This window comes from Microtus oregoni, unplaced genomic scaffold, assembly GCF_018167655.1.
Source record: "Microtus oregoni isolate MIOR12 unplaced genomic scaffold, Mior012 000006F_ref0000085, whole genome shotgun sequence".
In the NCBI taxonomy this organism is placed as follows: Eukaryota; Metazoa; Chordata; class Mammalia; order Rodentia; family Cricetidae; genus Microtus; species Microtus oregoni.
The window spans coordinates 204,772-348,950 of record NW_024543065.1 but is presented as its reverse complement, the minus strand read 5'-3'; the positions used below and the strand labels follow the sequence as shown (position 1 = coordinate 348,950).

At 39.9% G+C, this 144,179-nt stretch overlaps 1 protein-coding gene across 1 annotated transcript; it reads left to right on the top strand.

Annotated features, from left to right (window-relative positions):
* Positions 1–53,277: 53,277 nt before the first annotated feature.
* Heca (hdc homolog, cell cycle regulator) lies at positions 53,278–99,364 on the top strand. Its single transcript, XM_041653600.1, has 4 exons — positions 53,278–53,839; positions 85,738–86,778; positions 94,358–94,512; positions 97,419–99,364. The coding sequence occupies exons 1-4, from the start codon at positions 53,572–53,574 to the stop codon at positions 97,581–97,583; spliced, it is 1,629 nt and encodes a 542-aa protein (XP_041509534.1). The 5' UTR covers positions 53,278–53,571; the 3' UTR covers positions 97,584–99,364.
* The last annotated feature ends 44,815 nt before the right edge of the window (positions 99,365–144,179 follow it).

Here is a 144,179-nt window from a genome sequence, read left to right as displayed (position 1 = left end):
ATAAAGGTAAAGGTTGAGGGAAAGAAGCTGGATTCTAGAATACATGTTGTGCATTGCTTTGCTGTTGAACTGTTAGGATTATAGTTACCTTACCCAAAATATAGCAAGTCTATTGTTATACTGCCCTAAACAACTCAGTCTTAGTACACTGGACTGGCTAGACTCAGCAGAATCTTCTGGGATACTGTAACCAATATTTACATTTCATGTGTGTGTCTGTATAGCATACACATACAATTATGTGCTACAGTATGATGTCTCTATCAAAAATTGCATGTACAACTGCATATATGTAAGATGTTGCTGTCTAGTAATATCGTAGCTTAGTTTGTATATCTATGATGTTCATGTAATCCTTCTTGCTAAGCAGCATATGACTGCACTTACACACACATACATATACTTGTGCATATTTATGTGTACAATCACAGCATAATACTTGAAGATAATATTTTAGGATGCTTATCATGTTTCTTGACTCAGGTGCTGACTATACAAATGTGCCTGGATTGTAAAATTTTATTGTACTGTACATACATGATAGATGAACTATAAATGTGTTTTTATAAAAAATGATTATGATAGTCCAGCGGTGATGGCACATGCCTTTAATCCCAGCACTCAGGAGGCAGAGGCAGGTGGCTCTCTGTGAGTTCAAAGCCAGCCTGGTCTACAAGAGCTAGTTTCCAGGATAGGCTCCAAAGCTACAGACAAACCCTGTCTTAAAAAACAAAAACAAACAAACAAAAAATGATTATGGTAATAAGCATAATGCCTGCTTCCAAGTTTGTTGCATGAAGTATAGAAAGGGTTACTACTACAAGAATTTTTCTGTGGGGGACATAATGTCTATGCCTCTTTATAAAGTCCCAGTGACAATCTAAATTATGATTCCACCAAAGTTCACCCTGGGGAACTGGTGTGGAAAGGCCTTCTGTATATGTGTTGCTTTTATTGGTTAATAAAAAAGTTGTTTTCGGCCAATGGCTTAACAGAATATAGCCAGGCTGGAAGAAAAATATATAGAGAGAGTAGGCAGAGTCAGCGAGACACCATGTAGTTGCCAGAGGGGAAAGATGCCAGCTGTCAGCTGGAACCTTGTTGGTAGGCCATGAGCCTCATGGTAAAATATAAAATAATGGAAACAGCTTAATTCTAGATGTAAGAGCTAGCTAGCAATACACGTCAGTGATTGGCCAAGCAGTGATTTAATTAATACAGTTTCTGTGTGATTATTTTGGGAGTCTGGGTGGCTGGGAAACCAACAAGCGGGCTCTTACGACAGGGAACCAGTCAGTATTGGGCTTTCTTGTAGGTGAGAGGTTACTGGCAGGAGAGTGGGTGATCCCAAAGCAGCTGTACTGGAAAGTCTTCACCCAGCATGGGTAATGGCTTCCTATAGCTGCACAGATTGAGCCTGTCCCTTAATCTTCCCTAGTCTATGTAAGCTAGCACTTCCAGACACCTCCAGGAAGACACATGCCATTAGGGCACACTTGCATACAAATGGTTGGAAGGGGTGGCTGGAATCCTAAGTGAGGGTCCAGTGACACTCCCCATTCTTATCCACTGAGGGAACATCAACAGTCAACAAGCCTGCTTGGATGGCTTCTTGGAGGGGAGGCACAGCTATTCTGATGAAGATGGTGTCTAATTTGCCCAGTGGAGTCTGGTCTATAGCAGATGTCAAATGCTACTTCCCTAAGATACAACCCATGGCAGACTTAGAGCCAGTCATATGAAATTAGCTACTTATGAAGTATTAGCTTATTTATATTCACATTTTATCAGGGGAGCCTTACAATAAACAAGCAACACTTCAGAGCAGAAGTAATAAGTAGGTGGAAAGACTGCAGACTGGAAGACTTTCCAGACTTGTGTGTATCCCATTCGTGTTTGTGTTGTAGGTGTATATTGTTTGCACACTGTATACACTGTTGTTGTAATAGGAGCGGAGGGGCTGCGTCCCCAGCACCCCAGCCGCCCGCACGGTTAGCTTTACCCGAAATAACAACACACAAACTGTATTCATTTAAACACTGCTTGGCCCTTTAGCTCTAGCCCTTACTGGCTAATTCTGATATCCCGATCAACCCATCTCTAATAATCTGTGAGAACCGGTCTTACAGGGAAGATTCTAGCCTACGTCCATCCTGGGTCGGAGCTTCATCGCGTGTGTCTGCCCAGGAGCGGGGCATGGCGTCTCTCTCAGGCGTCTGCTCCCGAAAGGAGAGCTGTCGAGTCTCTGAGCTCACGTCCTCTTCCTCCCAGCATTCTGTTCTGTTTACTCCTCCCACCTATGTTTTATGCTATGAGGGCAAGCAGTTTCTTTTTATTGTTTAACCAATAAAATCAACAGATTGATATATGACACTCCCACATCACGCTGTACCCGAGACCTGAGGACATCGGTATCCTGCTCTGTCATGCTCTCTATCTTGGTCCTTAGAACCCAGCTCCTCCACCAAAGTCAGGCAGAATTCTGACAGTCCCGAGGCAGAATTCTTTCCTTATTCCTCCCTCTTAAGACCTTCAATGGCTGGATGAGCCCCAAACACAATATGAAAAGTACTCTTCTTAAAGCGAATGAGTGTGTTAGTCACATCAAAACACCTTCATAGCTGCCTCGAGACTAATATTTGATGCTATAGCCTAATCAAGTTTATGCACAAATTAGACACCATCATGTTTAAAGCTAGATTTATGCTTAGCTGAAAATAGCCCTGATTACATATTCAACTAGAACCTATTAATCTTTGAAAGGTATTTTTATTGTGTTTCGTGATGTATGATCTCAGTGGTTAGTGTCACATGGGCCACAATGTGATGTTACTAATCTTGTCTGAAGAATTTTAGTTATAAAGGAGAGTAGATATTGATGTTTTATCAGGAGAGTCAGCTTGCTAAGTCTTTGGGAAGCCTCCAAATCTCATTAAATCATATCTCAAAGAGAAGTCTCTTATCAAAACAGCAGATAAGGCAGTGCGCTTCAATTGATGAGGGGTTGAATATCGTTATAGAAGCTTGTAATGTGTTTTCTTCAAATAATGTCATAAATGGCTGGTACCCAGACACCATAATATCATCTGTATTTGTACTTCTTCTTATCCTCCTGGCTTTAGGGTTGTCTTACCAGCAAGGCAGAGAGAGCTGGCCTTCTATGCCACCCACTCCTTGAAGAGGCTGATGCTGAAGGGAGCTGGGTCAGGCCAGTGTTGTCATGCCTGAAAGATGGGGCAGAAGGAGGGGAACAGAAACCACTCTCCCTCCCTTCCTAGCACCCCCCTTCTAGAGTCCCTCTATTCACAGAGAAGGTGGACAAGAAAAAACATTGGCATGAGGGCGATCTCTCTTTTCTCCTTCTTGCTCCTTTCAGCTTCCTAGAGCATCTCACTCTACTTCTTCTTGCCCGTTGGTCCCCTGTTTTCCGGTAATCTTGTGGTTCTTGTTCCCAGGCAGGAGCTTGCAGGGATTGAAAGCATGGGCTGTGCTGAGTGTGGGAGGGGGAGTGTGCTGCAGGTGACTCTAGAAGGCAGGAGACTAAGACAGTCCCACCAGGCATGGGAAGAGAAAGTCCTTTCTGAGCATCCCAGCCAGGCGCAGGTTAGTACTATGTGTGCCGAGAGTGTGAAGGCAAATGCTTTCAGTTTCTTCATGCATTTTCTGCCACATTCCTGGCACAGTGCGCGTTTTGGCAGGCACATCCTAATTAGGTAACTTATAGACTAGTTAAAAACCCAGTGCTCAACCAAGTTAAGGAAGGAGGCTGTCAAGATCAGTCTCCGACAAATGAGTACACCATAACATGTACATATGCTTTTTAGATATTAAAGGACCTTAAAATAGATACCAGGGTTGGCAAGATGGCTCAGCAAGTAAAGATACTTGCTCCTAACCCAGACAACCTGAATTAGATCCAAGGACCCACATGGTAGAAGGAGAGAACCAATGTCTGAAAGCTGTCATCTGACCTTCATGTGTGTGCAGCAGGATGTGTACATATGCATACACACACAGGCACACACACACACACACACACACACACACACACACATAGAAGTAAAAATTTAAATAGTATCAACCATTGGATATGATAGAGTAGAAAAGACTGAACGGATGTTTCAGTGTTACTATCAAGCCCAACAAAAATCTGGGCATCATCATCTCTCCTTAATGACAAGTGCATAATCAACACATAAAGCCAGAGTGTCGGTATCATGATGGCTCAATGTTTATTAAATGCTGACATATTGAAGTAACTGTGATTTGCCACCACATAGCGCAAACTACCCAGAGTGCCATCCAGGCAACAGTCGCTCTATAAAGTCAGCAGCCATGCTTAAGACATACAACAGAATGACACTGATATTGTTCTAAGGTATCCATCAGAGAAGAGCACTTGAACGTAGGTTCAAGCCAATAGAAAGTCTTTATTAGTGGCGACTACACTGGGACCCAAATGCAGTCCTGAACCTTTCTCAGGGTTAACTTTTAAGCACAAGAAGCACATCCAGGGTTGCCACACTTCAGTTAGCAAGATTCGCCAGAAGCAGAACTACAGAAGTCATAAATAAAAAAAGGTGAGTATATCCAGGGACCCTCCCGGAGCTAAGCACTTCAGGGACTAGGTCTTTGTTCTCGTTTAGGCAGGTATTGCAGTCTACATAGTATGTTCTTAGGCCAGGATGGTGCCTCAGAGTCTCTACTGGGGCTTCACTAAGATCTGGGGCCCCGTCACAATAGAAGAGGCATGTTTTAGAAATTACTGCTTTCTACCACTAGTTTCTCTGAAGACGTTCATTTCAGTTGTTAAGAAAGAGAAGAAGTCTGGACCCAGTGGCACAGGCCTGAAATCCCAGGAACGTGGACGGATAAGACAGAAGGACTTCATACCGAAGACTTGCCTGGGCTACAGAGTGAGTTCAAGACCAGCCTGAGTAACTTTGTGAGCTCCTATATCAAAACAGAAAGTGAAAAAGAGGGCTGTCAACATAGCTCTGAGGGGGACACTAATCTAGCAAGAACAAGACATTCAGTTCAAACTTCTAGTCCTGAATAAAAAAGGAAAAAAGAAAAAGAAAAAAAACTCAGGAGAGGATACAACTCTATGGCAGAGCACCTATCTAATATACTTAAGACATTGGCTTCCTCTAGCATGGAGGAGAGGGAGGGGCTCAATAGAAAGAAAGACAAAAGAAAGCCATAGTTGGGATATATGCCAAGGCCATCACCCACACCTCATATAGCCTTGTATCCCAAACCGAAGTCATCCTGCTTCTCTAGACTACACTCAGACATGGGGCTCTGGCAGGCCTTGTCCTTCTCCCCCATTCCCTCTGCCTCACCAGGAATTACTAGATTATATTCTTAAAGGTAGCCACAAGGTCTATTCCCTTATTTGACTAGTTCCTCTCCCTGAGGCTGCTAACCAAATCCAGCAATCAAAAGCCCCCTTTGGCTCACCTAATTAACATGCCCAGGTAAAATTGCAAACCTCATCCTAACACGGGGTTCCCCCCTTTACCTTTATGCTTATATGCCATGTCTGTCTACCCTCTATCCATAGGCTGTCCTTTTTCCCTTCAGGAAAATACCACTTCCCCTCTTTTCTCCCTAGTCCTATCTCCTTTACCACAGCATCCTAGCTCATTCTAACACAAACCTCCCTTTTTCCTCCTCTTAAAAATCACCGTCTGCAAGGTCATTTGCTGCTGTTTTCTGCCCGAGTCAGAAAGCAGCTGCTTTAGCTTTTCTTCCGTGCTTACTAAAGGATCTCTGTGTGAAAACAGGTGTTTGAGTGTGGTTTGTGCCTAATCCGGCGTCCGGGAGGGAGCCCACACTATTTGGGGTTCCTTCGCTACCCATCAGTAAAATACAAAAGGCACATTCTGTGTTGTTGTCAGAATGGTTTCATGAAATTAACCCAAAAGGTCCTTAGCTGGAAGGTGGTGGTGCACACCTTTAATCCCAGCATTTAGGAGGCGGAGGCAGGCAGATCTCTGTGAGTTCGAGGCCAGCCTGGTGTACAGAGTGAGTTCTAGGACAGTCAGGGCTATACAAAGAAACCCTGACTCTAAAAACCAATAAAATAAAGTAAACTAAGGGGCGGGGGAGGTTTTAGACAAACCAGCTTCAGTAAATCAGCTGGCCTTGAAGAGTTTTAATGGGCAAGAGCCAATCATGAGAAAGGTCAAACTGCTTCCTTGATTTATCATAATGTGCTAAGGTGAGTCAGATTCTTACTGGTTTCTGTTTGAGGTCTCTGGTTTTGCAGGCAATCTTTGTGTGTGTGTGTGTGTGTGTGTGTGTGTGTGTGTGTGTGTGTGTATGTGTGTGCAGATTAAACTTTTACAATTTTAAATTATGATGTGGTTTTATTTTGGGGTTAACAAAGCTACAGAATCCACTCATAATTATATCAACTATGAAATTAAGGTTTGGGTTATAATTAATATATATGATGTGATATAAATTGATACAATTAATTCATAAAGTTCATGTGTTTCATGACTTATATCAAGACTAAGATGTGATGGGAAATTTGGCTAGGTAGAGGTTTGCCTTCTACTATAAGGTGAGAGATTGGCTTTCAGAAAGTGGGTATCTATCAGATGCTAATGTTCTGCGTATATGCTGGCTACCTGATAGGTAGACCGCAGAAAGTGGGTATCTATCAGATGCGGATGCTCTGTGTCTATGCTGGCTGCCTGACAGGTGGACCGATGCATATGGGGTTTGAGAACTGAGAAACCAATTCTCTTAAAACTGTACTCACATGATCCTTGGAATGTTTCAGGAACCCCAGAGCACACAAGTCTGAAGTTCACTGCTATGAGGAACCAGTTGACCTGCTCACTTCATGGAATAAGAAAAAGGAGTAGTAACAGCTAAGATCAGGAGCCTCTTATATTAATGTGTATGTACATATCCATATAAAATGATCTTTCTATATCCAGGTAGATGCTACCATTTTAAATTCTATTTCTTGAAAATAAAAATGTTTAAGTCATTCTTCTAATCCATGGATTGCCTTTCCTATGTGTCTGGTCAAAGGAGGAGAAGCAGAAGAGTCTGCAAGAATAAGACAACTTGAAACCAGGTATGAAGGCTGCATAACAAAACCTGTATCCACAGAACAAAACAAGCAAACTATAAAAACAAGCTAGGCTCCGTGGTACAAACTGTAACCCCAGTAACCTGGAAGACTTAAGTCTTCATGTTTTATTATATTTTTAAAAATTCAATATGCTTGTATTGTATGGGAGTTTTACTTCCTACTTTCAAAACTGACCATAGATTTTTTCCATGTCATTATGATCATGTTTTCTCCTTCCCTAACTCCCAGCTCCTCTCCACCCATTTAAATTCATACCCTTTCTTCCTTCCTCTAATTAAAAAGCATACAGACAACAACAGAAAAAAAAAACAATAGGACAAAACAAACAAACAAATAAACAGAAAAAAGTGTCAAAGAAAAAGCACCTACGCAAGCATGCATGCACACATGCATGCTCGTGCACAGACACAGAGTCAGGTGTAGTGAGACATACATGTAAACCCCTGCACTGCAGAGTCTGAGGCAGAAAAGCTGTTCAGACTTTGAGGCCAGCCTTCACTACACAGAGAATTCCAGGACAGCCATGACTTTTTCATGAGATCTTACCGCCCCCAACAGTACCATTTAAGAAGTAGTCAATTGATAAGTCTTACATAGAGTCTTGGAAAAAGTCATACTAGTTTGATAAGAAAATTCACTAGTCAGGTCGTTTCCAATTCGTTTCTCCCAACAAAACTGAAGACAAGTCCATAAAATCATTTGATATAATATGAAAATAATGTCATAACAAACCCTTAGTGATTTGTTGTTGAAGACTGTGCCATGTTGGTCTGCCATATGTTGAGGACCAGCCTCGATAAAAATACATCTTTCTAGAGTAGGGGCATGGGAATTTTAAAAATATAAATAAAGAATATGAAGACCCACAGGTCAGGGAACCCTGATTGCTCTTCGAGCAGATGAGGGAGGGGGACTGGATCGGGGGAGGGGGAGGGAAATGGGAAGCGGTTGCGGGGAGGAGGCAGAAATCCTTAATAAATAAATAAAAAAATAATAATAAGATAGAAAACACAGAAAGTATCGGGAGGGCATTCCAGTGGCTGAAATCCTGAAAATCCGCCCGTGTTTATTTTTCCACAGCTTTTATAGCCAATGTAAACGGGAGAGAAGGAAACAAAAGACTTTATTAACACGATACAAAGGATAACCCACACAGTCAATTGTTTTATCACTCTGAGACATCAAATCAGTAGTATTCTGTTGTCCAGGTAGCAGAGGCACACTAGATCGTGTATCCTGAAGACTGCTCCTCCCCAGGTGACCTCATAGTTACAAAAGAAGAAGTATATTAGCATAGCCTGACTGCCTCAAGATGGCATGGTCTTATCTTAATTTCAAAAGAACCAAGCAATCACATCCTGAGTGGAACTATGCTTGTCAATCTCTAAACTCTCTGACCGTCAGACAAGGTGGAAATGGGCCTGCATTTTTCGGCCTCCGCAATTTATGATACAAAATTTAGAAGGGGCAGAAGGAATTGTGTGAATTTGTTTTAGCAAAACATTTTCTATGCCCTCATACCTATTACATTAACCTGATTTCTTAGTCTGTAAATTATAAAAATAAAAATTGGGGGACATGAAGCCAACCCTTTCTCCTATTAGTGATAAGTAGTATTCATGGACTTATGATTGAACTAATTTTGAGAATGAAGTGTTATTCCTCTTACTAATAACTGTACGTCCAAAGAAAATTTTCTTGTATTTAATAATGTTCAAAAGTAGTGGAAATGGATAATTGAAAAGAATGAGGATGAATATACCATAACACCTTGTAAATATGTATGAAACTGTATAAAATTTTAAAAGTGTTAGTAATACTGATGTTTAGACCAACAGTGTACTTGTGATGGTAGAAAATAGTAACAATTAGGGAATAAAAAATTATTAGAAATGCATAATTTTGTCATATACATTTAAAGGACCATTCAGATATTATATTTATCAACCATTCGAACATAGAATGTTAAATTTGAACATACTTATATGGAGGCTTTCAAGTTGAAATAGCAAAGGAGAAAGTAAAATTTCTGACTGCTAAAAATAATTTCTGGTAAGATCTTTAAAAAACAGACAGTTATCAAACTGTTAAGACATTTGGATACCACAAGTTAGTTAAAAAACAGCATAAGCCTTAATGGATGCATCAGCATTTAGCGAATACTGGAAATTATAAGTATTTAAACTTACAATAAGTATAGTCTTATGGAGTCTTATAAAGTTGTGGAGCAGAATGTAGTCTGAATATTGCTACCATGGAAGCTGCCTCTTTCAATTATTCTGGGCACCGGGCCCAGAGTCAGTTGGGCACAGTCCACACACATGGTGCTTCTGTGCCCAGCTCCTGCAGAGCTGGGGTCAGTGCCAGGCTCCCCACTTTCCCTAGGAGGGGAGTGGAGGTGTTAATATGGTTTTTGGAGTATGTGAATATTTATGTGGCCTGGTTCAGAGGCTCCCCACAGAACACAAACAGGAAACTCACTTTTCTGTCCAGCTCTCCTGAGATTAGTTAGACTAGTGGGCATGCATGGTTGTATAGCTCTAAGACTGAATTCAGAGGGACCGACTGTCAGCTAGATGCCACCAGATATTAGACAAGTGACTTAAAGGAAGTTAATAGATGCATCTAGACAGAACATCTCTCAGAAGAAAATGATAAGGCTAGTCAGACCTCACACCGTAGAACTGAAAATCTTAGGTAGGAAGAAAGGGTTAACCACAATCCAACTCTCCATTTATCCAGGTGGCTTCAGAGATGGGAACAATGGAAAGATCACGAGGATCTAAAAACAGAGAGGAAACAGATGCAAGTAAAGAGACCTTAGAAATACAAGCTCCGGGCTAGGGAAGATGGCTCGGTTGGTACAGTGTTTGCCTCACAAGCTTGATGGCCTGAGTTTGAACCCACATAAAAATGCCAGGTGTCGTGGCCCATGTGGAACTCCAGCACTAGAGAGGTGGAGACAAGAGACCCTTGGGGCCAACTATCCAGCCAGTCCAGCTAGTTGCTGAGCTCCAGGTCAACGAACGATCCTGTCTCAAAGGAATGGATGTTTTGATCCTACTGCACGTACTGGCTTTGTGGGAGCCTAGGAAGTTGGGATGCTCACCTTCCTAGACCTGGATGGAGGTGGGGGTTCCTTGGACTTCCCACAGGGCAGGGAACCCTGATTGCTCTTCGGGCTGATGAGGGAGGGGGACTTGATTGGGGGAGGGGGAGGGAAATGGGAGGCGGTGGCAGGGAGGAGGCAGAAATCTTTAATAAATAAATAAATTAAAAAACAAAAACAAAAACACAACAACAATAAAAGAAATTATTTGATATGACCCCAAAGGAAAAAAAAAAGGAATGGATGGCTCCCCTGAGGATGACACCCAAGGTCACCCTCTGGCCTCCACATGCACACACATGCATTCCCCACATAAAAACACGTGTTAGAACAAAAAAGAAATACAAGGTTCCAGGGGCTTAAAGGGTTACAACTGGGCATTATACGTATACTTTTTTGGTAGCTGATTTTGTCTTTGGTTTAGCTGGTCATGAATTTTTCATTTGTTTATGTATTTTCATAGTAAAATACAGATATTAGAGTTGGAAGGAATCTTGTGACAAAGCTGCCTGAGGTATGCAATAACTCGGGTAAGACAGGAATCAGTTAGAGAAAGGATGAAGCCCTGTTATCCTCAGGAACTGCCATTTCTTTCCCAAAGCTCCTATATCACACACAGCATATATGCCTTCACTGTGGGGGCTACCACTCTGGAGGGACAGAATCACAGCTAGTCACACGTATCCCGTGGGCTAGAAGTTAGTAACACAGCATTAATTGCAAGGGTGTTAAGAGATACATCTGATATTTTGGCAGCCATATGTTCCCCCACAGTGTGGGAGTTCTAATTCTGTCATTAACGAGAATAATGGATTTTAGTGGACTAAAGTTAGCCTGTTACAATCCTCCCCTCTGGGGTTCTGAATAGAGGCACTTTCTTCCTACAAGCCCATCCCATTCACTTCTTCCCTAAAGGAGGCAGTTCAAGCACGTTACTTGTTCCTTTGGCTAGTTCAAAGCCCAAGATCTTTGTCTGATGTGCAATGGCCCTTATCGGCAGGACTGTCAATCATTTCCCTTGCTGGACCATGAATAAAAAGTATTCTGGCCTGCACCTCATGCTCAAAATAAGATCAGTAAAAATAGGGTCACCTCAGTACCCTGATCTGCCACAGAGAGGACTGAAATATGTGGCAGTCATGAGCTAATGGGAATGAATTCCTTCCAGAGAGAGTAATGGCAACCTAGGTTCTGATGATGAAGGCCGCAGTTAGGCCTGGATCTGCTCTCTGGAAGGAGCCTTGCTGTCCATTACTCTAAGACTCCCGCCTTTGCTTTAGTGGTCTTTTAGCTTCTTTGAACCCTATGTGGGTTCAAACTCAGATCCTCAAGCTTTTGCGGCAAGCGCAGAAGAGGGAACAGAACAGCAAGAACAGAGAGCTGTGGCTAAATTCTAACTTGTGTCATTTCTCTACAACTTTTGGCATCTGAGGCGGGTGCTGGAGATGGTCCTGCCTGGTGGTGTGGGTTTAAAGGTTTGGTTCCTGCAGGAGTCTAAGAACAATAGGGGTCTCAGACTCTGACCAGTGTCTCCCTGTGATGCTGTTACAGCTTCACCTGCACAGATGTGTTCTAGTTGTCGAGAAGGCGGACTCACGCATGATGCTTGCTCTTCCAATTGCCCTCAACATCTAGGAAGCTCCAAACAAACTGGGACATTGCTGCAGGAAAAAACAATCACCAAAATATCTGGAGAAGCATAGCTTCTCTCTTTCATTTCTGCTTTCTTCTTGCAAAATGGCATGGCATGGCAGATGAATTCATAGAGAGGATCCCAGCTATAAATGAGTCTTTGAAAGGTCATTGTTAGAGTCCCTGTCCTTTCAAGCAGGAGGAGGATAAGTTGTGTGTTGACTGTGCCAATCAAGAATACCCATCATAAGGTATATAGCAGTATATCACTTTGATTAAAAGTTCACTGTCTTGGGGGCTGCAGAGATGACTCCACCCATAACATCTCTGCATCAAAAGCACAAGAACTTGAGTTCAATACTCAGAACCCACAATCAAACAAAATCACAAAATTGGAGTTGATGGTACTTGTCACTCCAGCAGAAGGCAGGCAGAGATAGGTAGATCCCTGCAGCTTGTGAGCCAACCAGTCTAACATATTTGTCAATGGTGCGGGAGAATGGTCTGTATTCTGTCAATCATGTTTTGAATAAATGCTGATTGGCCTTTAGCCAGGCAGGATGTATAGGTGGGACAACCAGACAGGAAGTAGAGGTGAGGCAATGAGAACAGGAGTATTCTGGGAAGAAGAAAGCTCTTTCCTCAGTCCTGCCCAGATCACTGAAGAAGCAGAATGTGATCTGCCCCGCTGAAAAAGGTACAGAGCCATGTGGCTAACATAGATAAGAATAATGGGTTAATATAAGTTACAAGAGCTAATAAGCAGCCTGAGATAATGGGCCAATCAGTTTTATTATTAATGTAGACTCTCTGTGTAATTTTCTTTGAGACATAATGACTGTGGGAACCGGGCAGGACAGAAACCCCAACAAGCAGCCCCTCATACTACATGTCAATCCCCAGGCCAGTGAGACACCCTGTTTCAAGAATCAAAGTGCGGACTATGGCTATAGCTCAGTAGTAGACCTCTTGCTGGCATATGTGAAGCCCTAGGTTCAATTCCCAACACTGTAAAAACAAACCAAAGTGAAAACCAGTAACAAAAGCCACAAGGTTGTTGTCTCCTGAGGAATGACATAATGTTGTCTTCTGACCTCCACACTCATGCATACACGTGTATACATGTACATACATGCATGCACACACACATGCATGTACATACATACATCAGCACATATAAATGAAAGTTTGCTAGCTCAGTGATACTAATTTAGTAGATGTTGAGGTATAGTAAGGTCTTAAAAGTCCTATATAGCTCTGTGTGTGTGTGTGTGTATTCCAGATTCCCTTTGCAATTTCAAAGGAAACTTTTGTGAACGTTACTATATAGTAGTTGATGTCTTTAGGACCTCTAGCAAAGAGGTGGATGCAATCCTAACAGGTCAGTATGGACCAAAGCCAGATAATGGGAAAGGGATTCAAGAGACCCTATCACCTTACCATTAGGTTTAAGGAAAATTATAGCCTCCTAAATCTTCCTGTTTGGGCTGAGCAGGATAGGCAGCAAAACTGCAAGAGGAGTGTGCTATGATCTGCTTTTGTCACCGTTACACCCTATCTACATCCTAACCATCACTGCCATGGCTCCTGCTTCTGCAGGAGTGACTCACTACTCAGCCTATCATTAACACCCCACTCCAGGTTATAATGAAATCCGCGCAAAGTGGTGCCTATTTGCTGCTCTGGAGTTGCAATACACTAAATAGCAACTTTGGAAGATGGAAAACTTTAATTTCACTTCCTGGATGCCCTACCGTTAACCCATGATTTAGACAAGGATCTGGCTCATTTGTTCTTGGTTTCTCACAAGTCATATTTAAAGAGTCAAAACCTATCTGATGGTCAGTATTGTGCTTGAGGCCTTCTCTTGTAACCATGGAAAACTATACAAATGATGGTTATGTGTAACAAAAGTACCAGCATACAAGGTTACTGTATGTGTTTTGAACCTAGACCATACGTTTCTTTTCCACAAACTACTCTGGTGAAATTTTGCAATTTGTTATTATGTATGTCTGATCTGCAACCCCCCCCCCCTGCACACACATACACACATTTTCATCCTTTTCTAGTTTTAAGAAGCAATATGATTTCACAACTAAAGTTTGAATCAAACACCACCGTGACCTAGCTCTGGGACTCTAAAGCTTCTCTGAGTTTCAGCTGGCAATCACTGTTGTATATTAGCCTCTCAGGGTCATTAAGGGTCGAAGTGAGAGATAATGTCCATAACATGCTTAGCATAGATCACGGCACATAGTAACTGTTCATTAAATGTAAACTGTTCCTTTTATTCTTAGCCACATCCTGCATTTTTAATGACCTGAACTTTGGTTTAAATTTTTAAAGACTTTATTTTGGGGAAAATGATATTCACATAGGTGCATGACAATATATTATCAGATCACTTATAAATATCTTATGATGACATAATGAGAAAATAGCGTTTACTATTAGTTCCAAAGTTCAAGTCTACACTTTATAATGTACTTAGATGCTTCAGGGGCAGAATGAGCTCTTTTGCTACACTGCAAGTGTGCTAATCTATTAAAAGCTACAGGATATAGTCGATGGCACAATGGAGATAGAAATACATAACCCATATGCAAGGGAGCAAAACATGGCAAAGTCAAAGAGCTGTTAGGTGTGGGAAGGGTTTTCTGTAGGAAAAGTAGCTAGAGACCTGGCTGAAGGCATGGATCTTTTTGTCTCTTTTCCAGAAGCAACGTAACAAGGAAGACCTTTTCAAAGGGGACCTAGGGAACAACTATAGAGAGGGAAATATTCATTCCCAAGGGGATTGATGTTCCTCACCAAAAACCACAGGGATGACATAGAAGGTTCTTTCCAGGGTAGAGTAAGAAGAAATTCATGGTTGAGGAAGATGGTGGAACCCTGAGAGCTGAAATGCATAGTGACCACAGATTTGCAGCCAGCTATCAGATAGCCAGCAAAGGAGGATGAAGAGGGACTGAAAGAGATTACTGATTTTTGGCCCTGGAGCCAAGGCATATGTCCATGGGAGATTGCTTCAGGTCCTTGTACGCAGAGAGAAATCATAGCTTTGAGATGAGCAAAGATCTCGGGTCAAACCAGGAGTCCTGCTTTTAGAGCCCAACAGAGAAGGGTCCTGTTCACAGCGAGGAGTTTGATGTGTGGACGAGCACAAACGGCAGCTGTGGTGAGCCACAAAGTAACAGTGCCGTAATTACTGTGATCAGCAGAGGAAAGGCTGAGTCCAAGGAAACCCACTGGGAACCTAGTACAGTGCCGGCTACTTTAAAAGAATAATCTGGCGAGGCCAATCCTAGAGCTGGTGGGAGAGGAAGGTTGGTGGTGTGACCAAAATGGGAGTCTGCGCTCACCTGCCTGTGGCTGGAGCCATATGCCGAGAATGAGAAACCCTGTTGTGCCTGTGTGGAAGGCATCCTAAGTGTTATTCCTTATGGATAGAAGGAAACAAATGTTTGCCCAAGTTAAAAGCTTGGTAAGACCATTGACTGGATTCTTCCCAGTCGATCTCTTTAAACTCTCAGTTTCTAAGATGAAGAATTCTATCTGAATGCTACTAAAGAGGAAATTGATTGAAAATAACCAACTGATACCCAATGATCCAGAAAACCATTTGCTTGGAGAAATAATATATTTAATTGTAATTTTAAGAAAAGACATGCTTTGGAGTCAGGCAGAAGCCAATCTCACTCATCTCTAGCCCTAGTCAGAGGACAGCGGCTCATTTTAAAATATATACTTGCATGAATTACTAATGGGCAGGAAAGCAACAATGACATACAAAATGTTGGCATTTATAAATATGTCCTTATCTATTAAAGTATTTAGTAGTCTGAGTTATGTGTCTAGTACATGCTAGGCCTTTTTCTCCTGAATTTGGCATTGTCAGAAGCACAGACAGATATTAGTCTGCTAGGCATGACCCAGGGTCAAGTATTGCTAGGCTATTCAGGCTACCAAAGAGAGAGCTAAGGCCTCATGCCAGGCTGCCAAGTCTCAGAACTGTTCAGTTTATGACCTTGGAGGAGTTATTACTCTTCTCTGTGACTTAGCTCTCTTACACATCAGGGGAGAGGGCGATCCCCACTTCACAGAGTGAAATGAGAGCTAATATCCACAAAGACACTCGGGATGATATAGAAACAGTGGGACTGAGATGGAGCCCAGGAGACAACATTCCAGGGACGGGAGCTGCTGCAGTTTAGGAATTTTTCTTAGCTGGTCTTGGTTAAAGGTTATACTGAAAGGCACATATTAACTGCAAGACCTCTCCTTGCCCTTAATGTAAAAACTGTTTTTGAGACAAGATCTTGTTATGTAATTCAGGTTAGGTACCCTTGGTTGAATGCATAATCCTTTCCCTTTGGGCACCCAAGAGTATTGGTTTGTGTTGCCATGTCTGGCTCCTGTGGATGATTTTAAATGCTAGGTGCATTAGTAAAGAACCTGGGAATGGCGTCTTCTGCTCCAGTATAATGCCATTTGATCTGCTAGTTTCAGTGGTATTCCAGCACCAAAGTCTGAGTTTGGATGAGTAATTTTTACTTAAAACAGTTTGAATTCTTCCTTGATCATTTTCTACTTTCTCCACTAACATGAAATTATCTGAGAACATAGGCTTTGAATTTTCTAATTTTTTTTTATTCCTTGACCGTCTCAGACATGTGTATAATGACTTTAGTCATTTTCATACCCATTCTGCTTTCTCCCGCTCAAACCTCTTTCTTCCCTACAAGTGCCCCTTCTACTCTCTTGTCTTTATTTTTTTCCTATGTGGCCCACTGGTTTTATTTGGGGTTTCCTGCATGAGTATGGGTGAGAGGTTATCTACTTGGTATGGATAACTCATCAGTGGTCACATCATGAAAGAAAGAAATCCCTTGCTTTAGATACCATTAACCATTAGCCTTCAAGTGAAGGGCAATGCCTCCCGAGACCTTCCTTGTTCTACAATTAATGTTGATAGGAAGGACTGTGAATGTTGCACTTATATATTCTATGGCCTGGAATAGAACATGGCACGGATCAGATGTCTTTGGATTCACACAATATCTGCTCAGTTAAGTTCTAGGCATGTCATCACAGCTCACACAAGGAAGGTTACTTCTGCAACTTCCATCCCAGGTGTTGTAATAATTCCTTTTGGTGAAAATGAGAGGAATTCAAAATTGTAAGTCTAAGTGAAAGAGGAAAGTTATTACTTCTTATAGTCAAGGGATCCAAAGGTTGGATTCGTAGTCCTGAACAAGGTAATCAGGATCCTGGAACACAACATCTTTTCTGTTGATGTTGTTGGTATGCACAGGGAGTTTACTGGGAAGCACTCTGAATATCGGCATGAAAGAAAGGACTAAAGGAAGTGGAACTGGACAGAGGAAGGAGTTCAGCTCAGCAAAGAACTCTACACCAGATAATTCCTAGAACTGTCTGGTATGATGGGAGGAAGGGGAGGATGTAAGCCTATACTCACATCAATTAGTGACTGTTGTGTCTTGCTGAGGGCAATTCATAAGGAGCAACTCAGCTGAGAGCCATCAGCTGCCAATACTTAAATCAGTGAAAATGGCAAAGCAGGTGGCTCACAAGATCCTGAGTGCCCTCAACCTTCTCTGGAAACTACAGGGAAAGTCCTAAGGAGGGTTCTGATTGGCTTGATTCATGATCTCGCCACTAACTAACAAGTATCTCTGATTATCCAAGTCTGGATTATACATTTGAAAATGTATTATTTTGTATATGTTATACACATTACTTTTTAAATTCAGGGATTATAGTCAATAATAACGTTGAAGTATTTTGATAATTCTATATGTGTGTGTAACTAGCGCCTAAGACAGTGGTTCTCAACCTGTGGGTCACGACTCTTTGGGGGCTATAATGACCCTTCTGCAGGGGTCGCTTAAGACCATTGGAAAACACTGATATTTTCATTACAGTTCATAACAGTAGCAACATTACAGTTATGAAGTAGCAATAAAAATAATTTTATAGTAGGGGGTCCCCACAACATGTATTAAAGGGTTGCAGCATTAGGAAGGTTGAGAACCACTGACCTAAAACAATACATAGAATGTGTTCATTCTTCTATAAAGTTGTTCCTTTGCTGTCAACTTGAGAAGAATAACTTTTAATTTCTATTGTCTTAAGTGTTTCTGGACTTTATATAATTGTAAACACATGTTACATGCTCTTATGTGTCAGAGTTCTTTCATTTACAATTTAACTATATTTTTATTAACAAGAATTAGCTGTGACCATTCATTCAGTTCAGTGACATTTAAGCACATGTAGACTATGTGCACTGGTCCAATCAACATAACACTCTTGCGATGTTTCCGTGATGTTAATATGATTAGTGAAATGTTCATTCTAGTTAATGGCAGTAATCCATTCTATTAATACAATTTTTAATTAGCCTGCTATTAACAAACATTTATAATGTTTCTACGTTTGAATATTATAAATAAAGTTTCTTTGAGTATTCTTTTTTATTATTGCTGTTGCTGGTGATTGTGAAACAGTCTTATACAGCTGAGGCAGTCTTTGAACTTATGATCCTGCCACAGCCTTCCTAATACAATACTGAAGTTACAGGCATGCACTACTACCTCTGTCTTCTTTGAATATTCTTTTTAAAAAAGATTTATTTTTTACTTGTGTACAGGCATGTGTTTGTTGTGAATGTATGCCATGTTGTGCACAGATGCCTGCAGAGCCCAGAAGAGGGCACCAGAGCCCCTGGAATTGCAGTCGGTTGTACCCTTCCTATCAGGGTGCTGAGAACTGGATCCTCTGGAAGTGTGGGAAGTACTTATCACCACTGAGCTATCTCTCAACACCCTCTTTCTTACTTTCCTTTTTCATTATTATTTTATTTTATGTGTATGGATGTTCCGCCTGCATATATGGCCTTATACTCCATGTATGCCTGGTGTCTGTGGAAGTCAAAAGAGGGTGTTGGATCCCCTGGAACTGGAGTTACAGGTAGTTGTGAGCCACCATGCAGCTGTTGGAACTCCAGCTTGAATCTTCTGCAAGGGCAGCAGGTGCCGAGCCGTCTCTCCAGCCCAAAGGATTTTATATGTGTATTTGGGTTGGAGTGTTGTTTGTTCTTCTGGAGGTTGAACCTAAGACCCCCATGTGTGCACTCTACCCCTGAGCTATATCCCCCACCCTTTATTCTTTCTATAAAAAAATCATGTTGATATATTTTATTAGGATTGTGTTAAATCTGTGAACAATTGTGGAAAGGAGCAGACACCTTAAAAATAAGGTGTACTTTTATATACAAGCATGGAACATTTATATTTTTCCCTTAATTTCTCTCAATAGGGCTGGAGAGATGGCTCAGTGGTTAAGAGCACTGCCTGCTCTTCCAAAGGTCCTGAGTTCAATTCCCAGCAACCACATGGTGGCTCACAACCATCTGTAATGAGGTCTGGCGCCCTCTTCTGGCCTGCAGGCATACAGACAAAACATTGTATAAATAAATAAATATTTAAAAAAAAATTTCTCTCAATATTTTTCTTTAATTTTTTCAGAGTAGCTTTTAAATGTTACTGTAAATTATATCTACATATAAACTTCCAGATTTTATTTTCTAATTACTTGTTACAAGTACATAAAAACATAATTATTTTGTATGTTGCACTTGTATTTTTGTGACCTTGCTAAATCTCTGATTTTTGTTTTGGGAGATTTAGAGTAAGTGCTAATCCTATAGTGCTTGCAAGACACTATGATTCTTCTTTTTAACAAAGATATTTACATTTTCCAAAACCCCACAGAGACAAGACTTTGAAAGTAGCAGAAGTTGTAGGAATAGTAGTGGCTCCTGGGAAATAGTGCTGCAAAGATTTTAGTTCAGGAAGAAAATGCCACAAGGCTTGCGTTGGTCTGAAAGAAAATGCCCCCCAAAGAGAGTGGCACTATTAGGAGGAGCAGCTTTGATCTCTTAGAATGGAACCACATTTAGAGACCTGTTCTTTACAGAGATGGTGGAGTTTACATAAGATTATTATGATGGGTCACAGTCTAACAGGACTGATATCCTTTTTCAAAGGTGAAATTTGGGGGCGATGGAGTAATAAAGTTCAGATCCAGCATCCACACGACAAGCTGTGTAAGTGCCCCCAAAACTCCTGTAACTCTGGTTTACAGGAATCCAGTAACCCCCCCCCCACCTCTTTGCTTTTTAAGGTTCAGTTTGGACACAACAGTAATCCAAGGACAATGCCAAGTAAACCTTAAAGTGGCCATCTACAAACCAGGGAGAGAGTCTAGAATAGCTCTTCCCTTCATAGCCCTCAGGAGGAATAAACTTAAATTTTAATGTCCTCATAAAGACCAGAGACATTCTTTAAAAAAAAATCAAAGGAAATTATCTTGGTTATTCTCGGCTGTTTTGAACATTGATCTTTCATGATCTGTTTTTCTTGTGCAAATCTAATATAATTAAATATATTTTCAAGAGCTGAAAAGTCTAGTTTCTTCAGGCGACTCTATTTTCATTTAAAAACCTAAAAAACACTAACCTTACTCATTTCTGTAGCAAAAATTTGGAATCACTTGAAGATGTTTTTTTCACTACAGTGGTGATGAGGATTATAACAAAATCTGTAAGTTTATATCAAAATATTTTCATCTTTGTAGTAGTTGGGCTCCTCTATTTTATATGATGTGTGAATCCTTTCTAGTTGTTTCTGTCTTTTACTCAAAACAGGAAGGGCATCACCATGCCCCTCCTTTGCTTCATGCAGGGTTAACATCTTATGTCCTTTGCTTTGAATCCCCCTCCTTTCTGAAAAGGTCAATCAGCAACAACAGGGTAATGCTGACCTGAAAAGACATGGGCAATCCGGGCAGCTGTGTTCTCCCTAGGCTCCAGCCTACTGTAGAGACTCAACAACGCCCAGAGTTCTAGAACCCCACACGCACTTCAGAGCTCGTGGTCTTGGTGTCTCCAAGACATTGGCCAAGTGCTATTTTGACCAACAAGTAGCTCTGGGTAGGCTCTCACGGTATACAAGCACGACGAGACAGCATTTCTGCTGCCTGCTTCTGTTTGATTCTCCTCCTCCTTCCCAGGAAGGAGTTCCTAGGGGATTCATTTTTGGACTTTAACCTGAGAGGTTTTGATGCCTGCATTGTGCCCATTTCTGATGATCCATTCCAGTAGTACGTAGAAGTCAACTCTCTGTGGGTGAAGCTATTTCTCAAACATGTCAAGAGGTGTTGGGTGGGTAGTGCTAACACTCACTCACAGAGCCCCTAGAGAATGGACACCTCACCAGTCCTGTCCTAGTCTATTCTTCTAGTCTGTCACCATGGAAACCACATGCTCACTGGTTTGTAATGTACTGCTGTCTTGGCTCTCTGGTCTTTCCTTCTTTGTCCCATGCCTACCTGGACTTGTCTGCAGCACATACTTTTTTGTTGTAGGCCTTGGTTTCTTGGAACTCCAACCTAAAGAAGATTTTGTAAAACAGCTGTGCATCTTTGTAATAATTTACCATTTTTCTTAAGTCAGTTCACATAACTTTCTGGTACTTGCAAACAAAATATATTTAATTTCCCTCACATTATTTTATTCCTGAATGAAATAGTTGAGAATTTTTTCTTGGAGCTGTAGAGATGGCTCAGAGATTAAGAGCACATGCTGTCCTTACAAAGGACATTGAGTTCAGTTCCCAGCACCCACTTGGGTGACTAACAACTGCCTAGAACTTCAACTCCAGGGAATTGAATGTTCTCTTCTGGTCTTTGCAGCCACCTGTACATACCCACACACAGACACGCACATACTGAAAAATATAATAAAATCTATAAAGATTTTTTTCTAAAAGTTTTGTCCAGTAAGTTTTAAATTTTATGTAAATCACTTCCCCCTTTAATTCATATACAGGGAAAAATATGATACAGACACAAAAAAGCCTGATGCCAATGATTTCATGCTCCTGTTTTTAAATCTGTTAAAAGTTATAACATATTCATTTGAGATCACAAATTTCATGCTCATATGGATAGGTATGCAAGGGGTGTCCCCTGGGAAGCAGAAACCAAGAAAGTATGTAAAATATTGCTGCACTTTATATCTTGAATATCTCCCAAAATCCATGTGTTCAAGGATTGGGTCGCAGAGTAGTGCTATTGTGAGTGACAGAATGCTTGACGGAGGACCTTCGATGAAGCTTTTGGGTCTTTGGGAACATGCCTACAAGGGGTTATGGTACTCTGGCCCTTCCACGTTGTCTGTGCTCTCTGGCTTATGGCATAATCAGTTTTATTCTCCTCCATGCTCTGTTATGACGCACTGCCTCCCTAGAGCCCCCAAGCAATAGGCTGCCCATGGACTTGAAACTACATACTGGGAGCTAAAATCAACCTTCTCTATACGTTTACTATCTTAGGTATTTTGTTATAGCAATGACAAGCCAACTACCATGGGCATAAAAGATTTATTTGGGTGTTATGCTCAGGAAAAATAAAACGGGGAGTAAATGAATTGGTAGGGCCAAGCACTCAGACCACGACACAGAGCTGGTGTTTATGAAACTTCAGAGCAAAAGAGCAAATTAGATAGGGAGTGTTCCATAATGCATTTTCTTGTCTGACCCAAACAGAGTGCTCTGAAACAAGCTGCCCATTAGAGCAACCTCAATTAGGGTAGAAATGAACAGCCCTGTGGTGACCTTAGTACTCTGCTAAACAGACATGTTAGAGTCTGAAGGTACCAGCAGCTGGAGGATGTCAGCCACCTATGCAGATGAATAAGAAGGCCGACACTTTCTTCTTTCCTTCCTCCCCTCCTTCTTTCCTTTCTTCATTTTTGATTGTTCAAATGTGGATGATACAATCAAAAATGTTTCTTTCTTTTTCTTTTCAGTTTTTCTTTTTTTTCTTTCTGAAACAAAGATCTTTTTAAAATATTTATTTTTTATATTTTAAAATTTTCTCATACATTATATTTTGATCATATTCTTTCTTCTCCCCTAACTCCTCCTATATCCTCTCTGCTTCTCTACCTACCCAATACATTGTTTTCTTTTTTTCTCTCTCTGGAAAAAAACAAACAAGAAAAACAAAGAAACAAAAACACAAAAATCCAAACAAACTGAAATGAACAGAGAACCAATAAGGACCCACGCAAGAATGTTTTTAACTTTCAGGCCTACTGTTTGTTCTGCTCCAATGATCGTTTCCTGTGCACAGGTTTGTGACTGATAGAGAAATGGTTGACGGCGGTTACTGCACGGGCCCCAGTTACAAGCATCCACCCCCACTGCCTGGCTTCACTGATGTTTTCTGAGTGATATTTCAGTTTTGGCCTGGGTCTTCTGTGGAGGCCCGAAAATGTGAGCCTATGTCCACATTGACCAAAAGTCAATTAGAATTTTCTTCTAGTTCCTTCACAGTTAACTAGCTTCTACCGCAAACAAAGGTCCCACCTGTGTGCTGAGACAGTTCTGTTCTCTCAAGGTTATTGTCAACAGGTGTGGCTAATTACCAGACCTTGTGCTCCAGGAATAGAGAAGTAGATTATTCCCACCTCAAACAAGAGTCTAAGGATCCAACTAAGTTCTGGTTCCCTTTATGGAGATAGCAATGGATTCCACCCAGACAGTGGTTGTCTACAGAATGTTTTGGTCTAGGGTGTTAAGTGTGCCTTGTTTTGTTCTAGCAACACAATGTTTAACTGTGAATATAGCCAACGGACTTTCAACTGGTACGCTCATTTCCTTGTATCCTTAATGCAGTCTTTTGTCTTACTCCTACCTTTTGGGGCCAGGGGTATTTTAAGCAGTTGGAAATTAAACGCAGGCTAATTTTCAGTACTCACTGGAATTCCCTCCCAATACTATCCTATATGTTTCTCAGTTTTATTATTTTCATTCATGTCTTCATATTTTTTACTATATTTCTAATCTCCATGCCCTTACCCTGGCGAGAAGTATTTTTGTCAAGGCTGGCCATCGATAGTCCTCATGAGCCTCTCAGGCAGATCCTAGGCAGTGGTTCTGAGACACAACTAAGTGCTTAGTTAACTCCAAGGTTACTCAACTCTGGAGCAGGACACAATGAAATGTCCAGCCCCCCCACCCCAGATGTCTCTCTTCTTGCCTCAAACAAACCAGTTGTCTTAGATTCTGCAGGGCTATGTATAATCTATTTTGGTTTGCAATTAAGAAACTATGTATTTAGCATGTCTTAGGACATTTTGTCCTTGTTTTTTCCTCAAGGCAAATGTATCTCTGAGTACATATGCATAAAGAAACATCTTTAAACCCTGTAATGATGCTTCTTTACACGGATCTAAGGTAGACTGTAGAAAGCATAAGCATTCCTCAGTTTCTGACCATGCTATGCAGACTGCAAGCATCTCAGAATAACCAAAGTTCATGTTTTTAATAGAAGGCAATTTTTCTAAAACTGAAGAAAAAGCACCCAAGCAAAAAGCAAACAAGAAAACATGGAGTCTGTTTTGTGTTGACCAACTATTCCTGGGTGTGGGGTCTCTACTGAGGTGTGGTGATATACTCAGTGACACTCCATTGCAGATGGATTTTTCCTACCTCAGCAGGCATCAACAGCAAATAGCTTCTTGGTTAGGTGTGGGACATTGTGTCCACTTCAGTGCTGGGATCTCATCTAGTTTGAACCTGTGCAGGTCTCTGTAAGCTTATATATAGAGCAGTCCTGTTCCCTGGAGTCGTTTACCACCTTTATTCTTACAACTTTTTGCCCCTTCTTTCACATAGATCCCTGCACCTTGAGGATGTGGGAGGGTGAAGGGGTGGGTATGGGGGGGGAGTTGAGAAAGAATCTCATTGAGGACTCAGTGCTCTGAAGTCTCTCACTATTTACCTATTGTTCAATTGTGTATCTCTTTTTTAATTTTCATCTATTGTAAGAAGCAGCTTCTCTAGTGAGAGTTGATTGATGTTCTGCTCTATGGATATAGCAACATGTCATGAAAAGTCATCTTATTGCTATGTTCCTTTAGCAATAATATCTGTAGGCTTTCCTCTCTCAATTCTCAGGCGCTTGGCCATTTGATCAATGTCAGGTATGGGTTGTGTATCACGGGGTGATCCTTAAATCCAATTAAAAATTAGTTGGTTACTCTCATGACATTTGTGCCACTATTGCACCAGTATATCTTACAGGAAGGACTCTGTTTCAGGTCTCAGGGTTTGTAACTGAGTGATGTCATTACTTTTCTCCTTAATAGTATGTACCTTCCATAGTACTATGAATGCTAGTCAGAACAGGTGAAGCTTCCAATTGAGTACTAGCTCAATTTCTTTATGTTCAGTGACTTATGGGGTGTCTGTCTTCAGTGAAAGGGCCTTACCATTAAGGTTATGAAGAATAAGCAGTAGCTTTGGCAATAGCCTGTGATGTTTGGTTGGGGTGTGATGTAGGATTCTCCTCTGTATGCTGTGATTACTATTAATGAATAAAGAAACTGCTTTGGACCTATAGCAGGGAAGAACTTAGCTAGGCAGGAAAACTAATGCTGGGAGAAAGAAGGCGGAGTTTAAGAGAAGCTATAGTGCCACCACCAGAGACAGACATGCCAAAATTTTGCTGGAAAGTCACTGCCACATGGCAATACACAGATTAATGAGTTGGGTTAAACTAAATATGTAAGAGTTAGCCAATAAGAAGCTAGAGCTAATGGGCCAAGCAGTGATTTAATTAATACAGTTTCTGTGTGGTTATTTTGGGAGTCTGGGCAGCCAGGAAATGAGGCTTCCTTACAACAGGGGTGTCTCTGGGAACCCATTGAAACAGCATCTTGCTGTATAACTTAGTCTGGTTTCAAACTCATAATCCTCCTGCCTCAGTCTCAGAATTATTTGGATTATAGGCTAGAATATATCTTTATTTGCAAAGTAAAATACTACTTAAACTTGAGTGTGTTCATACTAGGAAAGAAAATACTTTTAAGTATAATTTTAAAATGATGGAAATGTAGAAATGAATGTTCCAAATATTAATCACAGAAAGATAGAAAGGAGCCATACAGTAAACCAAAGAAACTAGAAGGAAGCTAATAATAAACACGAAAACAGAACATGAATAATAAAAACTATGTATCAGAGAAAAAAACCACAGATTAGAATCTAACTATTTAAAACAGCTAACAAAATTAACTGTTGGTGAGAAGGAGGGCTGGTGTTAGAAAAATTAAATAAAAAACAGCATAGCCCACATATGGTAAGTATTTTAGAAATCCTAACAGAACACGATGAAGAAGTATATGCTGTAATTATGAAAACGGATTAAATGTCAATTTTCAGGAAAAACACATTGTACCAAAAGTAATTCAAAAGAAACAGAACATTTAAGACATTGAAAGGAACAATCTATCCATTCATGATATGAGAATAATGCAACTTTGGTTCAAAGGAGTGACAAGAACAGCAAATGAGTGGCTAGTTTCCCTGGGGACACAGACCCAAGTGCAACTGGACATGGGATTTGACGTAAAATTACTAAGAGAGCACACAAGGAGAAGCTCCATCTTTCTGGTAGATTGTAGACTGGGTGAGTGTTGGGCCTTCTGAATGAAGTTCTGGTCCAGAACCTGAGTCTCTCAGACTATGGATGGGCAGGTTGACATCTGTTATCGGCTCAGCGGCCTGCTCTACCTCCCCCCCAGCTTCTCTATCTGTAAATGAAGACTTATTTGGAAATCGACGGTCAACTTAGAATGAGGTCAAGAGAGTTGTCCTTGAATCAATTTGACTTACGTTCTTATTGAAAGGGACTATGTGGACATAGACACAGTCACACAGGGAAGATGCCATGTGAAGAGGCAGGAGTGAATTGACAGACATAGATGCTATGCATCTGACAATTAGGAAACTGCGCAGAAGGCAGGTAACAGAGTCTCCTTTGCAGCCCTCAGAAAGAAGCAGCTCCCAAAGCTTTGATTTTGGAAATACGACTTCCAGAATCACAAGATGATGTCAGTTTCTGCTATTTTTCATTTGTGGTACTTGATTATGGCAGTTAGAGAAAATCAGTAGTGTACACATGGTATTGGTTCTGAGGAGAGATGAAATACCCTTACATCATTACATACTAAGACTGAGGCCAAACTGGTTGAATGTGACCTCTTTCTTGTTTTGTTCTCTCTTAAAGGGAGCAGTTTCCTAAGGCTCTAGGCCTGGGAGAACAGAATTACCCACACTCTTGTTGCTGTATTTTATGGGCTTTGTTAGGTAGAGATCACAGGGAGGGCACTGATTGTGCCAGGGTTATACCTGGTGAATGGAGATCTCACCCTGGGCTAACACTAAATCTGCAGAAACTCCAGGATGGACTACAACATATATTTTCAAATGGTGTTAAGTACTTTAATTGCTTTAGTCCCTGGGCCTGGAGGGTTGACCTTATCTGAAAGCTTTCTTTAAACCAGCTGATGTCTGACTTCTCTTTAGTTTGAACCCTGGCACAGATCCCTGCTAGAAGGCTCCTTTGCTGCACATGCAGTAACTAAGACTTGTGCTAGGGGCCTTATGCTTGAAGTGTGCCACTTAATGAAAACTAGGGCCTGTCCCCAGGCTCCCCAGTCCTATATATTCCTTATTCTCTGGAATAAAGTTGATCTGATTCACTGAAGTCTGTCTCCTGGGGAGCCATCTACATCTGTCACCATTACAGCCTCTTGACCTGATGACCAACAGGTTGAGAGAAAGGGATAGACGACCTCCACTTTGATCTTAGCCAAGAGTTTGAGAAGTAGTAAGAAGGAACTCTACACTTTAAACGTATTTTTAAAAATCATTTATTTTTCTCTTACGTGTATGGGTGTTTTGCCTGTATAGATGTCTGTGCATCACATGTGTGCAGTTCCCTTGGAGGCCAGAAGAGGGCATCGGCTGTCCCGGAACACGAGTTACAGATGGTTGTTAGCCACTATGTGATTTAGTAAATACAGTTCCTTTGGAAGAATAGTTAGTATCCTTAACTGAGTCATCTCTCCAGTTTTGGAAACTTTTTATTTTTAAATTAATTGATGCATAGGAAACTGCTTTTTCATTTGTTCTGAAACTTCAAATAAAATAGCTGGAGTTTGTGTCAGTTTGCCCCAGCTTTCACTACAGCAGCACAGATTGTGCATGAGAGATGATGTCCTGCAGTTTGGAGGCCAGAAGTCCAAGAACTAGCAGGCACCAGTTTCATTTTTTTGGAAGGAGAACTTGTTGCCTTTTTCCTGTGGTTTGCTAGTTTTGAGCAATTCTTCTTGGTGGGAGGTTTGGGCTCCTGGGACACAGAATCTTCAAGAATAGATTGCTTTCATGGAATATTCCTTTACACTGTGTGAAGATGTGTCACTGTGATTGGTTTAATAAAGAGCAGAATGGCCAAAAGTTAGGCAGGAAGAGGTGGGACTTCTAGGGACTGGAAGGTCTCAGAGAAAGGCAGAGTTGCTAGCTGGACCCAGAGGAAGCAAGACGTGCAGGAGGAGAGGTAAAAAGCCATAAACCACGTGGCAGCCCATAGATGATTAAAACCAGGCTAATTTAAGTTATAAGAGTTAGTCATCAATAAGCCTAAGCTAAGGTCAAGCTTCCATAATAACTCTCTGATTTATTATGATTTGGGGGCTGGTGGTCCAAAAAAAGCCTGCTACCTATTACTTTTGTTAAAAATTAAGTTCATATCTGTAAGAGATATAAAGCAATAGACTTTACTGAAAAATGTAAATTATGCTAGCAATTGCCCTCCCCTTCAAACAAAGATATGCCCTTGCCTAGACCTACATACATGACTGTTATACAAGGCAGGGCTCAGTCTGCTGAGGAGCTAAGTAAAGCTCAGGTGGGGTATAGAGAAGGTGTTCTTGATTCCAAAGCCCCAGCACCTGGGAGCAGATGAGAAGGGTCAACAGAAAAAGGCCCTGTACAACCTTGTTGTGACCACCATGCTTTTGGGATTTCTGGGTGTAGTACTACCCGTGTGACCTTTAAAAGCTGGTTCCTTCTCAATCACCTAATTAGAAACCAGGTGGTTTTTTTTTTGTTTAAATCTTCCTAATGCTTTTTTTCCCCCAATTTTTAAGCACAACTTTTTCCTTGTCTACCTATTTGTTGCTAATGTTTGTTCACTGAACTCCGCCACAGCAGAGAACAGCCTGTTCTGTTCTGTGTCTGCTACATAATGTGGCCATGGAATTTGGTGAATGAATGTGTAGATAGAGGAATGAATTTATGATTGACAGATGGTGGTACCAAAGACACACTGTTCCTGTTTCAATATTTTTTCAAGGTCAGAAACTGCACGATGCCTACAGATTCTATAACTAGGCCAGCATACACTATGAAGTACTTCTACCTACAGGTGCTATTTCCCATTCAAACAGTTACTTTTCTGGTGCTGTGATAAAGCATCATGGCCACGGAAATTTAAAGAGTTTATTTTGGACCAGTGAGGGGTAGGAGTCCACGATGGTAGAGTGGAGGAGGGGTAACATGCAGTTTGTGTGGCAGCTGGCGTAGGATGCCGAGTACACATCTTGAACATCAAGCAATAGAACTGGAAATGGCAGGGGTGTTTAAATTCTCAAAGTCACCCCTTAGTGACACACTTTCTCTAGGAAGACCATTCCTCCTAAATCTCCTCACACAGCACTACCAAGAGGGGGCCAGGTGTTCAAATGCATGCGCTACTGTGGGACAGTCTCACTCAAACCCATGCAGGTGTTAAGGGTGTTGCTTCCTTTAACCTTTCCTGGCTCTGTGTGGGTGAGAACTGTTGATACAATGTTGATACTTTCATTTGATGTTAGGGATACAGTAGCTAGTTTCAAGTGTCCATCACATGGTCTTGAAGAATATATTTTACAGGCAGGTCATGTTTGACTTTTAAGCAAGTTTCAACATTTCACTCTAGATTAGCTAATCTGTTGACTAGCTTCTTTATATGTCTCACAAACTATCAATAGCTTACTCTGCTCTCTACATGGGGGAGAAGATAACATTAAAAACAGGGCAAAGATGTTTTTCATTTTTAAAAAAGGAACTAGGCATGACTTTTAAGGTACAATTAGAGTCTAAAGCTTAGCACCTGTGTTTTATTAAGCTTTAATTCCTTTCTTCCCATCTCCAGGGGAGTGTGTGTGTGTGTGCATGTACTTGAGTGAAGACCAGAGGACAACTTGTGGGTGTCAATTCTCTCCTTCCACCATGTGAGGTCTCAGGAGATCAACCCAGGTCACTGGGATTGGTGACATGCAATTTTACTGTATGAGTCATCTTACCAGCCCCTTCAAAGTGATCTTTTGATGCACGGGGTTAGGGTGACATTTAGTTTTCTTAGAATAAGAAGTACAAGTTGCTAATAATATGTTTCCTTCCAATATGCTATTGGACGGATGGTGTGCAGGGGAGGGAGAGTAGACAAAATGATCAATACCTCTTCTCAGTGTTGGGAGAAGATCAGGATTAAACAGACTCAGTGGTAAGTACAAAACTTATCTGAGCCACTTAGCATTTTTTGTTTGTTTCTTCGAGACAAGGTTTCACTGTAGCTTTGGTGCTTGTCCTGGAACTAGCTCTTGTAGACCAGGCTGGCCTCGAATTCACAGAGATCCACCTGCCTCTGTCACCCAAGTGCTGGGATTAAAGGTGTGTGCCATTACTGCCTGGTTCACTTAACATTTTTATATTAAAATTATTTCAATTTAATTACTACTTGTAGCATGAATTTTTTTTGTTTTTTTTTGTTTTTTTTTTGGTTTTTTTTTTTTTGTTTTTTTGTGACAGGGTTTCTCTGTGGCTTTGGAGCCTGTCCTAGAACTAGCTCTGTAGACCAGGCTGGTCTCAAACTCACAGAGATCCGCCTGCCTCTGCCTCCCAAGTACTGGGATTAAAGGCGTGCGCCACCATTGCCCGGCGTAGCATGAATTCTAAGGGCTGGAGAGATGGCTCAGTGGTTAAGAGCATTGCCTGCTCTTCCAAAGGCCATGAGTTCAATTCCCAACAACCATTTGTAATAAGGTCTTTTGCCCTCTTCTGGCCTTCAGGCATACATGTAGACAGAATATTGCATACATAATAAATTAAAAAAAACACAGAGAGAAGGCTCAGCAGTTAGGAGCACTGGCAGCTCTTCCAGAGGTCCTGAGTTCAATTCCCAGCACCCACATGGTGGCTCACAACCATCCGTAAAGAGATCTGGTGCCCTCGTCTAGCCTGCATGAATACGTGTAGGCAGAACATTGTTTATACAATAAATGAAAGTAGCATGAATTCTAATTGGTCTTAATAATAAAAACTTGGGGTCAGCTATCTGAGGGTGAAATCTGAAGGATCACCGGAGTGGCCAGCCACTATAGTTACCTCTACCAATGCTCAGGCCAAAGGGGCTATCCTGTTCCTATGAATCCTCAGACTGCATCTGTCTCTATGAATCTTCAGATTGCTGCTGAACTCCTGTGTCTCCTTCTGTCCTATATATCACTCCTATCTCCTCCTTAGGCTGGGATTAAAGACCTGTGATTCCCAAGTACTAGGATTAAAGGTGTGAGCCACCACAGCCTGGATCTGTTTCTCTTTGAGACTGGATTAATCTAGTGTAGCCCAGGGTGGCCTTGAACTCACAGAGATTGGTAAACCTCTGGCTCCCAGTGCTGAGATTAAAACCCTGTGCCATAACTGCCCGGCCTCTATGACTAAACTAGTGACTTAGCTCTGCACTCTGATCTTTAGGCAAGCTTTATTTGTTAGATCACAAACAAAATATCACTACAATTACTTATCGAGTGTCTAGAGGAAACCAAGTCTGGATCATGGGTTTCTTGGTATTTTAAAATTGTTCTTGGTTAAAAACTCCATTCTAGGTCTGAACATAATCCATTCTCCCACTTCCCAGTTCTTGATCTAACCTCATCTTTCTTACTTACATAATAAAACTATACTCTACTATTTTACAAATCCTTCTTAAAACTACCCCAGTCCTCTCTAATTGCCCCAAGTCAATGGTTCTTTGTCTTTGTCAAAGGATAGAATTCCTGGGGAAGGGGGCTGGAGAGATGGCTCAGTGGTTAAGAGCATTGCCTGCTCTTCCAAAGGTCCTGAGTTCAATTCCCGGCAACCACATGGTGGCTCACAACCATCTGTAAAGAGGTCTGGTGCCCTCTTCCGGCCTGCAGAATATTGTATACATAATAAATTAATAAAAATAAATATTAAAAAAATATATATAAAAAAAAAAAAAGAATTCCTGGGGAAGTTTTAAGTATGTGCATTCTCTCCCTCCCTTCCCTCAACTTTCTTCTTTCTCCTCTCACTTTCTTTCTCACAAATGCAAATATAAACACACACACACACACACACACACACACACACAGAGAGAGAGAGAGAGAGAGAGAGAGAGAGAGAGAGAGAAACAGACAGAGACATGTCAGCAAGTGTCCTGTAGGTTAGAGCATTCAGGTCTTGTGTGTACTGGGCAGGCCTCCAGCACTAACCTATAGTTCCAGCTCTAAGAAGTTACTTTGAAAAAGCTGAAGATCCAGTTATTTTCCAGGTTAAATTATAATCTCTGAAGGTGAGGGTCCTTCCATTCTGTTCTTTTACAAGATTCTTACATTCTTACTTCATGTATATTTAAGTATACTCTCTCTCTCATTTGTGATTTTACTAATCATGTTTTCAGTTATCCATGGTCAGGCTTGGTCTGAAAATATAGTACAAAAATACAATAAAGTGAGAGGGAGGAGAGAGGGGGAAATTAGAAAGGTTCACATAATTTTAATTAAAATATACTATTTTAATGTTTTATTATTGTTAATTTTAACATGCCTACTTTATAAATTAAACATAGGGGTGAATATTATACACGGTATTAGGCACTCACTGGGGTTTTGAAATATATGCATTTTTTCTCTCTTTGTTTTCTTTTTGGTATATGGGAGCTCGCAGAACCACGGCTGTATTAGTCAGGGTGTGTGCTCCTGCTGTTTTTGCCGTTGGAGCCAAGAAAGAAACAATTACCAATCATTTTTCTATTCTATCAGGATAAGTACTGGGACAGTTTATTAGAAGTAGAAAAACAAGAGAAGATAAGATCTTGACTATGGTCATGAGAACAGACACCTGCTTCTAACCTCAAAAGCAGGGGAAGTGGTAGCGTCTCAGTGTTGCTTTCAAAAAGTGAAGTTCTACCCACGCCAGAACAATGCACACACCTCCCAAGACCTTTGATGATAAACAACGATTTCTACAACAAGTTTATTGAACTAAAAACAAGTTCTGTCCTCTAATACTTTCAAAACCTATTGAGAATAAAATTTCTCTAAGTCTTCTGCTCCCAAAGTGCTCTGCTTCAAGTCTGGCAAGGGAGGCTCTAGGGATGAGGTCAATACAGGGAAACAAACAGCAATAGATGTGTGTGGTTTGAGAAAATACACGGTGCATATCTTTTACATATACTAGTGGGCTATAGAAATCTCAAAAATTGTTGGAATGAAGCGCATTTGTGTCAGCTCTTCAAAATTATAACAAATGCATGAGATAAACACCTCATAAGGAAACAAAAGAGTTATTTGGTTCATAGTTCTGGAGGCTTCGGTCCATGACTGGTTCATTCCAATGCTTTGGACTCTAGCAAGGTATTAATTACGTCTTGGTGGTCACGTACAGCAGAGAAAAGCTGCTTGCCTCAGGGCCAGGAAGTAAAAGAGATTAAGAAGAAGAAGCTGGGTCCCTATTAACTATGTTGTAGCACACTTCAAATCACGGGGAGACTTCTTAACTAGGCTCCACCTCGAAAGTTCTGGCATATTCTAATAGCCTGATTGTTGGGGCTAATCCTTTAACACATGGGCTTCTGGGTGACATTTATATCCAAACAACAGCGGTACCTTATTTCATCTCTTAATTTCCTACTTTTGGATCTAAATCATCATTCCACATAAGTAAAGCTTTCTCTGTAGATTATAGCATAGCATCTTGCAGAGAGCAAAACTGGGATCAATGGGTACAAATTATAAGGATGTAAGATCATCTTTACCATAAAAATAATCTTTTGCCTGAAGAGGTTGCTCAGAGGTTATGAGCATTGGCTGCTCTTGCAGAGGACCCAGATTTAGTTCCCAACACTCGCAGGGACTGGGGTGGGGGGCTCTCAACCATCAAAAACGCCAGTTCCAGGGGATCCAATGCCCTTTTCTGGCTCCTTAAGGAATCATACATGCATATGGTACACATACACACATGCAAGCAAAACATTCACATACATAAAAAAGTAAAAGCTGAGTATTTTTAAAGTAACTTTCTTAGAACCGAACATATCCTATAGTGTAGTAGACTGTCTCGTGTGGTGCTAGTTCTAGATAATCAGGCCATGGAAGTTTAAAGTCAAGCCAAGCCTGAGTGGTCATCTGGTGAGAATGTCCTGAAGGGTCTCTAGATGGAACTCCTGCAATGGCCTCACCACAGTGTAAGACTACAGGATGAATAAGGCCAACAGCAAATGATCCTGCTGCTGCTGCTGCACTTCTGCTTGCAGATGCTAATTCGCCAGCACTTTATCAACAAGGCACTAGCTTCCAAGTGGGAGGCTCAAGAACTTGAGTGATTTGTAAACTAGAGAAGATCATCCTGCAGGATGGCAGGGTTTTAATTCAGGTACTCTATCAGTGCTTGTGAAAACGGGGGGGTTGGGACTGTTGCTCAGTGATAGAATGCAGATCTTTAATTCCTAAGGCCCTGAGCTCCACCCAGCACAAGAAACAAACAAACAAACAAACTCAACCTATTGTCCAGTTTGTGTCCTTGGGTTCCTTTCCCACAGGTTCCCCAAATGTTCTTTACTTGAAACTAGTCAAAATATTCTGGCCAGTTATCATGACAACTGTAACTGACTGCAGATAAAGATGACTGTTTTCATGGCAGATTGATTTCCATTGCAGACCTGAGTGAAATCACATATATATCATTTCACCAACAAACCTTTCATCTGGATATCCCCTGCTCAATGTATACTGCAAACATCAGGACGGTCCAAAAGGGTAGGCTTCAGTGTCTTGAATATAAAAAATGCATTACATAAAACATATCATATTTCTTTTAACTCATTAAGAGTTATTTAAAAACTAAGAGCAAAGTTTCTTCTTTAATGAAACAGAAGATGCTGCAGAGAGCCTTGAGTTTCCCTTCTCATGCCCAGGATGCCCAAGTCCATTGTCCTTGCACATGACTGGGGACCACAGTCTGAGACTATGACCAGTACAGCTGAAGAGGTTCTTGTCAGAGCCTTTTGAATCATGAGATAATGATCATTTTAGACAGATGATATACTCATCTTCATGAGTTGTTTATCTGCTCATAAAAGATAAATCATATAAAAGGGAAAATATGCCAAATGGTATTCAGACAACTTAGTCCATTTGGTATCACCTTAACAATAACAGGGACAAACTGGTCATTATGAGGAAAATGAAGAGATATTTGATTAAGAGAAAACTATGGATCTAAACATTGGAGTTTGAGGCTTGGGCGATGGTTTGCTTGGTGAAGTGCCCACTGGACAATCACGAGGCCTGCATTTGGATCTCAGCACCCAGTTAACAGTTGGTTGGTACAGTATGTCTATAAACTCGGGGCTGGGGAGGAAGAGATAAACGATTTCCTGTCAGCCCACTTAACCAGGCTCCAGGTTTGGTAAGAGACTTGGTTTCAAAACTATAATATGGAGAAAGACTGAGAAAGCCCCCAGTGCTGACATCCCTGGTCTCCACTCATGCATGTCTGCCTGTAGATAGGCACATACCTATGCAAACGCTTATATAAGCCACCACATACACATGCAAACCCAAAACACTGATGTTTGAATATATATATATATATATATATATATATATATATATATATATATAAATTCTGTGTGGCTTAAGTTCTTAAAGTGTATAGCAGACACTCATTCTAAATGAAATAAAGACCTCGTTATGAAAAGACTATGGAAAACTTATTTTGAAAAGAAACAAAGTTGTCCTGAGGGCCTATTATGTTATTTACATTTAAAGATACTACAGAATTTCTTTTCTTCCCTTCTCTTTTTCCTCCCTTTCATTCCACTCCCTTCGGTTCCTTTTTAGATCCCGTTTTCCCTTTCTCTCAGTTGCTTTCATAGAGAGTCACAAAGATGTCTAAGACTTGGTCAAGTCTACAAGTTGAAAAGAAGTATAGCTCAGAAATATATCTTTACAAATGATTAGCAGTGGAAGTAAAACTCTCTCTCTCTCTCTCTCTCTCTCTCTCTCTCTCTCTCTCTCTCTCTCTCTGTCTCTCTGTGCATATAGGACATTGGAGACATAATCCACAAGATCTGGAAATACAGTGGACGAAGTAGTCAAGAATGAGATGGAGGCAAGGAGGCCTACAGCTTTTCAATCATGTCAGGAACACAGTGAATTACTGTATCTTCCCGCCCAGGCGGCTGCTGCTTCTATTGCCTTTTCACCTACGTGACCCTGTGAAAACCCTCCTGTCCCTCAATGTCCTCACACTTTTCTGCTTTTCCCTTATCCTTTGACCTCTTCCAAGTTATCTTTTAATTATTAGTAAAGATGTAAAAGCAAAGAACTGGTATGTGGGATTAAATACTATTGAGCCTCTAATAAAATCTGTCCCATGTCAATGTTTAAAAGTTGTCATTTTAACTGCGATTCTGTGTGTGGAACCTGGTGGGCAGAGGGTGTTACAGGAGTCTCACTGTGTGAGATACATCTCTTCTCCCAAAGCTCTCTCCTTTTCCCCAGCTCGCTCTGCCTACATAAAGCTCCAGTTTCCTTCCCTTCATAGTTCCCTCATGCCTACCTTTCTCATCTTCTCACTCATGACTTAATCTGTCTTCAAGTGTCTGTAGTACTGAAGTTGACATATGCTTTCAGTAATCAAAAATAAATCTTTTATGAAAAGACTTATTATTTCTAGATGGATTTTAAGTATTTGATTTTTATTACTGGGAAACACCAATGTTGGCCTGACATCTAAAGCTCTGCTGATTAAAGATTTTAAACATGGTTCTGTAATCTAAGCAAAGATTCCCTTATCATCCTAAAAGCAATGTGGATGTCAACGTTTTTGAAGACTCTGCATGGGCATACAAGTGAGATTTGAGACGGTTCCTCTCTGTCCATTGTGCGCATGCTCTGAATTGTCATCTGTGGGAATCTAACATCATCCTTAGCTGTCAGTGTCAGTTCCAATCACATCGCTACCGTGATTCCTTCTGGCAGGCACCCTTCCAGCTCACAAAGGCGAGATCATTATTCATGATAGAAAGCTAGGTAGGGTCTGAAGAATTTTCCCCCTCCCCTGCGGTGCCTGGCTGAATCCTGATGAAAAATACTATCTTCATAAAGTCAACACAAGAAACATGCTGTATTCTACTTCTCTTTCTCTTTAATAAAATCTTATTACCCCCTTTATTGAATAATTTAGAAATCTTTGGCCTTTTATGGTATATAAGATGTGTGGTTTATTTTATATTCAGAACATCCTTTTATGTTCTGCTTATTTTTTTCTCTTACTAGGTAAAAGTAATACTTTTGAACACATAATTTCTTTTAAAAATACAAATCAATATAGAGTCAGAATTAATATTCAAAGAACAGCTTCTGTGATCTTTTACTTCTGGAGAGAACTACTTGAAACTCAGAAGTCTAAACATGTACTGATTCTTTGGACTCCTACCCCATGGTAGACAGAGTCTATTTTTTTAATTTATTGTAATTTATTCAGCACATTAAATATTAAAGGTGCACTGAGACATGTCAGGCATATATCTTTGAAAAATAAGACTTACACCATTGAAGGTCTACTCTGATTTTTCAATGTTGATACTACTTTTCAAATTGCTTCCATCTATAGTAAGTATGTGTAGCCAAGAGAGTTAAGGGTTTGCAATGAACCTGCATGTTTCCCTTGCAAACTGGATGCAAGTTCTCAGAATATCTCCTCAGTGATGAGTTCTGTCTGTTCCCACTTTGAATGACAACACCGCAGCCGCGTCCCATCTGTTGTCACAGAGCACTGCAGGCACAGTTTTTTCCCCCACACTTACTGTTACAGAATCACCTGTGTAAGCACAGCCCTGTAAACCTGCCTTGGCCGCATTGGTTTTGGCGCTAATCCATCAAACCTCGCCTGATGATGCCTTGACTACTCAGAGTGTTGTCTTTGGAGGCCCCCTAAGGGGTTTTGTTTGTCTGTTTAGCCTCGTATCAGGCATATAGATTAGCTTTATTTTTTCCTAAACAATTAGAGTCCTTTTATCTGATAGAATTTGCAAATTGTTTAATTAATGACATTTCTTCCTTCTGACAAAAACCAAGAGCTAAATTCCTGTTGTACTGCAGGAGATACAAGCAGGTCACCTTCATTTTCCTCTCCGTTTCCTCACTGTACGATCCTGCCATTGTCTTCTCTTTCTTATTCACGTCCAGTGGACTTTACTTCTCACACTGTACCTCATTTTATTCCGTTCTGAAGGTTCTTCGGGAATAGAGCCCTGAGTATGAAGGCATTTGCCTCCCCTCAGCTATGGATTCCTCGGGAGTGGACTGGGATGGTTTCTTTATCACTTTGCAATTAAATCTGGCAAGAATTTCATTATATGCTTGATAAATATTTCTTAAAGCGAACCAAGTAGGCTCACTATTACATAACTGAAAGGAACCATCTGGTAATTTGCGCAATGCTACTTTTCTTTTCCATGGTAAGGCAACAGAAAAGACTAAACCCGAGTGTTGTCTATAGACAAGAAGGGAGAAGATACTCCTTATGTGTACTCAGAAGGACTAGATAACTCAAAGTTCCTTATTTTTAAACCCACCGATGCTGACTGTTGTCAGCATATTCATTATATATTATTATTATTATATATTTTTGAAACTGAGTCACCGTAAAACGGCCTTGAGCTTCTGATTCTTCTGCCTGCCTCCACCTAAGATTACAGACATTGCATTACCATGCAGGCCACTTTCATGGCTTATAAACCAAGGAAAATAAGCTTGCTTATTAATTATCTGTCATAGACCTTTGTATGTGATTGCTACTAGATGAATATATGTTTAATTAAGTCTGCCTTTCTAGGTACTAAGCTGAGAAACAGTAATTTAGAATGTTTGGCAGGGAAGGTCTGAAGCTTCCATTTTTCTCAGTCTAAAATTTAAAAACATGCCACTGAACTCAAAATTGCTCACTTAAACCCAAGTATCTGGAATGTTTGGCAGAGAATGCTAGACTTTCTTTTCCCTCAGACTGAGACGTGAAAACGTGTCAAAAAGCCATTGAATTCATAGACTTAACCCACTGTGGTACAAAAAACCTATCTAACTACACGGGCAACGTCTTTCAGTGTCAGTCCCCCTAGAACTCCCAAGTCTTGATTCACAATAAACAAGGTACCATGATAACATACTGTTTATTCCTTAAAGACACATAAACAAACACAGTAAATCCTATGTTCTTTTTTACCCTCATGGAATTTTCTAAAAAATAGAATTTAACCAGGTTCTTTGTGGGTACTGAAATTTAGGATAAGATGTAAATAAGATTGACAGGATGGCCTTTTATGACCAGTTTTTCATTTAGTTCTGTCTGTGATGTCTTCCTTCAGAACGTCTTCCATATTCATCCCTTTTCTCTTATTTCCACTTCAAACCTTGTAGGAACAAAGACTCATGCAATACACCCAGCAATACAATGCACTTACAGCCAGCCTCCGTTTCCACTTTTCCTATCAAGCTGACTTTGTCAGACTATCCTTCCAAGTGCTCTTTCTATCACGTCAGTTCTTACCTCAGAGAAAGAACAGGAGACTTAGAGTGACTTCTCGTAGCTGAGCAACTGCCAACTTCGCTTCTCATAATCTTCTCCCTCCTGGCTCCCAGTTTTGTATAGCAGGGTGCCTTCTGTTGCAATATCGGTATTCACCATGTGTCCGTTTTGATTGTCCTTTTAAGGAATCTGAATTTGCATGCCACAGGACTTGAGGTACAGTTTGTTTTTGGATAAAACTAAAACTTTTTTGTTGTCTGTTGAAATAATTTAACCTAGACCCACAACCACTGCTGTTTTTTGTTCACTTTTAGGGAAGGGTGGCTGCTTATAGTTAAAAAGAAGAAAGGAAGACAGGTAAATAGGAACTGGTAGTAAAAATAAATTTGAAACATTACTAATAATAATAACTATTATTTTTGAGAGCTTGCTATGTGCTAGAACCACTTAAATATATCTGATTTGCATAGTGGCCCAGGCCTATAATCCTAGTACCCTGGAGGCTCAGGCATTGTGAGAATTGTGAGTCTGAAGCTCGAAAATCAGTCTCAAAAACACAAACATCAACAAAAACTCATTGACTATCTGAACTCTAGAATAAATATCACTATTATTTCCATTTTGTAAGTACTTTGTCTAAGAAGACCATATAGCTATTAAGTTAAAATTGAAACAGAGGAAATCTGGCTCTATACATGGGTTTTGAAACCATAAAACTAATAATTTGAGATGGGTCCTAAAAATTAGTGCTCTGTCTGAAGATCTGATTGCTCTAGGATAGCAGTTCTTAACTTGTGGATCTTGACCCTTTGGGGGTTGAAAGACCCTTCCACGGGTGTTTCATATCAGACATCCTGCATATCAGACATTTACATTATGATTCATAACAGTAGCAGAATTATAGTTATGAAGTTGCAACAAAAACAATTTTATGGTTGCGGTCACAACATGAGGAACTATATTAAGGAGTCACAGTATTAGGAAGGTTGAGAACCAGTGCTCTAGGGAATAACCAAGACTGTTCTAGACTTATGTACAAGAAGGAATTCCCTCTATTTAAAAGGAATTGCTTTTTTCTAAACAGAGTGTTATTCTAGCCCAAACATAATAGAGGAGACATGCTACTAGCTAGCTCCTTCTCAATTGGTCCATTTTACAAAGAAAACTTCCTACAGGTTAATAGGGTAACATTTTATCTCAAGGCAGATCATTCATTTCATTAATATACAATTGAAAGTGCTGTAGAATTAGTGGGGAGTGGAGTACTTGCTATGATCCTCTTGGGAATGTCTTAAATAAACCAAACTTCTGGAGGCATCAAACTTGTCTGTGAGTACAAACTTTACTATAGAGCTACAATAATGAAAACAGCTTGGCAATGGCAGAAGAACAGAGAGGTGGACCAATAGAATCGAATTGAAGACCTGGATATCAATCCAACACCTATGAGCACCTGAATCTTGACAAAGAAGCTAAAATTATAAAATGGAAAAAAGAAAAATTTTCAACAAATGGTGCTGGCACAACTAGATGCCAACATGTAGAAATAGATACATATTTATTGCCATGCACAAAACTCAAGTCTAAACGGATTAAAGACCTCACCACAAAACTAACCTCACTGAATCTCACAGAAGAGAAAGTGGGAGGAAGCCTTGAACACATTGGCACAGGAGACCACTTCCTAAATGTATCTCTAGTAGCACAGACAATAAGAGCAACAATTAATAAATGAGACCACTTAAAACTGAGAAGTTTCTGTAAAGCAAAGAACACGGTCAACAAGACAAAATTGTAGCCTGCAGAATGTGAAAAGTTCTTCCCTAACCCCACATCTGACAGAGGACTGATGTCTAAAATATACAAAGAACTCAAGAAACTGGATATCAAAAAAATCCAATAAAAATGGCATATAAACCTAAACAGAGAGCTCTCAACAGAGGAAACTCAAATGGCCGAAAGACATCTAAAGAAATGTTCAAAATCCTTAGCCATCAGAAGAATGCAAATCAAAACAACTCAGATTTCAACTTACACATGTCAAAATGGCCAAGATAAAAAACAGTGATGACAGCTTATGCTGGAGAGGATATGAAGTAAGGGGTACATTCCTCCATTGATGGTGAGAATGCAAACTTGTACAGCTGATTTGAAAATCAGCATGGCAGTTCCTCAAAAAATTAGGTTTCAATCTACCTCAAGACCCAGCAATACACACTTCTGGGCATATACCCAGAGGATTCTCAATCATACCACAGGGACATTTGCGCAACTATGTTCATAGCTGCCAACGTCTAGTGTGTTGGGGTCCCTTGGTAAGGGTCTCGTGCAAATCAGGACACAGGGGATGCAGAGTATGAACAACTGCATGACAAGCTTTATTTTGTATGGCTTTTATACAGACTAACAAGCATTACCTCAACTCTGAAACCCTCCTTTACCCACATACATGATCATGAAAAACTTTTGCCTCACCTTGCAAGAAATAATACCTCAATTAATAATAGTAATAAAGATGAAAAGAAGTACATAGAAACAAGACAAAAAGTATACAGAAGCAAAGCACTCTTTGTAACTGGTAGAGCGTGAAGAACTGAGCTCAAAGGCCACTTCCTTATCCAGGGTACAGATTCTGACAGAACGTTTGAGAAATGGGCAGAGAAAGTTTGCTTTCATCTATGCTTGGTTTGCCAAGCAACCGTTTCCCAACTTCGTCTCATCTGTCCCAGCAGGAGCCTGCACTCTAAGCCAGTTCTGTGTCTGCACACATAGCGGCATTATTTGTAATAGCCATAACCTGGAAACAACCTAGATGCCCCTCAACTGAAGAATGGATAACCAAAATGTACATTTACACAATGGAGTACAGTAGTAACACATTTTGACATTTGCGGGCAAATGGATGGAATTAGAAAAAAAAGCCATAAGACGATGCAGGCGGTGGCAGACGACACAGGCCGCAGGCGGCAGGGACCATCGCGGCCGCAGACGCAGGTGGCAGGGACCATCGCGGCCGCAGACGCAGGTGGCAGGGACCAGCACGTAAGACCGAGAGCAGATCGCCCCACTACAATTAAATCAATGAGGTAGGCTTTTGGTTGGCGAGGTCCCTGGCAAACGGGTCCTGTTCTTGAAGACCCTTCTGGATCATACAAAACACCAAACAGACTGGATCAAAGAGGGGTGAGAGGGATCTTGGCCTCTGGCAGGAGCCAGGAAACAGAGCGAGGGCACTTTGTAAGAGGAGCCCCTGGCCAGCAGAAAAACCTGATCCGGTTTTAAAAGACCGATTAGATAGCATTGATAGGAGGAGATGGCCAGGCGCCAAGGCAAAAATTCACCCAATAATCTGAAAAACAACATGAAAACACCAGAACCCAATGATCTTACAACAGAAGGACTTGAATACCCTAACAGAGAAGTAGTGGAAAAAACTGACTTTATGAAAGCAATAGAGTCCCTTAAACAACATGTAAAAAACGCCCTTATAGAAATGGATGAGAAGTATAACAAAAAGTTTGAAGAAATGAGTAAATACGTACATGATACCCTGGGAAACCAAGAAAAAAAAAACGATCAAACAGGTAATGGAAACAGTTCAAGAATTGAAAACTGAAATGGAAGCAAGGAAGAAAACACAAACTGAGGACCAGCAGGATATGGAAAATCTAGGTCAATGAGCAGAGCCTACAGAAACAAGCATAATCAATAGAATACAAGAGATAGAAGAAAGAATCTCAGATTCTGAGGACACCATAGAGGAAATAAACGCACTGACCAAAGAAAACAGCAAAGCAAACAAATTCTCATCACAAAACATTCAGGAAATATGGGACACAATAAAAAGACCAAACCTAAGAATAATAGGAATAGAAGAAGGAGAAGAGTCACAGCTCAAAGGCCCAGAAAATATTTTTAACAAAATTATGGAAGAAAACTTTCCCAACATAAAGAAAGATATTCCTTTGAATATTCAAGAAGCATACAAAACACCAAACAGACTGGATCAAAGAAAAACATCCCCTCGCCATATAATAATCAAAACACAAAATATACAGGTTAAAGAAAGAATATTAAGAGCTGCAAAGGAAAAAGGCCACGTAACTTATAAAGGTAAACTGATCAGACTTACACCTGACTTCTCTATGAAAACCATGAAAGCCAGAAGGTACTGGATAGAGGTACTGCAGAAACTAAGAGACCATGGATGCAAACCCAAACTACTATACCCAGCCAAGCTATTGTTCACTATCAATGGAGAAAACAAGACATTCCAGGATAAGAACAAATTTAAACAATACGTAGCCACAAATCCAGCCTTACAGAAAGTAATAGAAGGAAAATCGCAATCCAAGGAATCCAACATTGCCAACACTGCCTACAGTAACTCAGGCATCTAGTGATCCTTCACCAGCACAACTCAAAGAAGGGAGACACACAAACTCTACTACCAAAAACAATAAGAATAACTGGAGTAAACAACCACTGGTCATAATATCACTTAATATTAATGGGCTCAATTCACCTATAAAAAGGCACAGGCTAAGAGATTAGATACGAAAACAGGATCCAACATTCTGCTGTTTGCAAGAAACACATCTCAACCACAAAGACAGGCACCTACTCAGAGTAAAGGGTTGGGAAAAGGTGTTTCAAGCAAATGGTCCTAAGAAAAAAGCAGGTATGGCCATACTAATTTCTAACAAAACTGACTTCAAACTAAAATCAATCAGAAGAGACTGAGATGGTCACTTTATACTCATAACAGGAACAATTCATCAGGAAGAAGTCTCAATCCTGAATATCTACACCCCTAATATAAAAGCACCCACTTATGTAAAAGAAATATTATTAGAACTCAAGGCAGACATCAAACCACACACACTAGTAGTAGGAGACTTCAACACACCTCTCTCTCCAATGGACAGGTCAATCAGACAGAAACCTAATAGAGAATTAAGAGAATTATTGGAGGTAATGAAGCAAATGGACTTAACAGACATCTATAGAAAACTCCACCCAAATAGGAAAGAATATACCTTCTTCTCTGCAGCTCACGGAACCTTCTAGAAAATTGACCACATACTCAGAAACAAAGGAAACCTCCACAGATACAAAAAAATATCAGTGTCCACCTGTGCCTTATCAGATCACCACGGATTAAAGTTAGAAGGCAACAACAATGCTACCCCCAGAAAGCCGACAAACTCATGGAAACTGAACAGTCAACTACTGAACCACACCTGGGTCAAGGAAGAAATTAAGAAAGAAATTAAAGTCTTCCTTGAATTTAATGAAAATAAAGAGACAACATACTCAAATCTATGGGACACGATGAAAGCAGTGCTAAGAGGAAAGTTCATAGCACTAAGTGCCCACTTAAAGAAAACAGAGAAAGCATACATTGGGGCCTTAACAGCAAACCTGAAAGCTTTAGAAAAAAAAGAAGCAGATGCGCCCAGGAGGAGTAGAAGACTGGAAATAATCAAACTGAGGGCGGAAATCAACAAAATAGAAACAGATAAAACAGTCCAAAGAATCAATGAAACAAAAAGTTGGTTCTTGGAGAAAATCAACAAGATCGACAAACCCCTATCCAAATGAATTAAACAACAGAGAGAGAACACGCAAATAAATAAGATCAGAAATGAAAAGGGGGACATAACCACAGACACAGAGGAAATTCAGAGAATCATTAGATCTTACTACAAAAGCCTGTATGCCACAAAACTGGAAAATGCAAAAGAAATGGACATTTTTTTTTAGATAAGTACCATATATCAAAGCTAAACAAAGACCAGGTGAACGATCTAAATAGACCTGTTAGTCGCGAAGAACTAGAAACTGTTATCAAAAATCTCCCTTCCAAAAAAAGCCCAGGACCAGATGGTTTCATTGCAGAATTCTACCAGAACTTCCAAGAAAACCTAATACCTATACTCCTTAATGTATTTCACAATATAGAAACAAAAGAGTCATTGCCAAATTCCTTTTATGAAGCTACAGTTACCCTGATACCAAAACCACACAAAGACCCAACCAAGAAAGAGAATTACAGGCCTATCTCACTCATGAATATTGATGCAAAAATTCTCAATAAAATACTGGCAAACCAAATCCAAGAACACATTAGAAAAATTATCCATTATGATTAAGTAGGCTTCATCCCAGAGATGCAGGGCTGGTTCAACATACGAAAATCTATCAATGTAATCCACCATATAAATAAACTGAAAGAAAAAAAACACATGATCATTTCATTAAATGCTGAAAAAGCATTCGACAAAATTCAACACCCCTTTATGATAAAGGTCTTGGAAAGATTAGGGATACAAGGGTCATACCTAAATATAATAAAAGCTATTTACAGCAAGCCGACAGCTAACATTAAATTAAACGGAGAAAAACTCAAAGCCATCCCACTAAAATCAGGAACACGACAAGGCTGTCCACTCTCTCCATACCTCTTCAATATAGTGCTTGAAGTTCTAGCAATAGCAATAAGATAACATAAGGGGATCAAAGGGATCAATATTGGAAAGGAAGAAGTTAAGCTTTCGTTATTTGCAGATGATATGATAGTATACATAAGCGACCCCAAAAACTCTACCAAAGAACTCCTACAGCTGATAAACACCTTTAGTAATGTGGCAGGATACAAGATCAACTCTCAAAAATCAGTTGCCTTCCTATACACTAAGTATAAGAAAACAGAGAGGGAAATCAGAGAAGCATCACCTTTCACGATAGCCACAAATAGCATAAAATATCTTGGGGTAACTCTGACCAAGGAAGTGAAAGATCTATTTGACAAGAACTTTAAGTCTTTGAAGAAAGAAATTGAAGAGGACACCAGAAAATGGAAGGATCTCCCTTGGATTGGGAGGATCAACATAGTAAAAATGGCAATTCTACCAAAAGCAATCTATAGATTCAATGCAATCCCCATCAAAATCCCATCAAAATTCTTCACAGATCTGGAGAAGACAATAATCAACTTTATATGGAAAAACAAAAAACCCAGGATAGCCAAAACAATCCTATACAATAAAGGATCGTCTGGAGGCATTACCATCCCTGACTTCAAACTCTATTACAGAGCTACAGTATTGAAAACAGCTTGGTATTGGCATAAAAACAGAGAAGTCGACCAATGGAATCGAATAGAAGACCCTGACTTTAACCCACAAACCTATGAACACCTGATTTTCGATAAAGGAGCTAAAAGTATACAATGGAAAAAAGAGAGCATCTTCAACAAATTGTGCTGGCAAAACTAGATGTAAATCTGTACAAGAATGAAAATAGATCCATATCTATCACCATGCACAAAACTCAAGTCCAAGTGGATTAAAGACCTCAATATCAGTTCGAACACACTGAACCTGATAGAAGAGAAAGTGGGAAGTACTCTACAACACATGGGCACAGGAGACCACTCCCTACGTATAACCCCAGCAGCACAGACATTAAGGGCCTCATTGAATAAATGGGACCTCCTGAAACTGAGAAGCTTCTGTAAAGCAAAGGACACTGTCACTAAGACAAAAAGGCAACCCACTGACTGGGAGAAGATCTTCACCAATCCTGCAACTGACAAAGGTCTGATCTCCAAAATATATAAAGAACTCAAGAAACTAAACCGTAAAAGGCTAATCAACCCAATTATAAAATGGGGCACTGAGCTGAACAGAGAACTCTCAACAGAAGAACTTCAAATGGCCAAAAGACATTTAAGGTCATTCTCAACTTCCTTAGCGATCAGGGAAATGCAAATCAAGACAACTTTATGATACCATCTTACATCTGTCAGAATGGCTAAAATAAAAAACACCAATGATAGCCTTTGCTGGAGAGGTTGTGGAGAAAGGGGTACACTCATCCATTGCTGGTGGGAATGCAAACTTGTGCAACCACTTTGGAAAGCAGTGTGGCGGTTTCTCAGGAAATTCGGGATCAACCTACCCCTGGACCCAGCAATACCACTCTTGGGAATATACCCAAGAGAGGCCATATCATACAACAAAAGTATATGTTCTACTATGTTCATAGCAGCATTTTTTTGTAATAGCCAGAACCTGGAAACAACCTAGATGCCCTTCAATGGAAGAATGAATGAAGAAAGTATGGAATATATACATATTAGAGTATTACTCAGCAGTAAAAAGCAAGGACTTCTTGAATTTTGCATGCAAATGGATGGAAATAGAAAACATTATCCTGAGTGAGGTAAGCCAGACCCAAAAAGAGGAACATGGGATGTACTCACTCATATTTGGTTTCTAGCCATAAATAAAGGACATTGAGCCTCTAATTAGTGATCCTAGAGAAGCTAAATAAGAAGGAGAACCCAAAGAAAAACATATAGGCATCTTCCTGAATATTAACCTTCATCAGGCGATGAAAGGAGACAGAGACAGAGACCCACATTGGAGCACTGGACAGAAATCTCAAGGTCCAAATCAGGAGCAGAGGAGAGAGAACATGAGCAAGGAACTCAGGACTGTGAGGGGTGCACCCACACACTGAGACAATGGGGATGTTCTATCGGGAACTCACCAAGGCCAGCTGGCCTGGGTCTGAAAAAGCCTGGGATAAAACCGGACTGGCTGAACATAGGGGACAATGAGGACTACTGAGAACTCAAGAACAATGCCAATGGGTTTTTGATCCTACTGCACGTACTGGCTTTGTGGGAGCCTAGGCAGTATGGATGCTCACCTTACTAGACCTGGACGGAGGTGGGCAGTCCTTGGACTTCCCACAGGGCAGGGAACCCTGATTGCTCTTTGGGCTGATGAGGAAGGGGGACTTGATTGGGGGAGGGGGAGGGAAATGGGAGGTGGTGGTGGGGAAGAGACAGAAATCTTTAATAAATAAATAAATTAAAAAAAGAAACAAAAAAAAATAAAAATGGTCAGCCACTGGAAAAAAAAAGAAAAGAAAAAAAGCCATACTGAGTGAGGTAACCGAGACCCAGAAAGACAAATATAATACATATTCACTCATAAGCAGATATTAGATAAAGCGAAGGATAACTAGCCTACAGTCCACAACCCCAGAGAACCTAGACAACAAAGAGGACCCTAAGAGAGACATACATGGATCTACATAGGAAGGAAAAAAAAGACAAGACCTCCTGAGTAAATTGGGAGTGTGGGAGGAAAGGAAAGAGGGTGGAAAGGGAGAGGGAAGGAAGTAAGGGGAGTGGGGAAAATGTATATCTCAATAAAAATAAAAAAGTTGGCAGGAAATAAGCCAAGCTTAGGTCAGGCATTTAAAAGTAATAATAAGTCTCTCTGTGCGTATTTATTTAGAAGTTAGGGGGCAGGCCTCTAAAAGAGCCAACAGAGAAGAGTTAAAAAAAATTAACAACTAAATACAACAAACAAATCTTAATTAAAAAACAAAACACGATAGTCAATATCCTTCAAAGAAAACCTGCAGGCACGGAAGAGGCTTTCTCCAGAAGGCACTGGTCACATAGATCTTACACAATATTCAAGGCATGTTCATTGGAAGTGACTACGCAGATCACTGTAGCACCTTGACTTGTGTATACTACTGCATGATCTCTAGAATTCTGAATCTTTCTAAACTCTTTTGGACCAAGCTGCTTTTCTTTTTAAATACTCAGCTTCTTTATTCTGTGTTCTATTTATAAATACTCTTAACATACTTTTCTGTAGTCTGACCCTACCCCAACACTGGCTAATTAATGCTGAGAGCTTAAAAGACAGACACTAAAGCTCAACAAAACACAACATGGAAACAATGACTTTTTATTCCAGCCTAGTCCCAAATATTTGTTCATTCTTTTTCTCAAAGGTAGAAATTGCTTATTTTTAAAAGGAGTTGATTTATTGCTGTTTTTTTTAAATATTTCAAGAAAACTGTATGATAGGGTTCATGGTATTCAAGGGGAAAGAAACTGAGTGGAATGGAGTTACAATTTTTTGAAGTATATTTCAGAGCACACGAGTTGATCCGGGAAGTTAGAGATTACAGTGTCAAGTGCAATGTATACAGCACAGCAACCCAAGTGGCTTTCGATTTCTAAGGGGAGGGATTTGCCTCATTCTCTCTCCTCCTGTGTGCAACCTTCGTTCCTAGGCAGGGCAGGAAAAAGGGAAAAGGTTGGAATGTCAGAAGTCTGGTGAAAATCCAGAGTATGGAATGCAGCAAACAGGGTCATTTAACAAAACCTGAACTTTGTTTCCAACATCTTGATTTTAGTGTCTTGCCTTTGTAGCAATAAAACCGGAACTAGAGACTCTGTGTCAAATTTGACTAAGACTAAAATTAGATAAGAAGGTTGAACATGGAACTGCCCAGCTTCTCCTTCCTCCTCCTCATTCTCTTGCAGTTTGAATGAAGAGAAGGTGGTTCACACAACCGGAGCTGCAACTGGCTGTGTGTCTATGTGCTATGAGCCAACTCTGTTTCTGTGGGAAGTATCCAATTCTTCTGTCTCCTTTCTGGTGAGGTGGCAGGCAGCTGCTGTGGGTGCCTGTCTGCGGGGCATGCACATGCTAACGCTGACCAACATGGCACGGTAGGGGAGAGCTTAGTCAAGGAATTAGTTTACCCAGTTTTCTTATACTCTAGCTTAAAACTTCATCTTCACACAAACAAACAAAAACAGGCCCAAAGTAATGTCACTAAATGCTGTGAACTCTCTTAACCACTGCTAGAGAGGTATTTATCTATATTCCTGCTGTCCTCCTCTTTATGACATCATAATTTCCTTCAGTTTTTAGGCCGTTTCGACTGCACTCCTTAACTCCCAATTCTAAGTGGCTACCAAATCTTTCTGCGTCTCAATTATCTGTCCTGTAGTCATTTATTTCTTCTTGTCATGAACCATGTACGATACACCCCGGTAAACAGAGTGCACTTAGGGAAAGACAGACACCACCACTGTCGTTATAGCGAGGTTCCGACAGGAGGCAAGTGAATAAACAGTTCTGTACCAAATGTGTGAGCCATTCTGGTGAAGAAAATAGAGGGAGTCCATGGAGACAAGTCTAGTTTGGGTGACCAGAGAAGATAGTTGAGTGCATATATTCAGAAAAAATACAGGCAGAAGAGTCCTTGTATTTCATTACTGGACACAACTAAGGAGAAGGCTTTATATTAGACTTAGAGTTAGAAAGACACTCTGCCCTGCTCTACTGGTACTTATGGGCTATACCTGTGTGTGTGTAATGTGTGAATGTGTGACGTAAAAATAGAAGCACAAAATGCCTCTTCTCCAGCTGGGGAGATATTTAAATTGGCAATGAGCTTGCTGTATCAGTATGAGAACCTGAATTCGATCTCCAGGACCCATGTAAAAACTGGGCACATAGGCACACATTTATAGTCCCAGAGCTGGGGAGGCAGAAACAGGTGGATCTCTGGCGCTCACTGGCTGGCCATCCAATCAGTGAGCTCCAGGCTCAACAGGAGACCCTGTCTCAAAATATAAGGTGGAGGGAATAAAGGAGGACACCTGAGGTCAATCTCTGGCACACACATCTTTATCTATCTATCTATCTATCTATCTATCTATCTATCTACCTATCCACCTACCTATCTATCTACCTACCCACCTACCTGTTACCTTAGCTATCATTTGGGCCTTCTAAAGGATTATTTTTCTTTAACATATAGTGCATTGAGAACTAAATTATACATTATTTTCCTGCTGAAAAAGTTAAAAAAGTTGTCAGGCAGTTATGGCGTCTTTGATCCCAGCACTTGGGAGGCAGAGGGTAGGCAAATCTCCAAGTTAGAGACCAGCTTGGTCTACATAGTGAGTTCAGGACAGCCAGGGTTATGCAGAGAAACTGTCTTGAATAACGAAACGAAACAAAACAAAAAGCCAAACTAGCAATTTCTCTGAAATATACAGGGCTATGGCTCAGGCTGCCAGAACCCTGGCTAGGAAATCACGGCCCTTCCCTCAGCACTTCCTTGGCTGTCTCTCTAGAACAGTGGGTCCCAACCTTCCTAACGCTTTGACCCTTTAATACTGTTCCTCATGTTGTGGTGACCCCCAACCATAAAATTATTTTTGTTGCTATTTCATAACTGTAACTTTGCTACTGTAAGGAATTGTAATGCAAATATCTGTATTTTTTGACAGTCTTAGTCAGCTCCTGTGAAAGGGTTGTTTGACCCCCCAGAGGGGTTGTGACCCGCATGTTCAATTTGCTTCTCTAGACTTCTCAACACAGCCACGGTGACAACAGTGAGTTAAAGATCACACTATAGGAAGAGGACACTGTCAGTTAAAATAGTCTTTCCTCTGTCGTCATGATCAAGAACCTCATTTATACATTCAACAAGTTATGTCGGTTGTCTTTTACGGCACCTGTGACAAAATCCCCTATCTACGGCGGTTTTATATGAGGCAGACCGTCAAGGAATAAGCACACACATTGCCAACACAATCAGATGCGGACCAGAGAAATAACTGCAGTGCTCGGACAGCTTTTCTGAGGTGACCCCGTGAGCTCACGTGGGAGAAGTGAGGCATCTGCCCCGTGACCTGCAGGATGGACAGGAGTCAGTCAACAGAGCTGCAGAAGCAGAGACCACATCACACTCTTCCCAGGAGCCCTCTGCCCTCACATCTTTTTCTATTCTTCTTCTACTGAAAATAGATTATTTTTTTCGTACAATATACTCTAATATGGCTTCTCTTGAATTTCCTCCAAGATCCCCACCACTTTCCCTCCCTGCTAAATCCACACCCTTTTCCCTCTCTAGTTAGAAAACAAACCTGCATCCAGATAATAATAAAATAAGATAAAATGAAAACAAACAGGACAAGACAAACAAAAAAAAGAGCCAATAAAAAAGCACGAGAAACACATATAGACTCTCTCTCACACACACAGACACACTCATATAAGGAATCCCATAAAAACAGAAAACCGGAAGCTGTAATATATACACAAAGGGCCTGTAAGGTTAAAAAAAAAAGCCCAGACAAAACATGATGAGACAAATATCCTGCAAAGATCCCATTGCGTTTGCTTTGTGGTGACCATCAATGGACCCATTCTCTCAAGACAACTCGGTCAGTGCACGGCCCGGCTCCTCCAGCCTGGCTCTGCATCTGACAGAACACTCGAGGCTCTGGTCTGCCTGAAATGAGCTTCCCACCACACGCCCGAGGAATCCCCACGCAGGAGCTCACTGCCCTGCTCGGGAACTCCCCGCATCCGCATCATTACTGAACCGCAGAGCCACTGAACGCTTCATGAATCCCAAAGGCGTTTTCCTTTCCTTTCTGGTCACCTGTTTATTTTCCCAGACCGTGTGGTCACCCCGAGTTCCAGGAAGGTCACAAGGTCACCCGACCACTTCACCAACACTCCATCCCGCACGTCTCAGACACGGCCGTGGGCACACTCGGGGAGCAGGGGAGCTCCCCTCCACGCCCCCTGCCCCAAGGCGCCTGGATGACGTCACCGGGCGGCGGGCAGTGATCGGGTCGTGACGTCACGGGGGCGGGCCGACCGGCCGTGAGATCACCCGGTGGGCGGGGCCGGGCCTGAGCCCCAGTGTCGTCACGGGCGGGGGCGGGCCCCGAGCGTGTCAGCGCAGCCGAATCAAAACAAGCCCGAGACCCGCCTTTTCCCTCAGGATCCCGAGCGTCTCGCTCCGCTCGCGGGCCCCTTGCGCTCGCGCGGCTGCGAGCCTCGGGTGGCCGCGCGTGGCCGCCCGCGCCAGCTCCAGGAAGCCGGGGAGGGCGCGGCGGCCGGGATGGCGCGGCTCGGGCCGCACGGCGGGGCGGGTGCCTGAGGAGAGCGGCCGGCCCCGTGCTCTCCACAGCCGCCCCAGCGCCGCGGGGAGCAGCCTCCGTGGGCGCCGGGCACAGGGACCCCCTCGAGCGGGCCAGGGAGATGCCCAACCCCAAGAACAGCAAAGGCGGCCGCAAAAACAAGCGCGCCAACAGCAGCGGGGACGAGCAGGAAAATGGAGCCGGGGCCTTGGCGGCGGCGGGTGCGACAGGCGCGGCGGCCGGAGGGGCCCTGGCGGCGGCGGGCTGCGGGGCGGTGTCACCGGGCGCGGTGGGCACCGGCGGCGCGGCGGGCCCGGGAGGTGCGGGCGCGGGCGCCGCCAACGCCGCCAGCGCTGCGGGGGCTGCAGGCGCGGGAGACGCCAAGAACGGTAAGACGACAGCGGCGGGGCGAGCGCCAACTTCCTCCCCGACGGGCGGGCGCGGCGGCGGGGCCCTGGGTGGCGCGGGCGGCGCGTGGACAATGCGAGTCAGGAAGTGCTTGCCCCGCCCCTCCGCCCCTCCGTGGCTGTCCCTTCGCGGTTCCCCACGCGGAGCGGCGTGGGGCCGGGCTGGGGACCCCGCCCGGATCGGGGTTCGGAGGGGCGCCCGGGGCTCTGCTGCCGAGTTCCAGTTAGTGGCTGTTCCCCATGGTGTCTGCGCAGGCTGAGTCCGGGAGTGTCCCCGGCTAGTGCGAGCCGGCGGGCGGGCGAGTTAAGGTGCCCAAGTTAGAGTGTTCGGATCGCAAACTTCCCTGCTCACCCCTGACCCAGCTGCCTTTGCTCCCGATGAGGAAAAAGCCTTAATTCCCGATAGATCTAGGCCTGCCGACTTGATTGCCACAGGTGGAGAGGCCAGGGCTTGGCTGCAAGAAGTGTGCTGTTCTCTCTCTCTCTCTCTCTCTCTCTCTGTCTCTCTCTGTCTCTCTTTCTCTCTGTCTCTCTCTCGTAGGGGAGTGTTCTTTTAATTCTCAGTCTCGCTGGAGGAAGGAAGAGAATCTGAACTTGACTTCCGTTCCCAGCCTGGAGTTAAAAAAAAAAAAAAAGAAAAAGTCCCCTGTATAATTGTTTCACATTTGTTTTTCGAAAGAAGCCTGATAGTCCTCTGAGCACCTGAATGATCCTTGACATGGGAGCATGTAGGTGATAGCTAAGACGCGGCAGGATTTTCTCACAGGGAGGCACGGTTTTCGTGACCAGGTGCTTGACGTTTATTTGGGCGGTTTTTAAACTTTTCCTTGTCGGGCAGTTTTCCAGGGAAGAGAATGGACACCTTAACACGAGTAGATGAGAATCTTTGCAGTAGTTCCGCAGTTGTCAGTCGCGGAAGCCGTCCTGGAGATGGTCTCTCTTTAAACTGGGTCCAGCCCTTAGAACTCCACAGTGCTTCCATATAGGAGGCGACGGGCTGTTTGGAAAGGAGCCCCACTGGCCGCGCCTCTGCAGTTTTGAAATAGGAGGTTTTATTTATTTATCACCAGGCGCAAAGTTCCATGTTTGTGAATGTTTGATAATACTCTTGGCTAGCCTGTGCCTGTTCTTGCTTTCCTAGCTCTAGCCTTTTGATAGCAATGTACAGAGAGGAAGGTATTTAGACTCTGGATAGTATCTCGTCTCTGCTTTTAACCATTTAGATCTCTGATATCTGGAGAAAGGGCAGATTTTTTTTTGAACCTCAGTTTACTTTTATGGTGGGGTAGAGTGTTAACTCTGAGGGAACCATAGAGAGACCCTTGACTATCACGTTCCGGGTCCTTTAAAGACTTACTACGTAAAGGACAGCAAAGCTCATTGCAAATAATAGATGATTGATGAATAATAGCTATTAGTTATTCATTTAGAACTTTTAATCGTTTGTAGTGTTAATAGTACTGCATATTAAATGGGGACGATGAGGGTGATTACAAGTTAGGACATCTTTGATTCTCGTGAAGCCTTCCTTCCTGTACTAGTTTGCCACACTCTGAAAGATTTGAGTGTTTTAAAGTGCTTGAGGAAGTTTTCCTTTGGCAGGTGGTGCCTCCTTGAAAACATTAAGCCAGTTAGGATGCCCGGTATTCATTTGAAGGAGCACACTGGTAGATTTAGCATTGCTGTCCATACCTGTGTAAAGCTGTGTGTTTCTGACTAGGACTTTATTCTATTAGATGGAAAAAGGACGAAACGGGCTCCCACATTTCCATAACCAGAATCTCAGAAGCTGCGGATGAAGAGCAGTGAGTTGAGTTTTATGGCACACATTGTTGGTTCTGACATGGGTGATGCCTTGGTGAATAGTTCACCTTAACTGGAAGTCCATGCTTCTGAAGACAGTGTTAACATAGGGTCTGAAGCCTACACAAAAATGAATAAGGAAATTGTAAATGCTTTTGAAATTATATACATATGTATGTAATTGAATGTATAATTTATATATATATATATGTACATGACCTGTTAAAACTAATAGTTTCAAATGTATAGAGTGGTTTTATGTCCTGTAGGTATAGGGCATACACCCTATGTGTATATATATATATATATATATATATACTATACATGTATGTGTATACACACACACACATATATATAAGACTTAACTATTTTTAAATTTTAAAATTACATTAGTTAGACCACTTTAGTATTTCTTTTTTTAAAAAAATATTTATTTATTATGTATACAATATTTTGTCTGTGTGTATGTCTGCAGGCCAGAAGAGGGCACCAGACCTCATTACAGATGGTTGTGAGCCACCATGTGGTTGCTGGGAATTGAACTCAGAACCTTTGGAAGAGCAGGCAATGCTCTTAACCACTGAGCCATCCCTCCAGCCCCCCACTTTAGTATTTCTATTTCAAGTTTTTACTTGTATTACTAGGTTTCATCATTATAAAATTTTCAAAGCACTCACAAGCTATTTACAGTCTTTTGATGAGACAAACTCTTAGCTATATACAGCTTTCAGGCTGGCCTTGAACAGGTTTCATATCTTAAAATTTTAGATGGTTTGTTTTGATCAAGTCAGTTTTTAATCTATATTTGCATGTAAACTTAATGACCAGTTAAAACTAGTAGTTGTTTCAAATTTATAGAGTGATTTTATGTCTTGTAGGTGTAGGGCATTGTAGGTACCAGAGCAGGGTGATATTAGCTCTTAACTGTCCATTCTACGTATAAATAACTCATCGTTCTATAGAGAAGATTGCTAGCCAGGGGATGTTTAGGGAAACTCTAGTATGGTTGGAGTGGAGGCATTGAACTGGTTGTTGTTGTGCATTTGAATAAGAATGCAAAGGATATTGCATTCCACTTTTTAGATACTAATTTTGGACCTTTTGCAAGGATTGGAAGAAACAAGCTACTGTGAAGAAATGCCATCATCTTCCTACATAGTAAACATCTGTGTGCACATACTGGAACATTATTATGTTTGTAGGTGGACAAGATTTGTCATCACTATTTTTAGAATCTAGTAATCAGGCAGTAGATTACAACTGGTTTCATTCTGAAATTTTGACTCCATTAGGCCTCAGCCTTTTTTCTTCAGCTCTAAAAATATTTGAAACCTTGATCATGGTATATCCAATTTTCAGTGAGCCTGAATTGTACATACTTTTTATAAATTCCTGTTTCTTGACTGAACAAGGTTCACCAGACAATTCATTTTGAACACAACCTTTGAACTAATTCTACCTTAAGTCTCTTAACAGCTCTGTGTAAATGTAGATAGTGTTTGCTTTGCATTTTCGGACCCATTTTATATCAGTTCCTCAGATTTCTTTGAGCAAGTTATTTAAATTCTCTTTAACTTCTGCATATGTAAAATGAGATTATAATACCTACTATAAATATGAAGCAAGATAGTTATTATATGTTAAAGAGAGTATATTAGAAAAGTTTCAAGGAGATTATAGTGTTGGTTATTTGTCTTAGACACTGGAAAATAGTCTCTCGAAAGAAATTTATGGGCAAGAGGTTTCTTGTGGAGTGCTCTTCGTGGGAGAGGGAAGGAGGCAGAATTTGTCAGAGGGGAGAGTTGACCTGTGTTTATAGGTGCACCTACAAACAAAGATGAAAGGCTTTTCAGTGTGTTTAAACCTTGAGCTGTGAGGGCAGGGCCTTGTCTCTGTCTCTCTCTGTCTGTCTGTCTGTCTCGCCTGCTCACTCACTCATTCACTGACTCAGGTATTGTTGGGTATTTGGACTTAAGTTGCTCCCCTAGAGATGGTAGACCTTGGGGTGGCCTCTCTGCTGGAAAACTTGGAGAGGACCTTGTTTTCCTGGCATTTACCAGGATCTTCCTTTAGACTACCAGTGTCATTCATTCACAGAGGGTAGAGTGGGATAAATAAACTTGTCTCACTAGCTGCTAAATAGGTTTTGTGGGCCAGACTGAGGGATTACCACTGTATAACATTATTTTGATGGGAAGATAGGTTTTGAGTCATGCATCAGTTTATAAGTACACTTATTTTTGAGTACCACCTATTTCCTATGAATAGCATTTTTATTTTGCTTTATTTTTGATCAATAAATAAACATACCTTATAGCCAGGTTTGTAGTATATTTTAAATTGATTGTTCCTTCTAGACATTTATTTTATTCATACATTTATTCATTTAGACATTTATTCATACAGTCATACATCATAAATTACTTGTATGAATCAGAAGGAAAATAAGAAATACTTGCTTGTTTTTCTTTTGTTTTCCCCCCACCCACCACTTTTATTTTATTTTTTCTGAGACAGTTTTGCTTTGTAGCCCAGGCTTTCTTTCCTCAGTTCTGATTTCCTTGTTTCTGCCTCCTGAGTTCCTGATGTCTGAGTAACAGGCATGACCTGAGCACCTGGTTGACACTGTCTTTCCATGTTCGCCTTTTCAGTGGGAATGGGGGATACTGCTTCACACATCCAGTGTTGCTCCTCTCTGTGCTTCTCCCAGGATCAGTGATTAGATTATAGAAATTCAACTTTGCCAGATTTCCTGTAAATCTAAGAATATAAAATGTTCCTCAGAGAAATGGAGACAGACGACAAGACGTGTATGTTCCACCAGTCCTAGCGCAAAGGAGGCTGGAGAATTCTAGCCAGCTGAGCTACACAAGAATCTGTCTCCAAACCATAAACCAAACCATAACCAGGAGACAAAACTGGCAGTTACCGTGTAGCTTAGTCTTCTTATGAATTTACTTCAAGCTTTTAGCTGTGTGCAGTTAATTGAATTAATTTAAGAACATAAAGGTAACTGAAGGATATCTTAAGAGAGGGGGGAAAATATGTCCTGAGGATTATGGTGACCATTTGCTATACATTCTGAAGAGATTTATATAAAATAGTAGTTCTCAAAAAAAAAATAGTAGTTCTCAAACCTTCTTAATGCTATGGCCCTTTAATACAGTTCCTTATGTTTTGGTGACCTCAAACCATATATATATATATATATATATATATATATATATATATATATTTGCTACTTCATAACTGTTATGAATTGTGGGCCAGGCGGTGGTGGCGCACACCTTTAATCTCAGCACTGGGGAGGCTCTCTGTGAGTTCAAGACCATCTTGGCCTACGAGAGCTACAGAGAAACCCTGTCTCGAAAAAACAAACAAACAAAACATAGCTGTTATGAAGTGTAATTATATGCAGAATATTTGATATGCGACCCCTGTGAAAGGGTCGTTTGACCCTTACCCCCCAAAGGGGTTGAGACACACAGGTTGAGAACTGCTGATTTAAAACACTGTGTTAAATGGGAGGCTGGGAGGAGGTGGAAACTTGTTTTTTGTTTATGTTTTTTTTTCTTCTTTTCTTAATAAAAAAAATTATTTAAAAAAAAAAAATAAAACACTGTGTTAGCTTGGAGATGTAGCTCAGTTATAGAATGCCTGCGGAAGGGGCAGGGGTGAAAGAAAGAAAAGAGAATTTGGAGAGAAGGCTTAGTGGTTAAGTTGTTCTTGCAAAGGCTTTGTCTTTGATTCTCAGCAGGCATTATGGTGGCTCACAACTAATTGTCTGTAACTCTAGTTCCAGAGATCTGACACCCTCTTCTGGTTTCTGTAGACACTGTATAGATGTGGTACACAGACGTACATACCAGCAAAACACCCATATACAAAAACTAAAAATATATAAATATAAAAAACTTTAAGAAAAAAAGAGTTGTAATATTCCAAATTCTTTTCACATTTTTAGACAAACATATAATCCCACCACTGAGAGATCACAAGTGTTAGTATTTTCACATACCTTGCAAGCTTAAGATTTTTTTTTTATAAGACTTTTCCCTGGGAAGAGCTATTTAAGTTTTTGCTTAAAGATTTTTAAAAAACACATTTTAATCCTGTATCTGAATTATAAAAATAACATTAGAATTAAAAGAACCAGGAAGATTAAAGCATAAATTAAATATATGGGAAAGAAAAATACAGTAATAAAATATTCAGGTTTATACGTTCATTTTAAAAGTAAGTCTATGTTCAACTGTAATCCTCTCCCCAAGTTTTTATCATAATTCTTTTATTTTTAATTTAAATTTTATTTTACATATATGGACGTTTTGTTTACATTATGTTTGTGTACCACTTGCATGCCTGATGCCTGCAGAAGCCAAAAAAGTCATTGCACTGGAGTTAAGAACAGTTGTGAGCTGCCATGTGGGTGCTGGGAATCAAATCTGAGTCCTATGGAAGAGCAGCTGGTGCTCTTAACTGCTGAGCCATTTCTCCATCTCCCACATTTTTTTTTTTAATTTGTGAATCAAAATACGTTTGTGATGGCATGAAGTGCTTAATTCATGAGAAAATATATTACAGGATTAAGAACTATTAAGGAGTAGTTGGTGACGGTCATTAAGTGCACAGTACTGTTGGTCAGGGCTACTATTCTGCTTTCTTTTTTAGTTCACCCAAGGAAAATTATTAAATTTTACAGTGTCTTTATTGATTAACCAATGAAAGCAACATGGAAGCTAGCTGGGCGGACGGGACGGAACAAGGGACCCTGCTCCCTACAACATTTTACCATCAGCAGAGTAACCCTTATTTGTTCCTGTAAGCAAAATAAGAGCTTTTGTGTATATAGTTTATTTACTGTTCCTAATTTTATTCTGAAAGCCAGATTTACCCGGACTGTAATTACCGTATTAACTTTGTGCTGCATAGTTGTGTATTCTTCAAAGTAGTAGTACACCATCAGGTTCTAGTCACTTGGAGCTTAGTAAAAATGCTCATTTATTAACAAATATATGATATTGGCCAGTGTAATAAAGTCTAAATTCTAACAATGTAGTATATGAAAACAATACGTAATTAAAATAAACCAGTACTAATAAATAATAATAGGGTATAATATAAATTTATACAGACATGCACATATATCTCTTTTCTTTTTGGTCAGATGGAGCTCTTAACACCTTAACTTTACCTGGCTAAAGCTGAAGACTGAGTAAGTTCATTGCAAGGCCATATTGTCAGTGATTTGTAGTTTGCTCTGAGCAAAGGCTTACTGAGGGTATATTTTATATATCATCAAAGTCAACAAATAGGAGTCAGTGATGACAGTTGTATAGTTGGCCTTTTTGAGTTAGGAGGCACTGATCTTGCCTTGACATTCTTCTTTAATCTCTTATATGGGGATTATACTATAATTACATCATTTCCCCTTTCCTCCATGTTCTAAACCTTTCCATACATCTTCCTTTGCCCTCTTTCAAATTCATGGATGCTTTTTCATTAATTGTTGCATTTATATATGTGTATACATATATATTCCTAAATAGAACCTTCTCAATCAATATAATGTTAGTTGTATGTGTGTTTTCAGGACCGACCATCTGGAATTGGATAACCAGTTGGTGTACTCTTCCCTGAGAAAGACTTATTTCCTCCCACTTTCAGTCTTCTTTAGTTTTTTATGTAGGGTTGAGGCTTATAATCAACCCTCACCCTTCCCCCATCCACTTTGGTATATCTTTTGTTGTCCATGTTCAGCTCATGTTGGTGAGGTTCTATGGGTGTAGTTTCTGACATTACTAGGAGACATGATCTCACAGAAAACTTTCTAATCCTCTGGCTCTTACAGTCTTTCTTCCCCATCTTCTGCAAGGGCCCTTGAGCCTTAGGTGTGGGGACTTATTTTCTTGATCTAGCTATTGGAACTGGACCCCACAACTGCACTTTGGTTGTGGTCTTTTGTAATCGTCTTCGTGTATTACAACAGAAGTTTCTTTGATAAGGAGTAAACACTACACTTACCTGTGGGTATAAGGACAAGTATTTAGAATGTGGTTAGAGATTATGCTGGTTAAGTAAAGTGATGGTTATAGGTTCTTTTCCAAGATTCATGACTTCTCTCTAGCCTCCAGCATGATTTCACTCTTGTTGAACAAGTCTTAAGTCCAATTAGGGAACTGTTGGTTACTGCCAGAAGATGAGTGGCACTATTGACCACTCATGGTTATCATGCCATATTGGTTGTTGATGTCATTCATAATTGTCATAGCTGGTTAGAACTGTTATTTGCTTAGTTCCTTTGGAAGCTTTCATGGTGATTTCTGGTATTAGTCCTCAGGGAAGAAGCAATTCAGGTCATTTCCAGCCCAGGAGCCTCTGGGTCCTGTGTTAGAAGTACATGGTGTCTCCAGTAATAGGAACTTACCCACTTCCACCTCTAGGATTAACCAATGGCAATAGCAATAGTTTGTAATGTTTAGAAAGCCTCCTGGACACTTCCTGGTCAGGGCCTGCTCAATGGATTATGTTTTTTTAATTTAATTTTTTTTAAATTAAAGCATCCTCAAAGGGCAGAAAAGATAAACAGGGTGCACTTACTAAGTCGTTTTTCTAAGGATATCAATCCCATCATGTGGTTAATTACCTCCTAAGCATTAGCTTCTTAATGTTGGTGTGTTGGGAATTTAATTTGAACAAAAGTTTTTTTTTAAATTTATTTATTATGTATATAGTGTTCTGGAGACCAGATCTCATTATAGATGGGTGTGAGCCATCATGTGGTTGCTGGGAATTGAACTCAGGACCTCCAGAACAGCAGTCAGTTCTCTTAACCTCTGAGCCATCTCTCCAGCCCCCTTGAACAAAAGTTTTAGGGAAGTTCTGGTTTAGTATTGGACTTGATATGTCAGAAGATAATCATTCAGGTATGTTGATGCACACCTCTAATCTCAACACTCAGAAAGCAGAGATAGGCAGATCTCTGTGACTTTAAGGCCAGTCCAGGCTATGAAGTGAGACCCTGCCTTAAAAAAAAACTTACTTTTAATGAATTTTTAGTATACAGAGTGTGCCATAGAAAACTTGTGCCAGTTTGATATTGTTCTGCATGGCACCTTTCCTCCAGGTCCTCTCTTGTCCATCGTTCTTAGTTTTACACACATGCTGGAGAATTTCTCATGCCCCTGAAGGTCCCAACAACAGGAGAGTACTGTTTGGATTCAGTGCTTAGAGGAGGTGCTGTTGTGCTTAGGGGAGGTTGGGGATTTGGTAGCTCACAGGATTTCAACAAATTATGTACTAATAGCAGGTAACGAGTTAGTCGCCAGTGATAATGCAGACGCAAGCATGCACGTTGACATTCTGTCTTGCACCATTCTAATGTTAACGTTGAGGATGACTTTGGCATTATATGGTCTTTATTTAGGCAATATTTTGACTATAAATAAATTTTCCTTCTGTTGTCATTTCCAGTTTAATTGAAAACATATCAGATGATTTAGGAAAAAACAAGGTGTGAAACAGTTATATCTTCCTTATGCAAAAATAAACATAAGTAAGTTATTGCGTTATACTCCAGCGGCAGCTGTGAGGTGAAGAGCAGGCACATGTGTGGTGTAGTATTGCTTTAACTATAGGGAATGGAGGGGAAGCTGGAGAGGTGAAAGGAGCATGTGGAGTTGATGAAGACTGATCTATTCAGGTAACAACCAGAGTTCGTTCCATTAGTATGTCCATTGATTTATTCATTCACCCATCTACTAGACATTTATTGTGTTCTAAGACTGGAATTATACTCATGAATTATACTTGGGATCACCAGAATCCACACTCTTAAAGATGTTCCAAGTAGGAGGAAGTGAGAAAGGCCTTGAGTTTTGTTGGCTGTCGCTTGATGTGGCTGTACTAGGATAGGGCTGAACAGTCAATTTGGTGGTTTGCTAACCAGTGAACTAACTACCATCTACCAAAGATTTTAACCAGGGACAGTTGTAGAAGGGCATAACCATAGGTCATTGATAAGCTTGTTAAGTAATTGTATAGTTTGACAAGATGATTATCTTTGGGATTTGGAAATCAAACCTGCTGTGGCACTTTGTGATTTTTTCAGAATGGCAATAGGCATGTGGCCTCCCTGTGCTCCTTGACCCATGAAAGGTCAGCTAGTTGAGGTTAATGCCGGAATTAAATGCCAAGGGAAGAATGCCTAGGACCTTTCTGTACCCCAGGGCAGGGGCTTGTCCTTTTGTCGGAATTTTTTTCTCACCTTCATAGAAGATAGCTATCCATGTGTATGGTTGGGTTAATTTGTCATTTTATTCTTATCTTATTAGTTCTAAAATAGTAAATTCTGGTGCGAGTCAGTGCCACCGTTTTGTAAAGAGTGATTTTGTGTGTTTATGTATGTGTTTTAACTTTATTACAGAAGCTTTCATTTCTCAGTGTTTAGTAGAATAGCAACTTGCTTTATCTTATCTCTATATGTGTTAGTTTGATTATTCTTGAGAGCTTTTTAAACTTGTAAAAAGTGAGTAGTGTTTCTAATATTTATAAATTATGTTGTAATTTATCGGATGTGGAAAGGGGAAGTAAATTATTTGTACTGCTATCCTTAGAAAGATAAAACTTGAGAATAATCTAAGAAAAATATATTAAGAGGGAGCTTTAGGAAGATGACATGAGAAAATGAAATGTTAATCACATAATTGCTTAAACTGCATTTGATAATTTAGCATGGTTCTGAGATATAGTCAACCAAGTGCAGTTCATGGTGAAATTGTCAGGGAGGATAAGCATTTCCTCTACCTTCTTAGTTTCCGGCCTTGAGGGGACTGCAAATGAGATTGTCATAAAAATGTGAGGAATAAAGTTGTGGATAGAATTTGAGGGTTACCAATTAAATGTAAGAAGTAAGTGGGGAAGGGGCACTGCTGGGGAAAGTCATTTATTACTTTTGTGGAATGATAAATGAACCTACAATATATGGAAAATACCAAAGCTTTGTGATTTTGTCTCTTTTGTGTGGTAGTAAGAGTCTGATAGTTAGAATTAGTCTCAGTAAGGAGATTGTTGGTAATTGAGGTCTTTTGGTGGGAAAAGGGGGATTGCTTTACTTTTAGGCAGATAAGAGATTTCCAAAACTGAAAGCTTTCGACTGAAAATACTTTTGGAAAGAAAAGTTTTTTTTTTTGACCATAATGGTATATTCTGGACTTTCAGACTAAATCAGCACTGAAATTCTCTCTGTCTCTCTCTCTCTGTCTCTCTGTCTCTCTCTCTGTCTCTCTCTCTCTCTCTCTCTCTCTCTCTCCCCTCTCTCTCCCCTCTCTCTCTCACGCACACACACACACCTGCAAAGAGCAGTTACAGAGTAAAAGATAACCCACATGTCATAATTCAGAATTTCTATTTCCTTCACTTCATTGACAATTCACTAGGTGCAGAATGTCTTAAATAAGCCTGTATAGAACTAATCAAGAGGATGCATTCTGACTCAAGTTAACAGGACATAAGATTACTATTGTAAATTAAGGCAGTTGTACTTTAATGTGTGTTTTTCCCTAGAAGTGAGTGTAGGTTTGGTTATACTTTAGATCATATCCCTTCAAGTTGTAAGAACATATCAGGAGGGCCTTTCTCGTGTTGAGATGGAATCACAAGCTCTGTTTGACATTACTTAGTGAGCATTTCTGAGTGTGAAGATCATTTGGTGTGATATTTCATAGAATTCGATTATAACAAAACTTACTACTTGTTATGACTAACACAGTGAGTGTCTGGACAGAAATGGAAACTGGGCAGTTTACAGAATTAAGTTGTAGCTGTTTTGTATTGGCAACAGCTGTGGCTGTAATCTGAGACACAGCCTGGGAGAGTTGGCGGCCGTTGTTAATGAGCAAATATGGTGCGTCCAGAGCAGTTAACCAGGAGTCACGGAGAGAGCCTGGCGCTGAGAAGCACAAGTGTCCTTCAGTGGTTGAAGTAGAAATGTGCATATCTAACAAATGGGCAGCTCAATTCTTCTTCCGTCTACGTGTTCTTACCCTGCAGCGCTTATGGTAAAGTGCCAGTAATGACCCCATAAGGAGAAGCTTCTGGTCAAGAGAAGAAAGTCTCTTGTCTTTTCTCCTTTTCTCTACTCTCCTTTCTCTCCTCCCCTACTGGGGATTAAACCCAATTCCTCCTCATACTTTCAAGGTAATCATACACCACTGAGCTGTTCTCTAGCCTGTGAAATATTTATTTCTTTGTATTGTCTGGTGTGAATTTTGAAAATATTTTTTAAAAAATTTCAACACTCTTCAGCATTGACATGGAATTCCAGCCCCTTTGAGAAAGAACAGTCATCCAAATTGGGAAGGAAGGGAAAATGATCTCTGAACATTGATAACAGGACCTTGTTTATGAAAAAATCCTAATGACTATACACCAAAAATTAAAATTAGTAAATGAACTCAGCAAAGTTACCGGATATAAGATAAACACATAGAGTACTAGCATTTTTACACACCAGCAATGAACAAACTAAAAAGGAAATTAAGGGAAAAAATTCATTCGTAATACCATAAAAGGATTTCAGTATTTAGAAATAAGTTTAATCAAGGAGAATAGATAAAGGCACTTGAACTGAAATGGCATGTGTATGTTAATAAAATAAGAGCATGTGCGCAGTTGAATCAAGAATTTATTCATACACTGCATGATCCAGGCAGCCCTACACCTTCTTAAAGCCTGAAAGTCACAAAATATTGCTACAAAAGGGTAAAGAAGATAAGTAAATGGAATGGCATTCCGTAGTCATAGATTGGGAAATTTAATAGCAAGATTTGAACACTATTTTTATCTTTGGCAGTCACATAAATGAAAGAAAAACCACATCTCATTTGCATTTGTAGGATTGTAATATATTGTCTGTATATTGGTCATTTCTGTTTTCCTGTTTTTTTGTCTTTACAAATTGTTGTGTTTTATTGATTTTCACAGTCTATATATTCAGAATTTTATTTTGCATCTGTTTGTTCCATTTTACTATTTGTCTTTCAGTTTTAAGTTGGTCTGTACTAGCTAAACATGTTTTGTATGATTATGTACTATCTATATAGAGACAAAGCAGGGGAAATTTTAAAAGTTTGTGCAGGGCATAAAGTTAATGATACTTGAGACCTCTGGATGCTGGTTGCACTAATGCCTTTAAGTTCACGAACTTTTTAAATACTTTGGGTTTGTCAACTCTACTGATCTGACTGCCATTCCTACCGCTGTCTTCTGTTACTCTCTTCATTCCTGGCCGCTACAGTCTATTGGACTGCCGAGCTCAGTGCTCACATTCTTTACAGTTTTATGCCATCTGAGTAGCATGTTGCAGCTGGTAGATAAGGCTCCTATTTCCTCTTCTCATGGACCAGGTTGCAAACTGAGGCCTCTTAAGGCCAAATTGCATGTTCTTGGTTATGATAACAAACTTAAATTCACAGTCAGAAGAAAAATTTCATTTTTCTCATTTAGGCACTTGAACTGAAATGGCATGTGTATGTTAATAAAATAAGAGCATGTGCTCAGTTTATTCATACACTGTGCATGATCCAGGCAGCCCTACACTTTCTTAAACGTCAGTGATTTGGAAAAGACTCCCAGATTCCATGTATTCTAAAGAGTGTGAGATTGACAGTACAGGTTAGAGCTGTACATTGGCCTTACCATTTTGCAAGATTACTGAATCTTTCCAATCTTACTATTTTTTTAAAGTTGTGAATACTTCTCTCTCTCTCTCTCTCTCTCTCTCTCACACACACACACACACACACACACTCTGTATATGTGTGCACACGAATGAGAGAGAGAGGGAGAGAGAGAGAGAGAGAGAGAGAGAGAGAGAGAGAGAGGAGAGACAATGTGTCTTTTGATGTGGCGCTGTGTCTTGCACATTGTTCTATAGTACGCATAGGTCAGGGGACAACTCTGTGGAGTGGGTTCTCTCTTACCTTTGTATGGGTAAGGCTTGCATCATTGGGTGGCAATCACTTGTACCCACAGAGCCATCTTACTGGCCCTAAACCTGAATTTTATGTAGAGAAAGTGAGGGTAACATGATACTGCTTGTGATGAGCCCTCTGCAAACCATAAAGCTGTTTAAAAAAGCAGTTTGTCGTGCCATGATCTGGGGGTTTTAGTGCTTTTAGATGGGTTTTTCCTTCTTAGTTTGTGAAGGAGGGTGGCTGCTTTCCAACTCATGATGAATGCGTACTCTGATTTGTTGGAAGGATCCAGGATAGACCTTGGCCTTCCTCCAGGGAGTTCATGGTGAATGCTAATCTTCCAAAATTCATGTGTTGCCTTTGTAGGAGGGGACTGTTGTTTCTCTACAGATTTGGGTATGAGAGCTCTCACTGTAGATTTCCCTAGAGAACCTTCCGGTTGGTCTTAGGCAAAACCAGATTGCTTGAGAGATTGTTCTGCAAAAGTTCTGCAAAAGGCTTGGCTTTATGGTTTAATTTAATTTCTAGATTTTTTGTTAGTTTATAAATGATACTTCATTTTCCCCTTGTTTTGAAATGAATAATTTTGAATGTTGGAGAATGATCATAATACCAAACTCTACCTGATCCACAGAAGTTAGAAAATGAATGTTTAGTTATTGTGGCCTCCCTAGGTTAAAAAAATCAATGAGAGTCTGTAAGCTGGCACTTTTAGTTTTCCTTGGAACATTTTATGACTGTCCTTACAGGGTTATATCATAGCAGGCCGTATTGAGTGTATATGTGTGTGGTAAACTGCTAGGCCAAGAAAACATCATGACTGATTCTGGGGTTGTTTTCACACTCACCGAAGTATGTATATGACTTAGACACACCCTCTCCATCTACAAGCCTTTCCTTGTTGTAACAGATTCCTCAGTCCTTTTGGTTGCTGATGGAGCATTCGAGAACTGTTCTATTCAGTTTGGCTCTAGGCAAAGGCTTGTCTTCCCTGTAATAGAATGACTCTTAGGATGATAGCTAGAAAGTGTCTTACCAGATTATTTTGAAGGGAAAATGGAAGAAGAAAGTATATTATTTTGGCGCTTTCAGCTCAGCAAAATAAGTAAATAAATAAAATTGTTTATTTTAGAATATGGGTAAAGTGTAGAGGAAGGAAATTAGCTATTTTGTTCTAAGATTGTATCGATTTAAATTCAAATCATCTTTACAGTTGTTGTGCTAACTCAACCAGATACACCTTAAAGAGGCTGAACTTAGTCTCTATTGAGGAAAATTGCTTTTTCTCTCTATTGAATGACAAGTGAGCCATTGTTTGTGACTTTTTCACTTGTCTTGAGGTTAACAGCTTTATTAACTGAAGTAGATTTACCTTTTTGTCTTTTTTGCTTATATGAATTGAAAGATTAGAGTCAAGGAGCATTTATGCTTTAATTTGGTTTAAGTATTTAATGTTCGTTAGCTTAGAAGTTAAGTGAGTTTGGGTGTTAAGTATGAGCAGTGAACATTTTGAATAGACTATTTTTAGTTACAGAACTTTAAGTACCATAGTCTATCTGGTTACATAATATTATTGGTCACTGTCTCTGTGCTCTTTATTTTAAGTGGTGCTGAAGAGTTCAAACCAGGGCCGAGAGCATGGCAGGAAAGTATTTTACCACTGAGCCACATCCCCAGCCCAGCTCTTTATTAACCTGTGTGCTGATGTGTGCGGTTGGAAGAAGGAAGGCCACCGAGAAGTTGAATGCCCTCGAATATGTGACAAAAGGACCCTGTCTGTGTTCAGGAATTGGTTGTAGACTCTGCACAAAGGGATCTCCTTGTTTCTATTCTTTGGAACTATGTTATTTTTAAAGAAACATTCAGAAAAAACATGGATCATATTCTCTATTCTGAAGTTAGACTAAAGCAGCCATATTTTGGGTCTCTGTCCATTAGGGTCTTGACATGACTTCTATTAGAAAACGAAAATAGGGGTTTTCCACCTTAGGGAGATTATTGATATGTCTTTTTTTTTTTTAACTGATGTCAGCATGTTGGAACCCAAATGGAAATTTCAAAATGGGTATAACATTAAAAGTCTGTGGTGTTAGATACAGTGAAGATGTGCTTGGCCTCGGATTTCTTGTTTCTGCTTGTTTGGTAGGTGAAGCCTCCATGTTTATTTGTGTAGAGTTGGTTGCGTGAGTACTAACCTTGTGTAAATCTAAGCAGAAAACATGGTTATCAGAACATAATTTTATCTATTCATTTTGCTGCTAACTTAGTAGCAGTCCCAATAGCATGAGAGGTTAAACTTAACCAGAAGCTAACACAAATTGTTTAAGTAGTCTTATTGTAGCCTCTGAACTAATTGAAACTTACCAAAATATTTTTAAATACTAATTTTCCTTTATGTGTAAAGTTTAGTATTTTACTTTTAAGTGAAGAAAAATTACTTATTTTGAAAAAAATTAAATATTTTTAAGCTTTCATTTTTAAAAAGCACACCAGTTAATAAAGAAATAGTCCTTAAACACTCAGTAAGTTTGAGGTATGCATGGGTGCTAGTGGGCTTCAGTGAGCTCCTATTTGCAGTGTCTGTGTTTATCTAGTTGCTACTGTTAGTCACAGGGCGCCAAGCCAGAAGCAGAGCTTTGCATATTACCTGGTTGGTGGGAACCTCCTTCAGCCAATGGTCTTTGAGAGGCTGGTGCGTTCCCCTTCACCTGGTAGGTGATCTGACAAATGGAAAACATAGGTAGATGCCTAGTTGTAGAGTTCTTTGCATATAATCTAAGGACATCTGGTTTTAGTCTGAGCTTCTTGGATTTCTAAATGTGTGTGACATGCTTATAGCCAAATTTGAGAATGCTAATATGAAAACAATAATCAAAGTTTAGTTGTGTATTTCTCTTTTTGTGCATTTTAAGTTGTCATACCTGGTTTTTGAGAGGTTTAAATAGATGACAGTTTATAGTTTAAACATTGTCATTTTCATGTATTTAAGCAGAATCTGAATGACAGTAATTTGATAACTAGCTATTGAAAATAATGAATGGCGATTAATACAGTAACTGAGAACTGGTGGAAGTGCAGAGAATAAGTGATTGTGGGGTGCTCAGCCACAAATGGGGCATCTGTATCATACCTCTTACCCAAGGCTCTGAGACTACCACAGAAGAGGGGGTAGAAAGAGGTCATGGAGGATTGGAACAAAACAGTGTCTCCTGGACATGACAGGACCCCATGCGCTCATGAACTCGCAGCAGCTGTGGTCGTTTACACAACAAACCCAGACAACAATCAGGCTTGGAGTGGAGTCCTTTCATGAAGCCTTTCTCCTGACTGAGTTAATCCCAGCTCTTGGTAGGCTAAGGATTTTATGTTCAAGGACAACCTGTGCTACATAGTGAGACACTGTCTCAAACTGCCCTTCCCTTCTCCCAAAAAAGCATTTGGAAGTAAAGTTCTGTGGTAGAGACCACATCTAGCTGTGCCACACCCTAAGCTTCCCCAGCACAGAAGTAAATAAAAGGAAGGGGAAAAGGGAAAGGAAAAAAGAAGAAAACAAAAAGGGGGAAAGTGGGAAGCTCTAAGGTCAGTATATTAGCATACACTGTGTTATCAATATTTCCAAATACTCATTTGTGTTTGTTTTTCTGTTTTCCATACAATTTTGCTTCAATACAAAAATATAAAGTAAATTTACTGGACTGGCAGGGTTTGAAGTCATATGTTACTGCAAAGGAAAGTATGCTCACTGAGTTTGTATTGAGGTTAACAGGTCGCACCCTTCTCTGACTGACTTTGAAAAATGAGAGCTAGAACTTTGGTACCTATCAAGGACAGACATTAATTCATTCATATTTGAGTAAACTGAATTGCAAGTTATGAAAGCAAGTGCTGAAGAGACTTTTGTTTTAGTTATATGCTTTTCCATAATTAATTTAAATTGGCCTTCAAAAATAACATAGTGTAAGGTAAATAATTATAGAGAGAACGAGTAATAGGGACATACTTAATAGTAGGTAAGGTAGTGTTTTTCGTAAGCCAGTATGATGTGGGATATTCCCCTCTATATGCTGTGAATATCATTGGTTAATAAAGGAACTGCTTTGGGCCTATAGTAGAGCTATAGGGGAACAGAGTTAGGCTGGGAAAACTAAACTGAAAGCTGGGAGGAAGAAGGCAGAATAAGAGACAAACAGTGTAGCCCCGCCCGAGACAGATGCTGCCAGTAGGCCACAAACCTCATGGTGAAATATAAAATAGTGGAGATGGGTTAATTCTAGATGTAAGAGCTACCTAGCAATACGCTTAAGCTATTGGCAATAGTATTGCAAAAAATATAGTTTCTGTGTGATTATTTTGGGACTGAGCATCTGGGAACCAACAAGCGACCCTCCTCCAACAAATTGATGCCAATGTGGCTGTTAAACCTGAGAAAGCCTAAAAAGGAATCCTAGACACAAAAGAATGGTTTGTTATTGGCATTTTCTTTGCTGGGCTCTGTTTACTAGAAGCAAGCAGAGGCATGGCTCCTTTAAGAGAGGTTTTCCTGATTCAGCAGTAGCAGAAAAAAAGTTGCTGTTTTGAAATGCTGGCTTTCTTAGCTGTGCTGCCAGCTCATACTCTGACAGGGTCTGGCTATCGAGCATTTAAATGGGGTTTGTAAGCAGCATGTTACAAACTGCTTAATGGCTCAACATAGACCAGCTGCATACTTGGAACTGGGGCAATGTGCACAGCTCGCAGAGGCAGTCAACTGACTTCCACCATGTTGGACAGCAAGCAGAAGTGTGCTGTATATACTCTAGTAATGCTGCAGCTTAGGTTTTTAAGAAGTGCTTAATATTTTAAGAAGTACTCCTGGACAGTAAAGAATTACAATTATACAATAGAACATATTCAGACAGAAAAGACCTCTATGGGTCACAGTGTTAGATAAATGTATGTAGGCTTGGGAGAGAGAAGAAAAATAGTATAGAAAGTTATAAAAATAAGTAAATGGTATTTAAAAAGGTAAAGTCTTTAAAGAGACAGTACAGACAGTCATAGATTAAAGGAGTAAAAAAAATATAAGCCACATAAAAATGGAATATTATGCAGGAAGTCTGGGTTATGTATAGTACTGTATTTTCTTTGAATGTTTTGACTGTGAAGGAACTAAGTAACCAACATATATACTTTTTTTTAAAGATTTATTTATTTATTATGTATACAACATCCCTTCCATGAATGCTTGCATGCAAGAAGAGGGCACCAGATCTCATTACAGATGGCTGTGAGCCACCATGTGGTTGCTGGGAATTGAACTCAGGACCTCTGGAAGAGCAGTCAGTGCTCTTAACCTCTGAGCCATCTCTCCAGTCCCCAACATATATACTTTAAAGGTGTTTTATGTTCAAAATTTGAGCCTAAGGATATGTTGTTTTGGAAAAGAGGTTCTTCTAACAGAGAATGAGAACCTGTGGATTCATTTCATGCTAATGTGGTTTGATGGACCAAGAGCCCCTGAAAGGTCACCTTGAACACCCCCCAAAATTACTTTGCTCAATAAACAACAGGAAGCAGTTTGGAGAAGAACTATGCCCATAATCCCAAAGCATTTATAAACAATATTTGGGATATGCCATAGAGATTTGCATTGGTTTATTGATACAAATTTAAGGTCAGTTTTGTTATGTATATATTTCTGCTCTTGATTAAGGTATTGTGTTTGTGCAGCTCATTTAAAAATGTAATGTATAATTAAAAAATACAGGTTAATAGATAATCATCTATAATAGTCAAGCTTGTAGTCATGTTAGATTTTCTTGATATATAGAGATATAGTTCAGTTAGATAGATATTCTTCAAATCTTTCTTTGAATCTTTCAAAGACTACAGAATATGGCATATTTTAAGAATTTAGGACTTTTAATGACAGTGAGACACATCTGCACCTGGCAGCACCAGTCTACTTCAAGAGGAAGATGGGCTCCTCATGGAGTTTGTTAGTCATTTGGGCAAGAAACTGCTCTTGCCTGGACTGCTTGATGGTATGCGGTATGAACTGGATATGCAGGATCCACAGAGAAATGTCTGCTGAACTTGTCTAAAGGTGACACTGTCCTTTGGGGTTCATGCTTCATGAAAGAGTCTACTAGACATTCTGCAGGACACAGAAAAATGTGATTGACAAACTACCAATATAAGCTGAACTGTCTTTGAAATTTCCTGCTTCATGGAAAAGTCTGCTGGACACCATGGGCCCGTAGCCTGAAGATAGATGCCCCAATGGTACAGAAGAACTTTGGATGACTGTCCAGGCAGGGAGATGTCTCTGTCAACTCTAGAGTTTTGGAAATTGCTTACAATGAACTTCCTGTTTCCTTAGGTAATATTGTATCCTTCTGGCATCTCTGATGGAATTGAAGAATAGATAGAAAGTAGATATAAATATTGTAACTGTAATTCTTTCTTGATACCTGTTTTGTTATGTGTAATTTTGCTATATTAAAGTTAAAACCTTCCTTTTCATTTAAACAGAAAAGGGGAGGTGATGTGGGATTCCCTCTGTATGCTGTGAATATCATTAGTTAATAAAGGAACTGCTTTGGGCCTATAGCGGAGCTATAGGGGAACAGAGCTAGGCTGGGAAAACTAAACTGAAAGCTGGGAGGAAGAAGGCAGAATAAGAGAGAAACAATGTTGCCCTGCCCAAGACAGATGTTGGAACTTTGCTGGTAGTCCACAAACCTTATGGTGAAATATAAAATAATGGAGATGGGTTAATTCTAGATGTAAGAGCTACCTAGCAATACGCTTAAGCTATTGGCCAATCAGTATTGCAAATAATATAGTTTCTGTGTGATTATTTTGGGGCTGAGCAGCTGGGAACCAACAAGTGGCCTCCTCCAACATCATTAGAAGAGGTAAATCACAAATTTAGTGTTCATATTTCTAGCACAAGGGGAGGAGGCAAACAAGTAGTAGTAATATGCTCTAGTCTTTATTAGATTAAAAAACAAAAACCAGTCACTTAACTATAAGGCCTTTTAAAACAATAAACAATATTAAGGACAATATCTTGTTTTTAAATAAACCACATTTATTTTTTTCTGCTCTCATTATTAAAATCACGTTGTCCAAGGGTGGAACTGTATGGCCCCTAAACCAACTCTTAGCCATTGGCTTGAGAGGTCTATTTTATTTTGCATAGAAGTCCTACACTACGATTTCTCCAGTGTCCACATCCCATAAGAAAAACTCAGGACTAATTTAAGATGACACACTGTAAGGAAGACTGCCTATTGGAGAAATCTGAAGGATTTTTATGCATTTGTCTATGACAGACTTGTTAAGAAAGCTTACTTAGAGCTCTCTGAAGTTATTTCCTATGTGCAGTTTACAATTTGAATTTTAAAGCACTATACTTGTTAGTTTTTTTGTCAACTTGGCACAAGCTGTAGTCATCTGGGAAGAGAAACCTCAGATGAAAAAATGCCTCCAACAGATTGGCTTGTAGGCAAGCCTGTAGGGCAGTTTTTTGATTAGTGATTGATATGGGAGGGCCTAGCTCACTGTGGGTGATGCCAACCCTGGGCAGGTGGGTCTAAGTTGATAACAAATCAGGCTGAGCAAGCCTTGGATGAGTAAGCCAGTAAGCAGTATTTCTCTGTATGATCTCAGCTTCAGTTTCTGTCTTCAGGTTCCTGCCTTGAATTCTTGTCTCCAAGAATTCAACATGTAACAGAGTGTTAATTGAGAGCTGTGAGCTGAAATAAACCTTTTGCTCCTTTTGAAGTTGCTTTTGGTCATGGTGTTTTTACATCACAGCAATAGGAACCTTAAGACAAGCATTTTGGGGAATATAATATAGTATGCTTTTTTCCATATGTCCTTGTTTTAGTTACTGTGATTATCATATCTATGAAATATGACTTAAAATTGCTTCCCAGTTAAGCTTTTAGAAAGTATTGAACAGTAGTGAAAATTGGTTGTATTTTCGGATATGAAGCTGGTCTTTACTGCTCACATTGCCAGATAATCAGATAATCATGCTCTATCTGTTGAACAGCCTAGAGAAGTGGTAGAAACCTCTTTGCATCTTCAGCCATAAGAATTCCAGAGGTGGGGTAGGGCAGGAATCCTAATTTGGGTTTTGTCCTTCAGACACCATGTGGGGACTCATCAAGAGAGAAATACATTTTGAGGTGCTGCACTATAACTTACATGGTAAATGAGAATCTATAAAGCAAAGGCATTTGATTTTGGCCAAATTTTGACTGTTACTGACTACAGAGAATATTGACAAAGATCATCGAAACCAAGCCTGTTTTTTAACAACAAAAAAGGTTTTAACAGTGGAGTACAGTGCTAAGAAATGGTATGAAGTCTGTACAAATGAGCTACAACATTTAACAACAGTCTCTGCAGATAATCTACATGTATGCACATGCATATGAACATTTGGTTTCATAATGTAATGCGGTTTAGAGAACTTGTCCCACCTTTCCTTCAGAGGAGTACTAGTAGTGCACTGAGATGCTAGAGTACCACGCAGTTTCTAGTGTCCTTAAGCTCACAATCTGAGCCAAAGAAAAAGTAGACTGAAAATTTATTGTTTACAACACTGTGACCCTATTATATAAATCTCACTGTACAAATTTTGAATAATGACATAAACAATTTAATAAAAGCTTTTTATTTTGCACAGAGTTTTAGTGAACACATTCCTCCAATTTATATATTAAACCATCTCATATTTCTAAAGCTGATAGGTCATTGAGTTCTAAAATTTGTTACTTGGTGGTCCTTCTTTATCTTAGAACTACTAACTTTTGGCATTGCTGTTATGTGAATTCTTAACCTAAATAAAATATCTTCAAAGATCTGGGTTATTTTGATGTTCACTGTTATAATTTAAAATTCTGTACCCTTTAAAGTATTAGGGCGAATTGATACTAGTATTTAAATCATTGTGAAAGTTCGTAACTATGAAGAGAAATGAAATGAGGTGGAAAATACCATGATGTATCACATTGTTAATTTATGAGATAAACTGAGTAGTACAGATAAAGCTTATAAAATTTAATACACCTATGAATTCAAATACAACACAGTGATTGCATATTTATGTGTTTGAACATGTTTCCCCCATATTGATCCCAGACTTAGATGGTTGTTTTTTGTTGGGACAAGTCTTTAGGACCGTTTTCATGAATAAAATTTAGTTTTGTGCTTTATGAATCCCTGCTACCCAAGTTTGGAATAAGAGGGTTTAGGTTGGACAAAATGTATAGCAAAGTACTTATTTTTTTCTGATCTCGAGAACATCTTTAAGGTGTTAAAAACAAGTCAGTTAATGAAATGTTTGGAGTATGCCACCCTGCTTTGTTTATTGTAAGGAAAAATACAACACTACCACTTTATAACTTAAAACACGTGAGAAGTCATGATCAATAAAGAATTACGTTGAGAATAGTGCAGGCAAGATAATGGTAGCATTTTGACAGGGAACTTTTAATGTGTGCTTGGAGGCTTACTGTAGAGAGAGATGATGTGGGATGGAGAGAGGAGCTTCTTTGGTCTAGAAGTTTGTGGAAGGAATTTGAGGTGAAGAGAAAGCTGAGCGGACCCAGGTGAGAAAGAGGAGGTGTGTATTTGTGTGTAGTGAAGGGATAAGTGAGAAGGGCTAATGTACACTGCTTGAAGTGTGTGCTATACTCCCCATGTGTCTAGGCAGGCTGCCTGTGTGGAAGGAAGGTTGGTCACTTTTGTGTAGCTGTGTTACAAACTCAGTTTCTTGAATTTTTTTTTTTTAGCTTTTTAGCAGTAATTGTTTATAGTTTAATGAATAAATGCTAAGCTTTATCTGAGCTACTTCAGTAACTCTTCTATTACTCCTAGTGACCCTTTGAGGTAGGTACTGTTATTTTACCAATTTGCAGGTAAAAATACAGTAGCATGGGGCACTTAAGTGTCTTGGTCAAAGCCTGAAAACTAATGAGTTGAGAGCTGAGTGTCATAGCTACATAGGCTAACCAGAAAATGAAAACAGTTACCAGGAGTTTCATGTTGTGAGAGAAACTACTGTGACATGGAAATGTTCAGAAATCCCGAAAGTCACATTTGGTGTCCTGAGTACATAGTTGTGGTTTGAGGAAGTGAGGTGACAAAAAAGGTCTGGGTGTACATTTACATACCTGTTCTCACCTTTCTGTCTCTGTTCACCAGGGCCTCAACTGCTCCCTCCCAAGTACTGCATCTGCTTGGTCCATTCCTGTCATTAGCAAAACTTTAATTACATAGTAACTACAGTTTCCTAGTCACAGGTATACAAGGTTATGTAAGACCTTGTCTCCACTATAGACTTTAAAGTTCTAGAATGCGTTTATGACTTCAGATGATCTTCCTGACCCAACCCCACCTAGCTCTCTGTCTGCTTAGGGTGCTTGAAATTGTTTTCAGAGTGGTGGAGTGAACTCAGTTTTATAGGTATACCCTGAAAGCAGCAGTACCTTATTTGTGGCACAGTTACTGTGAATGGGAGCATTAAGGCGTTGTCAGATGTTGTTTATAAGTGAGCAGTAAATGACTACTACTTACTGCGTTAATTTTAAATTTGTTTTTACTTTGGAAAGTTTCATATATAAATAGTATATCTTTTCTACCCTGGTCTCTCTCCCCTCCAGCCCCTTCTGTGTGCCTCCTACTCTCTCTCAAATTCTTAACCACCTCTTTAATTATTGTTTTATATAGATGAGTGTGTTTATTTGTGTCCATTTAGTGTTACTCCTGTGTATATGTATTTAGGGCTGACCATTTGAGATTTGATAAATCTATCAGGAGGCTTGTGCCTGGAGAAGACTGATTCTCTCTTAACAGCCATTGGTTGCCTTCATTTAAGGGTGGGGTCTTATGAAATTTCTCCACCCATATTGAAATGTCAGCTAGTGTTGCCATTATGCAAGTTTTGTTTAGATGATCATACTGTTGAGATTTCATGGATGCAGCTTTTCTGTAAAGAATAGAAGACACTATCTCACATCAGACGTCCTGGTTCATTAGCTCTTCTGCCCCTATTCTTTATAGTACTCCTAACCTTTAGATGTGGGAGTTGTGTTGTAGATGTATTAATTGGGGCTGGGCATTACACAGTCAGTCTTTCTCTGCATTTTGACTAGTTTACCAGACCTTTTTAAAGGTTGCTAGGCCTGGAGTAGGGGCAGTGTTTAGGGAGAGAAGACAGAGTAGCCCTGTTACTATTGTAGAGACTTTGAAACGTCTTGAGGGTTTTGCCCAGAATGACCTAACCTTTGCATGTTTTCTGTTGAGCAGGGAGAAATAGAAACTGGGTCCTGAATACTTGATGATAAACCTGTGAAAACAGACCCTGGAAGGTTATATATGTGTTTTTGGTGTGTGTATGGGGAGAGGTATATGTGGTGTGTGGTTATGTTTGTGATATGTGTGTATACAAGTTTGTCTGTATGCACCTGTGTGCATGTGGAAATCAGAAATTGACTTTGGGAGCCTTTATCAGATTCCACTTTATTTTTTAAGATAGTGTTCCATTAAGCACGGAGCTCTCTGATTGGTTAGACTGGCTAGCCAGCAAGCTCTAAGGATCTGCCTGTCTACCTCCTTTCTCCAATACTGGGGTTACAGATGAGGACCACAGCACCTGGTTAGTATGATGGTTCTGGGGATTTGAACTCATGCACTCACGAGTGGCAGTAAGCACTTTACTAGCTGCACTGTTTCCTTAGCTCTATAGATGTACATATTTTTCCTTAACATTACTGATCATGTAAAAGGACATTGTCAGTATCACTTGTTAGGTTATTATGATTTATGTCCCAAGAGATGGTGGTGACACATGCTCTTACTGAATGTAGGGTCACTCTTCTTTACTAAAGATTTTTTAGCTGTGTCTGGTTAGTTCATCCCATTTATATCTTTGTGGGACTGCTATTCTTAAGAATTAGGAATTTTACAGATTTTTGATAACTACATTGTCATCCTAGAACTTTCATCTAGCAACTGAAGGAAGCAGATGTAGAGATTCATAACTAAACTCTGGGCTGAGCTCCCAGAGTCCAGTCGAAGAGAGGGAGGAGCAATAATATGAGCAAAGAGGTCAAGATCATGATGGGAAAACCCACAAAACACCTGACCTGAGCTAGCTGGAGCTCACTGACTTTGGACTGACAGCAGGGCAACCTGCATAGGACCAAACTAGGCCCTCTGAATGTGGTGACAGTTGTGTGGCTTGGGCACACTAGTAGCACTGGGACCAGGACTTACCCTAGTGTTTGAACTGGCTTTTCGATGCCTATTCTCTTTGGAGGGATACCTTGTTCAGCTTAGATACAGTGGAGAGGGCCTTAGTTCTGCCTCAAAGTTTTGTGACAGACTTTGTTGACTCCCCATGGGAAGCCTTATCCACTCTGAGGAGTGAATGGGTGGTGGGGTAGAGGAAAGTGGGGGGAGCAGGAGGAGAGGAGGGAGTGGTAATTGGAGTTGGTATGTAAAATGAGAAAAGAATGTTTTAAAATAAAAAAAAAGAATTAGGGGTTTTAAGTGGCACACGTCTTTAATGTCAGCACCTATACACGCAGGCTTGTCTCTTAAGTTTGAGGACTGCCTTGGTCTATGTATCAGGTTCCTAGATAACTAGGGCTACATAGTGAGCCCCTATCTCAAGACAACAAAAGAGTTAGGGATTTTATAATGTAACTAATTTATTGTAGATATGATTTAGGATGCTATTAGTGCTATTTTCTTAGAGTCACAGAATCTTTTTCCTAGATGTTTTTGTTAGGTAATAGTGTGGCATCACCCACTTACTTAATTTCTAAGAATTTACTCTATAGTAAATCCAAAAAAGAAAAAGTAGGAAATACAGTGTGACAGTTTGCATTTAGTTGGGGAACTAGCCACACATGTATAAAGTTATGGTAGAAATAATAGAAAACAATACACAGTATAATGGAACTTCACAGTTTATAAAGTCTACATACATCTGAGTTGAATAGGCAGATATTTTTATATTCACAGATGAAAAATGGCTTGCTGTAGGCTCAGCAGAATTACCACATGTACTTTATCTTTAATACTTTTTTCTGTTGCCTGTCTGGGGGGAACAGGGGAAGAGGAGACCACATAAGAGGTGAGGGCACAAACGGAAGTCTCTGGGCTGTTCCTGATGTGTTCTTCCTTTTACTATTTCTAGTCATCTTATTGCTTAATCTCCTGCCTTCCTTCTGTCTTCACTCTGAATTTGGAGGTATGTCATAGAGTGAGGTGTCTGCTGAATGTATTACTCGATGTCAAGCAGGCTCTTGTCTTTGTTTTTGTGGCCTAGCTACAAGGCCACATTTCAGTGGTGTGCAGACATGCAGGACTGACAAGGTGGAGTGGTGACTATATTAGTCAGCTTCTCATTGCCCTAGTGAAATACCTAAGGCAGGCTACTTAGGAAGATTTTGTTTATTTAACTTACATATTTGGGGGTTCCAGGCACGGTATCTGCATGGGCCTAGTTCTGTGCAGGGTCCTTATGGCTATATCATGTTATAGTATATGATAGTGGTACAAATAGTACAGGAACAGGTCATCACTCACTTAGGTTACTATAGTTAACATTTCAGAATTATTCCTAACTTAAGACAACATCAAGAAAGAGAGCAACCCAGTGACCATACTCTTGCGCCAGAGACCAGAGTTTCTTCCTAGGACACAGTTCCCATTAGGCCCCACCTCTTATTGATACCATATTCTCTCATGTTTCTGTAATGGGAACCAAGCACCCAGCTATGTCCACACTATAGCAGGGACTTTCAGTGTAGAAACTTGAAGGTAGAAAGCAGGTGAGACTAACTGTGATGAGTGATGGTGTCAGAGAGACAGGGATGTGTAGGCAGAGCTATGGACTTCAGTCTCTTTGTGTTGAGCTCTTAGTACAAGTTTCTGACTCTTCCGACTTCAAAGATCTGTTATGTAGGAGGTGCTTGATGCTTAGATTTAAGTATATCTATCTGCTGTTTTTGAAAATGATATAAATACAGTTGCCCCTTATTAGTCCATCTTAGTCTATTTTTAAGGGAGCATTCTGAATATTGTGAATGAAGAAATCAATAGCCACCCTTAATTAATTCTGAGTACATATATCTAGGTTAGTACTATTCTGTTTCAGAGATATGAAGAATTAAAGTTTAAATCAACTGAATTTTGTTTAGTTGACTAACATTTTTAAGGACACAGTCCAGGTGACTTAGATTACTCAATAGGAACCATTCTTGTAATTTTTTCAGTGTGCTCTAGTATATTTGGCTCTTTTTCCATGACAGCTCTTCTGCTTTTGTCATGTGTGAGCGTACATGCCCTTTTCCTTTAATGAAACTTTATTCAGTCCCTGATTATAAATGAGTAGCAAAATTGCAGTTATGAAGTAGCAATGAAAATGATTTTATGGTTGGGGGGTCACCACAGCTTGAGGAACAGTATTAAAGGGTCATAGTATTAGGAAGGTTGAGAACCACTGTTAGAAATGCTACTGGCATTTAGCGATGCAGGCATTCTGGTGGCAGAATTAACACTATGACTTTCTCTCTTGTACAAAATGAGATTTAGACAAATGAAGATTAAGAGTTAGAGTCCTCGGAGGCAGCTGGAGAAACCACGGTAGTCATTTAGGGCTATTTTTCTGAGGCCCTGCCATCCCACTCTGAAGGAGGTAATTGGAATGCAGGAGTCATAGCTAGTATTTGCACAGGCTTTAAGGGTCTATCCACCTGTGTGCTGGATTTTGTGGGATGGTGTATTGGTTACTCAATGGGCAGTGGTGAACTTGCAAAGGTTTCTGAGGAGGTACGAATTCTCATTGTTCCCTGTGCTATGTTTTCAAGCTGCAGAGCCCTGAGTTCCTGGAAATGCTCTGTCCTCAGCCTTCACTGTCCTCTGTTCCATTCTCATTCTCTTTTCTTCCCCCTGTGTCTACATACAAATTTCTTGGAGAGTTATGTGCATGTAGTCGCTTCACTTTTGTCTTGCCCACCATTTTTCTCTTACACTAGACACTACAAGGGTAGTTATCTCAGGGATGGCAGTGCTTGGTTCCCTACTCCTTCTGTGAGCTTCTAACTTTACCTTACCTTTTCTCAACCAGCCGTTTTTTCCCTCCAGGGAGTATCTGTAAATGTTTGAAGACATTCTCAGCCTTAAAACTGAGGGAAGGAATGTTACTGGTAACAATGAGGTGAGAGGCAAGAATGTAGCTAAATACCTTATAGCACAGGGTAGCTCCTACCACAGGAATTATCTAGTTCCCAAATTGTCAGTAGTGCAGATGCTCTGAAACACTGGTCTTGTTCAAGGATATAACACTAATCTCCATTCTTAAGTATTTCCCATGACTGATTTGGCATAATTTTCTCTTGACTTGTCTTAGAGTAAATTCTCTTTCTGCTTTACTGTTCTCTGTAACAGACTTGCTAGTCACAATTCTCTTCCCAATCCATTTTTTATGTTTATGTTTCATATTCTCTTTCCATGTTTCTTGGGTCCCAGGAATTTTACCTGCATCTCTGAATGTGTGATTCCATCTGTACTCTATTTTTGAACTCAGTTGAGCTCTGGTCATACCCATCACACAGGTACTTCTTGCTCATCAGGTCCCGAATAGGGAAGTCAGTCAGATCACTGCTCTTCTGTGTCTCCTGCACTGACAGATATGTGACATTGCTCCCTAAGTTCAGGCTCTTACATTCGATCAACACCCTTCTTTCTGTCTGTCCCAACTTTCACAGTACCACCACTGAAGGTATGTAATCTAAAACAACTTTTAAGTCTCATAATGCTTTCTTAGCATCACATTTACAGCAGATGTGTTTTAAATACCTCCGTGTAGCACTTGGAACTGTTAGGATCAAGCCCAATGATTTCTAGTTGGGTAGACCTGGGGGTGCAGCACACTGGTAGAACATGTTCCTAGCATGGGGCAAGGCCTGGAATCCAGCCCCGGTAGACCACCTCCAGATCATAGGAAGTTGAGGTGGGTGGGGTTATACAGGTCAAATGCTTAGGACACATAATGTACTCTATAAAGAAGTATCCAGATGCCAGTAGTGCCCTTGTTAAGGAATAGTAAATTTTGCTTTTGGTTTTACTTAGGGAAGTGAAGAGAGAAATGCTGAGTACAAATCCCGGCAGGAGTCTTAAGAGGAACAGCATGGAAATATGGACTGGAACTTAAGGGGAATTAATAAATTATGTTAAAAACTGTAGAAGTGCAAAGAGGCCAGTTGGGGCTAGCCTGTTGCTTTGTTGTTTGGTGTGCTAGTCTTTTCTGGGCAGGTAATCACTCTTAGCCTCTGCACACATAACTGGCAGCTGCTAGTGTGGGCCTGTGGCATCATGTCTTCTTCCTTGGCATGGCCAGAACTGTGTCTACTCAGTTCTTGCCCTGCTAGATTCTTAATTTCCCACTTTGGATACACGTTTTGCTAATTTTACTACCTCTTTCTTAGAGCTTCAGGTAACACCTTACAAAGCTTCTTTGACGAATAAAAATGCCATAACTGTATAGTAAGATTTCCATTCATGGTAGTAACAACAGTAGTAAGCTTTATATGCTAGGTACTGTCAACTTTCTAAGCATTAGCGCTCACTAAAAATTATAGCCTTGCTATATAAATTTAAATACACACACATTATACACATTTTTAAAAGTAAAATACCATCCCACTTTCTTGGGGCTAGTATTCCTTGGAATTGGTACTTACCCGTTTGCCTCTTCCCCCACTTTAAAAAGTAAATATTATTTTTTAGGGCAGATTGAAACAAAATTGAAAATACAGTTAATGGGTTTGTACTCTCTATTATCACCCCTACATGGAGCCTCTCACCCCACTGTCAGCAGGTTCTGCACACAAACTGGGTCCTGAGCCTCTGTTGATACATAGCAGCACTGAATTCTAAAGCTAACTTTTAGGGTTCACTGCTGGTGTTTATGTGCTGTGGATTTTGATAAGGGTACAATGATATGCAGTTTCTGTCGCAGTATATCATAACAGAGTAGCTGCACTGACCCTCTCTGGTGACCACTGATCTTGTTAGCCTCTATCACAGGTGGTCTTGATGGTTTTAAAAGGCATATTCTAAGTCCAGGTACTAGGTGGTCGTTGAGAAGCTGTAAGATTCTGGTATCTGTCAGTCTCCATGCAAACAAATACCTCTTAAGAATGGACCTGCTTTGTTACTATGTTTTCTTCACTTCTGGGAAGCTGCTAGTTTTGAACTCTGCATGGGTAACATGTGTAAGACTGCAGAAGTACTTCTTTGTTGCTTTCTGTCTGAATACTTTAAGAGAATGGTTGTTTTCAGCCAGGTAGTGGTGGTGCATGCCTTAATCCTAGGACTCGGGAAGTAGAGGCAGGTGGATCTCTGAGTTCCAGGCCAGCCTGATTTACAAGAGCTAGTTTCAGGACAGGTTCCAAAGCTACAGAGAAACGCTGTCTCAAGTATCAAAGAGGGGGGGGGGGGGGAAGAAGGGGAGAGAAAGAAAATATGGTTGTTTTTTTCACATCTGGACAGTGGAGTTCTGTGTAGGCCAATAGTTAGTTTGGTCAGACATCCTGGCCATTAGTATCTGATGACTCTAGAAGAAAAGTTGAGATGAGACTGGTCTATTTTCTCAATGCTATTTGCTGTTCAGGACAATCTAAAACCCCTGATAAAACATTCACAGACACCACCAGAACTGGTTGGTTTAGTAGCTTCATATTAATTCCTAGCTGCACTTCAGTGACTCATTTTTAAAGGAACTCTGGCACTGCCTATTATTATACCCACATCTTGAGAAACCTTTATACTGCACTGTCAGAAGGCCTGGAACACAGTTGATCTATGAAGGATTTGGGTTTCTTGAAACTTACCAGTATGTTTTTCAGCAGATATTTAATAATAGAAAATAAATTCCTTTGGGACAGCATCATATTAGAAGAAAATAATGAATGTTTCTAAATCTGCCTGGTATTTGTTCCAGTGGTTATAACTGACATGTATTGGCCAATGGTGATAGATTGGAGTCCTCATATCCTATGTACTGACTCTCTTTTATTCTTCTTTTAGAAGCTCCTTGTGCCACGCCCCTGATCTGCAGCTTTGGGAGGCCAGTGGACCTGGAAAAGGATGACTACCAGAAGGTGGTGTGCAACAACGAGCACTGCCCGTGCAGCACCTGGATGCACCTGCAGTGCTTCTATGAGTGGGAGAGCAGCATCCTGGTGCAGTTCAACTGCATTGGCAGGGCCCGCAGCTGGAACGAGAAGCAGTGCCGCCAGAACATGTGGACCAAGAAGGGCTACGACCTGGCTTTCCGCTTCTGCTCCTGCCGCTGTGGGCAGGGCCACTTAAAAAAGGACACAGACTGGTACCAGGTAAAGCGGATGCAAGATGAAAAAAAGAAGAAGTCTGGGTCAGAGAAGAACTCAGCAAGGCCTCCAGGGGAGGCTGGGGAAGAGGCGAAAAAATGCAGGCCCTTGAACAAGTCCCAGAAAGGCCTGAACCATGACCTTCCCCGGCGGCATTCCATGGACAGGCAGAACTCCCAGGAAAAGACAGTTAATGCTGCAGCCTATGGGGCCCGCTCCCCCTGTGGCTCCCCTGGCCAGTCCCCACCCTCTGGTTACTCTATCCTCTCCCCAGCCCACTTTAGTGGTCCCCGCTCCTCCAGATACCTTGGGGAATTCTTAAAGAATGCCATTCATCTTGAGCCTCACAAAAAGGCCATGCCTGGGGGCCATGTGTTCAGAAATGCCCACTTTGATTACAGTTCAGCTGGGCTGTCTGTACACAGGGGAGGACACTTTGACACCCCTGTACAGTTCCTGCGGCGATTGGACCTCTCTGAACTTCTCGCTCACATCCCCAGGCATAAGCTGAACACTTTCCATGTTCGGATGGAAGACGACGCCCAAGTGGGCCAAGGCGAGGATCTACGGAAGTTCATTCTTGCAGCCCTCAGTGCCAGCCACAGAAATGTTGTAAACTGCGCTTTGTGCCACCGGGCACTTCCTGTGTTTGAACAGTTCCCACTAGTGGATGGAACTCTGTTCTTAAGCCCCTCAAGACATGATGAGATTGAATATGATGTTCCTTGTCACCTTCAAGGTATAGGTGTTGATTCACCTTGCCTGCTTTCTGTTTGTTAACACCCAAAAAGCAAACAAGATGGAATTGCATTTTTAAAAATTTTATTACAACTGACATGTTTTTGTTCTAGCCAAGGGCTAGGTAACATGAGTATTTGAGCTTCACCCAGTGGGCTGGTGGTTTTTGTATTCTGATGTCACTGTACTGGGTACAGGTGGTCTGGTGGGTAATTTTATGTCTTTATTCTGTGCTAATTTGAAGAAAGGACCACTGATATTTAGCTTTTCACAACAGTAAAAACTTAGAGAAGGAATTACATTATTCTCTTTGCTGTGAAATAGTTTGAATCCTTTAATGTGCGTAGCAGGCTGTGATCCCTGTAAACTGGGAAAGCGGGAAACAAGAAGGGCCCGTATGACTTGTTGAATTAATTTTAAAATTGTGAAAGATAAGACTATTGATAGCATCAAAAGGAAAATGGGGGATGATTGAAAGCCCAGGAATGACCTTGGTTGAGGGAGTGTAATGGTTAGCTTATTTGTTTGACAAAGACTTGGGCACATTTTAGTTATAAATTGAAAGGCAAAGAGTTGGTCAGTGTAGGTGTGAAATTAAAATTGTTGTTGTCCAAAAGGAAGAAATGCATGATATATGAGTTTAACAAAATGCTAGAGAATCAGATAAAAACGACTCCTGTCTTCTTCCCACTAAACCCTGCTGTCTCCGCCCCCAGAGCCAAACACTTAGAAATGCTGATTCTTCAAGGTTTTTGACATCAGGGTTTTAAATAGTTATTTTCATTCTCCAGTTTTAGATACTGTCTTCTGCCTGTACTGGTGTTTAAGGCGGATGACTACATATCTCCCTCTGGGGATAAATCCCTAGTGTTTCTGCTGTTAGTGCTGTTGAACCAAGATATATATTCCCATTATAGAAACAGTCTTGTCAAGGACACTGTTTTAAATGAGAGCTCTTTTCTTCATGTTTTCATTGCCTTAGATTTTTTATTTTGTTTTGGGAGGCAAAGATCTTGCTGTGTAGCCCAGGATGGCTGCAGAATCACAGTTCCCTGAGAACTGATGCATTAAGAGCTAACTGTTGGTGTAGAATCTGAAGGGTCAAGTGCCTGAGAGTGATGGTTTTATTTTTTGTATTTTAACTTTGGAAGGTTGCTCTCCTTTAGCAGCTTTGTAAACCACTTCTACACACTTAACATAGTTTTTGAAGTTTTTCTCTTCTGTAAACATCTCTTAAGGCTTTCATCCCCATTATCTCCATTCTGCCTGGAGCACTCAGGACCCTAGTGTTGTGAAATCCCACCACGATGTGCTCCTCAGCCCTTGTCCCCTTCATTTACTGTAGACTGTCTTGGATTGTTGAATACATATACTTAGATCCTCACTCTGGAGATTCCTTACTTTTGGTTTATTTCTTTTTACACTTATATATTTATTCTTCTTTTTACACTTACAGTACTGGAACTCCTGTTGATGTGACACCATACCTCCTAGATTGACATTCCCGACTCCCCTTTGATGGGAAAGGAAATCCTTGGGTTTATCTTTACTTGTCTCTAATATTCTGTTATACTTTCTGGAAACAGAGCATTTTCTTGGATTTGTCTTCTACTATTTTTAATTTCCAGAGGCTTATTTGTTTTTGTTTTATTTCTTGAGACACTCATTATGTAGATCAGACTTACCTTGCAGAGATCTGCCTGCCTCTGCCTCCCAAATACTGGGTTACAGGTGTGCACCAGCAAGCCTAGTTTCAGGGACTTTTCAATAGTACCACATTCTTGGTTCTCAGGCACACTTTCTTTTATTATCTTCCAGAGGAAGAAAAAGGAGCTAGGAGTAGTTAGGATTAGTCTTGTTTGTGTGTTTTGCATGATTCTCTGGAGTCTTTTAGCCTTTGTTATGAGGTGGGATAGATACCACAAAGCCTTGTGGCCTGTTGGGATTTAAAGCCCTCCTATAGTTCCATGGCAGGGTTGGTTGGTTGGCTTCTACATATCCAACAGGTAACAGGCTGGTTGGCTTTGTTGCCCCAGCTGGAATGGGTTCTTTGTCTGCTTTCATATTTCACTAGGCTAGTTTGGGATTTTTTTTAAAGTTGTGTTTTTAATTAAGACAGTTGTACATATTTATTGTTTATAGTGTAATGTTTTGATGCCTGTTTATATTGTGTAATGATAAATTAGGGTAATGAAGATACCATTCACCTCATATTTATAATCTCTGGCAAGACATTCAAAACCCTAGTTATTTTGAAGAACACTACATCATTCTGTTGACTATAGTTGCTACAGTACAGTGAGACATTAGAACTTTTACTTCTAACTGTAAGTAGTTGTGTGTCCTTTAACCAGCTTCTTCCCACTCATCTCATCCTCCCTCCCTTTCCTAGCCTTAGGTAGCCATTGTTCTTACTTCTGTACTCCTATCAGTACCTTTACATGCCACAACTATGTGAATCATATGATATTAGTCTGACCTTGGCATATTTTTATTACTTAATATAATGTTCAGGTTTATCCATTTTATGGCAGTTTGATTTGTTGTGCGACCTTTTATTCTTTTGGTGGGGTTTACCACCCAACTCAAATCACATGGAGTCTTATTCTTAGTTTTGAATTCCTGGCCTTAGCTTGGCGGCGGCTGCTGCTGCTGCTGCTTATTCTTCTTATTCATTTATTTATTTGCCAGCTTTTCTTAACAATTATCCTGACTACGTTTTGCCTTCTGGGCTTTTATCTTTCTTCATTTGATATATCTTTGCTTCTTTCTCCATGACTTGCTGTGTAGCTAGGTGGTTGGCTCCTGGTGTCCTCCTTTTCTGGTTCTCTCGTTGCTCTTTTTCAGTTCTCCTATTTATACTCTGTGCTTGCTAGCCCTGCCTAGCCTTGCTCCTGGCTCGCTAGTGACCGTTCATCTCTTTATTAGGATGATCAAGTGATTTAGACAGGCACAGTAACACAGCTTCACAGAATTAAACAAATGCAGCATAAACAAAAATCACACACCTGAAAACAATATTCCTGACAATGATTAAATTTCTTTTATGGCTAAATATGTGTGTATATGTATATATACAAAAGTATTTTCTCTGCTCATTTGGTGGACTCTTGGTTTGAGTCCATCGCTGTTAAGAGTATTGCTGCAGTGACTGTGGGAGTACAAGCACTTCTGACATACTGATTTCATTTCCTTTGGCTGCATACCCATGGTGTGATTTCTGGATCATACGGTATTCTAATTAAAAGTTTCTTTTTTTACATATTCTATTGTTATTGTTAGATAATTCATATTTTTTATTTGTGTATTTATTTTTGAAAGATGATCTTTGTAGCTTTTACTGGCTGGAACTGGCTATATAGATGAGGCTCATCTCGACCTCAGAGATATTAACCTAGCTCTGCCTCGAGAATGCTGGAATTAAAGATGTAAGCTACCATGCCTGGCTCAAATTTTAATTTTTTGAGAGAACTCTGCTGTTTTCTGTCATGATTGTACTACATCCTATTGATAGTGGGTGAGGATTCACCTTGAACTTACTCAAATGGATAAAGCTGGAGAACATAATTAAATGAAATAAGCCAAGCACAGAAAGACAAAACCATATGATCCATATGATCTCATTCAGCTATAAACTCAAAAACAACTGATTTCAAAAGTATAGAATTGAATAGTGTTCGGCTAAGACTAGAAAGGGTAGGGGACACCATTCCCAGGGTGGGAAAGAGAATGGTCAGTGACAGAAACACAGTTATATGGGAGTTAGATTTCTTCCTGTTTTATAGAAGTGGAATTTGTGTTTTTGTTTTTATTGAGCACAACTGCTAGTAATTTTAGAGAGAAGTGGGTAGAAACACCTTTATTTTATTTTTATACCTTAAAACTCGGACCATACTTTATAAAAATGAATTAGGGTACTTATGATGGACATATTTATTTTTGTGTCCACCAAGTATATGTTTGTCAGTCAAACTTAGCAGATGTGCTAGATGAAGTCATCAGTGTATGATCTTGCTATATAAAATGATTTTATAAAATGTAACTGACCGTCCTAAACCCGAGGCTGACTAATAGCATCACACATGGAATTAGTAAATAGTATGTACACATTATGTAATCCTGTACATTGAGTATTCTGAGATTTCCAAGGAAGAGAGGGCCACTTGGGTTTGGATCTTCAGGAGGCAGTATGAAGGCAGTATGAGGGATGGTGGCTAAAAGAAAACCAGTGAGGTTATGATGAGGAGATGAAGAGAACTGTTTGGTTGGAAATGTTGCAGAGTGGAAAATGAGTAGGAGATGTGGAGAGCAGGCTGGGGTGAGGCAGGGCGTTCCTTTCAAGCCATTGTAGAAACCCTTTGCCATGTGATTATGAATTGAGAGCTTTTTCAGCATTTAAAAAACAAACCTATAATAATATACCCCCAAAACGTTGCTTGGAAGGTTTGGGACCTAGAGTCGGGGTTGAAACGTTGTCATATCTATATGCATGAAGATGAGAAGCTACTGTCTGAGATAGTGAGAATTAGAAAGAAGAGATAGCTGCAGGAGGCTTTTTAAAGAAATTGCCCATTTGGAGTATCTTGACTATACAAAAGGGTCTTCTTTAGTTCACCTTGATTCCAGACCAGATAAATGATGCTTTCACAGGCAAGTGTAGGTAAGGTTGGGAAAAGTCCCATTTTAATGGGAAAGAAGGGGAGAGCATTTGAATATGTTTAGTTCATTTTCTGTGGAGATATCTAGCAAGCACTGTTAGAAACAAGCATTTGGGGTGAACACGTGGGAGCTTATTTTTAACATTGGTGGCTAAATCTTGGCAATAAAAGTCTTCAGTGACAAGAAAAGAGGAAATGACTGTGATAAAGCTCAAGACTAAATTCTGAGGGCGTTGATCAGGGAGGGGACGGAGAAAGGCAAAAATTAGATAGGCCTGCCTGTCAGTATGCACACTGGTATGTAAGCATACACAGAGATAATATAAGGTGGTGGTCAATGCACTCTACAGGGTACTGACAAACTTCTGGTTTTCAAATCTGTAGTCGGAGTTTAATGAATACTAAAGTCCAGTACCACAAAAAAAATATATTAGCCATGGGTCAGTGATTCTATTGCTGCACCTCAGAAGTCTGGGTGATCTTATTTATAGCAAGTTCTTATCCCAACCACGCTTTTAAAGCGTTTTCAGTTCCAACAGAATGACCACATTCTTGGGCATGGAATTCCTCCGTTCAGTTAATTATATGTTGCTGAGATGTTTACTGTGTTTTGTTATTCCCTTGCTTTGCCCCTTACTCCTTCTGATCCTCCCCAGCTCTGCTTCCAGCCCCTTCTCTGTGATTCAGGAAATGGTTTTGTTTGGTCTTCATACGTAAGATGGTCTAGTTTTTGTATTATATGTCATTGTCCCAAAAGGACTCTGCTTACATAATCTTTCCTATGGCTCAGAAATTCTCTGGATAGGACTTGGTGGAATGATAATGTAAAATAAATCCAGAAACTAGGTTTTGACTCAGGTTTCCCAAGAGTTGGCTCCTTATTTTCGAGACAGGCTTTCTCTGTAGCTTTGGTGCCTGTCCCAGAACTAGCTCTTATAGACCAGGCTGGCCTCGAACTCCCGGAGATCCGCCTGCCTCTGTCTCCCGAGTGCTGGGATTAAAGGCGTGCGCCGCCACTGCCCGGCCTCCTTATTTTCATTGTAAGCTTTCACAAGCTACCCAGGCTCTTTAATCTTCTGTCTCTCCTGTTTGAAATGGGAATAACAATCATGAGTCCTTTGTATAGCATTGCAGTGAGAGTTGAATGAAGTCATTGATAGAGGACTCACAGCCCAGAGCAGACCCTTGGTAAGTGCACAGGGAATGTTCTTGTCTTCATCATCACAGCCATTGTTACTAACATCTTCCGTGTCTGGTGTTCACTTCTATTAGCAGCATAGATGCGTCTCAGGTAGGACCAAGGAGGAGACTGGAAACAAAGTGTTCTAGTGGCTCACAGATAATTGAATTGACTTTTGGATATGATCCCAGGTGCTCAGTGGGTTTGGCATGCGAAACCTTGTTTTCACTGTTTAAGAACAGGGGTGGGTGGCATTGTAAGAAGCTCGCTCTTCCTGGTTTTGGCCTAGGCATCCCCCACTTTATAGTGTCATGCCCCATCTATTATTCATTCAGCACACAGAGCTTTTCACATTGCTGACATTATGCTGGACACTCAGGTTGACAAGGATCGATAAGGTATGGGTCCTGCTCTCAAGAAAAAAAAGGTCCACGGAAGCAAATGCAATGGAAAGCTTCCCTCTATGGACCACTAGGTGCCCTTGCGGTTAAAAACAAAGAGAGCTGGTCTTTGCAAGTAACTGGTAAAAACCCTTAGTCTGACTTTTGGTAGTGAACAGCACATCCACTGTGCAGCGTTCTGGGGTGCTGTTCCCTGTTCTCAGCCGTGTTCTAGAGTTTTCTCTGTTCTCAGCCGTGTTCTAGGGTGCTCCATGTTCTCAGCCATGTTCTAGAGTGCTCCCGGATCTCAGCCATGTTCTAGAGTGCTCCCTGATCTCAGCTGTGTTCTAGAGTGCTCCCGGATCTCAGCCATGTTCTAGAGTGCTCCCTGATCTCAGCCGTGTTCTAGAGTTCTCTGTTCCCAGCCGTGTTCTAGAGTGCTCCCTGATCTCAGCCGGGTTCTAGAGTGCTCCCTGTTATCAGCAGTGTTCTAGAGTGCTCCCTGATCTCAGCTGTGTTCTAGAGTGCTCCCTGATCTCAGCCGTGTTCTAGAGTGCTCTCTGTTCTCAGCAGTGTTGCTGTTACATATTGACCAAGGAAGATCCTGGACATGCTAATTATTTGAGCCTTTACCTTTTTCATATAATTGGCTGGCCTGTTCCCTTTATAAACATTATGTCCTAGTGAAGGAATGAAGCTGTGACTTTAAAAAACCCAGTAAATAATATTTTGGACTTCAGGTCCTTGATGAACAGTGAAGGAATGAAGTTGTGACTTTAAGAATCCAGTACACAATACTTTGGACTTGTAATGTATCACAAGTAACATGTAATTCTAGTTCCTAAATTAGCTGCGGTGCTAGCCTGGCCGTTTTGGAAATGAGGACAGTTAACATAGTAATTGTGGCTATGGTAAAATTCTGGGCTGACAATACAGAGTCAGATGTTTTTTGATGAATATTTTGTGGCTTGCAACTCATCAGGCCAGTGGTGTTGGTTCCTGTTGGTTCATTGTATGCTGCACTTAGACTCTGGAGAAGCCTGGTGATTCCAGGCTGGTTATAAGCATGTGAATTTATTGTTTGGATTTGGATGAGCAGACAATGTAAGCACATTTTAGAAAAGTAAATTAAAGCAAGTGTCTATTTTCAATAAGTTTGAATTTGTGATCTTGATAGCAATAATTCTCTGTTATCCTAACAGGACTGCTTAAGGATATATGATGGAATCTGCCTTGCTTTTCATATTTATTCAACTGATAAAATGTTTGCTTTTTGTTGTTTACGAGGGCATTTGTATTGCCACTGGAGATGAAGATGCTTTCCACCATAGCCACCCTCAGCCTTGTGCTTTCTGTGTGCAGGGAGACTCATGCATCTGTATGCAGTGTGTGTGGACTGTCTGGAAGGGGTTCACAAGATCATCTGCATCAAGTGCAAGTCCCGGTGGGATGGCAGCTGGCACCAGCTGGGCACCATGTACACCTACGACATCCTGGCCGCCTCTCCCTGCTGTCAGGTTGGTATCCACTGAAGTGAGGGTGCAGTAGGTGACACTGGACTTCTGCCACCAAGGTACCTTAGAGAGTTAAAGGCTGCCTGGTGGTTACCTTGAGGGAGTTGTGAGGGCTTGGAGACGGTGCTTCTAAGGGTGAAGAATAATTCAAGTGCCTTAGTTGTTATCTTGTAGAAGAGTATTATGTAGTCAGAGAGAGATATGTACAGTAATAGACTTGGAGTATTTTCCATCTGTTATGTCAGAAAAAAGTGTTACAAAACTTACCTTGCTTCTATTTTTTTAATTCTTCTTTGTTTTTTAAAACAATCTTTTCTCACTTTTCATATTAATCCCACTTCCCTCCCCTCCTGTCCCCACACCTTCCAGCCGTGCTCTCCTCAGAGAGTGTAAGACTTCCCATGGGGACTCAACAAAGTCTGTCCTATCACTTTGAGGAGGGCCAAGGCCCTCAGCCCTATATCTAGACTGAGTGTGGTATCCCTCCAAAGAGAATGGACTCCAAAAAGCCAGTTCAAGCACTAGGGATAAATTTTGGTCCCGCTGCCAGTGGCCCTACAGACTGTCCAAGCCACACAACTGTCACCCATATTCAGAGGGCTTAGTTTGGTCCTATGCAAGTTGCCTCACTGTCTGGAGTCAGGGAGCTCTCTCTAGCTCAGGTCAGTGTTTCTGTGACTATCACCATCATGGTCCTGACCCCTTAGCTTGTATTATTGGTTCTCCATCTCTTTGAGCGAACTCTAGGAGATCAGCCCAGATCTAGCTGTGGATCTTGCTTCCATTTCTAACTAAGCATTAAAAGTCTCTGCTGAGCTCTGCAGCTGGTCAGGTGGCCTGGGGATTAGATTTCTGTGCATGATTTCTTTAGTTTTCTTTTTGTTTGCTTGTAATTTTCTCATTTTGTGTGAGTAATTTGTATTACATTTGTATCAAAAGGTTATAATTTACACTGAAAAGGAAAGTTTTACTTTCTACAACAGACCAAATTTTCCTCTTGCTTACTTTCTGTGGGAGCTGGCAAAACCTAAACCTCTCACTCTTGAGTTGTGTGAGATTGCCAGAAAAATTCCTAATTCTTAAAGTGCTAGAAGAGCAGCATTCTTCTCTGACTCTAGGAGCACCTGAGGAATAACTGCCAGAAGGAAAGGAGGAAGGGGTTGATACAAACCCTATTAGATAAGAAACTAAGAAGACAAAAATCCCCAGGAATACCTGAATTTATTATCCTCATGCTTGAGGAAGAACTTATTACCTAATTCCCTGCTAGGTGTTCCTGGGTAGCAGGAACATTTTCTCCTCCTGTTGTCACTTTTTTCAGTAGATACCAGTTTCTGTTGAGTTCAAAGGCTGGCAGAGATAGTAGTTCAGCTGTTTGTTTTGGATAAGGCTGACTAGTTTTCTGCTCTTGTGGTATACTGACTGCATTTCCAGACTCAAGGTTATCTTTGAAAATGAGTTACCACAATCTTCTAGTTAATCACTGTCATGTTTTATGGTTACTGCTGTGCCTTAGTATCCACCCCTAAGATGAGAGAAACTAAAGGAAGTGGCACCGTTCTCTACACATATGTGATGTAGCAGGAGGGACGTGAACAAAACTCATGGCACCTTGGTGTTGCATGGGACCTTGCAGAGCTCACTCAGCCTTATGAGTTGTTGCTTAAAATGGATGACTCAAATTTTTGATTGTTTTGCCCAGGTCTACATAAATTGTGTCATAGCTGTGACTAAATCCTGTGATTCCTATTCTGAACTTTTCTACTACACGTTGAAAGGCCGTGGGATTTTCATATCTTCAAATAGAAATATGCAATGGCATCCCGCCCCCCAGTCCTCTAGTATATACTGCATATTCACTCGCTAAATATAAGCTGATATATGTCCAGACTATATTTTCTGGTCCCCCCAACTGAAATGGAAATGGAAAACCTGTTTGACTACTCTTTATTATTAATCATTTGAAAGTATTCATTGTGAGGATATAGTAGGAGGCACTACAAAGGATTCCAGGTAGGTCTGAGGCAAAAATAAGAATAATTGGTTAAAGAGAACATTATACTCAAGACTCAGAGAGGGATGATGTAGTTAAAGGGAGTTCATTTTAGGTTGCAGAAAGATGGAAGTCCGTGTATTGCTGAAATGTGCACTCTGGAACACATTTAGTTTAAATCCCAGCTGTTCTGCTTTCTGTTTTCTTGGGCATGGTATTTATCACTGTGTGCCCCTTTTCATCATCTCCCTCACAGGAATGCTTTCAGGACAAATTTGTTAGCACATTTTTAGGAAGGATCTAAATTAAGACTGTTTAATCTGTAATTTCTGCCTATCCACTTCACTCCCAGATCTATTATGAAGGGCTCCAGGATTGTGCTGTTAGAGGCCCAGGCCCAGGTGAAGATGTCGCATGCTAGTGAGTTCCAGCAGTCTCAAGATATACGTAACACTCCTGCCTAGATTGCCAATTTTGATTGGATATTTTTGAGAAATTTTATTTTTATATAAAAGAAAGCAATGTTATGTGGAATCAAATGAAAGTGTATATGAGCTTTTGAAATAAACCTGAACGCTTCAGGAAAGTTTTTCATTGTAGGTTTGGGTGCAGGGAGCCAGTTTCAGCCATTTGCTTAAAATCCAGGGGATTGGTGGTCGCTGTTAGGTAACTGGTGGAGATGATCAGGTAGTCTCTCGTTGATAGGCACCTCATATTAATAGAGAACCTGGGAGACTGTCATCTTTAGAAGAATGATAAACACCAGAATGTGTATCTTAGATGTGCATACCCTGATTCTGTTAATAATGGAGATGCTTCTCTGAATTTTAGTCAGTTTCTAGCACTTTGATCAGATGGCTTTGGATAAGTATTGTGAAACCAGTGACACTGTGGTTCATGATGTCTGTTTCCCCAGGCCCGTCTGAACTGCAAGCACTGTGGCAAGCCTGTGATCGACGTACGGATCGGAATGCAGTACTTCTCTGAGTACAGCAATGTCCAGCAGTGTCCACACTGTGGGAACCTGGACTACCATTTTGTGAAGCCATTCTCCTCCTTCAAAGTTCTTGAAGCTTATTGATGAAAGCTTTGCTTTAGTAATAGCTATTTTATTGATATTATTACTTTACTACATACCTTTTATAGGGGAGCATTCTGTGACATTAATTTCTTTTCTAATTTAAAACAGAGTTTACTTTGTATATTTGTGCCACTAAAACGAGGGCTGCCCCTTGCCCTTTCTTAATTCCCAAATGTTGGTGTGTGGTTAAGACTGGAGTGCAAATGGGAAATTGGACAGATTTTGGTTCGTAGGGTTTCAGTCTCATGCAGAATCTCTGATGCAGTACTGAGGTAGCAGGAAGGATGGGTGCCACTTAGGTGTTGGATTCTGTGGTGACGCTAAAGGTGTGGTAGGAGTTGGGAGGAAGCTTTTTCTAATGTTAGCTCTCTTGAGAGACCCACTGTTAGATGTTTGGGCCTTGGGAAAAATAAGTGACAAATGAATGTAAGTCTAAACCTGGAGAGCCAGTACTGCATTAGGCTACCTGGACTCTGTTCTTCAGTTCAGGGTGAGGTCAGCTTACTCCCACTGATAGATAGGTGATTTGAGAATAGTTCTGAATGCTTTCTTTGACAGTTTGTATAATTTAACAGTTTTCATACCGGAAATAATAGCCAAATTATCTGACACTTGAAAACTGTTGCTGTTGTAAATGTTTTAGGTGAGCTGAATATAACAGGTCTTGTGAAGTGAAATTGGAAATGATGAATACTGAATCAAGAGGGCAGAAAGCAGAACGTGGTTATTTGGATCGTGTCTCTAGAACCTACAGAAAATTTGCACATGCTGTAGGTTTGGTGGGCATCGTTTACAGATTGCATTGCTGAAGCAGTTGCGTGGTATCCAGATCTTCTGAGGCAAACCTCTAGCCTAACTGCTGCGCTCCAGAGCCAGTCATGCTACACTTCATTGTGTCTACTGCCACATCAGCCCATTTAATACTAGTTCCCCAAATCAGAGTTGACCTAGGAAGGAAGGGGAAATTGGTTAGAATGATGAAGAACAGTTTTTATTCTTTTAAAAGTATATTTCATTTTGGTAGCAGTAATGCAAAGAGCATATCTGAAAATAGATCATCCTAAAGATTTCCATGATTCCTCACTGTTTCTTAAAAAAAAAAAAGTTGCATACAGAACACCGGGTATTCCAAAGTTCACTAGGACTTGGATACTTGAATGTGCTGAAGATATCCCTCATAGAATTAGAATTAAAGAATTACTTCTCATGAAGGAATTTGGTAATTTCAAGTATGATACAGAAATATACATTAAAAGACTACTAAAAATAACTGTTTTATGAATAGGCAAATTTGGGGTTCATGTAAATATTTTATATCACTTGATTTATGCCATCCCAGGGGGCTTTTCTTTTCATAATTGTCTAAACATTATTGCCAATGAGTTTTACGTTCTATAGAAGTCTTGGTGTTTAATTTGAAACAACAGCATTTAAAAACCTATGCTAAACTAAAACTTTTTGTCAGTTGGTTTGTTACTTCTGGTTTTGTGTTTGATGATCTGAAAAGTTTCATAATCTGCAAGAAATGCTGAAGTTGCATAGGACAAACAATAATCATTATTGATCAGATGGTGTTTAATACAACTACGTTAGATCTATAGGATATAATATTTGCAAATTTGTCTTTGATGCACAAAGCTATAATTATGAGTTAGCTGTTTTCCTATGAATCTGTTGTACACTCAAGTTTAAAATTTTGGTAAGTTTCTATTCAGATTCCATATTTGTCTTCATGCTTGTTCCTGATTTTTTAGAATAAATAAAATACTTGTAATGCTGTTCTTTAACCTATTGACATTTTCTAGTAAAACTATGTTATTGTTCTGAAGTCAACCTATCTTTTGCACCCAGTGAGTTCTTTAGATTGAAAAAACCAAACAAGAACCCAAAACAGTGTGGAACTGTAAGCCACATTTTATTCTTGCTCCTTAGTTTTTCTGACCCCCACATGAAGAAGTTTCACTATAATTGGATAACATTTGATTTTGATGTTTTATGGATGATAAAATGAGGACTATAGATGTGTGTAGTTATATACAAAGAGAAACATGAGCCACATACTCTAATACTTATCATTTGCTATATCGTTGATTGATTTGAATTTTGTCTGAAAAGGAAAATTTGGCTTATTTAAAGAGTAAAATAAAATTGACTGTATAATACTTGCTTTATGGGTAAATATTACTTTGGAAATCTGCTGACCTTAATGTTTTCACCAAACTTTGCCAGAACGCATTGGTTAGAATTGAAATGTTTCAAGAAAGATCACCACCGTTTTTGTTGTAGTTGCAATATTAAAGGGCTTCAGTTGTTTGAGGTTTCTGTCCTGCCTGGTTCTGCAGTTATTCATTCCCAAAGAATCACACAGAGGTCTACATCAATTATAAACTTATTGGCCCAGAATTTCAGGCTCTACTTATTAACTAATTCTTTTTATTTATTTTTTATTTTTTTATTTTTCAAGACATGGTTTCTCCGTAGCTTTTTTGGTTCCTGTCCTGGAACTAGCTCTTGTAGCTCTTGGTCTCTAACTCACAGAGATCCGCCTGCCTCTGCCTCCCGAGTGCTGGGATTAAAGGCGTGCACCACCACCGCCCGGTTTAACTAATTCTTATAACTAATACTAGCCCATAATTCTTGTATATGTGGGCCACATGCCTTGGTACCTTTTTTGCGAGGCAGTCACATCTTGCTTTCTCTGCAGCTGGGTCATGACTGGAGACTGAGCATCCCTCTTCCCAGAATTCTCCTGTTCTCATTGTCCCACCTCTGTTTCCTGCCTGGTCGTCCTGCCTATACGCCATGCCTGGCTACTGGCCAGTCAGCATTTTAATAAAAATAATACAAGTGACAGGATAAATGACCATTGTCCCACAGCATTCAGTCATCCAGGAGATCTAATTTTTGTTTTTCTCATTAGTAGTGTCCGGTAATTTGTAGTTTTGAGGTTGACTAATAATCTAACGTGATTTCTATCTAATTTAACACTTTGAGTCATTTATTTTTAAAGAGTTACATACTTTGAGCAAGTAAAACTTTTCTGCTTCCGTTTTGAGAAAAGCTAATTTCTGATCATTTTCTCTTCAGGCCTTCTCCACTCTCCTTTTTCATCCGATCACCTAGTCACATGGAAAACACTTGGTCACAGTGGTCTTGTACCTTTAAAGGTAGACTTTATTCCATGAAATGGAGGGATGAGTGAATTGTTTTCTAGTGTACAAAGGACTTTTTCCAGCATTCTTTAATTTCCAATTTTTGTAAAAAGGGGTTCATTTTTCTAAGTAAAGGAAATTTTCATACCTTTTTGGGAAAAATTAACTTATGACAGAAGAATATTATATGTTTAAATGCTAAAACTTAACATTGATTCATAACTTGCTAGACTACCTTCCTGAGTATTTCATATTATCTTACAGTACCAGTGCTAACTGTGCAGTCTGCACTGTGCCTGTTTTCTAACTTGTTTTATTTTCTTTTTAATCTCTTGAAGCACTTATTGAGTACTTTCAGTTGGAGGATCAGGGAAGAGGTGAGGAGAAAGCACTTTTGTTTAGCGTGTGATTCCCATAGCAGAATGCTGCCTAGCTCAGTTCATCGTCATACTTTGTTGACTTCATTATTTTTCCAGGTAATGGAAAGACAATATAATGAATGGACACCGTGAAAACCAGCTCAAAAATATGTTGTCTATAAAGACTTTTTTGTCAAAATGTTTGGATTGCACTTTTGTTGAGGGAAGCCAGTGTAAATACTTAAAGAATGTTGATAAAATTGAAGCATTTGGGTTATGGAATCGTGTGGTGTTAGAGGGTTTCTGTATGTGAAAGGTATGTATTAAGAATAATAAAATTTTAGAAATGTTGAACTTTAATGTGTTACTAGATTTTGTTGGAATTTTTGAAAAATGGGGTTTTTGATAAGAAAAGATAGTAGAGAAGTAGGGATAGTCTCAAGATTAGAAAATATATATATATCCAGAAAGCCATTCCAAAGTTACTACTGCAACTAATAAAAACTATATATTCTGGGCTAGTGAGATGGCTCAGCAGGTCAGTGTAGGAGGGGGCCCCGCTTGTTAGTCCCAGCCACCTGGCTAGCTTAACCCCGAAATAACCACAGAAATGTATTCATTAAAACATTGCTTGGCCCATTAGCTCTATCTTCTTACTGGCTAACTCTTATATTTAACCAATTTCTATTAATCTGTATATTGCCTTGTTGTAGTGACTTACTGGCAAAGATTAGGCATATCGGACTCTGGCAGCTCCATGGTGTCTCCCTCTTCCTTCTTTCTGCCAGCATTCAGTTCTGTCTTCCCTGCCTACCCAAGTTCTGCCCTATCAACAGGCCAAGGCAGTTTCTTTTCTCATTAATGATAATGACAGCGCAGAGGGGGCTCCCACATCAAGTAAAGGTACCCACTGCCAAATTTAATAACCTGAGTTTTATCCCCAGAATCCACATGGTGGAAGGAGAGATGAACTCCAAAAAGTTGTCCTCTTACCAGAACATGTATGTTGTTGTGCATGCACACATGTGATAGATAAATGTAAAAAAGGGGGGGGAGGAACCACAATTACAAATTCTTCACCGCTTACAAGTGTATCTCACATGTAAATTTCCTTTACAACACAATAATAGCAAATCAGCCTTCCCTTTGTTTCATGTGGGTAGCATAAAATTATTGTTATGTTTATAAAGGATTTTGTGGTATAGAGAGTGTTAAAAAATTGAAAGAGTATGGTTTTGATGCACTCTAGACCCATAGATATTGTCTTAGTGTTCTGTTGCTGTGAAGAGGAATCATGACCAAGGCAACTTTTATAACGGAAAGTATTTAACTGGGTCTGGTTTACAGCTTCAGAGATTTAGTCCATTATCATCATGGGGTGGGGGGTATAACTGCAGGCAGCAGGCAGGCACTAGAGCTGTAGCTGAGAGCTTTACATCCTGATCTGCCTGCAGGCAGGGAGAAAGAAAGAGCTGAGACTGGGCCTGACATGGACTTTTGAAACTTCAGAGTTCACCCCTAGTGCACTGTTGTTCCTCCAACAGGGCCACACTTCTAATCCTTCTGTTTCTTCCAAATAGGTCTACTCTCTGATGACTAATCATTTAAATATATGAGCCTGTGGGTACCATTCTTTTTCAAATCACCACGGATATGTAGTCAAAACTTAAAGTTCTCTTGGTTTTTCCAGAATGCTAGTTATAACCACAAAACATGCTTTATGGCTTCATCATCATGATTTGGTGAGATAAACCCAATAGTCTCAGAAAGAATGTATAACAGCCAGTAATACAAGAGGGCAAAATCCTTATGCTCTGCAAAAGATGCCGTTGATGGCTTTGAATAGCTTCCCTACACTTCCCCTTTGAGCTGTTACAGGTTTCAGGTGCTGTTTTTGTACTGTGTGTAACTACTGTCAGCAAAGTACCATTGCAATGTGGGAAGGTGGCAGTTGAGATTAGTGGCAGAAAACTCTTTCTTGCCCTCAGTGGTTTCCAGTTTAAATCTTGCCTGCTGTTTTGATTTAAATTTGACAAATTCTACAAGGAATTAGATTGCTCGTTATATGGGTGGTTTAATAAATTTTGGAAGGAAAAAGAACTTACCTTAAACATTCGTTCTTTTCCTGTTCTCTCAGCTTTTCACACTGGGGGTAGGGGATGCTCATGAATGTGAAATGTGCATAAAGATAGTACTATATAGATGTAATATTTGAAATTATTTTAATGTATACTTGTGCTAATCTTATAGACTTGACCTGGTTTTTGCCAAGGCATGTGTATAACAAAAAAGAAAAAAAAATAAAAGACTTTGATTCATGGAGTTCAGTAGAAAACTGGTCACACTAATGGAATTAGCGTTTATGGCCCCATTTCTTTATGAGTATCATGTTAAGTGTTGTGATAATACTGGCTTAAAATATTGACAATACTTTATAATACTGTAAAATAAAGTTTAGAACTATCTAATTATATTTGTAAACCCAATTACTACTGATGTGGAAAAGTCAATAACTGTAGAAATGATAGAATTTAGAGATGTGTGAGTTTATAACAAGGGCTATGTTTTTCATTTTACTCATGTGGTTATTGATTATTAAATCATGTTGCCTGTGTCTGATTTTAAAGATGCTCACCTTACGAGACCTGGATAGAGGTGGGCAGTCCTTGGGCTTCCCACAGGTCAGGGAACCCTGATTGCTCTTTGAGCAGATGAGGGAGGGGAACTTGATCGGGGGAGGGGGAGGGAAATGGGAAGCGGTTGCGGGGACGAGGCAGAAATCCTTAATAAATAAATAAATTAAAAAAAATAAAATAAAAGGGAGAAAATGCAAAAAAAAAAAAAAGATGTGTGGAGGCCCAAAGAATTTTAAAGTTGATAGAGGCTAGATGGCATATCCAGCTTATAGGGTTTTTTCTATTTTGCGTCTTGTTTTCTGTAACCACTTATAAACTACCTTCAGTATAGTATTGACATCTACTGCCTGAGAAAAGATTTTGTAGAATGGGAACTTTCTTTGTTTTGGTTCTGATTTGTATTGCCTTTATATCTTTGTGGATTAGGTTATTTTCTGATGACAAGGTTAACAAATCTGGGACCCAGATGAATGACAGTATCCTATTACTGTGAAGATGCACCCTGACCATGGCAACTCCTATAAAAGAAAAAATTGAATCAGGGCTTGCATACAGTTTCAGAGGTCCAATGTCATCATGGTGGAGAACCTGGCAGCAAGTAGGAAGACATAGTAATGGAGACGTTAAGATTTCTGTAACTGGATCCACAGGCAGCAGGAAGAGACAGTGAGCCTGGCTTGAGCTTTGGAAACCCCAAAGCCCAACCCCAGTGACACATTTCCTTCAACATGGCCACATCTCCTAATATCTGTCAAGTAGTTCCACTTCCTCATGATCAAGCATTCAAATAAATATATGAGCCATGAGGCCATTTCTGTTCAAACCACCATAATCCACTCCTTGGTTCCCATAGACTTGTAGCCATACCATAATGCAAAAATGTATTCAGTCTAACTTCAAAAGTTCCCATGATCTATAACAGTCTCAACACTATTTGAAAGTCCAAAGTCTCTTCTGAGACTCATGGCAATCTCTTAACTGTAATTCCCTGGGAGAAAAAGCAGATCACATACTTCCAGCATACAATGGTACAGGATTCCAAAGGGGAGGAAAGGGAACATAGAAAATACTGGACCAAAGCAAGACTGAAAACCAGCTTGGGAAACTCCAAACTGAAGAAAATGAGCCTACTGTGTGGAAAGCAGTGTTAATCCCATAGGTCTTCCCAATAGGGTCGTTTTGGTAAGTCCTACCTTCCAGGAGTGGTGCATGAGATGAAATATTTGACACAGAGATTTGGATTGATGAAATCACAGAGCAAACATTTGAAAACATTCTATGGTGTAGTTTTAGGGGAAAAATTCTTGAGATGTATCTTTTACCTATTTTTCAGTGATTAATTTGTTGGCATCTTTTTTTTCATCTCAAGATAAATTACTGCTGGAGGAAAACTGGTTAGAAGGTGACATTTTAACAGTCTACTCTTAAAACTATTTTACTCACTTTGGGATCTTTGAGCTATTTTTGGATTCATACATGTCAAGCTGTTAAGTTTGATATACCATTGATAATATCCAGTTTGGTCATGGTTTTGCTTCTTGATTAACTTTTTAGACAGTTTTTATATCTTACAATCCATTTTCAGTTTCTCATGATCTTGTCTGAATTGCTGGTATCCCAGTTTGAGGGTTACTGTACTTGATCATTGTATTTGAGTCTTTTTGAGTCTTACGAGAATAAAAGTACTGTTTTACACATTTTTTTTAGCTAACATTTCTCATGTCTTGGGAACTATATCAGTTACTTTTCTGTTGCTGTAGTTAAAACACCATGACTGAAAGAACTTGGAAGAAAGTTTATTTCTTGCTTATGATTCCAAAGGCCTAGCATCTATAATGGTACAGAAGACATGGCATGCTGACAGGAGCAGGAAATAAGTAATGTTTTTGTCCACAGACAGGAAGCAGAGAACAATTAGGAAGTAGGATGAGGTATAAATCCTCAAAGCCTGCCCCTCCTGCGGTGATGCACTGCCCCCACCATGTCTGCATCCCCTAAAGGTTCCATAAGCATTCAAATACATGTGCCTATGGTAGACATTTCTCATTCAAACCACTAGAGAATAATTAATGATAGTGTTAGTAACTGCAGAACTATAGGGTTGCAATCAATTTTATACATCTTGTTTATCCACATTAACTAGTCTAACTGTTCTGAAGCTCTGATATAGTAAGTTGATTAGGGAAATAAGGACAGAGGAAGGCCACGGGCAAGCATTTCTTTGATGCCTCAGAACCCCATGGCTTTAAAAAGAGTAATTTGGAAAGGAATCTGAGATGGGTGAATATTTTAGAGACCTTAGTGGAAATGATAAGGTTATCACAAGCCTGCACAGGATGTCTGAAAGGTCATTTTACTTTGTGCAAGGATTATAGAAACTATGACTATCTCCAGTGGTAGAGAAACATTGGCAGAAGTTTGTGCTTTTGATGGATAATATATAAGAACATAAATTATTAATAAATTAGTGTTAGTTTTGTAGACCTCTTTTCAAATTATGAGCATTATATATTGAGTGGGAGGATAGTTTTTGGTAATGGTAGAGTTGACTAATGCCATTAATATGTCCCCACTTTTTTCTAATTCCTTTTATCAAAATGTTTATCATATGTTTTCCTTATCTACTGTTTTTCTTCTGTCTTTTCTCCTTACTTTCTTATTGCATCAAGCTTCCTGATCATCAAGATATGATGAAAAGCTCCCAGATAAGCTGTTTTGTGACAATTCCTGAAGAGACATGATTAAACAACTACTCACCCCAGATGGGGAACCAGTGACTACCAAAGTGCAGATGCCACTTCAGTCCGTCTTAGCAAATCCATGAGCGATGTGGGAGTCCCCTCTGTGTGTGTTCTTTAAATTTTTTTTACTGTAAAGGAGCTAAGTATGGAGAGACATTTCATTGTATGGGATGCCAAGCCAAACCAACTTGTATGTATATTATAAAGGGATCTTGACTTTAGAATTTGGGTCTAAAAACATGTTGTTTGGGAAAAGAGGTTTTTCTTTGGTTTCCACAGAAGATGAGAACTTGTGGAATACTTACAAATATGCCTTGATAAACCATGCCCCACTGAAAGGTCACTGTGAATACCCTCAAAAAATTACTTCACCCAACTACTGACTGAGATGAACCTAGCACACAAGATACACCATAAAAGACCTGATTAATAGCGCCCCCAAACAGCAGGAAGAAGTATGGACAAATCTACACTCATATTCCCAAATATTGTCTATCATTGTTTACATTTAAAGAGGAATATGATATAGATATGAACAATTTGCATTGGTGTGGATTTTGGTTTATTGATACAAATTTAAGGTAAATTTTGTTATACTGTATATGTATATTTCTGCCCTTGATTGAGGTATTGTGTTTGTGTAGCTCATTTAAAAATGTATAACTAAAAAATAGAGGTTAATAGAGAGTCATCTATAATAGTCAAGTTTGTAGTCATGTCAGATTTTCTAGATGTGCAGAGAAGTATTTCAGATGAATTGGGATTCTTCAAATCTTGCAGAGACTTTCAGAATATGGCACTTAAAATGTATAAGATCTTAAGACTTTTTATAACAATGAGACACATCTCCTGGCAGCACCAAGCTACTTCAAAAAGATGATGGGCATTTGAAGAGGCTCCTTATGGAGCTGTTTGCCATTTGGGGGAAAAAAAACTGCTCTTGCTTGGACTGCTTCACTGGACATGCAGGACCCACAGAAAAATGACTGCTAAACTTGCCCAAAGGTAGATGATCCTTCAGGTTTTTTGCTTCATGAAAAAGTCTGTGAGACCTTCTGCAGGACAGAAAAGATAGTGACTGGCAAACTGCCAATATAGGCGGAACTGTCTTTGAAATTTCCTGCTTTGTGGAAAAGTCTGCTGGATGCTATGGGCCTGTAGGCTGAAGCTGGATGCCCCAATGATACAGAAGAACTTTCGGTGACTGTCCAGGCAGTGAGATGTCTCTGTCAATTCTAGAGTTTTGGAAGTTGCTTACAGTGCACTTCCTGTTTACTTAGGTAATACTATATCCTTCTGGAGTCTTTGATGGAATTAAAAGATATAGTTTCCTTAGTTATGATAAAATATAAAGTAAATAGAAATATTGCAACTAATTCTTGCTTAATACCTGTTATATGTAATTTTACTATGCTAAAGTTAAAACCTTCCTTTTTGTTTAAACAGAAAAGGGGAGGTGATGTGGGAGTCCCCTTCCTTCTGTCTGTTGCTTGTATTGGTTAATGAATAAAGAAACTACCTTGGCTGATAGAGCAGATCTTAGAAAGGTGGAGAAGACAGAACTTAATTCTGGGAGGAAGAAAGCAGAGTAGGAAAGAAGCCATGGATCTGCTGCCAGAGTAAGACATGCTGCCAAAACTTAGCCAGTAAACCACTGCCATGTGGTGATACACAGATTAATAGAAATGGATTAAACTAAGATGCAAGAGTTAGCCAATAAGAAGTTAGAGCTAATGGGCCAAGCAGTGACTTAATACAGTTTCTGTGTGGTTATTTCAGGACTAAGCTAGCCGGGTGCTGGGACGAACAAGTGGGCCCTCCTTTGACACCATGAGTGTTATAGTTACAGAAGCAAAAGCAGAAAGCTCACCCCAGCATAGGTGAGCCAGCTCACAAAATCTGGGAACCTAGAGCACATGGCACAATATGCAGTCAGTTCAACATGTTGAAGAGTATCTGCCCCAAGTGGTTGAGTTGATCTGTGTCCCTTTCGGACAGCTCAGCTGGTTTCTGTTTCTTCTAAACAACTTGTCTGAGAGTGTCCTTACTTGTATATGCCTGGGGATGGAAGGGCTTAGGTAACCTGTGTTAGGATGTTTTTGCTTACTGGTAGAGGTTGCAATCTCCTCATGGCCTGACAGCTTATCTCAATAGTTCTGCAAAGTTGGGCTCCCTCCCTCCTGCAGATCTTCCTGCCTCTACCTGCCCTTATTTGGAGAATGTACCTGGGCCTGGCTGGAGGACTGACCTTATCTGAAAGCCTTCTCTAAGCCAGATGCTTGATTTATTTTTAGCTTGATCCCTGGTATAGATTCCTGTGAGAGGCCTTTTTTTTTCCTGCACACACTAAGAACCTAATGGTAGGAGTGTGCTACTTAATGCAAATTAGGGTTTGTCCCCAGACTCCCCAGTCTTATATATTCCTTATACTCTAATAAAGCTGAGCTGATTTGTGGAAGTCTGTCTCCTGGATGACTATCTCTGCTCATGGACCACAAACAAGCTTTCTGTCATCACTTCTGCCTCTCGCCCTCTTGACATGGCAGCCAACAAGCCAGGAGAAGAAGAAGACCCTCACAAATCTGGGTCAGTTTCATGAACTTCCTGAAGCTTTTAAGTTTGCCTTCTGATCTCAAGAAACTTCTCTACAGGATAGAATGTTTCACCTCCCCTTTAATGCTGTGACCCTTTAATACAATTCCTTATGTTGTGGTAACCTCCAGCCATAAAATTACTACATTGCTACTTCATATTCTCTTGTTTTACCTCTCTGTAAATATCACATATCTTAAGGCACTTCATCCTAAGGATGTTTTACCTCCGTTTTAACATACTATCTTAAAATACCCTATTCATCTCCCCCTTAACATCCTTGTTTTAAGAAGCTTCTTTCCAAAATGGAAGGATTTAATCTCAAAGAAAACTGCTGTACAAAATACAAGGCCAAATGTAAATTGGACAGAAAAATTTAAGGAATTAGTAAAAACTTAAAAGTAGATAAATATAACCTACTCAAAATAAAACTGATGAATGGAATAAGAGGGTACAAAAATCTACCCACACATGTTTTCTTGTCAAGGGGTCTTGAAAACCAAAAGGGTTCTCTTAATGAAAGTGGAGGAATTGCAGGTTACCTGGCGCCTCATAAGGCAGCTACTTCTGTGGGCAGCCTTGTCTGAAATGAGTGGGTAGGTGAATGGAGTTCAAATCTCATTTCCATGGAGAACTACATAATAAGTGGGTGAAAAAGGTTGTAGGACTCACAGACTGATAAAAATCTAAGTCTGAAAGAAATTCCGTGAAAGTTCTACTTGTTTTGCTCCATTTGGATAATTGTCAGACTAACACTGGGTAGTTCAGTGCTAAAGTCCTTGCCTAGAATATTAAAGGCCCTAGGTTACAGCCCCAGTGTTGTGAGACAAAATCTATGATTTATCACAGAACTAGCTTTTGACTTAGAAAACAATCCATTTCTTTTCCAAGGTGTGAAAGCAAACACTTCCCCTCAGCTGAACTACTAGTGATTTATCTGAGTTGTGGCTTAAGGATGTCATTATATTCTGACTTAATATAGTGAAAGTCCTTTGTGAATTTAAAGCCTTGGAATATGATGGAAGCAGATTATGGCCAGGGAGGCATCCATTAGTACTCAGCTTGCCTCTACTTACATATATGGCTTTGGTCCTCAGAGACTCACGTGTTGAACTTCTAACCTCCAAGGTCATGTTATTAAGAAGTAGAGCTCTTTAGGAAGTGACTGGATCATGAAGACAAAACCCTCAATAGGATTAATGTTTTTATAAAAGAGGTTCAAAGAGAGCCTGATTGTCCCTTTTACCATGTGAAGAAACAGCTAAGCATGCACCATGTGAGAGAAAGTGTCATCGCTAGATATCAAATCTGCTTGCCTTGAATTTTGAAACCTTTAGAACTGTGACCAATAAGTTTCTGTTGCTTATAAGTTATCCATTCTAAGATATTTTTTATATCAGTGTGAATGGCTAAGAACAGTTTCATGATAACTGATAAAATGCCGACTCAAATTTTTCAACCCTTGATCATTATCTGAATTTTCGTAGTGAGTCAGAACCAAGGTGATGCTCTGTAACAGTGCTGGTGTCAGAGCCAGGCTACAGCCTTTTGGATCATGTTCTGAAACTACAAATAACCATCTGTCCAATATTCTTACCATATGGATTTAATGAATAAAGGGGTTGTTTTATAGCTATTTCCTCAAAATTGAAGGTTCTTTAAGACTCAAAAAATAAACAAGACAGGCAAGGTTCAGGAAGCTCCTGAAACAATAGGTTGACAAGGTCCTTCTCCAAGATTATGAAATACAGTTGCTGAAAAGAGGAAATGTTAAGAGCAGCTAAGCTACCAGCAGGTAATACAAGGAGGTCCAAAGATGCAGCTTCAAAGATGCAACTCTCATGGGTTGTCACCCGTGCTATTTCAGTGATGCATCTGCTTTTGAATCACTCATGTCATCTCTAATTAATGAATTCCTCACTAGTACTCCTGAAAGTATCAATAAAAAAACTCTCTAGTTCAATAAGCTAGGCTTGGGTAGAATTGTTTCTTTGGTAAGTTGTTGCTACCCTATCTTGATATGAATAGATATTTGCTTATGTCTTCCTAGGTAGAGTCATAAAACATGGACAAAAATAATTTATTAACTTGTTATGAGAAATAGACCTGTGGATTTATAAAAAACAAATAATTTAGTTGCTCCCCTTATTTCTGTTTTAGTAGCATATGGCTCAGATACCTCTGGTCTTTGCATTTAGATAACTGTGATTTTCTTTCCAATTATTCTTTTCACATGTCACACTCAGCAATCCAAATGGTGCTCAGCTTAGCATTTCAATTCATTATATACATACTATTGCAGTTGTAAGACTTAAAATACATCATTATGACTTTTTTCAGTAAGTTTGTCATTTTCAATGTCTTTAAAAACATTTCCTGAATGTTCGTTGGATTTTAGTCTTGACATGGCTGAATTCTTTTAAAAAAAAGATGTCAAGGTTCCCAGAGGTATTTAGATGGAGTTAACATATTTATTGCTGTCAATTGCTGTGCTCATGTGTGATTTTTCCATGCTGAAAGAAAATTTTCATTAGAACCATTTAAAAAAACTATTTGAAATCTCACCAAAATTTCACTTATAAGATTTGTACTTCTAGGTTAAGAATTTTCTTAGAAAAAAAAAATTCTGAAAAATATTTTGTTTCTGACATGTCTCTAAATTACCTTATGTTAGGTTTGTTGTTGCATGTATACTGCTTCCTGTGCAGCGAAGTAAGAGCTTTGTGAAGAGTGATGCTGGAATCTCAATTATTTTCCAGATGTCTTTAATCTGGTCTTCTATGTCGGTGGAACATAAGCCATGAAGAATATATAAATACTCTTCTGAAATTGAGGTTTGAACATTAAGCATTCATGTGATATTTCATGTAAGAAATGTTAATGTTTTACTTTAGGTTTCACAGTGAAAATGTTGCAGTGGTGGTGATAGACATATTATATTGCTAAAACCTATCATCTATTTTAAACCTAATATGTTTAATGTGCATTTGAGTTGCATTGATTAAAAGTTTTAAGTAAATAACACTAACAAGTTATCTTATGCTGTGAGAATGTATATTCAAAATTGCTTAGCATTAAAATTCAAAAATGACTACTTTTCTCTAAGAAGAATAATGCTTAAGATAGTCAAATTGATTTTTTTATTAACATTGCTTCTATTGTAAAGTTGGAGCAAGTACTTTAGCAACAAGTTTTGGTTTATATACAATTTTTAAATAAAATAAATCTGAATATTTTGGAACTTTTCTTTTAGACATCAAAGAAAGGAAATCAGAAAAGTCTTGAAACAAATGTAATTCTCAGCTTGTTTAGAGTTGCCTCTGGAAAGTACAGACTTCTAGATCAAATTTCTTTTTAGCTCAAAGAAGTATATTTCACTGCTTCAAAGACAATACCCCCAAAAAGAGGAACATGGGATGTACTCACTCATATTTGGTTTCTAGCCATAAATAAAGGACATTGAGCCTATAATTCATGTTCCTAGAGAAGCTAAATAAGGTGAATCCAAAGACAAACACATAGGCATCCTCAGGAATATTAACCTTCATCAGGCGATGAAAGGAGACAGAGACAGAGACCCACACGGGAGCACCGGACACAAATCTCAAGGTCCAAATCAGGAGCAGAAGGAGACGGAGCACGAGCAAGGAACTCAGGACCACGAGGGGTGCACCCACACTAAGACAATGGGGATGTTCTATTGGGATCTCACCAAGGCCAGCTGGCCTAGGTCTGAAAAAGCATGGGATAAATCCGGACTAGCTAAACATAGCGGACAATGAGGAATACTGAGAATTCAAGAACAATTGCAGTGGGTTTTTGATCCTACTGCACGTACTGGCTTTGTGGGAGCCTAGGCAGTTTGAATGCTCACCTTACGAGACCTGGATAGAGGTGGGCAGTCCTTGGGCTTCCCACAGGTCAGGGAACCCTGATTGCTCTTCGAGCAGATGAGGGGGGGGGGACTTAATCGGGGGAGGGGGAGGGAAATGGGAAGCGGTTGTGGGGACGAGGCAGAAATCCTTAATAAATAAATAAATTTAAAAAATAAAAAAATATAAAAAAAAGACAATACCATCTTTCTTCTGTATCATTGTAAATTGGCTCCAGAACTCCTTGTGAATACCCAAACCCACAGAAGCTCAAGTTCTTATTAAACCACATAGTATGTGCCTGTGATCCACATCCTCCTTCTGCTTGCTTTACATATTTATTATGTAAATTATGTGTTAGTATGTATATGAGTATGAGTTGTCTGAGATTTTCTGTCCTGCGCAGTTCCCGCAGTCATTAAGTCCCCAAGAAAATCACACAGAGTTCTACACTAGTTATAAACTGATTGGCCCATTAGCTCAGGCTTCTTATTAACTATTATAACATATATTAGTCCATTATTCTTGTCTATGTTAGCCACATGGCTTGGTACCTTTTTCAGTAAGGCAGTCACATCTTGCTTCCTCTGTGCCTGGGCCAGGACTCCAGGGGAATGGACTTCCTTCTTCTCAGAATTCTCCTGTTCTCATTGACCCACCTTTACTTCTTGTATAGTTGTCCCACCTATACTTCCTGCCTGGATACTGACCAATCAACATTTATTTAAAATATAATTGACAGAATACAGACCATTCTCCCACACCAAGTATGCAGTGTTTAACATAGCTTGGTCATGGAACTGTACTGGAGTGATGAAGAAATGAAGAAAGGATAGATACACAGTCATGTACAGAAAAGCTGGAATTGAGTGGACTTTATGTGTTCTTATGTAGACACACCGGCATGCAACCTGGAAACAGCATGTTTATTACTTACATGCAAGAAGGAATTAGCTAGACCCATAGGAAATCTGTGTGAGGAGCAATCTTGGGTTATAGTCATCTTGGAGGAAGGATCTGTAGTTGCTAGCTTTTATATATGCTGTCAATATTCACACACCAATAACAATGAGTCTCAGGGATTGGCGTCATTGCAATACACATTTGCTCAGGGCTTTGCCTGTCAAGGCCAGAACAGGGCATAAGATCCTATGTAGCTGGAGTTGAAGGGTTTTGTGAACATCTGGAAACTAACTGGTCCTCTGAAGGAGCAACAAGCACTCAACTGCTGAGCATATTTTAAACTATTTCTTGGTTACTTAGCATGCTCAATACAACTGCTGTGAAAATGGAAGTCATTCTTTATTACTGAGGTAATAATAACAAGGGACAAATATATATGAGTTATTACAGAACATTTTTGTCCTGAATATATTCAATATGTGATTGGTCAAATCCATGGATGTAAAATGTATGGATATAGATGGCTAACTGTACTGTCTTTGTAATTTTGTGGGGGATGGGGCCACTTACATTTAGCATGCAGACTATTTGCTACACTGCTGCATCCAAATTCATGCATTCTTTGTGAATTCTTTCAATCTGGCTTGGATAGGCCTTTATTCACCTTGTCTCATCGAAGTACCTGAGCCTTAAATGGTTATATGCAATTGCTTGAAGGGGATCCACCAGGAAACTTTCAGCAGCCCCAGTCTTCAACCACAACCATTACTAGAGGCAAGGCCCATTCTACCTTCAGGGGGTGGAGCATCCTTTCTAGGAGTGGTTTGACTCTTCTGGAGTCAAATTGCTCCGCTGAGGGCAATTCTTTCCCACAGTCTTTCTCACAGCTGTGGGAAACAGTGCCTTTAGAATCTCCTTTCAGGATCTCTTTTAGAAAACCCAGTGTCATTGGCAAGAGACTTGACTCTAGAGGGGCTCGCAGGAGTCCAGGGAGATGTCCCCAGCTAGTACCTTGGGCAACTGAGGAGAGGGAACCTGAATTGACCCTATCCTATAGCCATACTGAAGAATATCTTGCATATCACCTTAGAACCCTCATCTGGCGATGGATCGAGATAGAGACAGAGACCCAAATTGGAGCACCAGACTGAGCTCTTAAGATCCAAATGAGGAGCAAAAGGAGGGAGAACATGAGCAAGGAAGTCAGGACTATGAGGGGTGCACCCACCCACTGTGACAGTGGAACTGATCTATTGGGAGCTCACCAAGGCCAGCGGGACTGGGACTGAATAAGCATGGGATGAAACCGGACTTTCTGAACATGGCGGACAATGAAGGCTGATGAGAAGCCAAGGACAATGGCACTAGGTTTCGATCCTAATACATAAACTGGCTTTGTGGGAGCCTAGCCTGTTTGGATGCTCACCTTCCTGGACCTGGATAGAAGTGGGAGGACCTTGAACTTCCCTCAGGGCAGGGAATATGGACTGCTCTTCATTCTCGAGAGGGAGGGGGAATGGAGTGGGGGGGAAGGGAGAGAGGGGGAGGGGAGCGGTGGGGAGGGGCGATGTATGGGAGGAGGGGGAGGGAAATGGGAAATGGGGAGGAGGCGGAAATTTTTTTTCAACAACTAAAAAAAATTTAAAAAAATACAGATTTAATAAAAGAATGTGCCTTTGGGGGAAAAAAAAGAAAAGAAAACCCAGTGTCAAAATGTTACAAACAGGAAAGAAAAATATCTGAATCATAATAAAATAACTACTATTCTTGGAGATTGATAAAAATCCTTTCATCTCTTACCCAGTTAAAATGGGTGATTATCTTGGTATTAGACAAAGTACTTGCTGCAGGAACTCTTTTCATTCCTTCAGCCAATAGCCGCTGAGATACCAGCCCACTGGGGCCTGGTCTCTTTCTCTTTAAAAAGCAGCAGCAGCCCTCCACTCGCTCTCTTGCTCCAGTGACTAGACTCCTTTCCTGGCTGTCATGTAGGGTAGTGTTCTGTAAGTTTTTCCCCTCAAATAAATAACCCTTTGAATCCAAACCGGTGTGGGATTGTTTCACGCATTATCTGGTGCCCAGCGTTTGGTTTTAGAACCACCCTGCACCATCCCCCGGCTTGGCTGCCTGCTGCCAGCTAGGCTTGGCACGAGCCCTCCCTCAGCCCGTGGAAATTCCACGCCTCCAGGGATCCACATGCCTGGACAGTCTAGAGGACGACATTCCCTCTCCCAGTAAAGTTTGTCCTCGGGTTTAGGGACACCATCTAGGGGTCGGTTATAATTAGTATATGGTTGAGGGTTGGGGGAGGAATTTTTTTTTTTTTTTGGTTTTTCGAGACAGGGTTTCTCTGTGGTTTTGGAGCCTGTCCTGGATCTAGCTTGAGCACAGAGATCTTTTTGGAAAAAAAAGAGGGAAAATTGGATGATGGGATAATAGATTGGTATTTGTGAGTTATTGTTCATAGATAGTTACATTGGCATAGATTTTTGTATATGGTTACAAAATTAAATTATATTGAATATTGTATGCATGCATGCTTCTACCTCTGTTTAAAACATTTTTATGTATTGATATATATTGTATTGATATATATTTACCATATTTCAGTGTACATTTCTACCTCTGATTAAGATACTTATATTGTTTATGTATTGATATATATATTTACCATATTGCAATGTATACTTGTACATTGTTTTGGAGATCATTGTCCTCATTTATTGCACAGTTGTTTATTGTTTAAGCTGTATTGGTATTAAAAATTATAGATTAATAGTCATCTGTGTTTGTCATATTTATAGTTAGACTAATCAGGTTCTTTAGATACATAGAGATTATATTCTGTATAAATAATCTTCAACCTCTTCAAAGAGCTATAGAAAAGGGCATTTAATCTAACTTAGAGTTCTGTGGTAGTGAGACACAATCAGTCCTGCCAACACCGATCTATTCTTGAGAGATTGTTGAGCACCAAAGACACTCCACTTGGAGCTTGTCTTCTTCTTGGCAAAACCGGCCTCTAGGCAAGAAATTGCTCATACCTCAGCTACTGACAAAATACATAGTATCTGGAAATGGATAAGCAGAACTGTCAAATCTTGCCAAGACAGGGTAAGATGGTTTTGAAAATTTTCTTGCCTGTTAAAAATAATCTGTCAGTTATTCTAGGCCTTAGCCAAAGTTGGTTGCTTCAATGCTACAGACGTGACTTTGGGTGATTGCCCAGGTAGCCAGTTGTCTCTGTGATTTGTTGCATGTTTTGGCACTTGTTTGATTGCACTTCCTAATTGCTCAGTTAACATTATTTCCCTTCTCAGATCTTCAATGGGGTTGAAGACTAGATAAATGTAGTTACTTTCCACTCATGACTTGGCCAAGTTATTTATTATACAAGACTTAAGCTAGTTAGGATAGGATATTTATTCTTATTGTAAATAATTTTGTAGTAGGTTTAGAACTCTCTTACTTAAACAAAATGGGGAGGTGCTGCGGGAGCTCCTTCTGCTCCTTCAGGCATTAGCTGCTGAGATACCAGACCACTGGGGCCTGGTCTCTTTCTCTTTAAAAAGCAGCAGCAGCCCTTCACTTGCTCTCTTGCTCCAGTGACTCTTTTCCTGGCTGTCGTGTAGGGCGGTGTTCTGTAAGTTTTTCCCCTCAAATAAATAACCCTTTGAATCCAAATTGGTGTGGGATTGTTTTGTGCATTAAGTACTAGACAATATCTTTTGTAATTTTAATAGTTTATTGTTTTATCTGTAAGAGTGCTTGCCTATATGTATGTATGTGCACTTTGGACATGCCTGGTGCTCATGAAGCCAGAAGAGGGTGTCAGAGTCCCTAGAATTGGAGTTACAGATAGTTGTATGTTGCTGTGTGGCTGCTGGGTACTGAACATGGCTCTTCTGGAATGACAGTAAATGCTTTTCACTGCTGTTTTGTTTTTTTTTTTTTTTTAACTGCCAAGCCATCTCTCCATACTCGGATTGTGTGATCTATAAACAAAAGTTACTGCTTACATTCTAGAGCTTAAATCTAGGATCAGGTTGCCATCAAATGTGATGTTTGGTAGGGACCATTTCTTCACAGATGGCAGAAGTACACAAGTTTCCATGAACCTCATTATGAAGGCCCTAATTCCAGTCTTTTCTGCCTCTGTTTTCTAATATTCTGAAGGTCTCTTAATACCATCACCATTGAGTTCAGATTTCAAAATATGAATCTGAGGAGCACACAATCATCTAAATTCTGTATAGGGTTATCTTGTGTTGGAGGAGGCCGCTTATTTGTCCTGGCTGCCCAGAACCAAAATAATCATGCAGAAACAGTATTATTTAAATCACTGCTTGGCCCATTAACTCTAGCTTCTTATTGGATAACTCTTACATAGTAATTTAACCCATCTCCATTAATTTGTGTATCGCCATGTGGCAGTGGCTTACCAGCAAAGTTTCAGCATGTCTAACTCCGGCGGCAGATCCATGGCTTCTCTCTGACTCCGCCCTTCTTTTTCCCAGCATTCAGCCTAGCTTTCCCTGCCTACCCAAGTTCTGCCTTGCTATAGGTCCAAAGCAGTTTCTTTATTCATTAATGGTAATCACAGCACACAGAGGGAACTCCCATATCAATCTTGGTTAAGATTAAAGGAACTATGGAATATCAGAAAACACCTTTGTCAATCCTATTATTATACTATAGAGAAAGCAAACACACACAGATCATGGTTGTCCTAGAACACTTATGAAGGTGTCCAGTTGTTTCAGACATTAATGACCTTAAGTGAGCAATAATAATACTAAATTATTCTTAGAAAATGAGAAAGAACTTATCAACCTTATGAGAAATGCAAAGTTAATTTCAGATCTGTGATAAGCAAAAGTAACCATGCTATATAGTATTTTTTTTTTTTGAGACAGGATTTCTCTGTAGTTTTATAGCCTGTCCTGGAACTAACTTTGTAGACCAAGCTGGACTCAAACTCACAGAAATCTGCCTACCTCTGCCTCCTGAGTGCTGGGATTAAAGGCATGTGTCACCATCACCTAGTGCTATATGGTATTTTAAACATAACTGCTCAATCTGTCTTCTTCTACAAAGATTTGAGTGTACCATTAACCCAACTTTTAATAATATAATGTTATTGTCTTTTTAAAATTGTCTTTTTTGTACCTTTCTTAATCCAAGGTCATTTTTTCTCGTTGAGTGATTTTGATAGATTAAAATGCTAATTGGATCATTCTCAATATAACAATCAAATAAATGAAGACTTACTCTTGATGTTTGTTTGCTTCTCATTTATCTAAGTAGCACCTGGGGAAGCCTTTTTGGTGAGGAGATATCTCTGTTTGTGTCAGCAACTTTCACATATGCTAGGGTTAAGGAATAGTAACCTTTGTGTGTGTGTAAAGGGAATATTCTGTCTTTTATACTGTTTCAGAACACTTACCCTAGCTCTTTGCAAGGACCACCCTTTCTCAGTCATTTCTATAGTAAATAATTCAAGCTTTATACTCAAAGACTTCAATAAGGAGAAAGATCTAATTTCTATTTAAAGTCACAACTACTAACTTACTATTCCAGTTTTCTCCTTCCTTCCTTCCTTCTTTCTTTCCTTCCTTCCTTCCTTCCTTCCTTCCTTCCTTCTTTCTTTTTCCTTTCTTTGAGAAAGGGCTGGCCTCAAGCTTGTGGTGATGTTGAGGATGGCCCCAAATTTTTGATTCTCCAGCCTTTACCTCTACTTCTGGGATTACAGGTATGTGCCATCATACCTAGTTAATGTCATGCTTGGGATCAAACCCAGGGCCTCATTCATGATAGGCAATTACTCTGCCAACTCAGGCACCTCTGCAGAACCCCAGGCTTTCTCAAGGCTCTTGGGACCAACTACCATACAATATGTTGTATTTATATGTAATGTTACTGTTTTCTCTACTAAAGTACAAGTTATATACAATCTTTTAAAATCACTTTTGTGTGACTTGCCATACTTGCCACAAAGGAAGTGCTCAGTTTGTATCTGTGATGAATATTAATAATTTTCATCAGTTGAAGATAATTAACCCAAGAAAGCAGTTAATCTTGATTGGCAGTTCTTCATTGAAAAGTACATATCTAAGAATAAAAAGCAAGTGGACTGTTGGACGTTAAGAAGGCCTCCCAAAGGCATCACAGGAACCTGTGCAATATAAATAGATACTAGGTTATAATAGCAATATTTTGGTCCATTTGCTCTGTTATAATAGAATACATGATGCTGGGTAACTTATAAAAAATAGAAATTAGTTCTTAGTTGTGGGCCAGAAAATCTAAAGTGAATATACCAGGTGTTTTTTATCTGGTGAATGAGACATCTATGATGTGTGACTCTGAAACATCTTGCTGGCACTCAGAGTCAGTTTTTAAGGAGTTAGACATTCCAATCATGCAGTTGGTGTATGATAAAAACAAAATTTCCCTGGGAAAAATGTATGTCATTTTTCATTGAGGCCCTCACTTTTCATATTTCATTAAGCTTTTGTTTCAGGAAGGCCCACTCACTATACATTCTAAACTTTGTTTACAAAATAAACAAAACCCATCTCTATATGATTTGATTCTGGGAAGCATCATATTCATGAAAATAGCATAAAGAAAGCCCTTTTCTGACTTGCAGCTCTTGGGAACTAGTCAAGTATATGCATACTGTACAGTTCTTAAAAGGGGCTTCCTCAACTGGAAGGTGCCCCTTTGGGATTTTCCCTTTACTCCCTTTGTCCTAGAATAAGATGTCCTGGACTCCAGAGGTCATCCTGAGATGAAAGATAACTAAATAATAAAATGCATAGGTGCAATGTCTCAGTTCTGGGGTGCCTACCTCTAGACTTGCTATAATGTGAGCTAAATAACCCACTGTCTTAATTTCCTTTTGTACTCCTCTCCCACAGATCCATTCTCATCCTGTCTTTTGTGACCTATATCCTAGGCTTTCTGTCTGGCATTCAGTTGGATTTGGCCAAATGAGGTACCTGATCAGTATGGGAAGAGAGAATGATTATCTTCCCCTACTTTTTCTGGTTGCATTATTTCTGGCCTGCCAGGTGCCCGGTTCCTCTGGTGATTACAGTACCTTCCCAGAGGCCCCTTCTCCCAGTCTTTAGGTCATGATGGTTCCAGTAAAGCTATTCTTCTGTTTCTTCAGTCTGGGTAGGAGAGGCGACGGCTTCCTGCTGGTTAGCTCCGGGGAGCTTCACCACTCTGCCTTGCTTTCTTTCCTATCATCTACATCTATAAATAGTGGCCTCTTCAAACTTTGTTCTAGTTAAATCCCTTTGAATGTGTCATATGTTTCATGCTGGGATCCCCTACCAATAGAGCTTTGTATTTAGGATCTCTGTGCTATGTGCTAAATTTAATCTCAACTGTGACAGACTACAGGAGTCAAGTGATTTGAAAAATGACTATATTTAGACTTTAGATTTACATGTAGTTCACAGAAGGATCACTTTTTGAGTATGATCTTTGCCTTAACTTTTTTTCTGCAAACTAAATTTTTTTTAAAGGCCCAACTCTCTTGTTCTAGGTGTCTCTCAGAGTTTTTCTTATTAATTTCTAAACTTAAGAGCCTAATTTCTTGTCAGCAACCCTCTTCTATCTGATATCGTTTTATGACTCCGGCAAAATAGCCTATTGAACGTTAAATGAGCATAAAATAGCAGCGATAGTGTATATTAACAGTAGAGTCTAAGGTGTAATGAGTTTAATTCTGATGTTTCCATACATGCATATAATATAGTTTGTTTGGTGAAATTTACCACTCTTTGTTACTCTTATCACCCTGTGTTAGACCCCAGAGTTCAGAAAAAAAAGAGTCTGTACTGTCAGGGCACTAACTCATTTGCTAAGGAAGTCAGGCACCAGGCAGGCATTTACTTGTGTGACCTTGTGCCAAATGAAGAAATGACCAGAAAGTATAACCCATGGTGGAAAATATAGATAGGGAACTTGGAAGAGGCACTGAGCAAACACATACACATGAATTAAAAGTTGAGTCAAGATAAATATGGGATCTGGATGAGTTTTCCTGGTAGAGGATAAAGCACGAAAAGCCTTGGTAGGAGAAACTGTCATATGTTTTTTGATTTTAGGAGAACTCTGACAATTTTGAAACAGAAAAAGGGCTACAATAAGGCTGGGGTTGTATATCTAGAGGCCAGATGTATAGGGTTGGTAAGACTTTTTAAAAGAGTTTAGACTTTAGCTAAGGTGTTATGAGAACTGATGTTTGACAACTGTAGGGCTGTACCATTTAGGTATCTAGTGATAAGGAGTGAAATTAATCATCACAGAGCCAAGTAGCTTCTCAGAATCAAACTGTTTGCAGTAAGGCTTGCACAGCAGCTGCAGTCAGTGACATTACCAAGGAGGCTCATCCCGCAGAGACAAGACAAAGAACTCATTGGACGGTCATCTTTATTGCAAGGACTTCCTGATGGCCTCATCCTCCTTTCCTTTGACCTAGTGAAATCTTGGTACATTTACTTACCTTCCTTCACCCTCTCCTTCACTTGGAACCAGTCTTGTGCCATGGGATGACAGCCATGGGCTAACAGCTCTTCTGGTCTCTTCTGACACCCTCTTCATGTTCTCTCACTGAGATTTTTTTCTAGTAATATTCTTGAATATTTAATCATGTTTTGGTGTGTAGGATCTGGCTAATATATTTTAAGAGTGGCATTTTAACTAGGGCATGTTAGATAAGTGGTCCAGAATAATAAGGGATGTAAGAAGCATATCCTGTGCAGTGTATTTGAAAGACTTCCATGCTTAGCTAACAGGCTGGCACAGCATGGAAAGATTGAAAACAAGCAAAAGCATCAGAGGCTGAGGTGTTTCAGAGCAAATGAACAATTGTAGGAAGATCTATTAGAAGTAAAGGAATGCTGATGACAGATGAGAGAAATAAGAGAGGCAGAGAGAAGAGATATTTAAGATATAAGTCAGTCATTAAGGCTCGGGGAGCAGATTGGTGGGGTTTCTATTGAGTTCCTAGTTTCTGATTTTGTTTGATTTCTTTGTTCAAAAGGATGTCTTGAGTGGCTTCTAATCTAATCTTACCTAGACCACATGGCCTTGGTTCTTCAATTGTTATCTTAACAATACTCATTGTAACATAACTGTCAGTGTTGTATTCCTAGGCTACTGTCTGGTTGCCTACATAGACATGAGTAGAGGCTGTGGGAGAAATGCACCACACGGTGATTCTTGGGACCACTTTACTTTCCCTGTCTCTGTCCAGTCTCAATTGCTCTACAACCTCATGCTTTTAAAAAAAAAATGGTTTAAGTTAACTTCCAAAGTAATGGATTTGGTGGTGGTGGGTGTTTGTCCTTTCTCACTATTATTCTCTTGCTGGTCTTCTACATCCACTCAAATAGATACCTGTTTCGCTTTCATGTCACAGATGTTCCATTATTCTCCTCCTGCTTCCCTCGCCCTTGAGATATCCTCCTCCTCTCTCATGGTCCTTCTATTTTTATGATCTGCACATGCATATACATACATGCACACTTATGCATGAACACCTTGACATAGATTTAAATCTAGTGTCTGTATATGAAAGAAAATGTCATTTGTCTTTGAGTCTAGCTTATTTCATTTAACATAATGACCTTCAATTGATTCCATTTTCTTGCAGATGTCATTATTTCATTTTTATTAATAGCTGAATGAAATTTTTGTGTTTGTACCACATTTTCCTTCATTCATACTCTTTTTTATTCATTTACTTCTCTTAGTCTTCATAGCATGTTTTATCTTTGTTTTTAACTCCCTTCTGTTCACTTTAAATATAACCCACCAGTCTCTTCGCTCACTCACTGGAGATAACTTTCAGTAAATAAAAATCTTGTGACTCATTGCCACAAATTACTACATGCCATAGTATCTAGAACTTAATTCTGTCTTTTTTGTTTTTGAAGAATTGTTCAAATTCTTCTGTTAGTGAAATTTAGGGAGGTCATTGTTTTGGACTTGACACTCACAATACGTCCTAATAGAGTAGATCAAACTAAATGGAGTCATTCATCCTTAAACTCCAAGTTACTACATGGAAACTGTTTGAGCTTCTGAGAAATCAAAGGGAGATGATAGACAAATGCTGTGGGAACTCTTTCAGCCAATAGCATTTAAGATACAGGCTCACTTTGGGCATTGTCTCATGTACTATAAATGCAGAAGAAAAGCATGTGTGGGCCTCTTGGCTGCTGGATTTGGTTCCAGTTTCCAGTAAACACAGAGGACTGCAGATGGCTACTCTTTCCATGTTTATCCCCAGATAAATAAACCTTTGTTATACTCTATTCCAGGATATTATGGTACTCTTTTGTACGCCAACAAATTGGCACCAATGCGATCTGAATCCACGCTACTACTCGATGCCTTCTCCCACCCCAAACAGTTGAACTACCTCTCCTCTACTGAACTTCCTCTTTGAGTAGCTGTACAAGGTTTGGCGTGGCTGGCCTGCAGCAGTGATTTAGCAATTTTCTGCTTGCCCACAACTTGTGGCTTGGTCTTGCCTACTGCCGACCAGGGTCTGCGCTCGCGTGGCTTGGTCCAGTCTGTTACCTCAGCCTACTACTTTATGCTGCAATTCCTCCACGACTTCTCTGGGTTTTTGCCAGGTCTACTCTGAGCAGGCTGAGCTCTGACTCCAGGAGCAGGGGCTTTAATCTTGCACCTGGGACAGAGGCTTGTGTTCCCAGTTCAGATCTGCAAATGCCTGGTTCAAGCTTAGGCCAGTAACCTCGTGACAGCCTGCACACTCTACGGTCCTTGATATTCCGCTAACTCAAACCTCCATAGGCGAATGTGCTGCTCTTAAGTAATTAACTAAATTTGTTAGTATTTTTAAGTCTCAGGTATTTCAGGTGTTTGTAGGCATGTGGATTGATATCCGGGTCTTCTATTTGGTTTATTGGTCTGTTTTTAGACCAATACCAGGATGTTTTCAGCACTGTAGCTCTGTAGTAGAGTTTAAAGTCAGGATTTTGTTTCCCCCAGAAGTTCCTTTATTGTACAGAACTGTTTTGGCTATCCTGGGTTTTTTGCTTTTTTATATGAAGTTGAGTATTGTACTTTTGAGGTCTGGGAAGAATTTTGCTGGGATTTGCATTGAATCTGTAGATTGCTTTTGGTGAGACTGCCATTTTTATTATGTTATTTCTACTTATCCAAGCGCATGAGAAATCTTTCCATTTTCTGAAATTTCTTGTCATACAGGCGTTCCACTTGTTTGGTTAATGTTACTCCAAGATATTTTATGTTAATTGTTCCTATTGTGAAGGGTGATGTTCCTCTGATTTCTTTCTCAGCGCATTTGTCATCTGTGTAAATGAGGGCTGCTGATTTTTTTTGAGTTAATCTTGTATCCTGCTACATTACCGAAGGTGTTTATTAGTTGTAGAAGTTCCTTGATAGAATTTTCTGCAGTCACTTATGTAAACTATCATATCATCTGCAAATAGCGAGAGTTTGACTTTTCTGATGTGTAACCCCTTGATCTCCGTTTGTTGTCTCATTGCTCTAGCTAGAACCTCAAGCACTATATTGAATAGCTATGGAGAGAGTGGAAAACTTATGTTGTTTCAGATTTCAGTGGAATTGCTTTCCATTTAGTTTGATTTGGACTTGTTGTATATTGCCTTCATTGTTTTTAGGTATGTTCCTTGTATCCCTTACTCTCTCCAAGACCTTTATCATGAAGGGATGTTGTATTTTGTCAAAGGCTTTTTCAGCATCTAATAAGATGATCATGTGGTTTTCTTCTTTCAGTTTGATTATATGGTAAATTGCATTGACAGATTTTCAGATGTTGAACTATCTCTACATCTCTGGGATGAAGTTTCCTTGGTCATGGTGGATAATTTTTCTCATGTGTTCTTGGATTGGTTTGCCAATATTTTATTGAGTATTTTTGCATCAATGTTCATGAGTGAGATTGGTCTATAATTCTCTTTTTTAGTAATGTCTTTCTGTGGTTTGCATATTAGGGTAATTGTAGCCTTGTAAAAAGAGTTTGGCAATGTTCCTTCTGTTTATATTGTATGAAATAATTTGAGGAGTCTTGGAATTAGTTCTTTGAAAATCTCATAGAATTCTGTGATGAAACCATCTGGTCCTGTTTCTGTTTTTTTTTTTTGGGGGGGGGGAGACTTTTGATGATGGTTTCTATTTTTTTAAGCAGTTGTAGTTCTATTTAATTTGCTTATCTGGTCTTCATTTAATTTTGGTAAGTAATACTTATTCAAAAATTGTCTATTCTCTTTGTTTTCTAATTTTGTGGAGTACAGGTTTTCAAAGTATGACCCGATGATTGGATTTTCTCTGTTCTGTTGCTGTGTACCATTTTTCATTTCTGATTTTGTTAATTTGGATATCCTCTCTCTGTTTTTTGGTTAGTTTGGGTATGTCTCTTTTGTTGATTTTTCTTAGAGAACCAACTCCTTGTGTCATTGATTCTTTGTATTGTTTTCTTTGTTTATATTTTGTTGATTTAAGCTCTCAAGTTGAGTATTTCCTGCTATCTAGTCCTTCTGATGAGTTTGCTTCTTTTAGTTCTATAGTTTTCACGTATTCTGTTAACTCACTATGTTCTTTATGTAGACATTCAGTGCTATGAACTTTTCTTTCAGCACTGCTTTCATTATGTCCCATAAATTTGGGTATGTTGTGTGGTCATTTTCATTAAATTTTAGAAAGTCTTTAATTTCTTTCTTTATTTCTTCCTTGTCCTATTGATGATTCCGGTGAGCATTGTTTAATTTCCATGTATTTGAGGGCTTTCTGAAATTCGTGTTGCTATTGAATTTTAATTTTAATTCATCGTGATCTGATAAGATACATGGGGCTATTCCCATTTTTTTTTCTGTTGAGGTTTGCTCTGTTACCTAGTATGTTGTCAGCTTTTGAGAAGGTTCCATGTGGTGCTGAGAAGAAGGTATATTCTTTTATGTTTTGATGTAATATTCTGTAGATATCTGTTAATACATTTGAGCCCTACCATCTGTTAGTTCCCTTAATTCTCTGTTAAGTTTCTGTCTGGCAGACCTGTCCAGTAGTGGGAGTTAAGTCTCCAAGTATCAGTGTGTGGGTTTTAATGTGTGATTTAAACTTTAGTAGTGTTTCTTTTACATATGAGGGTGCCCTTGTACTTGGAGCATAGATGTTCAGTATTGAGATTTTCTCTTGATGGGTTTTTTCCTGTTACTAATATGAAATGTCCTTCTTTGTCTCTTTCGATTAATTTTAGTTTTAAGTCTATTTTTTGATATTAGGATAGCTACACTAGCTTGTTTCTTAGATCCATTTAATTGGAAAATCTTTTCCCAACATTTACTCTGTGGCATTGTCTGTCTTTGAGGTTGAGGCATGTTTCTTGTATTCAGCAGAAGGATGGATTCTGTTTTTGTATCCAATCTGTTAGCCTGTGTCTTTTTATAGGTGAGCTGAGTCCATTTATATTAAGGCATATTAATGACCAGTGATTGCTAGTTCCTGTTATTTTAACTTTTGTTGTTATTGTTGTTGATGTTATTTTGTGTGTTTTTTCCCTTTGGGATTTGCTGCTGTGAGATCATCTGTTGTCTGTGTTTTTGTGGATGTAACTAACATCCTTGGGTTGGAGTTTTCCTTCTAGTACTTTGTGTAGGGCTAGGTATTGGGCTATGTATTGAATAAATCTGGTTCTGTCATGGAATATCTTGTTCTGATCATCTATGGTGTTTGAAAGTTTTGCTGGATATAGTAGTCTGGGCTGCCATCCATGGTCTCTTCATGTTTGTATAACACTTGATTAGGACCTTCTGGATTTTATTGTTTCTGTTGATAATTCAGTTGTAATTCTGATAGGTCTGCCTTTATATGTTCTTGGCCTTTTTCTTTTGCAGCTCATAATATTCTTTCTTTATTCTGTATGCTTAGTGTTTTGATCATCATGTGGTAAGGGGACTTTTTTAAAATCCAGTCTATTTGGTGTTCTGTAAGCTTCCTATATCTTCATATGCATATATTTCTTTAGGTTGGGAAAGTTTGTTCTATGATTTTGTTGAATATATTTTCTGTGTTTTGAGTCGAACTTTTCCTTCTATCCCTATTATTCTTAGGTTTGGACTTCTCATGGTGTCCCATATTTCCTGGATATTTTGGGTTAAGCTTTTGTTAGATTTAATGTTTTCTTTGACTGATGAGTCTATTTCCTCTATTGTATCTTCAGTGCTTGAATTCTCTCTTCTGTCTCTTGTATTCTGTTGTTTATGCTTGCCTTTGTGGTTTCTGATCCTTTTCCCATATTTTCTGTTTTCATAATTCCTTCAAGTTGTATTTTCTTTATTGTCTCTATTTTAGTTTTCAAGTCTTGAATCATTTCTTTCATCTGTTTGTTTGCTTTTTCTTGGTTTTCTTTAAGGAATTTGTTGATTTCTTCCAATTTTTTGTTTGTCTTTTCCTCTATTTCTTTGAGGGAAATTTTCATTGCCTCTTTAAGGGTCTGAAACATTCTCTTAAAGTAATTTCTTAGGTCATTTTCTTCTGCTTAATTTATATTGTGGCGTTCAAGTCTTGCTGTTATAGAGCCAGCAGTTTTTATTGGTGTCATGTTGCTCTTTGTTCTTCCCTTGTCTACACCATCTTTATCTCTAACTGCTGTAGTTCATACTGTGTCTCTGGCGATAAATCTTCTAGGTGCCAGTGGATCCCAGTCTCAGATTGTTGCTCCTCATGGTACAGTCGGGGCCACTGAGGTCACTTGGATTTCCAGAGGTCACTTGGTGTTCCAGTCACCCCAGAGGTCACTCTGTCCAATTGGGTGTTGCTCTTCAATTATGGAGATCATTCAGGCCTGCTCCCACAGAGGTCACTTGCTTGGGCCAACTCTCACTGAGGTCACTGGCTCAGGCCTGGTCTCATGGAAGTGGCTGGCTTAGGCCTGCTCTGGCCGAGTGAAAGGCGTAAGTCATAAACAATGCCACACCAGTTTGGAATTATGATTAATAGGGTGGTATTTATTTAAAGGGGAAAAAACTTACAGATCACTGTCATCCCTCTGCGCAACCAGGAAGGGAGTCTAGTCGCCGGCGGAGCAGGAAGTGAAGAGAGAGAGGAGAGGGAAGTGGCCGCTTTTTTAAAGGGAGAGAGACCATGCCCCAATGGGCTGGTATCTCAGCAGCTATAGGTTGGAGGAGCGGGAGGACCTCCCGTAACAGCCGAGGTTGCTGGCTCAGGCCTGTTCCTGCGGATGTCCCTGTCTCAGGCCTAGTCCTTCAGATGTCCCTGGCTTGGACCCAGTTCAGTGGAGCTCTTTGTCTCAGACCTGCTTTCTTGGCTGTTGCTTCCTTGTACCTGTTCCTGTGGCGGTCATTTGCTCGAACCTGCTCCTGTGGAGATTGCTAGGTCTGGCTTGCTTCAGCAGAGGTCACTGGATCAGGCCTGTTCCTGAAGATATTCCTGGCTCAAGCCCAGTCCTAAAGAGGTCTCTGATTAAGGTCTGCTCTGTCAGTGGTTGCTCCCTTGTATCTACTCCTATGGAGGTCACTGCCTCGAGACTGCTCTGGTAGCAGTCACTGACTCAGGCCTGCTCCAGCAGAGGTCGCTGGCTTGAGCCTGTTCCCATGGGAGTCCCTGGATTGCTTATTGAATCTCTGGCTTTTGAAAATGCCTACTTAGAATGCAAAAAAATACTTAGGCCTTTAAAGGTCAGATCAGCACCAGTGGTTGAATGGATCCTGCAAACAGTCAATGTTGAATCACTTGATTATAATACTGAGGCCTGGGTAGGAAAAGCAATTTTCAAAGGTATGAAAAGACATCAAAATACCAAATATTTCAATTGTGGTAGAATAGAACATCTGAAAAGGGATTATAGGCAAGGCATTCCTAGAAATAATGTTTCCTCTGGGAATGTCAAATATAGAAGGTCTCAGCCTTCTGGATTATGTAGATGTAGCAAAAACCAACATTGGATCAATGAATGTAGCTCAACAAGAAACAAAAAAGACAACCCATTACCATCAGGAAGCTCTTTCAGGGGCCTTTTGCAGGCCCTCAGGTCAAATGTGGTCCAGTCATTCCCAGTCACTGTGGAGGACACGTCTCACCAGGAAAATTTTAAAAATCCAGAGCCTGTTGTAAGAAACGATACTTCTCTGAATGATAAAATAAACATGGAGGATGTATCAAAAACTCCAGTAAAAAATAGGAAGCATATATTTTGACAAACTCCTCTAAACGATCAAAAACCAATACTGAGAGTACAGATCAATAATGTTATAATTGAAGGATTACTGGACACAGGTGCAGATGTGACTATTATTACTCCAGAATCTTGGTATCCAAATTGGCCTCTTCAGGAAGCAGATGTTCAATTCCTAAGAATTGGAACTCTATCTCAAGTAAAGCAAAGCAGGAGATGGGTTGAATACATAGGGCCAGAGAGAAAAGCTAAGGCCATATATGGCTAATATAGCAGTGAATATATGGGGTCATGATCAGCTGCAGCAATGGATTACCCAGATTAACATTTCTGCAATCTCAGAAGCTGAACATAAACCAACTCATATTTCTGGGAAGGATATTATAAGGTAATATAGAAACAGCCACCAGCCATTCAGGCTGTACAAAAACACAAAAAACCTAGTAAACCTTCAGAGGTACCAATGTCCCTACCTTTAAAATGGTTAACTAAGGAACCAATATGGGTTAAACAATGGCCTTTATCATAAGAGAACTGTAGGCTTTAGAACAGCTAGTTCAGGAGCAACTAGATGCTCAACATATTGAAGAATCAACCAACCCTTGGAATTCTCCTGTATTTGTCACTAAAAAAATCTGAAAAATGGAGAATGGTGACAGATCTAAGAGGTGTTAATAAGGTGATTCAACCAATGGACCTTCTAAAATATAGAATTCCTTTGTCTTCCCTATTGCCTAAAAGATTGCCTCTTAGAGTTATTGATTTAAATTTTGGTTTCTTCACTATTTCTCTATAAGAAAAAGAGAAAAATTTGCCTTCACAGTGCCTACATATAATAATTCTCAGCCTACTAAGAGTAATCAATGGAGGGTCCTCCCACAGGGAATGTATATAGCTCCACCCTTTGCCATATTTTATAATCCAGCCATTAGAAATAATATGTAAACAATTTTTTAAAATCTATACCTTACCATGACTAGGATGATATATTGCTCTCTGATTCAAATGTAGATACTTTATAAAGAATATTTGAATAAGTAAAGAAAATTTTGCCTAGTTGGGGATTACAAGTTGCTCCTGAAAAAAATACAAAGAGGAGATTCTATTTGTTATCTCGGTTATAAAATTGGTTTGCAAAAAATTAGAACAAAGTCGGGTGGTGGTGGCGCACGCCTTTAATCCCAGCACTCGGGAGGCAGAGGCAGGCGGATCTCTGTGAGTTCGAGACCAGCCTGGTCTACAAGAGCTAGTTCCAGGACAGGCTCCAAAATTACCTGTCTCGAAAAAAAAAAAAAGAACAAAAAAGTGCAAATTAGGAGAGGTTGATTGCAGACTCAAAATGACTTTCAAAGATTGCTAGTAGGCATTTCCAATGTATGGTCCACTTCTGGGATAACACTTGATCTAATAATTCATTTAAACAAAACCATAGATGTTGACAAAGTTTTAAATCATCTCAAAGAATTAACAGCTGAAGCTGAGAGAATTGACTTTGATTTGAGAGAAATTATAGGAGACACATGTCAATCATGTGAATCCAAATCTTAACTGCATTCTGGTCATCTTACCCTCCAAATATTCCCCTATAAAGATTTTAATGCAGAGGAAAGATACTATTTTACAATGGATCTTTTTACCACATAAACAGAGTAAAAAAATGAAATATTATGTGGAAAAGGTTTCTGAATTAATTATAAAAGGAAAATTGAAGCTTCGTCAATGAACAGAAATAGACCCAGCAAAGATTATAGTAACTTTTACTTATTATGAAACTTTAAAAATTATAGGAAGACAATGAACGCTGGCAAAGAGTTTGTATTAATTTTTTGGGAGAGATTAATAACAACTATCCCCAAAACAATAGAATTAACCTTATAAAGAGATCTAATTGGCTCCTTCCTTGCTTTGTACATGACACACCAACATTCTATATTGATGCAAACAAATCAGGGAAGGCAGGTCACAAATTAGAAAATTTAAGTAAAGTGAAACAAAGCCCTTATGACTCTATTCAAATGTCAGAATTATATGCTATTCTCATGGTACTAAGGGATTTTAAAGAACCTCTCAATATAGTTACTGATTCACAATATGCAGAAAGGAATGTTTTGCATATTAAAACTACTGAATTTATACTAGATGATACAGAATTGACTTCAGTATTTATTCAAGTTCAAGATATAATCAGGAATAGGCTTTGTCACGTGTACATATACATTTACATATACATATATATTCTATTCCATACAGGTCTGCCATGTCTTCTAGCACAAGGTAATGCAGATGGAAATAAGAGCTAACAAAAATAGTTAATATACACCTGGAAATTATTGGCCATTTTTGTATGCTGTGATAAAACACCACAAGCAGGACAGCTTATAGAATAAAGAGTTTATTTGGGCGTATACTTCCAGAGGAACAAGAATCTATCATGGTGAGTAAGCATGCTGGGAGGTCGCAGGCATGGCGACAGGAACAGGAAGGAGAGATCACAGCTTGGCTGCAAGCAGGAAGCCAGGAGAGCAAACTGAAGTAGGGCACAGTTATGAACTCTCAGACTTAGCCCCAGTAATATACTTCCTCCAGCAAAACCATATCTCCTAAACCTCCATAAACAGTGCCACCCCCTGAGGACCCCAAGTGAAAACACCTGAACCTATGGGGGACATTTCTCACTCATCACCACACTATTTTAAAGTAAGATGGAAGCGAAACTTTAGTAGGAGTAATGTAGCCTTATCCGGCCCCTGTCTGATTCTCATAGGACTTCTAGTTTAGCCATACCACAATCCTCTTTAAATCTGTGCACCTGCATTCCGAGGCCACGTTGCTTTGCTGTTTTCTCGCCATGTGGCTTTACCTGGTCTTCTCATAGAGGGAAATCCCATGCAGGAAGGTTATTTGTATGTTTGAAGGACAGCTCTGGTATCAGGATGGCGGGTGGTGGTGGTGTCTCAGTGCATTCCAATTCTGCTGTTGAGCTGCAAATACAAACAGTCATTGTGCAGTAACCCCTTGGCTTAGCTGAGCATTTACTTACTTGTGGAAGTATACAGGTACGTATATTTTTACATATTCAGGTAAAGTGTTCATTTACATTACACTCAAAATAGTAAAACGGATCCTGTTAACCATTGTTAGAAACTAGCTACTAGGAGTTTGTGAATACAGGGAAAGCTTTTAGTACTTTGAACATCACCCTAGTAGAACTTTCCAAAAATCACACCAAGTGTCTGCTATTTTGAGAATAAAATTCTAAATACATTATTCATTAATTGATTATTTAAAACAAAATAAAATATAACAAACCATTGAGAAAATCATCACAACTTCTTAATGTAAACTTGGCAGCAGGATCGGTATAACCCTGGGAAATATAGAAAATTCAGATACTCCACATTCCATCCTTAGGAGCATATGTTTTGGCCCCAGGATAGCTGCAATCTTCCTTAAAACATTGAGAGGGAGGGGATTGTACAATATTGTGAAGTTCTCTGTCATGAACTCTAGATGATATGGGCCATCAAAAGTTTGGACATGCCTGCATGTAGCTGAGTTCTGTGAGTATAACCTGTCAGTGTGGGTCACAGATGTCTATCTGTTAGTTAGCTTTCTCTAGCCTTTCTGGTGCAGGCATTTATATGTGTAATTTTTGCCTTACACAGTGCCGGCCACAGGGTAGGTACTTAATGAGTCCATTCACTGTTTGACACTGCACTGGCTGACTTGCCCACAAGCTCTCTGGGAAACACCCTAGATTCTAACTATGCCTGGGTTTCATTTGTTCAGAGCGGAATACCCTTCCTGCAGGCCTCTTCAGTGTGGCAGCATCAAACAATTCATGATGCAGGCAGAAGAGAAGACCTATGTAATTGCTGTACAGAGGTGTTTTTCAGTCCTGTTGCTGTCCTGCCAGATTAAGTGACAATCTTTCTGGAGCTGGCTGCAAACCCAGTTCTGCCTCTGGTGGTTCAGTAGGTGGCACTGCTGCTCTCTCTGTGTGCTGAAGGTGGCCGCCTTGCAGAGGCTGTGTTTGGGCAGTCAGGAATGCAAGCAAGCAACTCAGAATAGCCTTTTAAGGCAAGCGGCAGCAAAACCCCACTATCAATATGATGGCAGCAACCCCTGTTATCTGCCCCTGCTTGTAAGATGGTTTAGAGGATGGGCCTTGGAGTCCTACAGTGAGGTTGGAGATGTCAAAACAGGAAGGGACCTGAAGGGACTAAAATAAGCAGGTTACAAATCAGATGTCTGGTTTCCTGCAGACAGGTGGGGAGCGGATGGGAAGCTAATCTAGCAGGCAGGCTCCTCAGTTTAAAAATCTTATCAAAATGCCTGTTTACTTATGACTCATCTTGGAACCAAGCTAGTAAAAATCTTTTAGAATGTCTTGAATCAGTTCAGAATTCTGTCTTGTTGGTCACTTTAATTTCTAGTGTTTATTTTTCATACTGATATAAGAATATTAAGCCTTGTATGTCAGTGTCTCTGCTTGGCATGTAGTCACTAAGATCCTATGTTTCCTGACAGCCACGTCTCAATGTTATACACTAAATGCTTGATTCACTGTTATTATTATTGGAATATTATATTATTGGAATATATTATTCCAAGATAATGGTATAGGGAGGTGGAGCATTTGGGAAGGAGTTAGATCATGAAGACAGAGCCCTAATACATGGGGCTAGTATCCTTATTGAAGAGACCCCTATGAGCTCCCTTGTCCTTTCTTCTGTGTGATATCACAATAAGAAGAAGGCTGTTGGTGAAGTAACCCTGACCAGACAATGAATCTTCCAGAACATCAGGTGTGGACTTTCTGGCCCTCAGAACTGTGAGCAATATTTTTTTGCTTATAAAGCACACACAATCTCTGGTATTTTTGTTACAGTACCCCAAAGGACAAAAACAATCAACAGTCTGCTTTCTTTCTTTTCTAATTCAAACTTCTATCAAACTCATATGTAAATTAATGGAAAAGTATAAGTGGAATCTGGGTTTTGCTAGTAACTCAGTTTCTGGAATAATTATCTGCCTTATTGACAAATGTTTCTTTAAACTTAAGGGAATACAAGGGAATAGCTGAGACACTCTACTTGTCAATTATTGCAATTGAGTTTGACAAATTCTTGGCATGTACGTTGTTGCAACTTTTCTTTTTATCATAGGCAGTACTAACTTATCATTCCTTCTAAATCAGCTGGGCCTTCAGACTCATTGCTTGATTTCAGTAATGACATTATTTCCATTGTAATAGATCCTGATAAAGATCAAAATCTTAGCTAAATTAGTGAAATACATGTGCCCTGGTTGGTTCTTAGAGAAATAGGAATTCATGCCAGTGTAATGAGGAGCCATTTAATTTGAGTTCAAAGAAAACATGATGAAGTATCAGAATTTTAGGCTGATGGAATGGCTATTCACAAGACAGGCTTGGTGGTGCTCACATGTAATCTAAGCACTTGGGAAGACAGAACTGGAAAGATAACTATAAATCTGAAGACAGCCTGGTTCCCACAGCTAGGTCCAATCCAGTTTAGACCACACAGTAACACTATCTTAGGAAGGAAGGAAGGAAGGAAGGAAGGAAGGAAGGAAGGAAGGAAAAGAAAGAGACATATTGATTTGGAATTCTATGGTTACTTCTTGCATGAATGGAAGTGGTTGATGAAGAAAGAGAAATGAAATGATTTTCAGACTAGTCCTCTTCTTCGCTGGACCAAGAGGCCAAGGAGCTTGTCAAAGATTCCTACAATTTCATGCAGCATCAAGGACAAAATAATGGAGTTCAGACACAGCCAGTGGTTTAGGGTCCAGACAACAACATTCCAGGTTTTTAATTGGGATCCCAAAATGGCTTCACCACAGGAGACAGGAGCACTGAGATGGATGGATCCCAGCTTCAGGGATTTATGACTGGGCAGGTTAAGCTGCTCACCTTAGTTGTCTGTTGTCTTTTGGTAGTCCCAAAAGCATATTGGAAATCTAATGCTAAAAATAGTTAACAGAGAAGGAACAAGACAATAAAAATAGTATAGGAAGGTGTTTTAAAAGAACATAAATTTGAAACACAAAATAGGTGGGACAGCTATAAAACAAGTAAGCTAATAATTTACACATATATATTATGCATAAATGGATAAAAATTCAGGTAGACAAAGATTATTGGAGTAAGGCTACTATAATAAACCATTTCTTCTGCGATCTTTTCCCATTACTGGAGCTCTCTTGCTCCAGTATTTTTATCAATGAAGTAGTAGCACTGTCCTTCAGTGCATTTAACATTATAGCACCAGTTGTGACCATCGTTAGTTCTTACATCTTCATCATTGTCAACATTCTCCGCATTCAATCCACTGGGGGCAGATCCAAGGCCTTCAGTACCTGCTGCTCCTACATCATGGCTGTTGCAATCTTCTTTGGTTCGACAGCTTTCATGTACCTTCAGCCATCATCAGTCAGCTCCCTGGGTCAAGGGAAATTGTCATCTGTGTTTTATGCCATTGTTGTTCCTATGTTGAATCCCATGATCTACAGCCTGAGAAACAAAGATGTCAAAGTTTCCTTTAAAAAGTTACTAAAAAAGGTGTTTCCTGCCGGGCGGTGGTGGCGCACGCCTTTAATCCCAGCACTTGGGAGGCAGAGGCAGGCGGATCTCTGTGAGTTCGAGACCAGCCTGGTCTACAAGAGCTAGTTCCAGGTCAGGCTCCAAAGCCACAGAGAAACCCTGTCTCGAAAAACCAAAAAAAAAAAAAAAAAAAAAAAAAAGGTGTTTCCTCTGAACAAAGACTAATTTTCTTTAGAAATAAAATGTAATGTTTAGAATTTGGAGGAGGGAATTCTGTAAGCAGCAGCTGATAACACTATACGTGAGGTTATTGCTAATAAATGATTATTTGGAAGAAATGTACCAAAGGTAGAAGTGTTTTCTCACTTTCATAGCCATGAAGAACTGCTACTCTTTGGCATAACCAGAGAACCTTTGCGGATAGCAATTATATCATCGCCTGAACAACTCTCAAAGCTCTTTATGTGGTTTTTTTCATATTTATTTATATGAACGGAGCTCTGTTTCAGCGAGACTCACATACATTTAGTTGGGAATAAATAAATGTATTCAGAAAAAAAGATTATTGGATTGTATAAAGGTAAAACAAAAAAGGATAAAACTCAATTCTGTGTTTTATAGAACTCTACATTGTAACTTAAAATAATTCAGAAAATTGAAAGCAGAAGAGTAGAAAGTATTAACACATGCAAGTATTAACTATGAGAAACTCATTAACTTACATTTATATCAGATGAAGTAGACATTAAGGCAACAAACATTACTAATATTAAGAAAGGATATTACATAATAAAATAATCATTTCAATGCAAAATAGTTGCAGCTATAAATAAATATATATTTATATAATAAATATATATATAAAATATATATATGTAAGAAAATATTTGATAGAACAAAATTAATAACTATGAAAGTCTGAAATAACAATAGGAACTCTGACTCGTAGAACAAGTGGCCAGATGAATTAATGGGGCTGAAATTTTGAGCCACATAGTTTATTTAGAGTAGTGGTTCTCAACCTGTGGGTCTTAACCCCTTTGGGGGTGTTGAATATCCCTTTACATATCAGATATACTGCATATCAGATATTACACTATAATTCATAACAGTAGCAAAATTACAGTTATGAAGTAGCAATGAAAATAATTTTATGGTTGGGGTCATCACGGCATGAGGAGCTGTAGTAGGCCGTCACGGGATTAGGAAGATTGAGAACCACTGGCTCAGAGAGTCCTATCCATGCAGCATTGCATATGGCACAGCTGCCCAAACTGACCATGTGCTGGACTATGAAGCTTCAAGATATTTCACATGATTTAAACCATGATTGATAAGTATAGCAGCAGTAATACATAATGAAAAGCTAATATAAACATTTCAGATGTTTATGTGCTAATTCTTAACATATGTTAAGGAAAAGTGAAAATATTTTGAAGTGGTGTGATAACATTGATTAGAAGTGGTGGGTTATACTTAAAACCATTCTTTAGGAGTCTAGAAGAAAGACGAAGAAAGGGGAAAAAACAGAAGTGAGGATTTAGTGCAGCAGGAAAAGACTTCCCTTGTGTGGTGCTTAGAGAGAGACTGGTTCCATAGGCGCATAGGTTTGAACGCTTAGTCCCCCTGTCGAAACTGTTTGGAAATGGTCAGAAAGTGTGTCCTTGCTGGAGAGGTGTATCACTAGGGGCAGAGATTAAAAATCCCGCACCATTCCCATCGTGGCTTTCTCTGGCTTGTGCTTGTGGGTTAAATTGTAAGCTCTTAGCTAGTGCTACAGCTCCATGCCTGCCTGCCTGCTGCCGGAGTCATGGATTTGCCCTCTGAAACTGTATACGCCCAATAAATTATTTTCTTCTGTAAGCTGACTTAGTCATAGTGTCTTATCATCTAGTCTGCATCTATCTTGTATAAGATGTTGGGTTCACTCCCTAGCACTGAGAAACAAAACCAAACAAGCTACACAGCAAGATAAGACACAATTGATGAGATAGAAAGCAAATGTACAACAGAGGAAATGAAAATCAGAAAACTAACAGTTAATGGTTGTTTGGGGGAACAATGTATATGGCTGTTGATCATCTGATAGTGATAAAAGACGAGGAGGAGGCAAACATTACTGCATAAAATGAGGCAAATGTACGTATACAGAATTAAAAAAATTAAAAGCATAGAATAAACCATTTGTGCTAATAAACATGAACTTTGAAATGCAATGGATTAATTTCCTTAGAAATACAACAAATAACAAGGGTCACACACACAAAATTGGAAAGCTTCCTTTAGAAAACTAAATCCCTTATTTGAATCCTTTCTACAATACTTGGGATGGAGGAAGGGTGGATATGGGAGCAGGGAAGTATATATCTTAATTAAGGGAGCCATTTTAGGGTTGGCAAGAGATTTGACTCTAGAGGAGTTCCCAGGTGTCCAAGGAGATTTCCCCAGCTAGTTCCTTGGGCAGATGAAAAGAGGGCACCTGAACTGGCCTTATCCTATAGCCACACTGATGAATATCTCGCATATCACCATAGAACCTTCATCTGGCAATGGATGGAGATAGAGACAGAGACCCACATTGGAGCATTGGACTGAGCTCCCAAGGTCCAAATGAGGAGCAGAAGGATGGAGAACATGAGCAATAAAGTCAATACCGTAAGGGGTGCACCCACCCACTGAGACGGTGGGTCTGATCTAATGGGAGCTCACCAAAGCAAACTGGACTGGGACTGATGGAGCATATGATCAAACCAGACTCTCTGAATGTGTTGGACAAGGAGGGCTGACTGAGAAGCCAAGGATAATGGCACTGGGTTTTAATCCTACTGCATGAACTGGCTTTGTGGGAACCTAGTCTGTTTGGATGCTCACCTTCCTAGACCTGGATGGAGGGGGGAGGACCTTGGACTTCTAACAGGGCAGGGAACCCTGACTGCTCTTTGGACTGGAGGGGGGGAGGAGGGAAATGGGAGGAGGTGAAAATTTTCAATAAAATTTTTTTTTAAAGTCATGGATTTTAAAGAAAATAGAGTATATAGGAGTGTTTTAAAGGAAGAGAAACATGATGTAATTATGCTACAATATCAAACAATAAAATTAATAGGTTTTAAAGGATAAAAAAAGAATTCCTCCAAATATTTAGGAATAAAGGAACACATAGCACACACAAACTTTCCCTCTAAAACGCAAAAACCAGGCATGCTTTCTAACTTGTAATAACAAAGGCATTCTAAGAAAAGAAAATTATAGGTAATCTCCTATGAGCATAGATACAAGGTTGCTAAGCAAAATAATAGCAAACTAGTTGCATAAAAAAGGTATTACTAAACCAAGTTGATGTCATTCCAAAGATGCAAAATTAGATGAATAATTGGAAATCAGTCACTAGACTATATCACAGAAGACAAATGAAAACAATTATAACTGAAGAGAAACAGAAAGATAATTTGATTTAAAAATCATATCTAATCATGAAAAATACTAGAAAAAAGTAGGAACAGGAAGTTATATCCTTCATCTTAGAGAAAATATTTATGGAAATTATACAGCAAACATTCCATCTAATAGCAAAATATAAAATTTCACTTAAAATTAGGAATAAACAGAGGCCTGTCGTCAGCTATGTTATCAGACTCTCACCAAAAATTCTTATCTTAGCCGGGCGGTGGTGGCGCACGCCTTTAATCCCAGCACTCGGGAGGCAGAGGCAGGCAGATCTCTGGGAGTTCGAGACCAGCATGGTCTACAAGAGCTAGTTCCGGGACAGGCACCAAAGCTACAGAGAAATCCTATCTCGAAAAACCAAACAAAAAAAAAAAAAAAAAAAAAATCTTATCTTATACAAGTTTTAAAAGTTAAGAAGAGGCAGGGAACCCAACAGAAGATGGAAGGAAGGATTGATTGTAGAAGTCAGAGGGGTTAGGAGTTCCACAAGATCATGACCATTAGAATCAACTAAGCAGGGCTCACACGGGCTCACAGAGGCTGAAGCAACAATCAGCCTTCATGGGTCTGTGTTAGGTCCTCTGCATACATGTGATGGTTGTGTAGCTTGGTGTTCTTGTGGAACTGCGAACGGTGGGAGAAGGGGCCTGTCTCTGGCTCCTTTGCATTTCTCTTCCTCTGGTCTCACAGCTCCACTCACCCCCTCTTCAATTTTATGTTGCGTGCAGGCTAACCCAGTGCCAGGTAGATTTTTTTGCAGAAAGGAATAACAGGTAGCATAGATGGAAATCTTGGCCTATTTAGGTCTACTTGACTGGAGGTGCTCCAGTGCCTGCAAACCCCAGGTCACATATGATTATATGAAAATAATGTGTTATCTGAAAGCAAATGCATTATCAAATAGCCTTCTGCTTCTTTTTCAATGGTGTTGAGCTTTAAAAAAGATTTGTTTATTTTTATTATATAGTTATGAGTATTTTGTCTGCGTATATGTAAGGGCCAGGGTGGCAGGCCTAACGAGGTACCAGATTCCTTGTAACTGGAGTTACGGCCAGTTGTAAGTCACCATATGGGTGCTAGGAACCAAACCCTGGCTCTCTGCAAGATCAGCAAGTGCTCTTAACAACTTTTTAAGAACCTTTTCTGTAGGAATTCAGTCATCACTATTTCTGAATGAAATACCCTGTCAGGTGTTTCTGCTGCAGTAACAAGGGCCCTGAGGCAGAGTGAGTCATTGCTTGTTCCCAGGAATGGGTGAGAGGGAGGGACTTTGTGATTGCCGGCCCTACTCAAACTGAATATATCCTAGGTTAAGAATTCCTTTGAGGATGGAATGCAAATACCATATATGCACTGTATGCAAAGTTATTTTCAGTTTTGCACATTAGAAACAGCTTAGGAATATGGCCAATTAGCCCACTGCCTGAATGAAATGGACAAGCAACAGGGAGAAGACGCAGCCCTTAACAGCAATGTATGAGTGTGCCCATGTGATGTCATCCTTGCTGATACTAGATGTGATAAACATTTCAAGGTAGGTTGGCCGGATGAGCAAAGGTGACAGTGTCTGATGCATGTTACTCATCTGTATTTCTCCTACACCTTATCCAACATGGCAGAAAGCTCACAAGTGGTGATGAGGGCACAGCAAACAGGATGCCTCTGGTAAGGAGGGCAGCTTTACCACTGTAGTTATTTGGGGTTGATATGATGAGGAATAAAAAGCAGGCTGGCTGGTAGTCTGTTTTTATTATTGTTTTCATTGTCTCCAGACAATGCATCAGCTACCTGTGTACCTGGATCACTGTCTATATAATTCTGACTTGTTTATTTTGCTCTGTCATATGACTCTTTGTATTTGGGACACTGGTACCTCCTCACAATTTGTGTGTGTGTGTGTGTGTGTGTGATTGTCTTTGTTATTACCATTTAATTTTGCTTACCGTTTGTTTAGCTCTCTCACATTAACTTCTGAAGATTATTAATTCCTTGAATGGCAGGCAATAGACATTGCTTCCTCCCCGATTGAATTAGAAGATTCTTGTATCAGTTCCCTAATAATGTCAGAGGAGCCGCCAGATGGTCCAGCTGTGATAGCACAGCCAGTCAATACTGGATATTTTTAGGAGATGGATTGTATCACAGGGAAAAAGCTCCCCACAGAAAGAATGAGTCATGGCCATGACAGATTGGCTGGTACTATTTGCAATAAACTCTGACTTACTACCTTCTGACTCATGATTAAAGCGTAGATGGATTAAAACATTTCTCTTTGGCTTTTGGTTTAGGGAAACATCCTTAATACTCAGGGGTTCAGTTATAGCTATAGGCAGTGAAGCTGAGATTGAGAAGATGTAATTCAGCCCTTCATCTCGTCACCATGGTAAGAAAAAGTGACCGAGGGGGAGCTTCTCTCTCCCCAAGGAAGACAGGAATGAAGACAGCTTGCTTTCCAGCAGGGTGCTGCTCCTTACTCCAGCTGTAGGTCTCCATGAGGAATGGCATAGAGAATTTCTCAAGACACACTCTTTGGCTCCCTGGCATGAGAGCTGCCAGTCAGTGGTAGCCGTCACCTTGGACTGGTGGCATATGCAGTTATCTGATGAACAGCTGCCAGTGCACTTGCAGCCTCACCCGCCTGCCTGTTTGTTCAGAAGGCAGATAGGCAGCCAACAAAGCGAAACAACAGAAGCAACCAAACCAAACCAGTAAGCTTTGTGAAATTGTAAACTGAGAAGGATTTATTGAGCAAAGTGTGGCAAGATGTGATCCTATGAAAAATCTGTTAACTGCATCACCAAAATCACATCTTCAGAGTGAGCTTTCAGTCCCCACTCCCTAACACACACATACATACAGAGAGGGGGGGGGCAGTATACAAAAATATAACTACACATACTTACATAAGTTTATCTTAATTTATAATGCATATATAGGGCCATATCTGGCCATAAACATTCACAAATAACTATATGCATATACTTGCACAAGACTACACATATACCCCAGAACATAATACACACACACACTCATACATAGCCTTACATAGACACACAAATAGCCATGTATTATTAGAAAGCATTAATTCTCAGGAGAGTGTTCTCCACTTGGAGATTTGGGTATCCCATTTGTAATAAAAATGTTTAGAATGTTCATTTTTGTATTTTTCATGGATGAACACTGTAGTATGAGGAGGGCTGACTAGTCTTTCCAAGTCCTCCTCTTTGTATTGCATTCACATGTAGGAGGACCTCCATATATGTTAGAAAAATCCTTAATCCTTCTGTTGTGTAACTTTTAAATTAAAAGGTTGGAGATTTCTTGTCTCTGTTTCCCTTTCTGTCCTGTAATAGAAGTGCCAAGGTCACGCATTCATCTCTTAAAAGGAAACACTCATCAAAGAGAAGAGAATTTGACCTACTCTCATGGTCTTGAAGATGTAATCAGAAATACCCAAATTCTCAAAGATCATCCAGTGCGAGTGTATTAGCCAACTGTTGCTGTGTACAGACACCTGCGGTGTGAACTTAGGGGAATGAGAACTTACTTTGGTTGTAGAGGTGTCCATCCATCCCAGCAGGACCAGGATGATGGAAGAACTCGGGTCACGGTGGTCAGGAAGCAGGCAGAGAGAAAATGCCTTCACTGCCTTGCTCTTTCTTTTCTTTTTATTTTCCCTTTTTATTCCACCCAGACCCCTCAGCTGTGAGATACTGCTGCACGTGTTTATATCTGGTCCTCCTGTTTTAGTTCTCCCTGAAAGTGCTCTTCCAGTCTCAGGCAGTGGCATGCTTCACTAACCCATCCAACACTTCTTGATCCTATCAAGTTGACAGTCAAGACTGACCATTATAAAGCCTCCTCTTTGAAAGTAAACTTGATACAAAGATACTTCTTTAAACCATAGCCCCAAGGTTTTCATTTTATGGATAGGTGGATGGATGCCCAGAAATATTAGACTTTTCTCCAAAGTAACCCAGCTAGCTGGTAGCAGACTGAACACTAGGAATTCAATAGTGAACCTTGGAGGAGTGTCCTCTATTAGACTTGGGCAATGCTATGCTAGGGTAACTCCTTGATTAAAATGCTAAGTGATCTGAACAT

What these genes read in the sequence shown, in the direction of transcription:
- Heca (XM_041653600.1), top strand. Translation starts at nt 53,572, where the DNA reads ATGCCCAACCCCAAGAACAGCAAAGGCGGCCGCAAAAACAAGCGCGCC. An exon ending in CGCGGGAGACGCCAAGAACG is followed by an intron (nt 53,840 to 85,737) that starts GTAAGACGACAG and finishes TTCTTCTTTTAG; the next exon opens with AAGCTCCTTGTGCCACGCCC. An exon ending in CCGCCTCTCCCTGCTGTCAG is followed by an intron (nt 94,513 to 97,418) that starts GTTGGTATCCAC and finishes CTGTTTCCCCAG; the next exon opens with GCCCGTCTGAACTGCAAGCA.